The sequence below is a fragment of the Triticum urartu genome, chromosome 5A (genome assembly GCF_056163025.1).
Source record: "Triticum urartu cultivar PI428250 chromosome 5A, HENAU_Tu73, whole genome shotgun sequence".
NCBI classification, from domain to species: Eukaryota; Viridiplantae; Streptophyta; class Magnoliopsida; order Poales; family Poaceae; genus Triticum; species Triticum urartu.
Window position 1 is genome coordinate 681,732,624 of NC_141877.1, and position 144,179 is coordinate 681,876,802.

The 144,179-nt window shown below is 45.7% G+C and overlaps 5 protein-coding genes and 3 pseudogenes across 7 annotated transcripts in view; 4 read left to right on the top strand and 4 right to left on the bottom strand.

Annotated features, from left to right (window-relative positions):
* Positions 1–32,149: 32,149 nt before the first annotated feature.
* On the bottom strand, positions 32,150–36,760 carry LOC147974118 (uncharacterized). The gene is made up of 2 exons (XM_087524916.1): positions 36,451–36,760; positions 32,150–35,157 (listed from the first exon to the last, which is right to left on the bottom strand). The coding sequence occupies exons 1-2, from the start codon at positions 36,758–36,760 to the stop codon at positions 32,150–32,152; spliced, it is 3,318 nt and encodes a 1,105-aa protein (XP_087381042.1).
* Positions 36,761–51,612: 14,852 nt separating this feature from the next.
* On the bottom strand, positions 51,613–55,964 carry LOC125506564 (polyubiquitin-like; annotated as a pseudogene). Its single transcript, XR_015603094.1, has 4 exons — positions 55,448–55,964; positions 55,292–55,364; positions 54,940–54,983; positions 51,613–52,924 (listed from the first exon to the last, which is right to left on the bottom strand). The product of XR_015603094.1 is annotated as a polyubiquitin-like (transcript).
* A 1,619-nt stretch (positions 55,965–57,583) lies between these two features.
* On the top strand, positions 57,584–58,371 carry LOC147974119 (uncharacterized; annotated as a pseudogene).
* Positions 58,372–60,295: 1,924 nt separating this feature from the next.
* On the top strand, positions 60,296–61,755 carry LOC125507653 (uncharacterized). Its single transcript, XM_087525180.1, has one exon. The coding sequence runs from the start codon at positions 60,310–60,312 to the stop codon at positions 61,333–61,335; it is 1,026 nt and encodes a 341-aa protein (XP_087381306.1). The 5' UTR covers positions 60,296–60,309; the 3' UTR covers positions 61,336–61,755.
* Positions 61,756–89,168: 27,413 nt separating this feature from the next.
* On the top strand, positions 89,169–90,650 carry LOC125507654 (uncharacterized). Its single transcript, XM_048672165.2, has one exon. The coding sequence runs from the start codon at positions 89,184–89,186 to the stop codon at positions 90,621–90,623; it is 1,440 nt and encodes a 479-aa protein (XP_048528122.2). The 5' UTR covers positions 89,169–89,183; the 3' UTR covers positions 90,624–90,650.
* Positions 90,651–95,490: 4,840 nt separating this feature from the next.
* On the bottom strand, positions 95,491–97,684 carry LOC147974120 (uncharacterized; annotated as a pseudogene).
* Positions 97,685–97,954: 270 nt separating this feature from the next.
* Positions 97,955–100,501, bottom strand: LOC125506565 (uncharacterized). 2 transcript variants are annotated; one of them, XM_087522362.1, is made up of 2 exons: positions 99,160–100,501; positions 97,955–98,297 (listed from the first exon to the last, which is right to left on the bottom strand). In XM_087522362.1, exon 1 carries the CDS (start codon positions 100,446–100,448, stop codon positions 99,210–99,212), a length of 1,239 nt encoding a protein of 412 aa, XP_087378488.1. In that variant the 5' UTR covers positions 100,449–100,501; the 3' UTR covers positions 97,955–98,297; positions 99,160–99,209. The 2 variants fall into 2 exon arrangements, with proteins under 2 accessions (XP_087378488.1, XP_048527312.2); XM_048671355.2 differs by having other exon boundaries at positions 97,957–98,300; positions 99,160–100,500.
* Positions 100,502–140,025: 39,524 nt separating this feature from the next.
* Positions 140,026–144,179, top strand: part of LOC125511671 (putative LRR receptor-like serine/threonine-protein kinase At1g51810) — a 9,877-nt gene continuing 5,723 nt past the window's right edge. The window contains exons 1-5 of the mRNA XM_048677094.2: positions 140,026–140,262; positions 140,494–141,061; positions 141,588–142,096; positions 142,636–142,780; positions 144,106–144,177. Of these exons, the coding sequence (XP_048533051.2) occupies positions 140,169–140,262; positions 140,494–141,061; positions 141,588–142,096; positions 142,636–142,780; positions 144,106–144,177 (1,388 nt within the window). The 5' untranslated portion in view covers positions 140,026–140,168. The remainder of the gene's footprint in view (positions 140,263–140,493; positions 141,062–141,587; positions 142,097–142,635; positions 142,781–144,105; positions 144,178–144,179) is intronic.

Genomic DNA, 144,179 nt, shown 5'->3' on the forward strand with positions numbered 1-144,179 from the left:
TAGAGATATGAATATGCAGTAACCCGAAAGTTGTTCGGAGTCCCGGATGAGATCCCGGATGTCACAAGGAGTTCCGGAATGGTCCGGAGGTGAAGAATTATATATAGGAAGTGCAGTTTCGGCCATCGGGAGAGTTTCAGGGGTCACCGGTATTGTACCGGGACCACTAGAAGGGTCCCGGGGGTCCACCGGGTGGGGCCACCCATCCCGGAGGGCCCCATGGGCTAAAGTGGGGAGGGGAACCAGCCCCTAGTGGGCTGGTGCGCCCCCCTTGGCCCACCCCATGCGCCTAGGGTTGGGAACCCTAGGGTGGGGGGGGGCGCCCCACTTGCCTTGGGGGCCACTCCACCCTTGGCCGCCGCCCCCCTAGGAGATCCCATCTCCTAGGCCGCCCCCCCTTGGGGAGCCTATATAAAGGGGGGAGGGAGGGGCAGCCGCACCCTTGAGTCTTGGCGCCTCCCTCTCCCCTGCTACACCTCTCCCTCTCGTAGTAGAACGGCGAAGCCCTGCTGCGGTGACCCCTGCATCCACCACCACGCCGTCGTGCTGCTGGATCTTCATCAACCTCTCCTTCCCCTTGCTGGATCAAGAAGGAGGAGACGTCACGCTGACCATACGTGTGTTGAACGCGGAGGTGCCATCCGTTCGGCGCTAGGATCTCCGGTGATTTGGATCACGTCGAGTACGACTTCCTCATCTCTGTTCTTTGAACGCTTCCGCGCGTGATCTACAAAGGTATGTAGATGCAATCCGATCACTCGTTGCTAGATGAACTCATAGATGGATCTTGGTGAAACCGTAGAAAATTTTTGTTTTCTGCAACGTTCCCCAACAGTGGCATCATGAGCTAGGTCTATGCGTAGTTCTCTTTGCACGAGTAGAACACAATTTGTTGTGGGCGTAGATGTTGTCAACTTTCTTGCCGCTACTAGTCTTATTTTGCTTCAGCAGTATTGTGGGATGAAGCGGCCCGGACCAACCTTACACGTACGCTTACGTGAGACCGGTTCCACCGACTGACATGCACTAGTTGCATAAGGTGGCTGGCGGGTGTCTGTCTCTCCCACTTTAGTTGGAGCGGATTCGATGAAAAGGGTCCTTATGAAGGGTAAATAGAAGTTGACAAATCACGTTGTGGCTTTCACGTAGGTAAGAAAACGTTCTTGCTAGAACCCTATTGCAGCCACGTAAAACTTGCAACAACAATTAGAGGACGTCTAACTTGTTTTTGCAGCAAGTGTTTTGTGATGTGATATGGCCAAAGTTGTGATGAATGATGAATGATATATATGTGATGTATGAGATGTTCATGCTATTGTAATAGGAATCACGACTTGCATGTCGATGAGTATGACAACCGGCAGGAGCCATAGGAGTTGTCTTTATTTTTGTATGACCTGCGTGTCATTGAGAAACTCCATGTAAATTACTTTACTTTATTGCTAAATGTGTTAGCCATAGTAGTAGAAGTAATAGTTGGCGAGCAATTTCATGGAGACACGATGATGGAGATCATGGTGTCATGCCGGTGACAAGATGATCATGGAGCCCCAAGATGGAGATCAAAGGAGCTATGTGCTATTGGCCATATCATGTCACTATTATTATTTGATTGCATGTGATGTTTATCATGTTTTTGCATCTTGTTTACTTAGAACGACGGTAGTAAATAAGATGATCCCTCATAATAATTTCAAGAAAGTGTTCCCCCTAACTATGCGCCGTTGCGATAGTTCATTGTTTCGAAGCACCACGTGATGATCGGGTGTGATAGATTCCAACGTTCACATACAACGGGTGTAAGACAGATTTACACATGCAAACACTTAGGTTGACTTGACGAGCCTAGCATGTACAGACATGGCCTCGGGAACACAGAAGACCGAAAGGTCGAGCATGAGTCGTATAGAAGATACGATCAACATGAAGATGTTCACCGATGTTGACTAGTCCGTCTCACGTGATGATCGGACACGGCCTAGTTAACTCGGATCATGTTATACTTAGATGACTGGAGGGATGTCTATCTGAGTGGGAGTTCATTGAATAATTTGATTTAGATGAACTTAATTATCATGAACTTAGTCTAAAATCTTTACAACATGTATTGTAGATCAAATGGCCAACGTTGTCCTCAACTTCAACGCGTTCCTAGAGAAAACCAAGTTGAAAGATGATGGCAGCAATTATACGGACTGGGTCCGGAACCTGAGGATCATCCTCATAGCTGCAAAGAAAGATTATGTCCTAGAAGCACCGCTAGGTGACGCACCTGTTCTCCCTGCAGAACAAGACGTTATGAACGCTTGGCAGACACGTACCGATGATTACTCCCTCGTTCAGTGCGGCATGCTTTACAGCTTAGAGTCGGGGCTCCAAAAGAGTTTTGAGAGACACGGAGCATATGAGATGTTCGAAGAGCTGAAAATGGTTTTTCAAGCTCATGCCCGGGTCGAGAGATATGAAGTCTCCGACAAGTTCTTCAGCTGTAAGATGGAGGGAAACAGTTCTGTCAGTGAGCACATACTCACTATGTCTGGGTTACATAACCGCTTGACTCAGTTGGGAGTTAATCTCCCGGATGACGCGGTCATTGACAGAATCCTTCAGTCGCTTCCACCGAGCTACAAGAGCTTTGTGATGAACTTCAATATGCAGGGGATGGAAAAGACCATTCCTGAAGTATTTGCAATGCTGAAATCAGCAGAGGTAGAAGTCAAAAAGGAACATCAAGTGTTGATGGTGAATAAAACCACTAAGTTCAAGAAAGGCAAGGGTAAGAAGAACTTCAAGAAGGATGGCAAGGGAGTTGCCGCGCCCGGCAAGCAAGCTGCCGGGAAGAAGCCAAAGAATGGACCCAAGCCCGAGACTGAATGCTTTTATTGCAAGGAAAGTGGTCACTGGAAGCGGAACTGCCCCAAATACTTAGCGGACAAGAAGGCCGGCAAAACGAAAGGTATATGTGATATACATGTAATTGATGTGTACCTTACCAGTACTCGTAGTAGCTCCTGGGTATTTGATACCGGTGCAGTTGCTCACATTTGTAACTCAAAGCAGGAGCTGCGGAATAAGCGGAGACTGGCGAAGGACGAGGTGACGATGCGCGTCGGGAATGGTTCCAAGGTCGATGTGATCGCCGTTGGCACGCTACCTCTACATTTACCTACGGGATTAGTTTTGAACCTCAATAATTGTTATTTAGTGCCAAGTTTGAGCATGAACATTGTATCAGGATCTCGTTTAATACGAGATGGCTACTCATTTAAATCCGAGAATAATGGTTGTTCTATTTATATGAGAGATATGTTTTATGGTCATGCTCCGATGGTGAATGGTTTATTCTTAATGAATCTCGAGTGTAATACTACACATATTCATAGTGTGAGTACCAAAAGATGTAAGGTTGATAATGATAGTCCCACATACTTGTGGCACTGCCGCCTTGGTCACATAGGTGTCAAACGCATGAAGAAGCTCCATGCAGATGGACTTTTAGAGTCTCTTAATTATGAATCATTTGACAGGTGCGAACCATGCCTCATGGGTAAAATGACCAAGACTCCATTCTCTGGAACAATGGAGCGAGCAACCAACTTATTAGAAATCATACATACTGATGTGGGCGGTCCAATGAGTGTTGAGGCTCGCGGTGGCTATCGTTATGTTCTCACCCTCACTGATGACTTGAGTAGATATGGGTATGTCTATTTAATGAAACACAAGTCTGAGACCTTTGAAAGGTTCAAGGAATTTCAGAGTGAGGTTGAGAATCAACGTGACAGGAAAATCAAGTTCCTGCGATCAGATCATGGAGGAGAATACTTGAGTCACGAATTTGGCACACACTTAAGAAAATGTGGAATAGTTTCACAACTCACGCCGCCTGGAACACCTCAGCATAATGGTGTGTCCGAACGTCATAATCGCACTCTATTAGATATGGTGCGATCTATGATGTCTCTTACCGATTTACCGCTATCATTTTGGGGCTATGCTTTAGAGACTGCCGCATTCACTTTAAATAGGGCTCCGTCGAAATCCGTTGAGATGACACCGTATGAATTATGGTTTGGGAAGAAACCTAAGATGTCGTTTCTAAAAGTTTGGGTATGCGATGCTTATGTCAAGAAACTTCAACCTGAAAAGCTCGAACCCAAGTCGGAAAAATGCGTCTTCATAGGATACCCTAAAGAAACTATTGGGTATACCTTCTACCTCAGATCCGAAGGCAAGATCTTTGTTGCCAAGAATGGATCCTTTCTAGAGAAGGAGTTTCTCTCGAAAGAAGTAAGTGGGAGGAAAGTAGAACTTGATGAAGTATTACCTCTTGAACCGGAAAATGGCGCAACTCAAGAAAATGTTCCTGAGGTGCCTGCACCGACTAGAGAGGAAGTTAATGATGATGATCATGAAACTTCAGATCAGGTTGCTACTGAACTTCGTAGGTCCACAAGGACACGTTCCGCACTAGAGTGGTACGGCAACCCTGTCTTGGAAATCATGTTGTTAGACAAGGTGAACCTTTGAACTATCAAGAAGCGATGGCGGGCCCGGATTCCGACAAATGGCTGGAAGCCATGAAATCCGAGATAGGATCCATGTATGAAAACAAAGTATGGACTTTGACTGACTTGCCCGTTGAGCGGCGAGCCATAGAAAATAAATGGATCTTTAAGAAGAAGACAGACGCAGATGGTAATGTGACCATCTATAAAGCTCGGCTTGTCGCTAAGGGTTATCGACAAGTTCAAGGGGTTGACTACGATGAGACTTTCTCACCGGTAGCGAAGCTGAAGTCCGTCCGAATTATGTTAGCAATTGCTGAAGGAAATATGCCCTAGAGGCAATAATAAAGTTATTATTTATTTCCTTATATCATGATAAAAGTTTATTATTCATGCTAGAATTGTATTAACCAGAAACATAATACATGTGTGAATACATAGACAAACAGAGTGTCACTAGTATGCCTCTACTTGACTAGCTCGTTAATCGAAGATGGTTATGTTTCCTAACCATAAACAAAATAGTTGTTATTTGATTAACGGGATCACATCATTAGGAGAATGATGTGATTGACATGACCCATTCCATTAGCTTAGCACCCGATCATTTAGTATGTTGCTATTGCTTTCTTCATGGCTTATACATGTTCCTATGACTATGAGATTATGCAACTCCCGTTTGCCGGAGGAACACTTTGTGTGCTACCAAACGTCACAACGTAACTGGGTGATTATAAAGGAGCTCTACGGGTGTCTCCAAAGGTACATGTTGGGTTGGCGTATTTCGAGATTAGGATTTGTCACTCCGATTGTCGGAGAGGTATCTCTGGGCCCTCTCGGTAATGCACATCACATAAGCCTTGCAAGCATTGCAACTAATGAGTTAGTTGTGAGATGATGTATTACGAAACGAGTAAAGAGACTTGCCGGTAACGAGATTGAACTAGGTATTGAGATACCGACGATCGAATCTTGGGCAAGTAACATACCGATGACAAAGGGAACAACGTATGTTGTTATGCGGTCTGACCGATAAAAGATCTTCGTAGAATATGTAGGAGCCAATATGAGCATCCAGGTTCCGCTATTGGTTATTGACCGTAGACATGTCTCGGTCATGTCTACATTGTTCTCGAACCTGTAGGGTCCGCACGCTTAAGGTTTCGATGACAGTTATATTATGAGTTTATGCATTTTGATGTACCGAAGTTTGTTCGGAGTCCCGGATGTGATCACGGACATGACGAGGAGTCTCAAAATGGTCGAGACATAAAGATTGATATATTGGAAGCCTATATTTGGATATCGAAAGTGTTCCGGGTGAAATCGGGATTTTACCGGAGTACTGGGAGGTTACCGGACCCCCCCGGGAGGTATATGGGACTTAGTGAGCTTTAGTGGAAGAGAGGAGATGTGGCCAGGGCTGGGCCGCGCGCCCCTCCCCCCCTAGTCCGAATAGGACAAGGAGAGGGGGGCGGCGCCCCCCTTTCTTCTCCCTCTCCTCTTTCCCCTCCCGAATCCTATTCCAACTAGGAAAGGGGGGGAATCCTACTCCCGGTGGGAGTAGGACTCGCCCTCCTCCTGGCCGGCCGCACCCCCCTTTGATCCTTTATATACGGGGGCAAGGGGCACCCCTAGACACACAAGTTGATCCGTGTGATCATATTCTTAACCGTATGCGGTGCCCCCTTCCACCACAGTCCTCGATAATATTGTAGCGGTGCTTAGGCGAAGCCCTGCGACGGTAGTACATCAAGATCGTCACCACGCCCTCGTGCTGACGGAACTCTTCCCTGACACTTTGCTGGATCGGAGTCTGGGGATCGTCATCGAGCTGAACGTGTGCTAGAACTCGGAGGTGCCGTAGTTTCGGTGCTTGATCGGTCGGGCCGTGAAGACGTACGACTACATCAACCGCGTTGTGCTAACGCTTCCGCTGTCGGTCTACAAGGGTACGTAGATCACACTCTCCCCTCTCGTTGCTATGCATCACCATGATCTTGCGTGTGCGTAGGAATTTTTTTGAAATTACTACGTTCCCCAACAGTGGCATCCGAGCCTAGGTTTTATGTGTTGATGTTATATGCACGAGTAGAACACAAGTGAGTTGTGGGCGATATAAGTCATACTGCTTACCAGCATGTCATACTTTGGTTCAGCGGTATTGTTGGACGAAGCAGCCCCGACTGACATTACGCGTACGCTTACGCGAGACCGGTTCTCCCGACGTGCTTTGCACAAAGGTGGCTAGCGGGTGACAGTTTCTCCAACTTTAGTTGAACCGAGTGTGGCTACGCCCGGTCCTTGCGAAGGTTAAAACAACACCAACTTGACAAACTATCGTTGTGGTTTTGATGCGTAGGTAAGATTGGTTCTTGCTTAAGCCCGTAGCAGCCACGTAAAACTTGCAACAACAAAGTAGAGGACGTCTAACTTGTTTTTGCAGGGCATGTTGTGATGTGATATGGTCAAGACATGATGCTAAGTTTTATTGTATGAGATGATCATGTTTTGTAACCGAGTTATCAGCAACTGGCAGGATCCATATGGTTGTCGCTTTATTGTATGCAATGCAATCGCGCTGTAATGCTTTACTTTATCACTAAGCGGTAGCGATAGTCGTGGAAGCATAAGATTGGCGAGACGACAATGATGCTACGATGGAGATCAAGGTGTCGTGCCGGTGACGATGGTGATCATGACGGTGCTTCGAAGATGGAGATCACAAGCACAAGATGATGGTGGCAATATCATATCACTTATATTGATTGCATGTGATGTTTATCTTTTATGCATCTTATCTTGTTTTGATTGACGGTAGAATTATAAGATGATCTCTCACTAATTATCAAGAAGTGTTCTCCCTGAGTATGCACCGTTGCGAAAGTTCTTCGTGCTGAGACACCACGTGATGATGGGGTGTGATAGGCTCTACGTTCAAATACAACGGGTGCAAAACAGTTGCACACGCAGAATACTCAGGTTATACTTGACGAGCCAAGCATATACAGATATGGCCTCGGAACACGGAGGCCGAAAGGTCGAGCGTGAATCATATAGCAGATATGATCAACATAGTGATGTTCACCAATGAAACTACTCCATCTCACGTGATGATCAGACATGGTTTAGTTGATTTGGATCACGTAATCACTTAGAGGATTAGAGGGATGTCTATCTAAGTGGGAGTTCTTAAGTAATATGATTAATTGAACTTAAATTTATCATGAACTTAGTCCTGGTAGTATTTTGCAAATTATGTTGTAGATCAATAGCTCTCATTGTTGCTTCCCTGTGTTTATTTTGATATGTTCCTAGAGAAAATTGTGTTGAAAGATGTTAGTAGCAATGATGCGGATTGGATCCGTGATCTGAGGTTTATCCTCATTGCTGCACAGAAGAATTATGTCCTTGATGCACCGCTAGGTGACGGACCTATTGCAGGAGCAGATGCAGACGTTATGAACGTTTGTCTAGCTCAATATGATGACTACTTGATAGTTTAGTGCACCATGCTTAATGGCTTAGAATCGGGACTTCAAAGACGTTTTGAAAGTCATGGAGCATATGAGATGTTCCAGGAGTTGAAGTTAATATTTCAAGCAAATACCCGAGTTGAGAGATATGAAGTCTCCAACAAGTTCTATAGCTAAAATATGGAGGAGAATCGCTCAACTAGTGAGCATGTGCTCAGATTGTCTGAGTACTAAAATCGCTTGAATCAAGTGGGAGTTAATCTTCCAGATAAGATAGTGATTGACAGAATTCTCTAGTCACCATCACCAAGTTAGTAGAACTTCGTGATGAACTATGATATGCAAGGGATAACGAAAACGATTCCCAAGCTCTTCGTAATGCGGAAATTGACAAAGGTAGAAATCGAGAAAAACATCAAGTGTTGATGGTAGACAAGACCACTAGTTTCAAGAAAAGGGCAGAGGGAAGAAGGGGAACTTCAAGAAGAACAGCAAGCAAGTTGCTGCTCAAGTGAAGAAGCCCAAGTCTGGTCCTAAGCCTGAGACTAAGTGTTTCTACTGTAAAGGGACTGGTCACTGGAAGCGTAACTACCCCAAGTGATTGGCAGATAAGAAGGATGGCAAAGTGAACATAAGTATATTTGATATACATGTTATTGATGTGTACTTTACTAGTGTTTATAGAAACCCCTCAGTATTTGATACTAGTTCAGTTGCTAAGATTAGTAACTCGAAACGGGAGTTGCAGAATAAACAGAGACTAGTTAAGGGTGAAGTGACGATGTGTGTTGGAAGTGGTTCCAAGATTGATATGATCATCATCGCACACTCCCTATACTTTCGGGATTAGTGTTGAACCTGAATAAGTGTTATTTGGTGTTTGCGTTGAGCATGAATATGATTTGATCATGTTTATTGTAATACGGTTATTCATTTAAGTAAGAGAATAAATTGTTGTTCTGTTTACATGAATAAAACCTTATATGGTTACACACCCAATGAAAATAGTTCGTTGGATCTCGATCGTAGTGATACACATAATCATAATATTGAAACCAAAAGATGCAAAGTTAATAATGATAGTGCAACTTATTTGTGGCACTGCCGTTTAGGTCATATTGGTGTAAAGCGCATGAAGAAACTCCATGCTAATGAGTTTTTGGAATCACTTGATTATGAATCAGTTGATGCTTGCGAACCATGCCTCATGGGCAAGATGACTAAAACGTCGTTCTCCGGAACTATGGAGCGAGCAACTGACTTATTGGAAATAATACATACTGATGTATGAGATCCGATGAGTGTTAAGGCTCGTGGCGGGTATCATTATTTTCTGACCTTCACAGATGATTTGAGCAGATATGGGTATATCTACTTAATGAAACACAAGTCTGAAATATTTGAAAAGTTCAAAGAATTTCAGAGTGAAGTGGAGAATCATCGTAACAAGAAAATAAAAGTTTCTACGATATGATCGCAGAGGTAAAATATTTGAGTTACGAGTCTGGCCTTCAGTTAAAACAATGTGAAATAGTTTCACTACTCACGCCACCTGGAACACCACAGCATAATGGTGTGTCCGAACATCATAACCATACTTTATTAGATATGGTGCGATCTATGATGTCTCTTACCGATCTACCACTATCGTTTTGGGGTTATGCATTAAAGACAGCTGCATTCACGTTTAAAAGGGCACCATCTAAGTCCGTTGAGACGACACAATCTGAACTGTGGTTTGGCAAGAAACCAAAGTTGTCGTTTCTTAAAGTTTGGGATTGTGATGCTTATATGAAAAAGTTTCATCCTGATAAGCTCAAACCCAAATCGGACAAATATGTCTTCATAGGATACCCAAAGGAGACTATTGGGTACACCTTCTATCACAGATCCGAAGGCAAGACATTCGTTGCTAAGAATGGATCCATTCTAGAGAAGGAGTTTCTCTTGAAAGAAGTGAGTGGGAGGAAAGTAGAACTTGATAAGGTAATTGTACCTTCTCCCTTATTGAAAAGTAGTTCATCACAAGAAATCTGTTCCTGTGACTACTACACCAATTAGTGAGGAAGACTAATGATGATGATCATGTAACTTCAGATCAAGTTAATACCGAATCTCGTAGGTAAACGAGAGTGAGATCCGCACCAAAGTGGTACGGTAATCCTGTTCTGGAAGTCATGTTACTAGACCATGACGAACTTGCGAACTATGAGGAAGCGATGATGAGCCTAGATTCCGCGAAATGGCTTGAGGCCATGAAATCTGAGATGAGATCCATGTATGAGAACAAAGTATGGACTTTGATTGACTTGACCAATGATCGGCGAGCCATTGATATTAAATGGATCTTCAAGTGGAAGACGGACGCTGATAGTAGTGTTACTATCTACAAAGCTAGAATTGTCGCAAAAAGGTTTTCGACAAGTTCAAGGTGTTGACTATGATGAGAGTTTCTCACTCGTATCTATGCTTAAGTCTGTCCAAATCATGTTAGCAATTGCCGCATTTTATGAAATCCAGCAAATGGATGTCAAAACTGCATTCCTGAATGGATTTCTGGAAGAAGAGTTGTATATGATGCAGCCAGAAGGTTTTGTCGATCCAAAAGGAGCTAACAAAGTGTGCAAGCTCCAGCGATCCATTTATGGACTGGTGCAAGCCTCTCGGAGTTGGAATAAACGCTTTGATAGTATGATCAAAGCATATAGTTTTATACAGACTTGCGGTGAAGCCTGTATTTACAAGAAAGTGAGTGGGAGCACTACAGCATTTCTGATAAGTATATGTGAATGACATATTGTTGATCGGAAATAATGTAGAATTATTCTGCAAATCATAAAGGAGTGTTTTTAAAGAAGTTTTTCAAAGAAAGACCTCGGTGAAGCTGCTTACATATTAAGCATCAAAATCTATAGAGATAGATCAAGACGCTTGATAAGTTTTTTCAATGAGTACATACCTTGACAATATTTTGAAGTAGTTCAAAAATGGAACAGTCAAAGAAAGAGTTCTTGGCTGTGTTACAAGGTATGAAATTGAGTAAGACTCAAAAGCCCGACCACGGCAGAAGATAGAAAGAGACTGAAAGTCATTCCCTATGCCTCAGCCATAGGTTCTATAAAGTATACCATGATGTGTACCAGATCTATTGTATACCCTACACTGTGTTAAGCAAGGGAGTACAATAGTGATCTAAGAGTAGATCACTGGACATTGGTCAAAATTATCCTTAGTGGAATAAGGAAATATTTCTCGATTATGGAGGTGACAAAAGGTTCGTCGTAAAAAGTTACGTCGATGCAAGTTTTGACACAGATCTGGATGACTCTAAGTCTCGATCTAGATACATATTGAAAGTGGGAGCAATTAGCTAGAGTAGCTCCGTGCAGAGCATTGTAGACATAGAATTCGCAAAATACTTACGGATCTGTATGTGACAGACCCGTTGACTAAAATTATCTCACAAGCAAAACATGATCACACCTTAGTACTCTTTGGGTGTTAATCACATAAATGATGTGAACTAGATTATTGAGTCTAGTAAACCCTTTGGGTATAGGTCACATGACGATGTGAACTATGGGTGTTAATCACATGGTGATGTGAACTCTTTGTGTTCAATCACATGGCGATGTGAACTAGATTATTGACTCTAGTGCAAGTGGGAGACTGAAGGAAATATGCCCTAGAGGCAATAATAAAGTTATTATTTATTTCCTTATATCATGATAAAACTTTATTATTCATGCTAGAATTGTATTAACCGGAAACATAATACATGTGTGAATACATAGACAAACAGAGTGTCACTAGTATGCCTCTACTTGACTAGCTCGTTAATCGAAGATGGTTATGTTTCCTAACCATAAACAAAAGAGTTGTTATTTGATTAACGGGATCACATCATTAGGAGAATGATGTGATTGACATGACCCATTCCATTAGCTTAGCACCCGATCGTTTAGTATGTTGCTATTGCTTTCTTCATGACTTATACTTGTTCCTATGACTATGAGATTATGCAACTCCCGTTTGCCGGAGGAACACTTTGTGTGCTACCAAATGTCACAACGTAACTGGGTGATTATAAAGGAGCTCTACAGGTGTCTCCAAAGGTACATGTTGGGTTGGCGTATTTCGAGATTAGGATTTGTCACTCCGATTGTCAGAGAGGTATCTCTGGGCCCTCTCGGTAATGCACATCACATAAGCCTTGCAAGCATTGCAACTAATGAGTTAGTTGTGAGATGATGTATTACGGAACGAGTAAAGAGACTTGCTGGTAACGAGATTGAACTAGGTATTGAGATACCGACGATCGAATCTCGGGCAAGTAACATACCGATGACAAAGGGAACAACGTATGTTGTTATGCGGTCTGACCGATAAAAGATCTTCGTAGAATATGTAGGAGCCAATATGAGCATCCAGGTTCCGCTATTGGTTATTGACCGTAGACATGTCTCGGTCATGTCTACATTGTTCTCGAACCTGTAGGGTCCGCACGCTTAAGGTTTCGATGACAGTTATATTATGAGTTTATGCATTTTGATGTACCGAAGTTTGTTCAGAGTCCCGGATGTGATCACGGACATGACGAGGAGTCTCGAAATGGTCGAGACATAAAGATTGATATATTGGAAGCCTATATTTGGATATCGAAAGTGTTCCGGGTGAAATCGGGATTTTACCGGAGTACCGGGAGGTTACCGGACCCCCCTGGGAGGTATATGGGCCTTAGTGGGCCTTAGTGGAAGAGAGGAGAGGTGGCCAGGGCTGGGTCGCGCGCCCCTCCCCCCTAGTCCGAATAGGACAAGGAGAGGGGGGGGGCGCCCCTCTTTCTTCTCTCTCTCCTCTTTCCCCTCCCGAATCCTATTCCAACTAGGAAGGGGGGGGAATCCTACTCCCGGTGGGAGTAGGACTCCTCCTGGCGCGCCCTCCTCCTGGCTGGCCGCACCCCCCTTTGATCCTTTATATACGGGGGCAAGGGGCACCCCTAGACACACAAGTTGATCCGTGTGATCATATTCTTAACCGTATGCGGTGCCCCCTTCCACCATAGTCCTCGATAATATTGTAGCGGTGCTTAGGCGAAGCCCTGCGACGGTAGTACATCAAGATCGTCACCACGCCTTCGTGCTGACGGAGCTCTTCCCCGACACTTTGCTGGATCGGAGTCCGGGGATCGTCATCGAGCTGAACGTGTGCTAGAACTCGGAGGTGCCGTAGTTTCGGTGCTTGATCGGTCGGGCCGTGAAGACGTACGACTACATCAACCGCGTTGTGCTAACGCTTCCGCTGTCGGTCTACAAGGGTACGTAGATCACACTCTCCCCTCTCGTTGCTATGCATCACCATGATCTTGCGTGTGCGTAGGAATTTTTTTGAAATTACTACGTTCCCCAACAATTGCCGCATTCTATGATTATGAGATATGGCAAATGGACGTCAAAACGGCATTCCTTAATGGTTTCCTTAAGGAAGAATTGTATATGATGCAGCCGGAAGGTTTTGTCGATCCTAAAAATGCTGACAAGGTGTGCAAGCTCCAACGCTCAATTTATGGGCTGGTGCAAGCATCTCGGAGTTGGAACATTCGCTTTGCTGAGATGATCAAAGCGTTTGGGTTTATGCAGACTTATGGAGAAGCCTACGTTTACAAGAAAGTGAGTGGGAGCTCTGTAGCATTTCTCATATTATATGTAGATGACATACTTTTGATGGGAAATGATATAGAGCTTTTGGACAGCATTAAGGCCTACTTGAATAAGAGTTTTTCAATGAAGGACCTTGGAGAAGCTGCTTATATATTAGGCATCAAGATCTATAGAGATAGATCAAGACGCCTCATAGGTCTTTCACAAAGCACATACCTTGATAAGATATTGAAGAAGTTCAATATGGATCAGTCTAAGAAGGGGTTCTTGCCTGTGTTGCAAGGTGTGAAATTGAGCTCAGCTCAATGTCCGACCACGGCAGAAGATATAGAAGAGATGAGTGTCATCCCCTATGCCTCAGCCATAGGTTCTATTATGTATGCCATGCTGTGTACCAGACCTGATGTAAACCTTGCCGTAAGTTTGGTAGGTAGGTACCAAAGTAATCCCGGCAAGGAACACTGGACAGCGGTCAAGAATATCCTGAAGTACCTGAAAAGGACTAAGGAAATGTTTCTCGTTTATGGAGGTGACGAAGAGCTCGTCGTAAAGGGTTACGTCGACGCTAGCTTCGACACAGATCTGGATGACTCTAAGTCACAAACCGGATACGTGTATATTTTGAATGGTGGGGCAGTAAGCTGGTGCAGTTGCAAGCAGAGCATCGTGGCGGGATCTACATGTGAAGCGGAGTACATGGCAGCCTCGGAGGCAGCGCATGAAGCAATTTGGGTGAAGGAGTTCATCACCGACCTAGGAGTCATACCCAATGCGTCGGGGCCGATCAAACTCTTCTGTGACAACACTGGAGCTATTGCACTTGCCAAGGAGCCCAAGTTTCACAAGAAGACCAGGCACATCAAGCATCGCTTCAACTCCATTCGTGAAAATGTTCAAGATGGAGACATGGATATTTGTAAAGTACATACGGACCTGAATGTAGCAGATCCGTTGACTAAACCTCTCCCTAGAGCAAAACATGATCAACACCAGAATTCCATGGGTGTTCGATTCATCACAATGTAACTAGATTATTGACTCTAGTGCACGTGGGAGACTGTTGAAAATATGCCCTAGAGGCAATAATAAAAGGATTATTATTATATTTCCTTGTTCATGATAATTGTCTTTTATTCATGCTATAATTGTGTTATCCGGAAATCGTAATACATGTGTGAATACATAGACACCAACATGTCTCTAGTAAGCCTCTAGTTGACTAGCTCGTTGATCAACAGATAGTCATGGTTTCCTGACTATGGACATTGGATGTCATTGATAACGAGATCACATCATTAGGAGAATGATGTGATGGACAAGACCCAATCCTAAACATAGCACAAGATCGTATAGTTTGTTTGCTAGAGTTTTCCCAATGTCAAGTATCTTTTCCTTAGACCATGAGATCGTGTAACTCCCGGATACCGTAGGAGTGCTTTGGGTGTACCAAACGTCACAACATAACTGGGTGACTATAAAGGTATACTACGGGTATCTCGGAAAGTGTCTATTGGGTTGACACAGATCAAGACTGGGATTTGTCACTCCGTATAACGGAGAGGTATCTCTGGGCCCACTCGGTAATGCATCATCATAATGAGCTCAAAGTGACCAAGTGTCTGGTCACGGGATCATGCATTACGGTACAAGTAAAGTGACTTGCCGGTAACAAGATTGAACGAGGTATTGGGATACCGACGATCGAATTCAGGCAAGTAACATACCGATTGACAAAGGGAATTGTATACGGGGTTGCTTGAATCCTCGACATCGTGGTTCATCCGATGAGATCATCGAGGAGCATGTGGGAGCCAACATGGGTATCCAGATCCCGCTGTTGGTTATTGACCGGAGAGCCATCTCGGTCATGTCTACATGTCTCCCGAACCTGTAGGGTCTACACACTTAAGGTTCGGTGACGCTAGGGTTGTAGAGATATGAATATGCAGTAACCCGAAAGTTGTTCGGAGTCCCGGATGAGATCCCGGACGTCACGAGGAGTTCCGGAATGGTCCGGAGGTGAAGAATTATATATAGGAAGTGCAGTTTCGGCCATCGGGAGAGTTTCGGGTGTCACCGGTATTGTACCGGGACCAGCAGAAGGGTCCCAGGGGTCCACCGGGTGGGGCCACCCATCCCGGAGGGCCCCATGGGCTAAAGTGGGGAGGGGAACCAGCCCATAGTGGGCTGGTGCGCCCCCCTTGGCCCACCCCATGCGCCTAGGGTTGGGAACCCTACGGTGGGGGGGCGCCCCACTTGCCTTCGGGGGCCACTCCACCCTTGGCCGCCGCCCCCCTAGGAGATCCCATCTGTAAGTGCATCTAGTGCCACCCCTAGTTGGTTTTGGAGTATTGACGACAAACCTAGTTGAGGGACTTATGTGTTTGTGAGAATTGCAGGATAACACAGGTAGAAGTCCCTCATTGATTCGGTTTTACTACCAGAGATGACCCCTAAAAATGTATGAAGACATTGAAGCCAAAGGTGGTATATGAAGATAGTCACATTGAAGACTATGACAAAAGAAGACACGTTATGAAGCCTATGGAGCTCGAAGACTTAGATCTTTCGTAGTTCTTTTTCTTTTGTGTTGAGTCATAGGAACCACCGTACTGTTAAGTGGGGTCCAGGAGAACCAGTCAGAATGACTGAAGTGATGCCTAAACCAAAAACCTATGTCTTCGAGTGAAGACAATGAGAGAGAATCTTGTCCAGAGCCGGACAAGTCAGCTTTGCTTGTAGCCCAAGTAAAGTTGCCATGAGAGTTTGAAATCTGACCGTTGCGACACGTGTCAGTTCCTTAGTGACCCAGGGTCATTTCGGACAAATCAGGTCGGGTTGCCAAGTGGCTATAAATAGCCCACCCCCTACAACCATAAACGGTTGGCTGCTCAGATTTTAGTGCACGGCTTTTGTCGTTTGAGAGCAACCCACCTCGAAGCCTTTGAGAGAAAATTCCTAGCAAGGAGAAAAGCCCTAACCACCCAGAGCCAGAGAACATTGGGCATCACTTAAGTCTTCTTGTCTGTGTGATCTGAAGATTTATTACACTTGAGGACTGTGAATCCTCCAGACGGTTAGGCGTCGCGTTCAGAGCATCCAAGAGACATTGTGGATTTCCAGTGAACGAAGTCTGTGAAGGTTTGGGAGTCTACCTTGAAGACTTACCAGAGTGATTGGGCGAGGACTATGTGACCTTAGCTCAAGGAGAATACGGTGAGGACTTGGTGTCCTGAGCTGCGTGTTCAGGACTGGGTGTCCGGGACTGTGTGTCCTAAGGGGAAAATACCTAGCCGCGCCAACCAGATGTACAGTTGTCACAGCAACTGGAACTGGTCCAACACATCATTGTCTTCAACGAGTCACTGGTTTCATCTTCACTTCCTTTTTCTTACTGTTACTCATTGTGAAGCCATTGCATGCTTGCTCTATCTTTTGTCTTCACAACGTGAATGTATGATCTGTTTGGCTTCATAACTTCTTCCCACCTGATCCTTATTACACTGCAGCTGTTTGTCATTGCGCTTTCACTTTATTGAATACTTGACCATGGCTGGCCTAGTGTAATCTAACTTCCGCTGCATAGTAATAGGCATAATCTTCGCTGTTTGTCTTCATAACTCCCACGTTTTGAAGACTTCCATAAAAATCGCCTATTCACCCCCCTTCTAGTCGATATAACGCACTTTCAATTGGTATCAGAGCGAGGTGCTCCCTTGTTCTGTGTGATTCGGTTTAACCACCTGGAGTTTTAGCTATGTCGACTGCAGGGATAATCAAAGTCTCCGCTGCGTGCCCCGTCTTCGATGGAACTGAATATCCCTACTGGAAGAATAAGATGCGCATGCATCTTGAAGCCATTGACATCGACCTATGGTATGTCGTCGAGAACGGCGTTCCCAAGGCTGGAGAAGGTGTCACTGCTGCTGATGTCGAGAAGTTCACTCAACTGGACTCTACTGCCAAAAATATCATCTGTGGTCATCTAACAAAAGGACAGTATGGCCGTGTGAGTGCCTTGAAGACATCCAAGCTGGTCTGGGACTGGCTCTCCAAGGTCAATGAAGGCATCTCAACCCAGAGAGATCAAAGAATTAGTGTTCTTCGCAACCTCTTCAACCGCTTCAAGTGAAATGACAATGAGAATGTCCAGCACACATTTGACCGGCTCACTGACATCACAAATGAGCTTCAAGCCCTCGGCGCCACTGAGATCACCAAACATGAAATCGTCAAGACGCTGCTGAGATCACTTGATAGTTCATTTGACATCCTAGCCCTGATGATACAAGAACGTCCTGATTTCAAGACACTCGATCCGTCTGACATACTTGAGAGGCTCAACACACATGAGTTTCAGCTTTCTGAGAAAAGAGATATCTACGGTCCAAACTATGGGCGAACTCGTGCCTTGAAGGCAAAAGCTGTTTCCTCATCTGAAGAAGAATCTGACAGCAGTTCTGATGATCCTGAAGATATTGGAAGGGAACTTGCAATGCTAGTGAAGAAGTTCCAAAAATTCACCAAGAAGAAAGGCTTCAGAAAATCTTCACGATCAAGCTCAAGGATGATGAAGCTTCTGCTCATGACTACAAGAAGAAAACATGTCACAAGTGCAAGAAAACTGGACACTTCATCTCTGAGTGTCCACAGTGGGACAATGAGAACAGAAGGAAGAAGAAGAGCAAGGAATATGATTCTGATGACAACAAGAAGAAGAAATACCCAAAGTCTTCTTCCAAGTCTTCCTCAAAGTCTTCATCACACAAGAAGAGCTCATCTGGCAAGGCACGTGCGTTTGTTGGCAAGGAAATGGATTCAGAGGAGGAGTCCGCTTCTGAGGAGGTAGAGGTGGAGTCTGAGGAGGAGTCTGATTCTGGCATTGCGAGTCTGGCTATAGCATACGTCGCCAAGTCCATCTTCAACAGTGAAGACAATGACTTCATCACCGACACCAATGCAAATGACAAGAATGACTCCACTCCTACCTACTGCTTCATGGCACGCGGTGCCAAGGTAAACACACGCACTACTCGCTATCAAACATCTAGTGACGATGACTCTGACTGTGATTCAAAACCCAGCTACAAAACACTTGCTAAAATTGCAACTGAACAACAGAAAGCTATGGAACATATTCAAAAACTGTTAGACAGAAGCGATGATCTGTTGGGTGCTGAAATGACTCGATCTGAATCCTTAATTGAAGACATAAAAAATCTTCACATTAAGTATCAGGAACTTGAAGATCATCTTGATACTCTCTCAACAACTCATGAAAAGCTTTCCTATGATTATCTTCAAAGGAAGCAAGAACTTGAGAAGTTGAGAGCGGCTCATGAAGATCTTCAAAAGGAAAACGAGTCACTTCGCGCCGAACAGATCAGTTCCGCTCAGGAAGGATTTGAACCACCATGTCTTAAATGCATTGAGCGTGATAATGCTACTTCTGTTGCTGAATGTTCCACTGCTACTGCTGTTGCAATATCTTCAACTGTTGATGTGGTAACTAACCCCTCTGCTGAGGATACCACTGCTATTGCTGATGAGAATGCTAGGTTGAAGACATTGCTTGAAACAGGGATGTACAAAAGTCTTAAAGGACATCAGACATTATGTGATGTCCTCAAGAAGCAGATTTTGAACCGAAACCCTAGAAAAGAGGGTGTTGGGTTCGTAAGGAAAATAAATGCAGATGGCTCTTACTGGAAACCTGAGCAGTACCCCAAAACCACATGGGTTGCTGCAAAGGAACTTTCAGCAGATTCATCCAATTTATCTGGCTTCACTTGTGCTAACCCCATTATCATTGATGAATCCTTTGATGCAAACTATAAACTGTTTAAGAATCAGAATGGTGAAGTGTTTGCCAGGTACATTGGTACTAACTGCAGGAATGGACCGCCTATGAAGAAGATCTGGGTTCCGAAAAAGTGTCTAGAAAATCTTCCTGTGAATGTTTTCATGACACCTCACTTGAAGAAGACAAACCTCAGACCAAAAGCTTCATACGGTCCAAAGGCTTCATACAAACAGAGGACTCTCCTGAGTCACACTAATGCAAATGTTTTGCAGGGAAACCATACTCAGGCATATGAATATGAGAGCGGTTCATCGAACCGTCATGTTCATATGACCAAAAATTATTCTGCTTATTCCTATGAGTATTATTGTCCACCTGCAAGACTATTTGCTAAGGCTTCAAAGCCAAAATTCTCAGATGCCGCACTTAGACTTATTGCTTCTAAGCCACCCTTGAAGATGTGGGTGGTTAAGAAAGCTTAACTCTCTTTTGCAGGGAAAGGTCTCCAGCAGAAAAACAAAATCTTCTGACGCTATTGCTGGGGACCTTAAAAATCTTGTAGGGCGCAAGATAAAATGCCCGAATGGCATCATTATGTACTTCGTTCCTGATTCGCATGCTACTCTCCCTATTAGTCCTAATCTGGATCTAAGTTTTCATAACCCACTGGTTCGTCAAATGTTTTTGCTTCACAATTCTCTTCGTGAAGCCTATCCCCCTAACTGCACTGTAGGGTACGACACCAGCGTCTTCAAAGTCTTCAGAATGGATTATTGACAGTGGATGTACAAATCACATGACTGGCAAAAGAAGCCTTCTTATGGACTCAACATTACGTCCATCCGACAAGAGCCACATCACATTTGCTGACACTGGTAAAAGTAAGGTATTGGGTCTAGGTAGAGTTGCAATCTCAAAGGATCAACACATGGATAAAGTCATGCTTGTTGAATCCCTTGGCTTCAACTTAATGTCTGTCTCAATGCTTTGCGATTTGAACATGATCGTAATGTTTGGAAAATATCATTGCCTAGTACTAATGGAATCTGACAAGTCTCTAGTGTTTGAAGGGTATCAGAAAGATGGTCTGTATGTGGTAGATTTCTCGGCAGGGCCACAACTTGCAGTATGTCTTCTTGCAAAAGCTTCAGAATGCTGACTTTTTGGCATCGGAGGCTTGGGCATGCAGGCATGAGGAACCTCCACACCCTTGCGAAGAAGAAGCATGTCATAGGCATCGAAGGCGTCAAGTTCAAGAAAGATCACTTATGCGGTGCCTGTGAAGCAGGGAAGATGACAAGGGTAAAACATCCTTCGAAGACAATCATGACTACTACTCAACCCTTCGAACTGCTCCACATGGATCTTTTCGGTCCCACTCACTACTCAACTTTTACTACTAATGCTTGCCTCTATGGCTTCGTCATTGTTGATGATTACTCTAGATATACTTGGGTGCACATAATCCTTTACAAGATTGAAGTGCAGGATGTCTTCAGACGCTTCGCCAATCGAGCTATGAACAATTTTGGCGCCAAGATAAAGCACATCAGAAGTGACAATGGCACTGAATTCAAGAACACTGGCCTTGATACATATCTTGATACCTTGGGCATCACACATGAATTCTCAGCTCCGTACACGCCACAACAGAATGGCGTCGTCGAACGCAAGAACAGAACACTCATTGAGATGGCCAGAACAATGCTAGATGAATACAAGACTCCAAGAAAATTCTGGACTGAAGCCATTGACACTGCATGCCATACAATCAATCATGTTTATCTTCACAAGCTTCTGAACAAGACATCTTATGAACTCTAACTGGCAAGAAGCCAAATGTCAGTTACTTTAGAGTATTTGGCTCAAGGTGCTGGATCAAGGACCCACACCACACCTCAAAGTTTGCACCAAAAGCACATGAGGGCTTTATGCTTGGATATGGAAAGCATTCGCACTCCTATAGAGTCTTCAACCTCTTTCATTACAAAGTTGTCGAAACAGTGGATGTGCGGTTCGATGAGACAAATGGTTCACAAAGAGAACAACTGCCAAATGTGCTATATGAAGTTCCAGCTAGTGAATCAATCAAGCTTATGGGAACTGGAGAGATTATACCTTCTGAAGCTCATCCTGAAGAAGAACTTATCATCTCAGCACCTGATCAACATGAAGACAATGCTCAGCCTGAAGACATTCCTCCCAACAACAACACAGATCAACAAGAGCAAAGTCTTCGCCCTGTACATCCTCGTGTTGCCAATGAAGTGCAGATTGATAGAATAATTGACAGCATCAATGCACCAGGTCCACTCACTCATTCAAGGGCAACTCAGCTAGCAAATTTCTGTGGGCACTTTGCATTCGTCTCCATATCAGAACCCAAGAAAGTTGAAGAAGCCTTCATGGAACCTGAATGGATTCAAGCTATGCAAGAAGAGCTTCAACAGTTTGAGCTGAATAATGTATGGGAACTGGTTAAGCGTCCTGATCCACGGAAGCACAACATAATAGGCACCAAATGGATATACCGCAACAAACAAGATGAGCATGGTCAAGTTGTCAGAAACAAAGCTCATCTCGTTGCTCAAGGATATACTCAAGTGGAGGGCATTGACTTCGATGAAACATTTGCTCCTGTGGCTAGGCTTGAAGCCATACGCATACTGCTGGCCTATGCAAATCATCATAACATACTTCTATATCAAATGGATGTGAAAAGTGCCTTTCTCAATGGCAAGATTGAAGAAGAAGTGTATGTTGCACAACCGCCTGGCTTTGAAAATCCAAAACATCCTGACATGGTATACAAGCTCAACAAGGCACTGTATGGCCTTAAACAAGCCCCTAGGGCCTGGTATGACACACTCAAATACTTCCAGAAGAGCAAAGGCTTCATACCTGGTTCCCTGGTTCCCACTCTTTTCACGAAGACATATGATGGTGAACTGTTTGTGTGCCAAATATATGTGGATGACATTATCTTCGGCTGCACCAATCAGAAGTACAGTGAAGAGTTTGGATATATGATGCAAGAGCAATATCAGATGTCCATGATGGGGGAGCTGAAGTTCTTCCTTGGTCTTCAAATACGACAACAACGCAATGGCATCTTCATATCTCAAGAGAAGTATCTCAAAGATTGCCTGAAGAAGTTCGGTATGCAAGACTGCAAAGGCTTCACAACACCAATGCCAGCCAAACATCATCTAGGTCCTGACAACAATGGTAAAGAGTTCGATCAAAAGGTATACCGCTCCATGATTGGTTCTTTGCTTTATTTATGTGCATCTAGGCCAGATATTATGCTTAGTGTTTGCATGTGTGCTCGATTTCAAGCGGCACCAAAGGAGTTGCATCACTTAGCTGTGAAGCAAATTCTTCGATATTTGGCTCACACCCCAACTCTAGGATTATGGTATCCCAAGGGCTCAGAGTTTGATTTGGTTGGATTTTCGGATGCTGATTATGCTGGTGACAAAGTTGATCGCAAGTCTACATCAGGCACATGTCACTTTCTGGGACGATCACTTGTATGTTGGTCTTCAAAGAAGCAGAACTGTGTATCTCTCTCCACTGCTGAATCTGAATACATTGCTGCTGGATCTTGCTGCGCTCAGCTTCTGTGGATGAAGCAAACACTCAAGGACTATGGCATTCATCTGAAGCAAGTGCCACTTTATTGCGACAAAGAAAGCGCCATCAAGATTGCCAACAACCCAGTTCAGCACTCGAAGACAAAGCACATTGAAATTCGTCATCACTTTCTCAGAGATCATGTTGTGAAGGAAGACATTGATATCATACACGTCAACACTGAAGAGCAATTGGCAGATATCTTCACCAAGCCCTTGGATGAGAAGAGATTTTGCAAGTTACGGTGTGAGCTAAATATCTTGGAATCCTCAAATGTCTTGTGATCAGGCACACATCCTAACACTTATGCATATTGATGACTTAGATGTGCAACACACAAAGTAAAGTATATCTTCATTCAATGAAGACATACATTCTAAGTGTGAATACATTAATGTGGAATTTGACTTCGGAGTGCCACGATAATTGTGCGCCGAGTCTGGGTCTAATACTTCCTATATGGTGGGTAACGCCACCACCAAACATTCTATTTGAAGTGTTTCACTCATGGCGTTACCTTGCAATATCTTCACATTTGGTTTGGCTTCGAACTTAACATGTCTTCATGATTATCTTCACTACGTTAATTATATAGATATATACATACTAGTGTTCTGTCCTCTACAACATTCACTTATAGCTATGTCTTCTCGGTTGAATCTTTTGAACTAAGTGAATGTGATCGGACCCTAATCTCTCTATGCTTTCTATCTCAAATTCTATCTCTCCAAGTCATATGCATTCTATTGAAACTGTCGAATGTCTTCACTGCGTCCTTGTCAGCAGAAGATAAAGAGACAACCATAAAGTCCGTTTTCAATGCTCATTCCTCCACATAAAATCCGGAGAAGCAGGAATGACCGCCCGACAATCCAGGCGTGCGTGGGACGTGGAACAAACCCCAAACTTCCGCAAACAGGCCACGCGTTCCTCAGATGCGAATCGCCAGGGGCACCTGTGTAATAGCACAGTGCCGCCCCTGTGCCTATAAATTCACACTTACCGCGGTCATTATCTCCTTCTTCCACCCTCGCACGAACCCTAGCGCCACCACTAGCTCTCGACGACGCCGGCGACGAAGCGCTTCGCTGCCGCAACCTCTCCGACGCCGTCCTCACGCCGACCGCGGATATCGTTCTCTCCGCCGTCGCCGTAGGTGTCTTCCGTCGCCAAGTTAGGGCACGGAAGACTGAACTGCTCGGCATCATCTCCCACTTCCGTCTAGCAGTTCCAAGTGTGGTAAATAAAACTTCTTTTTACAGCCCCTTTTGATCTCATGGTTCACTCACTTTCTACCATAAGAAGTTTATATTCACACAAGTTAGATCTCTCAATCTGCATCTCATAACATGCCTAGTATATTCACTTGTGCTTCATGAAGTAGTTAGATTCCTCACTTGTACTGATCTGTGGGTTCGTACAAATCTGGAACCAACTTCTTATCTATGAGTGAATGTCTTCGCACGATGAGGTCAATGTCTTCTAAACTAATTAATCTTCAAAACCGTCTGAGAATGCATATGACGTCTTCCCCTTCCCTCGCACCTTAATGCTGTCACAGGTACATGTCCGTGGGAGAATCCTTCGGTTCTCATAGTCTGCATTCATTTGCAGAATTCCCACAACATCACATAAATTCTCCTGAAGCCAGTTCCTGTTGGTCCAGCAAAAGAAAGCCTTTGAAGCCTTTGAAAGTTTTGAAGCCTTTCAAGTTAAAGTATATGGCTTCAGAAGCAGCAGCAAGGAAGGGGGGCAGACAAAGACGTGAAGGAACTTCCAAAGATCTGCCTGAAGACCTGGCAGAAATGTATAAAACAGATCCTGAAGAGAATTATGGGCAGCGCAAGACTCGAATCCAATGGATTCGACGCTATTGGGCTGAACAATGGTTCAAGTACCGCTTCGTCACCCAGGAGTATGCTGAGAAAAGTGCCATCAAGAAACCGTGGGGGGACATCATTTACAAGAACCTTGTTCCCAGGACCAGAGATGAAGCCATTGCTCAAGGCTTCTACCCATGCATGGTCCGAGGACCACAGCCTGATGATGCACATCCGTCGTCACTACTCTGGTGTCATGACGACAATCTGTTCAAGCGCAACTTCCAGTTTGCCCAACAATCAGCGAAGCAGAACAAGAAGAAATTTGGGTTAGACTTCAACCCTGGTGCCTCCGCACCAAGGGCAGATGGCACACGCGACGCAGAACCCAATATCATCGGTCCATTTGCCAACCTTGAAGGCCTCATCACCCACATCTTAGTCCAAGGGACTGCCGTGAATGACCCTCCAGCTGACTCTGAGTCTGATGAAGCTCCTGCTGTACCGAAGCCAAAGCAGTCGAAGAAGCCAAAAGCTTCAAGGCCGGCCCCTTCCTCAAAAGTCTCAAGGGCGAAGCCATTGGCAACTGCACCTCCTGAAGACAGTGTGCAGTCTGAAGACGTATCCCGCGTCTCCAAGCCCTAGAAGGCCAAAGTGCCTCAGCCACACACCGGCAAAGAGCTCACAGCTGCTGCCATCCTACGCAGCGAAGCCATAGATCTGTCAAGTGATGAAGATCTTGGAGATGACGCTTTAGAGCAGCTCATCAAAAGCAAAGAAGAAGCTGAAATCTTCAACGATTTGCCTCTCTTTGATGTCGCCATCATCCACAATTTCATCGACGAATGGTTTGCCTCCCTAGACATCAGCTTCGAAGATCTGCAGTTGCCCGTTGACCTCAGCGTCGCCTTCCAAGGCGCTATTGCTTCAGAACTTGCTATTGCCCAGCGCATAGTTGAACTGAAGCAGAAAATTGATCATGAAAAGGCTCAGTTCAAGAAGCATATGGCCAAGCTCAGTGTGCAAGAAGTGAAGAGCTTCAAAACCATGTTGCATGAGCTCAAGGAAACTTTTCTGAAGAAGCGTGCAGAAGCTCAGGGCTCACGTGAGCGGATGAAGTCTCTGGCAGAAAAATGTGTGCAGGCCTACAATGAGGCCGAGAAGCGCAAGGCACTTGGGCGTCCTGGCATTGACCCCAAGATGGCCGCAAAGAAAAAGAAGAAGACTGTTCCAGCTGAACCAGAGGCACCAAGGCAAGAAGCAGTTCCAATTGTCTTCCCAACTGCAACGACTGGCTCGAAGCCAAAGAGCCGGTCAACAGCTTCAGAGCTCAAGAAGATAAGAACTGCTGAGGCTAAAGCCAGGAAGAGGAAGAGCTCTGAAGCCTCTCCTACTGCCCCCAGCAAGAAGAAGAGAAAGATCAAGAAATCTCGGGCTGCTCCCACAGAGCCCTTGATAGTTGAACCTATTGCTATGGTGCACCCGAATGCAGAACGTCAACTGACGGTTCATGAGCCTGCTTCCACAGAGGCTCCTGAAGCTGAAAACATACCAGCAGCCGACCCCATTGCTGCTGAAGACATTGGTCATCAGGACAATGTACAAGATGATGCAGCCCTTCCTCAGTACGAACAAAGCGAGCTCATCAGCATTGGTCGTCCTCTGACGCCAATTGCACAAGATGCGTCATGGGCAGATCACCCTCAAGAGGAAGACGACTTTGAGGCCCAGCCCACTCCAACCCCACAAGCGTCGTCTGCGTTCCGCAGGCTTCGCAAAGGTCCAAGGCCTCAAGTCTATGCTGAAGACATTCCGGCTGCATCAGCCGAAGAAAATGAAGAAGTACCACAAGATCCCACTTCCCCGCTACACCAAGAAGCAGTTCTCCAGGAGAACGTGCTTGTGACTGACCCTCCAGCTAGTCAAGCGGAGGCTGAAAATGTTGAGGCTGACACAACCAACGCTGAAGCCAATGTGGAGCCCTCCCCACCAAAAGCTTCAGCAGACAGCAAAGCTACTGAACCAGACACTTATGTTCCTGAGTTTGCTGCAGGTCCTCAATTTGATTACCATGTTGAGCACATGCCACATGTACAGAAGCCAGTCCCAAGGCTGCCAAGGTTCCCAGGTCCTGCATCAGCACCTGGCTCCTTTGACATCAATAGCTTCAGGGCAGACAATACGTTTTTCAACAGCTCCAAGAACCCCTATTCAAGGGAACAGATTTCATCAGATAGGTTCTGGAGCTATCCTCAGCGCAACTACTATTCATGCATCCTATACAACCAAGGTCGCATCTTCCCTCACAAGCGCCTTGATGTTGAAGCCATTGCTGGTCTGCCCTGCTTAGAAGAAGCGCTGGATTGCTTCAAGCAAGTGGGTTTGCTGCCGTTTATAACTGATGAAGAGCACTGGAATGAAGAGCTTCTGTTGCAATTCTATGCCACCCTACACATCAAGGGATACAACAGAGATCCGAAGACTTGGGCCCTGGAGTGGATGACCGGCAATGTCCATCACGAAGCCAATGCATTCGATATCATTGAGCTCACCAGCCTGCCCACTCCTGGCGAACTCTTCGAGGAAGGTTGTCCACTACACGCTGAAGCTCTTGAGAGCATATTCCAGAGGCCTGAACCAAATATGAGTCCGATGCTCTCCATGATGAAGCCACTGCCTCTCGATGCTCCTTATCCAACAGAGTTCTTCGTTGAAGACTTTGAGTACCTGCCCAAAACAATCTATCACATTATCCGGCGGACTCTCTGGCCTATTAAAGGGCACTCTCCAAATGCCAAGATTGAGGGTGCAATGAAGACTCTGATATTCTGTATCCTTCATGGCAAATGCTTTAACGCACAGGATTTCTTCATACGCCAACTCGCTGCATCAGGCTCAGATCTGTTTGGCTTAAAGTTCTATGCTCCTTGGGTAATGAGACTGATCAAGCTTCACTCTGCGATCTCATATCAGCCTTCAGCCCGCAACCATCGGATCTTCTTGCCAGATGTGGATACCTCTGCCGAAGCTATATATCATGAGCCTGCCAAGCAACCTATAAGTCTTCAGAATGCAGAACACCAGAGCTTCACTCAAAATGATGAAGGTGTTGAAGCCATCTCCAGGGTGTATCCTTTGGCTGGCACTACACGTGCACCACACCCTGCTTCAACTAAAGCCACTGATAGTGCAACTGCTTCAAGACCCAAGAAGCGCGCTCGTGTTCTCAATGACCGAGAGCTTCTTGTGGCCCTTCATCAAAAATAAGATAGGCATCACGACTGGCTAAAGCGTCAGATGAAAAGCCTCTTGGTAGATGTTAATCGTCTTTGAAATCTTGCCACCAGGAATGCTTTCGTCACTCATGAAACCTGCCGGCGTACATGGAAAGGGCTATCAATGATATGTACTGAAGCTGAACTTGAAGAGGATGGCTTCACTGAGCGCTTCAAGTTTGACACCACACCTCCTAGAAGGGCTGTGATGCGCAACACACCATCACTTGAAGACTCTGAGTTTTCTTCATCTGCTACCACAGTCACTGCCAGAATCATCGATGAAGAAGACGATGCTACATCACTGCCACCTGCTTCAGCACCTCCAAGCTCTTCTGCACCGCCAAACACCTCCAACGACCCTGCTGCTCCTGAGAACGAGTAGACACTCTATGTCTTCAAACCTTTTTGGTCCTCGCTGACAAAAGGGGGAGAAGCATATGAGTTGATAATCTTCAAGCGGGTCCATATGGGCGTGTGCTTTATGTTTTGCTATATTTTGCTTCGTGCTTACAACTCTCGTTTTTGCTTCATTTGGTTCTTATGAGTTGTAACACTTAAACCAGATGGTCGTCTGCTACTTGTTTGCCACCCTATTTTGCGAAGATAAATTCCGCATGTGCGACGATAAATTCCGCACTTAGCTCATTCTGCAGACGTCCATTTTCCATTATGCATGTCATTATCTTCATATACTTTCACATGCATAGTGGATTGTCATCATAAGCTGAAGTGGATCTCCTCAAGTACAACCTGCCATGTGCATTTGCATTCCAAAAACAAATTAACTTATATGCACATCTTCAGGGGGAGCCCTTGCAACTTATGAAGACAATTCCTTGTCCTTTACAATTTCACAGACTATATTCCTCGTTGAAAACTTCAACTAGTTTGTCATCAATCACCAAAAAGGGGGAGATTGTAAGTGCATCTAGTGCCACCCCTAGTTGGTTTTGGAGTATTGACGACAAACCTAGTTGAGGGACTAATGTGTTTGTGAGAATTGCAGGATAACACAGGTAGAAGTCCCTCATTGATTCGGTTTTACTACCAGAGATGACCCCTAAAAATGTATGAAGACATTGAAGCCAAAGGTGGTATATGAAGATAGTCACATTGAAGACTATGACAAAAGAAGACACGTTATGAAGCCTATGGAGCTCGAAGACTTAGATCTTTCGTAGTTCTTTTTCTTTTGTGTTGAGTCATAGGAACCACCGTACTGTTAAGTGGGGTCCAGGAGAACCAGTCAGAATGACTGAAGTGATGCCTAAACCAAAAACCTATGTCTTCGAGTGAAGACAATGAGAGAGAATCTTGTCCAGAGCCGGACAAGTCAGCTTTGCTTGTAGCCCAAGTAAAGTGGCCATGAGAGTTTGAAATCTGACCGTTGCGACACGTGTCAGTTCCTTAGTGACCCAGGGTCATTTCGGACAAATCAGGTCGGGTTGCCAAGTGGCTATAAATAGCCCACCCCCTACAACCATAAACGGTTGGCTGCTCAGATTTTAGTGCACGGCTTTTGTCGTTTGAGAGCAACCCACCTCGAAGCCTTTGAGAGAAAATTCCTAGCGAGGAGAAAAGCCCTAACCACCCAGAGCCAGAGAACATTGGGCATCACTTAAGTCTTCTTGTCTGTGTGATCTGAAGATTTATTACACTTGAGGACTGTGAATCCTCCAGACGGTTAGGCGTCGCGTTCAGAGCATCCAAGAGACATTGTGGATTTCCAGTGAACGAAGTCTGTGAAGGTTTGGGAGTCTACCTTGAAGACTTACCAGAGTGATTGGGCGAGGACTATGTGACCTTAGCTCAAGGAGAATACGGTGAGGACTTGGTGTCCTGAGCTGCGTGTTCAGGACTGGGTGTCCGGGACTGTGTGTCCTAAGGGGAAAATACCTAGCCGCTCCAACCAGACGTACAGTTGTCACAGCAACTGGAACTGGTCCAACACATCATTGTCTTCAACGAGTCACTGGTTTCATCTTCACTTCCTTTTTCTTGCTGTTACTCATTGTGAAGCCATTGCATGCTTGCTCTATCTTTTGTCTTCACAACGTGAATGTATGATCTGTTTGGCTTCATAACTTCTTCCCACCTGATCCTTATTACACTACAGCTGTTTGTCATTGCGCTTTCACTTTATTGAATACTTGACCATGGCTGGCCTAGTGTAATCTAACTTCCGCTGCATAGTAATAGGCATAATCTTCGCTGTTTGTCTTCATAACTCCCACGTTTTGAAGACTTCCATAAAAATCGCCTATTCACCCCCCCTCTAGTCGATATAACGCACTTTCACCATCTCCTAGGGCCGCCCCCCCCTTGGGGAGCCTATATAAAGGGGGGAGGGAGGGGCAGCCGCACCCTTGAGTCTTGGCGCCTCCCTCTCCCCTGCTACAACTCTCCCTCTCGTAGTAGAACGGCGAAGCCCTGCTGTGGTGACCCCTGCATCCACCACCACGGCGTCGTGCTGCTGGATCTTCATCAACCTCTCCTTCCCCTTGCTGGATCAAGAAGGAGGAGACGTCATGCTGACCGTATGTGTGTTGAACGCGGAGGTGCCGTCCGTTCGGCGCTAGGATCTCCGGTGATTTGGATCACGTCGAGTACGACTTCCTCATCCCCGTTCTTTGAACGCTTCCGCGCGTGATCTACAAAGGTATGTAGATGCAATCCGATCACTCGTTGCTAAATGAACTCATAGATGGATCTTGGTGAAACCGTAGGAAAAATTTTGTTTTCTGCAACGTTCCCCAACATGCACCACGTGTTCCCACGCCCAAAAGTCGGCCACCATCAGCATCACGCTCCTATGTCGTCATCGCTGAAATCAACGTTGTCTTCTGCTTTGACCGACATCCACGTCGATCCATCAGACTGTCCAGTCCGACCCAACCAAAATTATCCGGCTGCAACCATGCTCCACCCTGCATCGTGTCCGCCCGCACATATTCATGCATTTCTTTGACGCCCTGTGTATGCACGATCCCGCCATGACGCGCTTCAAACTCCTCTGAGCCTTATACGCACGTCGTCATCCTTGCCGCACACGCTCCAAGCCCTCCTGGCAAACTAGACCCACTAGAAAATCTTCCATGCAAAACTGACCCTGATGATTTGTATCCACAATTTCTATTTCTTTACAGATGGAGTACGTATACATGGCTACACATGAAAGGGCTTTTCTCATCCTAGATTTTTTTGGTGCTGAAGACTAACCGGGTGCTTGATCTACACGTGCATAGTCCAATGGCACAAGATCTAAAAAAAGTACACACGGTAGTACGTTGTGCTAGGGGGTAGTACGCTCCCCTATGGGAGCAATGCTCTGACCAGCACTACCAGATCGGTAGTACCGCTCACCTAACCGATGGTACTAATCCCCTGTTCGGAGCAGCACTACCGCCCCTAGTAACTCCTCCCATCAATCCAATCATTTCATCTAACCCATCTTTGATGGATTCTATCGAGGCACCAGAAAAAGGGAATGAGTTTGACAAGTTCATGGCCAAAGTTAAAGGTGAGACAAATAAGCACTTTGTGGACCTCTTGGAACAACTAGGCAAAGCAAATGCTCTTCTTGAATCTGAAGATGAGACAATCATGAGTTGGAAGGGCATAGTCGTGAGTATGCCGATGATATCACGTGTCTTTCTCTTGCTCTTGAGGAAGAGCAGGGCCTTATTTTGGCTGTTGAGGAGACACAAACTGTTGGCCTTGCTAAATTAAGAAAATATCATGATCATGCTAATTCTCTTGTTGTTGATTTTAAAATTGAAAATGATGAGCTTGTTGTTGGCCATGCTAGACTCCTTGAGGATTATGAGATACTTGAAAAGGCCCACAAAGTCCTGAGGAGTGCTCGCTCGAAACTCTTGGAGTCTCATGATCAACTCCAAGCCAAACTAACTAAAGATATTTCAACTTGTCCTCATTTCGTTGTGATTTTTTTTTGAGGAGAAAGAGTAAAATTACATTACTCTTGGGCCAACCAAACAGTCGGCAGCCAGCACTGCTCTCAGGTCATCCGGGACGTTAGCCATCCATTGCGTGTCCCCTTTACTTCTAGCTCGGCCTACGAGACAGTGCGCCAGCTTGTTTTGCTTTCGATTTGTGTATCTCACCTGAGCTCCTTGGAATTTCTTTAGCTCCTCTTTGATGTCATGAAGCACCGAAAAGCAAGCAGAGCGGTTACAAGAATCAGGCTGAAGTTCCTTCATCAGAAAAGAGCAGTCAGTTTCAGCAATAATAGGCCCTCTGTATAGCGCCGCCAAGGTCTGCAGACCATAGAGCAGAGCCCGAGCCTCAGCTTCCTCCACTGAAGAGCAGCGATCAATTCCTTTGGACATCGAGAATAAAATAAGTCCTCTGTGATCACGAGCAACAGCGCCCACATGAGACACTCCGCTGTCAGCTAAGAAGGAAGCATCGGTATTCAGTTTGACAGTATCGCCGTCAGGGGGAATCCACTGAATTGCAGCACCCGAAGCAGGATCCGAACTATTTTCCTGCTGCATTGCCGCAAAAGCTTCAACTTCAGTCCGAACTTTCCCAGCCAAAGCAACCTCAGTATGCCCCAAGGCCTGTTTGTCCTTTGGACCTGACAAAAGCACCATGTAGCAGATGTTCAGTTCGTCATCATATTGCTCCAAAAAATGAACTGATCTGCTGATTAATTCCTTCCTTGTACTATGGATGCAGTCATCACGTAGGAACCAACACCTCCACAGCAGCAGCAAGGTTTTGACCCTCATTTCCATATTGCAAGTTCCTAGGAGATTCTGAAGCCAGTCCACCCCAGTGTATCTAAACTGCAACTCACTAGGAAGATCCCAGATTTTACGCATTTCACTCCTTAGAGCCTTGCTTTTTGTACAGGAAATCACTGCATGATATTCATCTTCATCTCCGTTGCCACAAATATTGCAGGTGCTGTCAACTTCCAGGGTATGTTTCCATTTGTTCATTTTGGTTGGCAGGGTGTCTGTCGCGATTCTCCACCCAAAAATCTTAAATTTTTCAGGAACCTTTGCTTTCCAAATAATATCCCAGATGCACCGGTCATTGGCTGCATTTGCGGAGCTCGAAGCTGGCCGATTTTCCTGGTTTTGAAGGGAAGCCGCCAGTCTGTACGCGCTCCAGACCGTGAAGTTGCCCGATTTCTCAAAGTGCCACGCCACCGTGTCCTCCACCTTCGAAATTGGAAGTTTAATATTGCAAATCGCTTCAGCATCAAAACGATAGAACAGTTGGTGGATCAACTCCGAATTCCAACCATTGCCGTCAGTATTCATCAACTGATTAACCCATCTTAATCTAGAGCGGCGAATAAATTGTGCAGGTTTCAGTCCTTCCTCACGCGGGATCCATTGATCACGTTGAATATTAACCTTTCTTCCATTACCGATCCTCCAAACAAGGCCCGCCTTAAGAAGCTCAAGCCCGTGCTCGATTCCCCGCCAGGCCGGAGAAGCATTTGATGCAAATACCGTGTCCAAAAGCTCGCCATTGGGGTAGTATTTGGATTTCAGAATTCTGGCACACAAGCTATTCGGTCTTTGAATCAATCTCCAGGCTTGTCGTGCGAGCAGAGCTTGGTTGAAGAGCTTCATATCTTTAAAACCAATACCACCACCTCTTTTTGGCTTGATCATGCGTTCCGAGGACATCCAATGCACCTTCATGTGACCATTTTCATTGCCCCACCAAAAGTCTCGAATCAGTTTCTCGTATCTATCGCAGAAACCCTGGGTCATTTTGAAAACCCCCATACAGTAGGTGGGAAGGGCTTGGAGGATAGACTTAATTAGGACCTCTTTCGCTGCATGAGACATAAACCTCTCTGACCAATCCGAACATCTCTTAATAAATCTCTCCATTATTGGCTGGAACATGGAGTCTTTCATTCGTCCTTCTGGCGTGGGAAGTCCTAAGTACTTGCTTTCAAAGGTCAAGGCCGTGATATCGAGCACACTTTTGACGTCTTGCTGGACCTCCACTGGGCAAACCTCGCTGAAAAGAACAGAACACTTGCTATAACTGAGCAGCTGCCCCGAACCCTTTTGGAATTCAATGAGGACTTGTTTCACTCTTTCGGCCTCTTCTTTTGACGCTTTGAAAAAGAGTAAGCAGTCGTCGGTGAACAGAAGATTTGATATTCTAGGGCATCCCCGGGCAATCTTAATAGGAGTTATATTTCCCAGGCGGATCTGCTTATCCAACAGACAGGTGAGTCCTTCCGTGACGAAGAGAAACAGGTAAGGGCTCAAAGGGTCACCCTGACGAAGTCCCCTTGAAGGGGAAAAGGTTTCGAGCAGTTCACCATTGTATTTGACAGAATACCTCACAGATTCCACACAACACATAACCCAATCCACCCATTTGCGATCGAAACCAAGTTTCAACAGGGCCTCTTCCATGAATCCCCAGTCCACCCTATCATACGCTTTCGCCAAGTCCAACTTGAACGCACAGTGGGTATTAGCAGCCTGTTTGCTATACTGGATCTTATGGAAGCATTCGAAAGCAATGGTAGCGTTGTCCGTAATTAAATGCCCTGGGATGAAGGCACTTTGTGTCTCAGAAATGATTTCATCCAAGATGGGTCTCAGACGGTTTACCATGAATTTCGAGATTACCTTGTAGATTACATTGCATAGACTTATGGGGCGAAAATATTTCAAATGCTCTGGGTTGTTTTTCTTGGGTATAAGCATAATGACTGTGTCATTGGTTCCCTCCGGCATGATACCCTCCCTGAAAAATTTCAGAACCGAATTCACCACGTCCTTCTTTACCGTGCTCCAGTTCCTTTGAAAAAACCTAGCCGGGAAGCCATCAGGTCCGGGAGCTCTCAGAGGTCCAATTTGAAACAACGCATCACTAACCTCCTTCTCTGAGAACTCCTTGAGCAGCGATGAGTTCATATCATTGGTCACTCTTTCAGTAAGACAGTCCACAATAACTTTGGGGTCCAGACCTTCTTATTTTGAGTACAAAGAAGAAGTCTGTGGTCATATCCTGCAACTTCATTCGGTCCTCCACCCAGTTACCTTCTTTATCCTTTAACTTGTTTATGGTATTTTTCCTCCGCCTCCGTGATGCCTTACGCTAGAAATATTTCGTATTTCTGTCTCCCTCTCGCAACCAGAGAGCTCTTGACCGCTGCCTCCACATCATTTCCTCGCGATGAAGCATCTCGTCGAGCTTTTTCGACACTGTTTTAATTTCCTTATCCCTAGCATCTGAGGTTTGCTGTGACCACAAGTATTCCAACTGTTTCCTGAGCGCTGAAGTTTGTTTAATGATCGAGCCAAAATTCTTCTTTGCCCAAGCATTCAGCGAGCTTTGCAAACCTGACAGTTTCTCTGTTATTTCCGATAAGTTCTCAGCAGTCCTCTTCTCTTTCCATGAATTCACAATCGCATCAGTGAGCGAATCCATCCTTTCCCACATATATTCATATCGGAAACCTTTGTTTAGGGGTCGCCATTCATTCCTCTGTCCAAACCTAAGTAACAAAGGGAGGTGATCAGATCTGGAAGGGCATATATGCTCGATCGATGCATTCGGGAATATTGAACTCCATTGCAGGTCTGCCACACCCCTGTCTATTCTTGCCTTTACATTGTTCCCTCCATCCTACTTGTTGTCGTATGTCCATTTAGGCCTTTTGAAACCAAGGTCCAGCAACCTACAATCAGCTAGAACTTCTCTAAAATTCTCCATGTTTCTTTCATTCCTATGTGTTTTGGAGAAGTGTTCATGTTGCCAAGCAGTTTCATTAAAATCTCCTATCATAAGCCAAGGTTCATTGGATGCTGGTTTGATTCTACGCAGGAGATCCCACATGTGGTGCCTCTCATTGGCATTTGGTTCACCATAAACAAAAGTACCCCGCCATTGACGACCATGGGGATTGAGACGAATTAACACATCAATGTAACGGGGGCCAACAGCGAGCTTTTTTATTTCAACTTGCTCATCATAGAAGAGAGCGATTCATGCACCCTTCCCTTTTCCAACATGGGAAATACAGTGCTTGAGACCTAGTCTCCTACGAAGTTTATTTACATACTCCTCGCTTTTCCTAGTTTCAGAGATGAAGACGATCGAAGGACGGTACGTGCGCACTAGGCACACGAGCTCCTGAACTGTCCGGGGCTGCCCCAGGCCCCGACAGTTCCAGCTAATGATCGTCATGGCTCCTGGCGGGTGCTGTCTGTCGCACCCACCAGTAGACCGGGAGCCCCAGGCCCAGTAGCTTCCTGACCTCCATCCGTGTCGTTGTTGCTCATTCCATCCGCTTGCCCAGTCTCTTTCTTCTTCTTGTTCTGATTAGAAACAGCCCCATCCTCCTCTGCACCAGCATACTCTGACCCTTCCTGTGTACGAGCCTCTCTTTTACCCAGCACCGAGCCAACGATCACAGAACCTTTTCCGTTGCCCTTGGATGCCTCCTTTTTCCTTTTGTTACCCCCATTTTTCTCTATATCAAAACCTGGCTTTGAGCCCATGTCCACCACCTGAATTTCTTCTGCTTTGTTGGCTACCTGCACTTGTACTGCATATGTCTTCACCATCTCATTCCCTCTTGCCTGCGTACCACGGTTTTCCCATTCCAGACCACCAACCTCCACAGAGTGGGACGCATCCGCCTTACCAACCACCGGCCTCGCAGCAATCTCTACTCCTAATGTCTCAGTTGGTAGGTCGCGTTCCGGGTTTTATTTTCGTCCCACCTTACCCGGTCTTTTTTGGTACTTCTTTGGTACTTACTCCCACCTCCCGCTGACCCGCCACGAACCGACAAAACCACGTACCGAGTCCTGCACCAGCCCCCGCGCTCTTCAGGTCGTAACCACCGATCGCGCCCAAGACAAGCGAGGAAAAAAATCTACAAAAATTAACCAGCGATAAAAAACCTACGAAAAATAACCAGCGAAAAAAACCCCGCACGTACGAGCGACGTCACATGCCCTCGAGCGAGAACGACTCGCACGCTAGACTCCCTGCCCTCGTTCGTCGCCGCCTTCATCCCTTCGCCGCCGCCGCCCTTCATCCCTTCGCCGCCGCCCTCGGTCTTACATCAAAGGCGCCCTACTCGCACAACTAACCCGCCGCCCTTCTGGAGCCGAAAGCCGATCCATAGATCCCCATCTGGACGCGCACGTCCGCCTTCTTGGATCCATCGCTGCCATCGTGGATCCGCCGCCGCCGTCACCGCGGAACCCCTCGGTCGCCTCCGCCTTCGTGGATCCATTGCTGTCGTCACAGATCCACCTCTTCCTCCTCTGTTGCTGCCCCTCCGCCCCACCTACCTGCATCGACCTCATCCAGCACGCCTACCTGGTCGGGGCCCCTGACTCGTCGTCCGCCACCTGGTCGTGTGCGTCTTGTCTCTTGGGATGCCGCTCCGACCCGATCCGGCGAGGAGGCAGCCTCCGTCTGCGGCAACGAGGGCGGTGGCCGGCTGCGCGAGAGGTTGGTGCCTTTGCTTCTGTTTCGCGCTGCAGGTCGTCTTCACGGATCTCTGCAGCATGCTGGATCCCGGGAAGCCGTCCTTCACCCCCAAGAAGGGCAAGCCCAGCGTCGTCATGTTCGTCGGATTGCAGGGTGAGTCTCACTGACTAACCTCGGTTACTTGCTCTGTTTTTTGTTCTATGCATATATATGTACCACTCTGTGTGTAGTACTTCTAGACCATCTACAATAAACTTGATGTTTAAGCACATGTGATGCGCTCATAGGTGTCATGGGAACTGTATGTTTCATGTTTATCCAAATTGTCGTGATAGCCAAGCAAAATTGAATGGTCCAAACCTTGTTGAATTGATGTAAATTTAGGTTATCATTGCGTGTAGAATTGCGGTTAGGGTCATCAGTTGCCTTTCACCAATAGAAGCTGAACTTGTTTAGTTTATTGATGTAATCTTATCCTCTATCTATGTGCTTTACTTCGTTAATTGTGATGGCAAGCAACTATAGCAGTCGGTATTATACACACGGGAGCTCTCAATTCTGTATTGGGATGCATGGCAAGGTAGATACATTGTTTTGTTGATCTGATTGTGGCTCCATGACCGCATCGTGATGCCCACCGCCGAAGGCACTGCGTCGCGACCAAAGGGGCACTCGGCCACGGCCGGGGACTCACTGCAGTTGAAGCACGCCATCTCGCCAACATGTATGTTGTGTGTTCTTGTGCTGCAGGTCCTTGGGGTTGGGTGTTCTTGTCACCACCATGTTCATGCAGGCACGAATTGGACTGAGAAATGCTAACAGAGGAGGAGAAGACCATGCAAGTACGTATGTGCCAAAATTGATAGATTTAACTCTAGGTATTGCATTATTTTGCTGCAATGTAGTAGTACTCTTTAAAGAATTTGTAGGAGATAGCAAAAGGACTAGATGAAGGATCCATTGATTTAAAAACACGTGGAAAGAATTCAGTTTTGTAAATATTGTATATCCCCTTCCCCTGAAAAGTTTGACGTTGTTACTTGGGAAAAAGGAAAATGCCCACAGATCAAATCCTTTGATACATTGATTACTTTTTAGTTATGCAAAGTTTAAACTTCAGTCATGCTTTATTGGTTGTTTTCCCCAATAAATATCTACCAACTTCAGGTCCTTGGGGTTGGGTGCGGCAACTCGCGGCTCGAAGACAATCTTTTGTGGTGGGGCGTCGCCGCCGCTGGCGGCACCTGCATAGACCGTCTCGCTGGGAATGAAGAGATGCTCCCCTGATTTTTTTTTGAAATGATGCTCCCCTGATTTGGAGCTGTAGAAAGGAGGTGGTTGCACACACAAAGTGGGGACACAACTCCCAGTCATAATATTCTTTATCTTGGCTCGTTGTTTGGGGATGGACGCATCAATCTGATCGCGCTCTCCTCCATGCCAAATGGATCCTTCGTTCGGAGGTGCGCGGTGCCGACGATGACAACCTTTCTATCGACGCAAGGGCAGCAGGAGCTCATGACGCTGTTGATGCCACCACCATGCACGGGGTTGATGCAAGGCGGGACAAGTATGTATACCAGGCAAAGTACTCAATCTGTTTGGCATTTAGCTTTTTGATTCTGTTTTTAGTGAGCTTTTTTGATTCAGATAATTTGTTTACCTGATGCCTTCACTCCAGGTAATCTGTTTGTCTGACATTTTGCTTTTTGATTCAGTGCGATCACTAATGGGGAGAACATAAAACTTCAATTGAGGGCACTGTGATTCTCTAGCTACATGTATCATGTAAGTGACGTCTTTTCATGAATCTTCTATTCATTATATAACCTCTCAAGCCCTTAGAAAAGTATCTCTGTTAACTCGATTTCTTTCTGTTGATTCTTATAGAGCTTCTGCAGGAGGGCGTCACCTGCGGCATCACTTGCATCGACCTCTCACTGACCACCATCCCGAGGATGCACGACAGACTGGCGGAGTAGGGCACCAGTGATTGTTTCACCAATTTGCTCGACTCATAGTTCCCTTCCTCTCTCCACACAACGTTGCCCATTGTTGCTAAGTTGTTAATTCATCAGGCCCATTATTGCGGCTACATAGTCTGTTCATTTGCCTGCCTTCTTAGGAGAAACCAATTTACTGAAGGTAACTATTCTTTATTTACATTTTATTTGTTTCTTCCTCCTACTTGTACGATTTGCGTCGGAAATATTCTGACTACTTGCATGAATTTTAGACCCTACTTGCACAGTTGCTTGCATTTTGTGTTGAGAAACATCTGCTACTTAAATGTACATAATACTTGCAAGTTCTATTTGTTGACTGTGCCATGATAACTTTAGGCCTTTAGTTGTACAAAACTGCCAAAGTAGGTGACAACCACCTGCAGCTCAATCCTTGTTTAACTCGACAGACAAGCTAAAGTAAATGCGGAGCCAAGTTAAATTGTTGTAAGCCTTTTACTGACTAGGAACGAGGGGTTGTAGGAAGGAACACTGCACTATGAGTATGCCCTTTGTTAGCTCTTTGCCCTTTTCTGTAACACTAGCCTATAGAAGGATGAATGGTGTCAAGCTCCGGGCAACAAGTAGGATTATCTCAGTAGTAAGCAGTCAGCACCACTATCTGAGATTGCACATTTACGACCATGGTGGCACACAGAAAAGGAAGGTTGGTCTGAAACAAATTGCCAAATGCTAGGATCAACATTTCTTTTCTAGAGCATCTCCTTTTCGGGAAAGTTGTTGTCGAGAACTCAGTTATGTGTTCCTTTATTTTCAAGTAACTCTATATAGACCTTGATAGCTTGAATATAATGTTTAAGTATGGTGTATTTTTAAGGTACAATCCATTCATAATTATTGGTAGTAACATGTGTGTATGTGTATCTTTAAATGTACTGTCGCTAGATCAAAATTTGGACATACATAGATAGCTCCAGATGTAGCCTAAATGTTTTTTTACTCCCCATATAATCACCATTGTGAATCCTTGTGCCGTTGTGCCTAGATATATCTAAATGCATCTGCTGCTATATCTCTCAATACTCAATAGCATGGTTTCATGGCGAATCAGTGCCACTGTTATGTGTGTTGATGTTTGAACCGAACCAATGATTTGTTAGAACTTATATTGTTTCTTGTATAGGATGTCGGTTTTCCAAATCATAAGAATATTTGCTTTGCTTTGCTTTTTATATTTGCAGGTTGGCAATTCCGAAGTTATTGCCTTTCTACTTCAAACTGAAATAATTCCTCTTTGTCTTTAATATGGAGATGGGCACTGTACTTTAAAAAACAGTATGAACTCAACCCCTTATGTAAATCAAATATTTCATTTGCGGGGACGATGTGGGGCTCACGTCGAGCACTTCACATGCAATGGGTGTGGCCTTCTCCGTCTGCCAAACATGCTACAAGTACGAGCACCACGAGGGAACTGCCTGGAGTGCAAGACCCACCACAAGCTCCTCAAGGGTCAGTCAGCCTCCACCCACGGCCGAAGGCACTTCCATATGTGAAGAATATCCATGTCCGATTACATCGTCAGAAAGCAAAAACCATGAGAGCCCACACTAATCATCAAGGTAAAAATTGTCCTGTAGTCTTTTCTAATATTTCATTTGTATGTTGGTTTGGTAAACTTAGCATGCTGCGAGCTATTTTTAAGAAAGTTCGGTCATACCTGATGCTGCTATGAAAAATACATGTTAGGACTATTTACATGCCTATAATTAGGCCCACCAGTTTGGATGGCAAACAATTGCAGCTGCGAAGAATAGGATATCTTCTCGATCTCAGGGATCAGCCCATCTGATCTTTTGTTTGATTGGGGTTGCAGTTTTGTTGGGCATATAAATTTGTGCTGGGTATATGATCATATTTTTGCTGGCACTGATGTATGGCCTTCCTTATGGTTATTTTTTATAAAAATAAGTTGTGTCAGTTTTGCCGTCGATGATAGTAATAGTATCAAGTTCATATGGTAAAATAACTGATATGAAATACTACCCTCGGTTTAGATCTATTTCATGAAGGTCTCATATTAACACCTATGAGTGGGAGTTTCATAATATAGAGTTCCTTATAAGATTGTATACTATTTTTTGATCTGAAAATATCTATTGCCGATAAGAACGTATTTCACATAATAAATTGTTGGTTCATGCTGGAGCTTGAAATGTATTCCTTTTTTTCTGTAGGGATTTTTGAAACGAGCAGAAGATTAGTAACTTCTACAACATCAAAGATCTGACCTTTTAGAGTATGCACCATATTGATTTACTTATTAATTTATTCACACTATATCAGATTTGTCTTGAACGTGATATTTTATTGACTGTACTAGACACGGGAAGTTAACTGTTTTAATTATATAGGATTAGTCTGCACCAATTGCTGCATAAGTTCTCCTTGATACCAATTTACATACTTGCGCTACTAGGCCTTTGGTCAGTTTGCAACTGGTATTTTAGACATGTACGAGTATTCTCATGGTATTTCTATATGTTTTAGTTAGTACCAGATGGAATTTGGGAATTAGTCTTACAAAGAGAAGAGAAAAGGAAACATTATTCACGAGTTTGCAGGAATATGGAAACTCAAGGTAGTCTGTTAGCATGAGTAAAAAATAACTTTCATTTTATTTCTTGGTTCGACCAAATTATATTTTATCCGAACGTACGGATGATCGACACAATGGACATACGTAGTTTCTGGTTAGCACTACTCGGATAACAATTATGCCTACTATTACCATTTTTGTGCATTGTTTGGTCTTATGCATTTTAGTTAAATACATCTTTGTGACGAATAATGATTTTTGAGCATACTATCTTCTTTTCATGTGGGGGAGATTGCTGATAGAAAAGAAAATTGTGTTTCTGATATGTTATGCCTATTTCTAAGTGCTTCCACTTTCCAACTACTAGGTATGCAACCTTAGATGAACAACTACCTCTTTATTTTCTTGAGGATGATTTGATTGTGCAATTAAGACTACATAATTTCACTTTTCATTTATATTTATTGGTGAGGGCGAGCTGGCGGCGGCATGGCGCGCTGGTGCGCATGACCGCGGGTTCGGCCAGGGTGCGAACCGATCTGGCATGTGCGCTGGCGAAGTAAGGCGTAGAGGTGCTCCGGCCGACTGTGTGCGTTGGTCCGTGGCGGAGGTGCGAGGTGGGCGTGGATCTGGCGCCTATCATGCGCGAGGGTGGACATATGGGCGTTGTGTGTTTCTTCGCGGCGAGAGGTGTGACTGTGCTGCTCTGCAGATTGATGATGTTGTTCTCCTGGTTTCGTGGATCTGCAGCGGGGTAGCCGGTGGTTGCGGCGCCAGAGAATGCTGGGGAAGCGGCCTTGGGCTGATGTCTGCTATGGCAGGGGCTGCTGCACCGGCTTGGGATGGTGGATTTGGAGCGATGCACTCAGATCTGACCCTGACAACCCCGTTGTTTCTATGTCGCATGAGTTGCTGTAGCTGGTCGTCGCATGAGGGCTATGCCGGCTGACGGCAGGGGGGTGACCTACACAATGTGCTTGGCTCTGATGGCCTGGGTACCATTGCATGACCAGATTTGCAAGCAAGCTCATTGATAGGAAATCAGGGACTCGAGCGAAAGCTCCGTCACCTTCTTAGAGGCATAGTCGTAGACATCTTCCTATCCTTTCATGTGCTTGGGCTCTCCGGGTGAGAACCTAAACTTCAGTTTTCTGGAGTGGGTGGCGGCGCCGTTTACGTCGTAAACGTCTTCGGAGGCGTTGCCTTGGAGGGCCAGCCTTTGGATGTCGTGTGGGGCTCTTTCGTTTTCAAGGGCGGTGTATGTCGGGGCTGCGGCTCCGGGATCTTCTATTAAGTGTCGAGGCTGCGGCCTCGGGCAGTACTACGACCAAGAGGTAGGGCTGCTTGTCGGCATGGCTTGGGTGAGGACCTTGAAGTGCGGAAGCAGCAAGGTTGTCAGCTCCGTCAATGTGTCGCAGTCGGGACTGTTGGACGACATGTTGGGGTAGCGGCCCAGGATGTGGTGCAGCGTTCGTGGTCTATGTGCGGTTGGCCTGAGCAGCGTGAGCTGCGGGTAGCTGTATCGTTCGACGTTAGTGCTCGAGGGACAGTGTTGGGTGTAGCGGCACCGGAAGGTGGTGCGGCGTTCGTGGTCTGTGTGCGGCTGTCATGAGCAGCGTGGGCTACAGTTAGTTGTATCATGCGGCGTTGCTGCTTGAGGAAGAGCGGTAGCATGTCGGGGTTGTGGCGCGGGATCCGTTCGTTCGAGTTCCTTCTCTTTTGTTTTATCCTTTGTAATCTAATTTCTGCCTAACTACGGGCTAGAAAAGCTGTTGCATGATTAGGAGTAGAGATTTGTTTTCTGGAACTTGCTTTTAATCAGGATGGGTTATAGGCAATTACAGATTGATGACCTGCATTGCTGCTCATTACTGAAAAACAAGTAGATTACCTTGCAAGCATCCAGGAATTCAAAAGCATGGAGGAAATTACCTACAAGCAGTATACAGAGAGACTGATTCTATAATATTCTTTTTGTTGTAGACGGAAGAGAAAGAAATATGAAGTTTCTGAGGCAGGTAATGTTCCTTGCATCCTTAGCTTAGTTTGATCCAATTTTATAGTGACATTGGAGGCCATGGATTCGTAGTCCTAATGCATTGTACTAAAATAAATAAATCCTCAACCATGTTTTTCAGTATGTTGAATTATGTGAGGATAGTTTTCAGTTTATACGCATGTCTATGAACTTTGGTTTCAGTCTAGGTAGGTCACACTTTGGTTGGATATTTGACATGTCAGAAGACACTTGTTTGAAAAATAATACCAGCCAGTCACACCTGTTTGACATAAAGAATATGAAATATCTTCAATAGCTACTCCTTCAGGGAATCCTTTGCTTCTGGTATAGTCTCATATTCAACCTTTTGAACTGACATCAAACACATCCTCTGAACTACCAGACTGAATGGTGATTTTGTAGGTAAACTAATTTTAAGAAAAGTAGATTAGTTGCAACAAATATTTTAGTCTTTCATCCATATTCTCTTGTTTTCTGCAACTATTCCAAGATAGGTCCCATACTTTCCATTGCAATGCACATCAATTTCATTTGGAAACATACAATGGTCCAATTGTTTGTTTTCTTTACCAGTTTTGCATGGCCATTGTGTACAACCATGTTATCTGTTGCTTGATGAAACAAGAATATGATGTTTATGATTACAGACGAGTGAGTCATATCTCATGATGAGCCATTTCGCCTTCCTTTATGTAGTGTAAATTTAACCATTGACATATCACTCGGAGAAACATTTTTAGCTAGGGGAAGCAAGAGAAGAAGGGTGCTTGAATGGTAAAAAAAGAAGTCGTCAATGCAACCCGTTGCAACTCACAGGTGTTCTACTGATGCAGAGGTACCTTTCCTTGCTTGGGAGTTATATGTGGTTCTGTTTGCTAAATCTGTTTTAGGTTTAGACTGATCTTGCATGCTAAGATTTTTAGTGTATAACCAGTTTGTAGGTCCTACTATTTGATCACCGGATGCAACGGATTGGTGCCGGATGGCGTCTTTGGCGTTTCGTTGAGGTACGACCAAACTACACTGCAGTTCGGTCTAGCCAAAGTTATGCATGCTATTTACCTCTACTTTGCGTGTGAATGTCCCTGAAACATGGTTTTGTTTGACTCTAGGTTCAGGACAATAAACATGATAACTCAATCACTGTTATCAGAACAAGGTATGCACACTGATGGAGATGAACCCAGTGACGGCGAGCGCGGGGGGCACGAGCACCAGGCTGAACAGCACGACGAGAGGCATCACAGTGCGACACCGACGAGGCTATCTACCAGGACGAGGCCGGAGAGGCCCAGCAGCATGCTGCCAACACTATTGTATGAATATGATCAAGTGGTGTGTTGTGGGTGCAGTTTGCCTGTATCCTTTTTTTATTTGTCAGGTTTCTATCTTCCTGGCTGGATTGTGTCACTTCCATTTAATCAAAAGAGTTTTAGTTGTTCCCCGAAGACACATCTCACTCACTGTAATTAGGAACTAACTGTTGTTTGCCTCAAACATATACATGATCTATTGACTCCTACCAAAATTTCAGAACTACCAATGCAGAAAAAAAAACATCTATTGACTCTTAGCAACATCGAACTTCTGGTTGATCATACTGTAGTCAAAAATGAGAACAAGAAAGTTTTTTGACAATCTGTTGTTTATCACAGCATGGGACACATGTATATAGAGTACATTTTGAAGCTAAATGAATGAATGATAATGAACTCTAGATTTCTTGAGTATAGATTAATTATCTAGATTTCTTGAGTAAAGATTAATGTGCGTAAACTTTGCACCTTTAGCTCTATAAATAAAACCAATGATGGTTAGCCTGATTTTTGGAGTTCTATTTGGAGCTTAGTAGGCTTGAACAAACTGAAGCTTATTAAGATGTTTTTTGGAATGTGCTTTGCTCTTGATGAGACAATTTTTTTGGTAGCAATGCACGCGCAGCCCTGAGCCTTGGATGTTAGGCCGCGGCATCCCCGGCGATGGCGCATTAGGACTTCACCAAAGGTGAAGATGATGTGGCATGCCATCTTGCCGCCAGTGAAGGAGAGGCACCTGTTAATGCAATGGAGTGTGGAGTGCGGGGAGGTTGCATGCCCTAGATATGCTGGTAGGGTTTAGAGGGTTGGCTGGCGACAGAGGCGGCGACTTTTGATAGGGGGCGACGGGATAGTGCGTGACAACACTTGCTGATCATGGATGTCGGTGGCAAGTGGTTGGGCACGTAGAGGTGGGCGGGTTGATAGAGTGGATGAAGAAAAAGGTGGGCGGTGGGAGTAAGAAGAATAGTAGAACCAGCGGGTCATTGGTGGTGGAGGAGAGGCCAGGGGTTGACGGACTCAAGTGCGGTGTGCGAGCGGTCATGGGCACCAGAGATGGTGGTTGGGTTTAGAGGGATGGATGGTATTGACGGCGGCAGATGTGGCGACTCAAGCATGGGGCGGCGTTCGGTAACACTCACCGGCTATAGGGTGGCAGTGGCAATTGGTTAGGCACGAAGAGGTGGGCGGGTCAATAGGATGGACGAAGAAAAAAAGCAGAAGAGGGAGGAAGAAGAACCATTAGCAGAGATGGATCGTCGTTGGTAGAGATGGGCAGTGGATTAATCGATTTGAATGTAGGGTACGAGAGGTCTCGCGATTTGAATGTAGGATACGAGAGGTCTCAGGTGGCGGAGAGATGAGGAAGAATGCAGCTCTCATGATATCATTTTCATCGTCAACATATTAGTAACATTGTGATTATAAGAATGCTGATTATCTGCATTGTCGCCCGTAGCAACGCACGGGCACTCTACTAGTCATGACAATTTTGGTGTTCGTGTCTTCCTGGGATGGATCAGTTTCCATTTTGTCACCCACCGTTAGACGGGCAACGACTTCACTCACTTGCTCAACCGCCTTCGACTCCACAGACTTGGCCGGGCAATGAATTGCAGAGTTGCTGGACGGCATGGGAGCACGCCAAGGAGAACTAGCCGCTTGACCAAGCTTGGGTTTTCCCATCTTGTCCGGCAGGAACCAGGCGCGTGGGTCATCAAAGTGGACGGCACGCACACTGATATCTTTGGAGTATCTCAGTTTCTTTTCATTCTCAGGAAGGTCACACCTAGCTTCCATATGCCCTATGAAGCCGCAGAACAAGCAGAAATTTGGTAATCTTTCATACCGCAGAGAGACAGGCACCTCTTCACCAGTGATCTCATCCTCCAGGGTGATATCCTTTAGCAGAGCAGAGTACAGGGGAATTTGCACCCTTGCACGAAGAAATTTTTCACAAATGTTTCCCCTCGAGTGCTGGTCAATCATCACCAGTTTCCCAACCTGTTCACCCAGAATACGGGCCAATTCCTTGGTCAGGAGGTAGAAAGGGATATCCCTGAACTGAACCCACATCGGCACGTGAGAGAACACTGTCGATGCAGGGTCCGCTCCGGCCTCCAAGCCAACGACCAAGAACGGGTCGCCATGGTACTGCCATGGGCCGCCCCTGATGACATGTCGCCGATCTCCATCTTCCGAGAATTCCAGGACAAATTTACATCCTTCCTTAGCAGCCAACTGAAATTCGCCCAGCGCCCCACGAACCTTCCAAACTCCCTTCATGTGGTCGATCAGTTGACGGGGATTCACTAGTGTGACGGATAGGAAGAGTCCGACAGCCAGGAACCGAGCTTGCACAGCTTTGCGAGCCCCCGAGATGTTGACCACCAGAGTTTTCTTTGCCGGCCCCACAACATCGAGGGCCGGTTCCTTCCCCGGCCGCCGGGAGATGTCGAGGACAGGCTGCGCAGCCGAGCTCCCTCCAGCAGGCATGGTCGCAGGCACCTCCTTAGCAGGCGAGGACACCGTCCCCAGATCCCCCAGGGGAGCCATCTTCTCAGTATCGCCCGGCGCAGCCATCAGGCAAAAGGACGAACACCTCCTGTGCGTGGTAGAGGAGCAGTCGAGGTTTCTCACGGATGGGTATGGGATCCGTAGCAGGAGCTTTCCTCTATATAGCAGGCCATCTAGAGGGATGATAAAACCAGCTTTAATCCCTACATAACTCCCATTGAGTGGGATCCAATTCTTCTCAAACTGAAACGGAATCCACGATTTCTTTTGTTCTTCAAGACTCTTAATGGCGGGGAACGGATGGGCTTCTGGAGACGAACAGCGACCTGGGTCAGGCGGCCCCTTGTTTCCTTCATCAGGATGTGGTGGTAATCTGGCTCTTACGATCTCCACACGCGCCCTCAAGGATGAGAGCTGAAACTTCAGTTTTTGGATGGTTTGCAGAGACGCTCTGAAACGGGAGGTGAGGGGAGGGAACGGGGAGGAAACTGGCTGGAAGGGGGTACAGGAGGAGGCTTCGAGATTGGTTGTCGAAGGTTTTCGGGTTTCAAGGATCCGCCAGTGGCGATTCTCATGGGAGAGGGGAGAATCGCCAATGGAGTCGCCATTGGCAGGTTTCGGGAGGGGAACAGACATCATTTCCGTATTGCAATAGCCGTTGTGATTGATAATGCTTGTGCAACTAACCCTTGTTGTGAGCATACACATCTTGTTGAGGAGAACACTAAGTTGAAGGAATAGATCGAGAAGGGCCTTGTGTTGTTCATACAAGGAGAGAAGAATCTCAACGACCTTTTGAGCAATCAAAAGGAAGTTGTGGCAAAAGAGGAACTTAGGTTTGCCCCAAAGTCAAATAAGAAAACAACAAGAAAAAGAAGAACAAAAATTCTACCCCTCTCAAAGAAGTATTTGTGAAGGAGAAGACTCCTAAGGAGAAGAAGAAGAACAAATGTGTGGGGAGTTTATTACTGGAAGATTTTAATGAGGCAACTACTAATAAAGCTCAATATTTATCCATATGACACTTTACCTCTTTTACATTTTTCTGTACGTTTTTCATAATTTTTAAGTTTTTATTTTATTTTTAAAATTTAATAGATTTTTTTCTGTATTTTAAAATATTTTTTCTATATCTCTTTCTTCATTTTCTTGTATTTATGGATTTTGAAAACACAAAAGGCCCAAAAGGCCTTAAATGAATGAAGGTCGGCCCGCAGACGCGCATGCCTTTTTAGGTCGTCCGCCAAGCTGATCCGGGAGCAACTAGTTAACGAGCACTCTTTCGGGAGCCTCACAACGATCATCGCCACTTGGCGCGCTCTCAGCCATTCGCCATGTGTTGCGCTCTGGACATTTCCTTCGGTGTTTTTCCGGGTTTTCCCGACGTTTTGGTTTTCCCCTGGTCTTCCTTAGCTTTTCGATAAAAATATCAAAAAAATGGTTTTTGCATGAAAAAATGTGTTTTCTTTTTTTCGTGAAAGTCACGATTTTTTTCCGCGAGAGGCATGGTTGTGCTTTAGCGAGAGTCACGGTCGTGCCTTTTGGAAACTGAAAAAAAAACGCGTTTTCTATTTTTTTTTCTTTCGCGAGAGTCACGGTTTTGCTTTCGCGAGAGTCACGGTTTTGCTTCCGCGAGAGTCACGGCCGTGCCTCTCGGAAACGCGTTTTCTGTTTTTTTTTCTTTCGCGAGAGTCACTGTTTTGCTTCCGCGAGAGGTACGGTTGTGCTTTCGCGAGAGTCACGGCCGTGCCTCTTAGAAAGGGGGAAAAATACACGTTTTCTGTTTTTTTCTTTAGCGAGAGTCACAATTTTGCTTCTGCGAGAGGCACGGTTGTACTTTCGCGAGAGTCACGGTCGTGCCTCTCGGAAACGGAAAAAAACGCGTTCTTTGTTTTTTTTTCTTTCCATGAGAGTCACGGTTTTACTTCCACGAGAGGCACGGGTGTGATTTCGCGAGAGGCACGGGCGTGCCTCTTTCAGAAAGGGAAAAAAACCATGCTCCCGGTTCGGTTTTTTCACCCGGTTTTTTTTGTCCGTTTTTTTCGTAAAAAAAATGTTTATCAAAACCTATCAATATGGGATCTAGTTTTAAAAATCTCAACGCGAGGATGATGAAAACGGTTCAAGATTTGAACGCACGGTTTAAAAGATAAAACATTTTGAATAAACGGATCTACGGAAAAAAAGAAAGCTCTCAAGTTGCGACAAGCGGCATGCTGCATGTGTGCCACTTATCGCAACATGAGAAAATGAAGTGTTCTTTGCAACGAGTACTCTTTATTTGTACGGATCGGCACAACCCATGTAGGCTTTATAAAATGGCCGACATGGATCATGTGGTGCCTGGACTTTTTATAGGTGTGTCGGGCCGTGCCGACTCATAAAAATATGGTTAGGTTTCCTTATGTGAAAATATTCCGTGGATGTTGTTTCCTCGTGTGAGGCATCACCGAGCAGATTAGACGTCTCTCCTATCCTCGAGTCAAGTCTCTGGGGGTGAAAACTAAGATCTGTCTTGTCAAATCGGCATCGTTCTTCGGTGAAAGCATCGTTTTGGAGGGTCGACCTCTTGGCGGGAGCACCTGGTTTGTGGTGGAGTGACTGGTCCGGAGCTGGCGTGGTGTCTGCGGTGGTGCGTCCGTTTGACGGTGGTGGATTGTGTTGGACTAACGAACTCAGGTTCCATTTCAGTATCCCTTCCTTTCAACAGCTCAAAAACTCTACAGACCAACCCTGTCCAGATACATCAGGGGTCGACGACGAACGAAATGCAGCTCCACACATCTCTCCGCGACCGGGCGAAACTTGGATTTCACAAGGCAAACACACAGATAAATCATATTCAGATGGAAGCACTTGCGACACAATCGAATCGAGCATTGTGCTTGCTGTACATTGCGTTCTTGCTGTCGGATACAGCAACGGGCAGAGTTTCAATTTCAGAGTTGGACTATATATATGGTGTCTCCTGATTTTACCTAATTAATCATCACCATTCTGTGAGCCTAGCTTGGGATTCTGGTTTGTAATGCAGTAGGAAAGGGTAAGTAGGTAACCAAGATGAGAGATCCCAGTTTTCAGAGCAATTATTTACTCAGCTGAAGGTATGGCTGAATGATCAAATTTCGGAGCAATTGTTTACAGTCCCGGGAAACTAACCACCGCAGATTAAAAGGGTATGAATGATTTCACAACTAAGTTAATTTACTCAACTGAAGTTACACAGAAACGAACCCACTTTCTTTTCAGAGCAAATAACTACTTCTGTCAATGTCTCTTATCGTTGTCTCCATCATCTATCTTTGCTCTGCATATGGTTTAGGGATTCTGAAATGGAACAGAAACGAAATGTAGCGAAAATTTACCTGAAGGAAACCCGAGCTGAGATATCAAAAAACATATGGTTTAGGGTGACTCTAAGCTACTTCCTTATGTCCGAAATATACTCTTTGATCCCATAAAAAATTGGATGGATTCACCTTACTGAACTTAATTACCTGCCGAGATATCAAAAAACTTAAAAGCACAGCACAATGCTCATAAGCAGTTAGTTAGATTCTTCTTTCCTAGTGTGACTTGCAGAACATAGGATTTGTCATCAACGGAACAAACATATAGATTATTCTCTTCCTAACACCAAACTCAACATAACATCTTAGGCTAGCGACACCTTACTAACGACTCATATAACGACACCTTACTAACGACTCATATAACGACACCTTACACGTCGCACTGAAATTATCAAGTACTCGCATACAAGAACACATGTTACCAGCCCAGAAACTACAACAGTTCACCCATTTTACATCCTGCATTGTACCAAAATGACCCCACACATGCTAAACAACCTCTTCAAGTTCAACCTCGACCCATTCTGAGCTCTCACTAATATCACCATCAGTCAACGGCCAATTTACATCCATCTCACTGACAACCGGGAGGACGGATCTGCAGGACAAGGGTGCATGAATACAGGATCTCTTCAGCCAGGGGGGCGCCGCCAGGGTCAGAGAGCTGCTGCTGCTCCGGGAGAATGCCCACCTCAGAGTAAATCCACGCTTTGATGTCCTCAATGGTCTGTGATTGCATAAACGCATGCTCAATGATTTTCATCCAGCTAACCGTCCTGACAGAGATGCGCATGAGGCGTGACACAAGATAAATGGTAGACCCATTGGGCACGTCGTAGTCAGCCAAGGTGAGGCCATCGTCCATTACGTTCCAGCATAGATGAGACACTGTCTGCCTGGGGGAACGCCAGTTTCATTGAAAATCTTTACCTTCACACTGTATATGCTATCTTCTCCCTCAACCTCAGTAGTAATGATCTTGTCATTCAGTGTCTTCACCATGATGTTGATGTGCATCCGACCTCCCTCACACTTGTGGAGGCGCACCACAAGAAAAAGGGTAGATTCATTGTACACGTCGTAGTCAGCCAAGGTGCGGCCATCCTCCAGCTGCTTCCCTGCAAAGCAGAGACGCTGTCTGCGCGGGGGAATGCCGTTTTTTTCGAAAATCATTGCCTTCACACTGCTTATGGTATCCTCTCTGTCAACATCAATAGTCATGATCCTGTCAGTCAGTGGCCTGACAAAGATATGCATCCCTCGGGGCACAAGATCAAGGGTGAGGGCGGACTCCTCCACGATGCTGTAGTCCTCCAGGGTGCAGCTGCCCACCAGCAGCTTACTGCCAAATATGAGTCTCTGCTGGCCTACAGGGATGCCCTCCTTGTCTCGAATCATATCCTTGACATCCCAGATTGTATCTGATCCCTTGACCTCAAGAATGACTGTCTTTAAACAGTGAATCTTTCTTTTTATGCGAAGATTTGTAGACTGGATCTTGACAAAGATCTCCATCTGTTGAACGAGCGCAGAAAACATATTAGCATCTTAGACAAACAGCTTTCATTAAATACACAAAACGGTAAATGAAATGAATAGTACCAATTTCGACAGATAGTAGAACTAAAAACACAAATCTGCACATTAACCGCAATAAATCATCAGGTTCCACAGTGATAACAGTTGGTGGTGCACAGGGTAATACATCTTATTCATATCAAAACGGGGTAATACACCTCGTTAATATCAGAAGGACTAGTAAATTAACTATAAATATAAGCATCAGGACTGTTTGGTCTATGTTGTCAGTACTTCATAGATGATGTACAACAATTTTTTTGACAAAATCAAGTATCTTATAGAAAGTTGACAGATATTGTGATAAAAGACATACTACTCGAGAATCCTACAGATTAGCCCTTCCCATTTTTAAAATATGAACCAAGTAAAAACAAGTTCGATATTCTCCATCTAACTAGTAGTATATGATGCGCGTTTCCCCTCTTCGTGTGCAAGGTAAATTTATCAGGGAGTCTGTCCGCAATGTTGGATCTGTTATATTTGTGTCGAATATATTATGTACGCAAGGGGTTACGTGGACTTGGAGTTGTAATTGGTGTGGTTAGGTACGAGTTGTGTAGGAGTCGGACACTTGTATCCTAGGCCTCTTATATACGGAGGGGCACCGCACGTTGTAACCCATGACGACTTGATAGCAACAGGTACGCGGGGAGCTGACGGCTTGTGCCGGCGCCCGGGCGGCCGGTGTTACGGTATCTTGGGGAGGAGTGCCCGTAGTCATGTCCCGGAGATGTAGCCATATCAGTGAACCTCGTTAACAAATATCGTACCTTGGTGTGTCGTCTATGATCTTGCATTAGCGTTTTATTCTAACAAGTGATATCAAAGCATGGTTGCGAGAAGGCTATGCGGAAGATCATCCGGAGGTATGAGGATCATGCTCGACGGGTGCCAGGGAACGTCCGATTGGCGCAAGGTGGAGCATGGCGGCGATCGCGGATGCGGTCGGTGGTGTCGGACACTTCGGGCAGGAGGCCTGGACCGTTCGATGGGCTGCGGTCGGTAAGGATCGGCTAGACGTGGCGATCGGACCGGCGTAGTGGGTGTTGAAGACGTTGCGGAGGCGACGGATTCGGCTTGTGATCAGACCAGCAACCAGACGTGGGGGACGACCGGATAGATCGGAATGTGAGAGCATCGAGATGATGCGCTCGGTGTTATACAAGGGCAGCGGCACGGCACTGCGGACGGATTGTGTCGGCGACGCGGGTGGCTAAGGTATGGCCCGGCTCGTGCAAGGATTATGCGCGAGGTGGCGATGGTTCCGGCAGGGTTGGCATACGGTGGTTACGTGCGACAGGGCAGGTGACTGAATCGCTGGCGAGAACCAAGATCAGAAACAAGGTGAAGCTTCGTTGGATTAGCGGCGGATTTGTTTCGAGATGAACGGATCGAGAGAAAGCAAAGTTACGGTGTTGATGCTACGTACGCGCGCCTGGCGTGTTTCGGTAGCGTGCGGCAACAGATCTCCGTTGGCAGCGTGCGCAAAAGGCGTGGTAGTTCAGGAGTCCAGGAGATTAGCAATGGAGAGGCCAACGTTGCGATGCGTCTACAGATTGGATTTGCTGAGTTTCCATGTGCATGCACGTGGGTCTAATTGTTGTCAGACTAGTGCATAGTTGGATTAAGCAAAGGGAAATCTTTGTATGCGGCAGAGGCGTGATTGCTAGTGTTGTATTCAACTACGGCTGCTGCATGGAATTTGTGAGGCCGTGGCAGTTCAGACTCGGTTTCCGTGTCAAGGAAGGAAAAGAATGCCGGCTGACCCAGCGGACAGAGAAAAGGCTGGGGGCGACGAGGCAGCGAACGCACAGAAAATTTGTCTGCAGGTTCAGGAAAAGGTGGAGCAGTCGAGTTTGGCAGAGAGCAAGTTGATCTGCGTTACGGGCAAGGCTTCACGGTGATTTCTGAAGGGCGGACAGGGACGGTGCGGGTTTCAGCAAGTGTACCTTCAGGTGAGAGTTATCGGCCGCCGAGTCACTCTTTTTAAGTTCTGCATCAGACACAAAGGCAATGATATCCGTAGCAGCAGCATAAACCTACTAAATGAACTAAAATGGGATCGAGCCAAAAGGTCGAAACCTAAATTAACTAAAAGGGATCGAGCCGAAAGAGGGAAACCTAAATTGACTAGTAAAATGGATCGAGCCAAAAGGGGGAAACCTAGATTAACTAAAAGGGATCGAGCCAAAAGGGGGAAATGATGCCAATTTTTTCTTTCTCCCAGATTAAATCATTGAAAACAAGTCACGGAAAAGACTCAATTTTTGCGAAGAAGAGAGATTAGTCTCTACTGCTTACCGGCGAGCTTGGGGTTAGCACCGGGAGGCAGCTCCGTGTAGGCAGTCTTCCACCTCTCCCTGCTCGCCTCGGCCTTCAATCGCAAATACAGTAACGAGCAAATAATAAATGAGTGAAAACCCTAGAGGGAGGGAGGAAGGAGAGTGAGTGGATCACCTGGAGGAGGCGGGCATATAGGGTTTCCAACAGCTGGTGCTGGGCCTTGTTGGTCTCCTCCACGCGCGCGCGGTCGGCGGCGAGCGCCTCCACCCGCGGCAGCATCGACTCGAGCCGGTCCGAGAGACGCCGGACGGGATCGCCGGCGCCCCCGCCCTCCGCAGGCGGAACCTCCGGCCCCGAACCGCCGCCGCTCATGGAGACGACGGATGATTTAGTCTTTACCCCTCACTTCCTTACGTGGCAGTGACCCTGGAGCGGAAAGCAGATGAGGTCAATGCATGTCGACGAGACTGGGGTCGATGGGAAGCTCGTGGAATGGGGGATCCGACGGTGTTGTGCGGGTGAGGAGGAGATTTGGTTTTCTCTCCGATAGAAGCTCATCATCCATCCATGCCCGGCGGCAGGAGCGAGCCAGAGAGGAGAGGAGAGGAGAGGAGAGGAGCGGAGTGGGGGAGAAGAAGAGACCGGTCCTCTTTGACCTGACCCCTTGACCGGGTCGTTCTGCCTTTCTCTCTTCCTCTTTTCTTTTTAGCACCACAAGTTGACTGATTTGCCCTTGATTTACTGTAACATGCTCCTTCCTCTTCCTCTTCCTCTTCCTCTTCCACCCCGCAATTTGGCGGCAAACTCCACGCCTGCCTACCGATGAGGTTGTTGGTCCCCTTTCCCATCACTTGCACTTTCTCTGTTTTGATGTTGTAGGCTTGTCGTTGGGGTTAGGGTCAACGTTTCATGTAACAGTGGTTCAATGAGACACCAACGACCCCGTGTATAACAAGTCTAATTTAGTAGGCAAATTGGCCTTGAGGATGTTTACACAATTGGGCAATTGGCCTTGCTGTAGCATACATAATTCACTCCATTATGTTTACAGGTTACAAGTTGAGGTGTAGGCAGCCATGGAATGCGTGAAGGAACGGAATGCTTATTTGTACATACAGCCTTGCCTGATGGTCAAATGTTATGGCTTATTTTGGTCTCGGTAGTATATATGTATATATATGCATCTACTCATCTTGTATTCAATGTGAACTCTTTCAAAAAAAATCGATGTGAACAGAAGGTGTACTGACTATATATATTGAAATAGTATATATGCTTTAGAATTTGAAAACTATTGTGTTCTCTGGCCCGCCCAACTTTTCTTTTCAAGCTCCGCCACTGTAGCCTGACACCAACGACCCAGTGTATAACAAGTCTTTTTTCCTTTCTCTGTGCCCACCCCGACTACGAAAGGAGTTCTTCTTCTTGGGCTATGGTTCTAGGGTTAGCAACACCATGGTAGAGATTATGAAGATTGCTTCAAGAGCATTGTTTATGACAACGTTTGCGGGTACGGTGAAAGACGCTAGTTGTGTATGAATCAGACAAGCGGGTCGTGGAAAGGCGGATTTGGCGAGGATGAAGCGGTGTGTCGGGTGTATAGAGTTGAGAAACATATGGACAAATCGCCGTTCGTGGTGCCGCGGAGACGTGGACTGCCACATCCGCATCAACCATCTTCATCGACTCAAATCAGAAAGCCTATGGGCGATGGTGCATCCAAACTCCGTTGGATACCTGAAAAACGCCTCGGCCACGCTAGATTTCGACCAAATGTGGTTATGTTGACATCTTTGTTTCTTCTTAGGTTGTTTTCTATGTATTTCAACACAGGTATGTCCAGTGCCGTGCAGTTGGTTTCTCTATATATATTTTAAATGCAGGTACCAACTACTCCCTAGTCCCATGATATAAGATATATTATTACAACCCATATATAATAAGATTTTATATTACGGGGCGAGGGAAGTGATAATTTGCGATTTGAAGTAGCTTAATAATCTCACCCTGGTTGGTTCCTCCTCCGCGCGGCGCTCACCTGCCGTTTCTAGATTGGCGCCGTCCACTCCTCCCCATCCTTCTGCCGCCTCTTCCGCGCACTCCACCCGGCGCCCCTCACCAGGATCTCGTTGACATCGTCGGGGCTACCACTCCCTCCGCTACTCTGATCCATAGGTCACCACCACCTCAGCCGTGGCGACTTATTCCTTGCCTCCCTCCCAGTGAAGGCCAGCACGGTAACGACCCTGGGGTATCACATACTATCGTGATGGTCACATCCTCCTACGGAACAAGCTGGATAGGCTATTCATGAACAAGCCATCCATCGCTGTCGTGAATCCAATGACCTGGCTCGTGGACATCATCTCATTGCCCCACCATGACAAGGCTCGTGAATGTCACAATTTCATGTTCCTTGGTTTCCACCTGCTTTGCTCCGATGAGAAGCCATCATCCTTCGACGTCGTCTGCATCGGCGTGAATAAGCTAAGGGTCCGTCTCTCTGTCTTCTCATCAGAGACGTGGCATTGGGTCGTCCCCTCCGTGGGTGGAAATCAGTGGACGCAACAACCTAACGTTTGACTTTGGCACGCTGGTGGATGGTTTTGTTTACCAGCCTTGCCATGGCCAAGGACGCATGATAATGATCAACATTTCCACCATGGATATCACATCGGTGGATCTACCCCTCTCAGGTGAAGGTGGATGGGTACAATTTCATGACTGGGGAGACTAAGGATGGATAACTCATCATTGTTTATGCATATGATGATTTATCCTCCATGCTTGGACCCGTGGTATTATCGGTGATGGAATTGTGATTTGCGTGCTGTGAAAGACAATCGGTTTGACTGAAATTGATCGGATCACCCTGGTTTGGATGGCGACCTCAAAGTTGTGCAAGTTAGGTCTGGATGTGTGTAATTGTCCCCTTCCGCTGCTGGTTCTTCTCCTTTTCACTGGTGATGACGGAGCTTGAGTTACTGGTCAAGGGATGCTTTGGTGGTCGTGCATGTCTATATAGTATGGCATGTCCTCCTTGTTTGATTGGTGATGATGGGAGCATTGGACATGATGGGGTTGAAGGTTCTCACTGAAGTTTGAAGTTGTTTGTCATATGAGGAAATGAATGAAAATATGTGGGTATGAGCTAACCATTATTACTTACTTTTTTTATGCAAAATAATGTCTAGTTAGCACTGAATACTGGAAAAACATTCCTTGGTGTCTTAAGTAATGATTATTCCCGTAGAAACTTTAGATGCTTTTAAAACTATATCGGTATAATTCTAGAGCTAATGAATTTTATGGAAGATTGCATTTTCATCTCCTGAAAACTTTCGATGGAATACTACCATGTTGCACGCTAAGCGCCATTAACTAATTTGGTTCTACCATTTCTGTTTATCATTTATTTAGAGACATGGCTGCTTTTTTTCTGGAAAGTAATTAATATTATGAACTTTTGGATGCACATATAGTTTGAAATATGAAGTTTTAAGATATGCACATGTGATTCTAGCAAGAGAACATGTATACAAATTCCTTGTTTTAATAGTAATTTTCTTCTTTACCATTTTATGTACTGCATAGTCTCTTCATCTTTGAGGATGAAATTTTTCTTATTTTTATTCACTGCACAATGTCTTATATTTTTACGATGTATTTTCAACCCTGCTTGTTTTTTATTGTGCGCATAACTAATCATATAAATCGGTCTTTAAGTGCTTATCTGTCATGTTTTCTTCTTCTTCAGTGTTCCCTGCCTTACTTTTGTGGTGGCTTAGTTGTGACTTGTTATACTTGTATTTTATTTCACAATGTTAGCCAATTGGTCCCTTACTTGACAAAATGTCAGAGAGTTTTGAAAGTAGTTATTGCTTGTTGTATTATTTCTTCATCTACTGTTTATCAGTGCTACTGTTTTGATCTATGCCTCTATATTAACAACAACCATTTTATGTTCAGTTTCAAAAGATCCCAAGCGTCAACTATGTTCAAAGATCCCAAGCGTCAACTATGTTCAGTTTCTTCGGAGTATAAGATCAGTTTATTTGCAAGGATGATGTTGTGTTTTAAATTATTTTTTGAAGAGTAGAATTGCATAAGTTACATCCTGAAGCAAAATGGTACCCCCTCTGTTCCATAATATAGTGCACCCGCGCTTCCCGAGATTCAAGTTTGACCGTAAATTTAACCGCCGAGACCGACTGCGGCGGGAGCAAAAATTATACCACTGAATTCGTATTTTCGATATGAATTTAGTGATGTAATTTTTGTCCCTGTCGCAGTCGGTCTTGTTGGTTAAATTTACGGTCAAAGTTGGATCTCGAGAAACACGGGCGCACTACATTATGGAACGGAGGAAATAGAATTTACACAAGATTCACATGCACTGAGGTCATGGTGATCCCTTCGGGCCCTGTTGATCCCTCGTGGGGCCATGCTGATCGTCAACACGTGGGCCATCGGTAGGGTTCCGGCCGGAGAGGTTCCTCGGCACCAAGGTGGACTTACGGGCCCGACAATTCTAGCTCATAATGTTCAGTGAGGAGGGTGTGCTTTGGGATCAACTTCCGCATATCCAGCATTGAGATCGCGATCGCAAACCTCATCGGGTGGTTCAACTTGGCGCCGCCGGAGGGTGCCGCGGAAGTGGACATGGGACATGGTTCCACTTTTCGTCTTGGCGATACTGTGCACATGATATTGGTCTCCGCGTATTCTGCTTACTTAATTGACAATTGTTGTTCACATGCAAAGACGACACGCTAATTGGGCAGTAGAACTTAAACTCGCGAGCCTCTCCATTTCGTATTGTTTAGGTTTAGACCAAACTATTCTCAAGTTGGTCGTGTGAGATTTGAATCACGAAATTCGCAGAGAAAATGTCAACATATGGTAGAGATTTCATAGGGTGGCATGCGTACCATACATGGGCTACAAACTTGGGCCCTGCGTCAACCCAGCCAGAATCTCCATCGGGCTCCACCACTCTCGAGCAAATGGGCAGCGGTTTCTGAAAAAAGAGAGCAATGGGCACCGAACTGCCGGCGGCGGATGCGCCACCAGCGAAACGTCCGTCGATCTCATCCACGACCACCACCCACGCTACTGCCGTCGACGGAACCATCACCACCATATCCTCGCTCGGCCAAGACCAGCTTCTCGAGATCTTCCTCCGCCTGCCCAACCTGCCGGCGCTCGTCCGCGCGGCGCTCACCTGCCGCCCATGGCTCGGTGCCGTCCGCTCCTCACAGTCATTCCGCCGCCTCTTCCGCGCCCTTCACCCAGCGCCCCTCCTCATCGGGCTCTTCATCGACATTGACGGCGCCGCCGTCCCCTCCTTCGTCCCCCTGCGCCGCTCAAATCCCGACGTCATCGCCGCCGTCCGCCGGGGCGACTTCCTCCTCACTTCCCTCCCAGTGAACGAAGACGAGGATACGAGCTGGTGTATCACGGACTGCCGCCACGGCTACGTCCTCCTGTGGAACAAGATCGTATGGAAGAATCCCACCGTCGCTGCGGTGAACCCCATGACCTGGGCCGTGGACGTCATCCCGGTGCCCCGCGATGTCTGGGCTGGGAGGAGTGGGAGACGCCGCAATTTCGCCTTCCTTGGTTTCCATCTGCCCTCTTCCGATGAGAAGCCCTCGTCCTTCCGCGTGGTCTGCGTCTGCGCTGACAAGCAGAGAGTTCGCGTCGCCGTCTTCTCGCCGGAGACGAGGGATTGGGCCGTCCACCCGTGGGTGCACGTCGGCGGTGACAACAGCCTAAAGTCCAGCGCCGGCACGCTGGTGGGTGGTTCCGTTTACTGGCCTTTCCACGGCGAAGGGCGCATGATAAAGATCAACACAGCCACCATGGATATCTCCTTTGTGGATCTACCCTCGCAAATCAAGGTGTACGGGCACAATTTCATGGCCGGGGAGACCAAGAATGGCCAACTCTGCATTGTCTATGCATCTGATGATTTCCTCCTCCGTGCTTGGACCCGTAGTCTAGACGCCAACGGAATTGAGGTTTGGGTGCTGCAGAACATAATCTCTTTGAGTGAATGAATTGATGAGATCACCGAGGGGTGTGCTGTGAACTTGCCGGTCGACCTCAATGTTGTGCAAGTTAGGTCTGGATACGTGTACTTGTCCGCAACGTGCATGACCCATCCTGGCACACTTCGCTGCTGGTTCATCTCCCTTTCACTCGAGACCGTCGAGCATGAGTTACTGGTTAATGGGTGTTTTGGCGGCTCTGTCTGTCCGTACAACATGGCCTGGCCTCCTTGTTTAGTTTGTGATGATGGGAGCATTGGGCATGAAGCTGAAGGCTCAAGGCTCTCACTGAAGTCTGCAGTTGTTTGCCATGTGAGGAAATGAATGAAAATATGTGGGTATGAGCTAACCGTTATTACTTACTTTCTTGATGCAAAATAATGTCTAGTTGGTACTGAAAACCGGAAAATCACTCCTTGGTGTCTTAAGTATTGGTCATTATTCCCGTAGAAACCTTTAGATGCTTTTAAAACTTCCAGTACAATTCTGGAGGTAATGAATTTTTGCAGATTGGATTTTCATCTTCTGAAAAGTTTCTATTCAACCTTGGTTGTCTTTATTGTGCACACGACTAGGAATATAAATCGGGTTGTAAGTGCTTATCTATTTCTTCTTCTGAATATGTTCCCCACCTAACTTTTGTGGAGGCTTATTTGCAACTTGTTAAACTTGTATTCCAGTTCACGGTGTTAGGCAGATGGTCCCTTAGTTGAAAAGATATTGGAGAGTTTTGAAAGTGGATATTTTCTGTTGCATTATTTCTGCATCTACTGTTTCTCGCCTCAACTGTTTTGCACCTGCTAACTTCGATTTATGTTCAGTTTTAATAAATTGGCAAGTGTCAACTATGTTCAGTTTCTTCAGAGTATATTATTGCAAGAAAGCTGTTTTGTTTTTTAATTATTATTTTAGAATAGTAGAGTTGTGCATTTTACATGCTGAAGCATTTGTACAAAAGGGTAGAATTTACACGATATTAACTTTCTTGTTTGATGGAGACTAACACGCTGCTTTTGTGATGCAACCGTAGTAGGGGAGATTTGCGTTTTTGGTGAAGAGGAGGCGAACCTGCGGATGGGCAGGCGTTTAACTGCAAAGGCGTTGTTCTCAGCTTCAAAGGCATTTATGCTCGCTGATCATGTAGAGTTTAGAACCAAATTCGTTTCATGATATGGATTTTAAGAAAGGACTAGCTCTTTGGATCCTCCTCACGGTTTATGCCTTTTTTGTTTTCTTTGGACTTGTTGAGCTGGTGCCCTCAGCAGACCCCCTTTTGTTGTGCTACCTCTTATTTGTGTACTTGAGTGTGGTTTGTGTTGCGTAGAGAGGATGTATTGATTGTCTCAAGTAGTGGTCAATGCTCAGAATGCTTCCTTGCCAATTGCCATGAAGTGTGTAATCTACCTGTCATGTCAGAAGATTGAACAACTGATCTTTCTCTCCTTTTCGATTATTTAACCGCATTCAGCCTTCAATATGCTGTCGTCAGATACAATATTTTCTCGTAAAGAACCAAAGATGGCTCTCTCTTGCAGAGATGTGAATCTGAGAAAGATCAGTTGTTCAATTTCACCATGTATGAACCTGTGGTAGGTGGCGTGTTACCAGTTGTAAAAAAAAATGGTAGAAACAGTACGTTTTGGTTTACTTATTACGCCAAAACCAGCAATGCCAGACGGGAATACTATGTTAAACCGTCCGTCAGGTCTCAAAAGATTTCACTGCTTCTACTTCTCCGACCCGACGGTTCACAACTTTAAAGGCAACAACATATGAACCTTTATCAGGCCAGGAATACTGCATTCATGTGATACAAGCATATGCATGGACGGTTCATAATACATACTCCCTCCGTTTCTAAATATAGGTCTTTTTAGAGATTTCAATATAGACTACATACGATATAGACGTAGTTTAGAGTGTAGATTCACTCATTTTATTCCGTACCTAGTTCATAAGGGAATCTCTAAAAAGGTTTATATTTAAGAACGGAGGGAGTACTATGGTGCTTCGCTCACTAATAACACTGTTTGGGATCTCAAGTAGTGGAGACCGGAGAACTCAAACAAACAGGCCTCTTGCGGTTGGAAACGAGGACACACGATTCAGGGTGTCGCTCCCATATGCAGCAGATAGGATGCCCAAAAGGAATAACTACTTCCATAACTATTGTGTATCTACTCTGACCAGGCCACCAACTACATGTTAGTAGCATTTTGAGCTGAAATCACAAGTCACATTTTGACCCGCACACATGGATGTTTGAAATTTCATTTTTTTTCATATTTGCAACTATTTTTTTTTTGACTTGAAACATCTGGATTCCATCAACGCATTTACATCGTTCGGTACAGTCTCCACCCACAACCGGCGAAGATCCTGACCATTACTCCCTAATTCAGCAAGTGCATGGGCAACTTTATTACAATCATGGGGAGCAAAAGAAAAGACAATCTTACTAAAAGTAAGACGCATAAACTGGCGTATATCTCTATAGATAATGCCTTCGGGGGCATGATCGTAAGAAGTACTCCCTCTGTCTCAAAATATAAAAACGTTTTAAATACTACACTAGTGTCAAAAATGTTCTTATATTATGGGACGGAGGGAGTACTTTGCAAGGCCTTTAGGAGCGATTGGCAGTCTGACTCAATTACCACGTTGGAAATTAAATACGTCATGCTGCCTCTGCCGAGACTGCCTGAGCACGCGCTTCCGCCTCAGTTTGTACAGCACTTCTAGCATGCAAAATTTTCCCGGCACCTGCTCCGCATGCATCGCGGACACTGTCACGAATTACAAATCCCCAGCCACCGCTCCCGCTCATACCATGAAAGGCCCCATCGATGTTGATTTTCAGCACGCCATCATCAGGTCTCGTCCACTTAGTTGCCGGTCTGTCACTCACCTCTGTCTGCACCTTTCTAAACAGCTGTAGCGATTCCAAAGCCCATGCTCTCGCCTGTGCTGCCATGACTTCCACCGAGCATGCACCCACTTTCATTAGCATTTAATTTATTTCTCCTTGATGAGGCACGAACTAGCGAGACACTAATTCGTGCGTGTAGATGGCCCGATTTTTCACGGTGATACTCGATCAACACCTCGTCTCCCTGTTCCTCCTTGTAACCTCCAAGAACAATTTTCACCTGTGTACAAAAATACACAAACGAAAATAATGATCCCCTCGGATCAGCACGTAGGCGTCGATGTGATGATCAACCCTCCATCGCTAGTAAATTTTCACGATAGGAAAATCAAAGATAATACACAAGATATGGTCGTCCGTAATTCGGACGTTTTTCTGTATATCTCATACTCAGAATAAAACTCAAAACTCCCCTCTTATACATGGCCGAAGCCTGGCTTTTATATGCCGAAGTAAATGCATGCCGTACCTACCAAACTAGCTAGACTCACGGACAAGAGTCCTTGAAAGACACGTTCGTTTTTCAAATTGATTTCTTGCCAACTAATACAACGCACGCACCAATAAGATAAAAGGCAACAACTTGGATATCTTTTCAAACTTAAAAAAACCAAACTACCTATTATAACTGACGAGGTCCTAATTTAATGGAGATTATGAAAGATCCTAATCTTAATTCTCCTGGTGGCGTACGAAAAGTAGGAACAATTTTTTTGGGTACTGGTTCATGATTGGCGTGTAATCCTGATTTCTCGCCAGGCCTTCCTCCATGCACAAGTCCCTGTGATTTACATGGATAGCTCGTCATGCATGCCCTGTTCAAATCTATAGCTCTTGGACAATTAAGTCTTGATCCACAACTGGTTAAGCTGGCCAAACCAGGTCCACATAGTATTCGCATACGTCCATCTTTGCCACAATGCAGCTCACGTTGCACACTCCTTGTATTTCCTTTGCATGTGAACATCTTTATATTCTTGGCCATAGAATAATTAACACAACCCATCTGAGTTATTAAATTAGTGCCCACATCTTGAATTGATTTAGGTTCATCACGGACACCTTTAGTTGACACACTTGATGTAACCATGTTCATATCATCCTCCCTCCCTTGAAGCAAAACCGTCCTCGGTTTGGAGTCCAATTTTAGCACAACCTTCTTCTTTGGAACTTGCTTTTCTATGGTGATTGCACCGTCCGCCATCGGTTTCAACACATGCTTCTTTCCATCATGGATGAACGTGTAGGTGTTAGATCTTCCGGCATGCAATGCATCATGATCGAACTGCCATGGTCTTTCCAATAACAACTGACAAGCATCCATTGGCATGACATCACAGTCCATCTTGTCAACATAATCTCCAACAACAAAGTGTACACGTACCTTATGTGTAATCTTTAAATTTCCAGAATTATATAGCCACTCCACGTGGTGTGGTTGAGGGTGCCGCCACATAGACAAACCCAACTCTTGCACAAGATCTTTGCTAATGACATTTGTAAAGCTACCACCATCAATTATCAACTTGCAAGCACGATTGTTGATCTTACACAGTGTTTTAAAAACACTCTATCGCTGCCCTTTAGGATCACATTTCTCCTGCACCTTCTTCACTAAGAGATTAAGACCCTTCATCGATGCATCAACTTCTTCTTTTATTTCTTCTACCTCTTCTCTTCTTTTTCACAGACGATCTTTCCAATCAGCAGCGAAGACATCCATTGGCATGGGAATAAAACAAATTTGTTTGCCCTTCCGTGATAAAGAATAACTATTTTTCTTGACATCCCGAACAGCCCCAACCCGCTTGCACCATGGGTCCCCAAGTAGCAGATGGCACGACACCATGGACACAGGGCAAACATGAACAAATTCCGCACAACAATATTTTCCCAGATCAAAAATTAGCAAAATCTGATGCATAATTTTGATTTCACCTTTGAACCACTTCAGCGTGTACGGTCTTTCAAGAGGCGCCATCTTCAGCCCCAGTTTTTCCACCTCCTCGATGCTCACCATATTGACTGCGGTACTCTCATCGATTGTCAGATTGACACGTCGTTCGTTCACGACGCAACGAGTTGAAAAAGAGTGACCTCGCCAATGCCTTCCTCCTCCATCAATATGTTCCTGCTCAACATGTTGATGCTTGACTCCGCAGACAATATTACAAACTGAGTCGCCGTGACTAACCTTTGCTCTGATACCACTTGATGAGGCACGAACTAGCGAGACGCTAATTCGTGCGTGTAGATGGCCCGATCTTTCACGGCGATACTCGATCAACACCTCGTCTCCCTGTTCCTCCTCGTAACCTCCAAGAACAATTTTCACCTGTGTACAAAAATACACAAACGAAAATAATGATCTCTTCGGATCAGCACGTAGGCGTCGATGTGATGATCAACCCTCCGTCGCTAGTAAATTTCCATGATAGGAAAATCAAAGATAATACACAAGATATGGTCGCCCGTAACTCTGACGTTTTTCTGTATATCTCATACTCAGAATAAAACTCAAAACTCCCCTCCTATACATGGCCGAAGCCTGGCTTTTATATGCCGAAGTAAACGCATGCCGTACCTACCAAACTAGCTAGACTCACGGACAAGAGTCCTTGAAAGACACGTCCATTTTCCAAGTTGATTTCTTGCCAACTAATACAACGCACTCACCAAGAAGATAAAAGGCAACAACTTAGATATCTTTTCAAACTTAAAAAAACCAAACTACCTATTATAACTGACGAGGTCCTAATTTAATGGAGATTAGGAAAGATCCTAATCTTAATTCTCCTGGTGGCGTACGAAAAGTAGGAACAATTTTTTGGGTACTGGTTCATGATTGACGTGTAATCCTGATTTCTCGCCAGGCCTTCCTCCACGCACAAGTCCCTGTGATTTACATGGATAGCTCTTCATGCATGCCCTGTTCAAATCTATAGCTCTTGGACAATTAAGTCTTGATCCACAACTGGTTAAGCTGGCCAAACCAGGTCCATATAGTATTCGCATACGTCCATCTTTGCCACAATGCAGCTCACGTTGCACACCCCTTGTATTTCCTTTGCATGTGAACATCTTTATATTCTTGGCCATAGAATAATCTGAGTTATTAAATTAGTGCCCACATCTTGAATTGATTTAGGTTCATCGCGGACACCTTTAGTTGACACACTTGATGTAACCATGTTCATATCACTCCTGCTCCACCACATCCACAACATACATGCAATTATAGCCTGGTCATCTACACGAAGGGTGAGCAGTAGCTGCACCATTTCTCTAGCATTAGCGCATGCAGCAAGGCGCAGCCTGGTAGCTTCCATATCAACTTCTCTCCATAGCTTTTTTCTTCTTTTGCACTTGAAAAGCAAAATGGCACCCATCCTGATCTAGTCTCCGACAACACAGACATACGGAATCACAGTCCATACATACCTTTACGCTTAATATTTCTCTTCGTTGGTAAGCTGTTGTGCGCTAGCCGCCATACAAATTGTTGCACCTTTGGCTGGCTAGGGATCGCCCAGATTTCATCCAGTCAATATCTCCTTGCGCTGGTTCCGATGCTTCAGCTACAGCCTCCTTATCTCTGTTACAGACGTACACCTGGTACGCTGATTTGACTGAAAACTCTCCTTTTCCATCATAGTGCCAAGCGTAATAATCCTCAAACTCCTCCCGGATCGTTGTGGCAAGAATATGCTGGAATTTTGTCTATTTTGGGCCTAGCCCAATAGTAGTTTCAGAAATTCCTAATAAATTCTAGAGGCTCACGCAGCCCATTTATGCAAGGCAAGAGGTGGAACAAAAGTTTAGTCCCACATTGCTAGTTTAGAGGGAGTTGGACCTCTTCGGCCACTGCCTGTTCGCTTCATCTCCCTTCGTTGCTTCACCTCCCGTCGCAGCCTCTTCGCGTTCTTCTCCAGTGCCTATATAAGAGAGGTCGCTCCTCTCCAGAGAGACACACCAGAAGATCCCCTTCCTCTCGCCACAAAGTTCCTGAGCACTGCGCTGCTACGATCTTCCGCATCCCGGCTTCCGGCGTGCACCGCAGGTCGGGACAGTAGGCCTCCGAAACCGCACCTTTTGAGTCCTGTACGGGAGAAGGGTGATAAAGTTTTTGGGGAGCGCTCAGCGCGACTACTGGCTGCTTCATCACGGACGATCCGGTCGCCGACGGCGACTTCCCCGACGACGACTTCTTCCCCGACGTCCACGACCTCCTCGACGACATGGCAGGCGAGGACACCGACCCCAAGTCCAGCGCTTCTGCTGCTGCTGTCCAGTACGTGTTCTTGTCTTTCCTGTTAAAGGTTCTGCCACAGTTCCTTGTTCTAGTCCTTGTCCTACACATGTTAGGTTCTACTTCATATATGCTACTTGCTATTTTGTCTGGTTTAGATATGATAGGCTATGGTTCATATATGCAGAAGCTATTTTCCTTCTCTCTGTCAGAACGCATGACTTGTTTTATCTCTACTATATTAGTCATGCTTTATCTAGTATTTCTGTTAATAAAATCATTCGGTAAATTGCTCATATTTCCAACTATCCAAAAACCTTATTATAGGCAATTTACCCCAAGTGGTTTTGCTGCTTCCATGAGACCTCCTATGTTTGAGGGTATCCACTATAAGAGGTGGCGCGTGAGAGCAGTCTTATGGTTTCAAACCATGAGTTGCTATGACGCCACTCTCGGCAAACCTGAAGGAGAGCTTGATGCTCAACAGGCACAAGCTTTTCAGAAAATGGATACTCTGTTTAAGGCTGCTCTCTTGAGTGTTCTTGGTGAGAACATAGTTGATGCTTATGCGTCAATTGATAATGGAAAAGATATGTGGGATGCACTCGAGGCCAAGTTTGGGGTCTCAGATGCTGGCACTGAGCTATACATCATGGAGCAATTCTATGATTACAGGATGACTGAAGAGCGCTCCGTGGTTGAGCAAGCTCATGAGATACAGTCATTTGCTAGAGAACTTGAGCACTTCAGTTGTATGCTACCGGACAAGTTTGTTGCCGGAGGTATCATCACTAAGCTTCCTCCTTCATGTAGGAACTTTGCTACCTTGCTGAAGCATAAGAGGCAGGAGTTTTCCGTCCCGGATCTCATTGGCACTCTTGATGTGGAAGAACAGGCGAGAGCAAAGGACACACGTGCTCGAGGTATTGAGGGAGGATCTAGTGATACAGAAGCAGAACTTCCAGCCCCACAAGTTCAAGAACAAGGGCAAGTTTGATGGTAAAGCAAAGTTTGATGGGAAGAACAAGGCTGTGCAACACACGAACTTCAAGAAAAAGAATGGCAAGAAGAAAGGTGCTTGTCATGTGTGTGGGGATCCTGATCATTGGGCTCCTAGTTGCCCTAATCGCTATGATAAGCGTAATCCTGGGAAAGGCGGTAAGACCGCTAATGTTGTCATTGGAGACACTGACATGAAGGATGCTGGGTATGGTATATTTCCCACTATTCTTTCAGTATGTCATTCTCCTGACTGGTTGATTGACACGGGTGCTAATGTGCATGTATGCGGTGATATTTCCATGTTTTCGTCTTATCAGAACGCAGGGACTTCAACCGTGCTGATGGGCAACGGTTCAAGTGCTTCTGTTCGTGGTGTTGGCACGGTCGATCTGAAGTTTACTTCGGGGAAGATCGTGCGGCTGAAGAACGTGCATTATGTCCCCTCCGTCAATAAAAAATCTTGTTAGCAAATCTCTTCTATGTAGAGATGGCTACAAGCTTGTCTTTGAGTCGAATAAATTTGTAATATCCAAGTATGGAACCTTTGTTGGTAAAGGCTATGAGTCAGGAGGCTTGTTTCGTTTATCCTTATCAGACATTTGCAATAAAGTTGTTAATCATATTTGCAACAATAGTGAATCCAATGTGTGGCATTCACGTCTTTGTCATGTTAACTTTGGTTGCATGTCGCGACTAGCGAAGTTGAACTTAATCCCTAGTTTCACCACCGTGAAGGGATCTAAGTGTCAAGTGTGTGTGCAAGCTAAGCAACCTCGTAAGTCTCACACGACTGTGGAAATAAGAAATCTTGCACCACTAGAGCTCATACATTCAGATCTATGTGAAATGAATGGTGTGTTGACAAAAGGTGGAAAGAAATATTTCATGACGTTAATTGATGACTCCACTAGATACTGCCGTGTGTATCTTCTGAAATCTAAGGATGGGGCTTTGAACTTTTTCAAGATCTACAAAGCTGAAGTGGAAAACCAACTTGATCGAAAGTATAATCCATGAGTTTTTTCCACTGAGTTTGATGCTTTTTGTGCGGAACATAGTATAATCCATGAGAGGACTCCTTCCTACTCACCTCAGTCAAATGGGGTGGCCGAAAGAAAGAACCGTACTCTAACTGATTTGGTTAATGCCATGTTAGATACATCGGGTCTCTCCAAGGCATGGTGAGGGGAGGCGATATTGACAGCATGTCATGTCCTGAACCGAGTCCTCACAAAGAACAAAGAGATAACTCCATTCGAGGAATGGGAGAAGAAAAGGTTAAAACTCTCTTATCTGCGAACATGGGGTTGTTTGGCGAAAGTCAATGTTCCAACTCCAAAGAAGCGGAAGCTTGGACCAAAGACTATGGATTGTGTTTTCCTGGGATATGCTTTTCATAGCATTGACTATAGATTCTTGGTTGTAAAATCTGAGGTACCTGACATGCATGTCGGTACGATCATGGAGTCGAATGATGCGACTTTCTTTGAAGATATCTTTCCCATGAAGGATATGGCTACCTCATCTAATCAGGAGATGCCTAGTTCATCGAATCAGGAACCAGTTACAATTACCGAACCTACCATTTCGATGGAACACTTCGAAAGTCCTATGGAGGAGAACAATGAAGTTCCTACCAGGAGAAAGAGACAGAGGACTGTAAAGTCCTTTGGTGATGATTTTCTTGTGTATCTCATAGATGACACTCCCAGTTCTATTTCAGAGGCCTATGCATCTGAAGATGCTGACTACTGGAAGGAAGCGGTTCGTAGCGAGATGGATTCCATCTTGGCAAATGAAACTTGGGAGATAACTGATCGTCCTTATGGGTGCAAACCTATAGGATGCAAATGGGTATTCAAGAAGAAGCTTAGGCCTGATGGTACTATTGAAAAGTACAAGGCTCGGCTCGTGGCTAAGGGTTATACCCAAAAGGAAGGTGAAGACTTCTTTGATACTTACTCACCTGTGGCTTGACTGACCACTATTCGAGTTCTACTTTCACTAGCTGCCTCGCATGGTCTTCTCGTTCATCAAATGGATGTTAAGACTGCTTTCCTAAATGGAGAGTTGGACGAGGAAATTTATATGGAACAACCAGATGGATTTGTACTAGATGGTCAGAAAGGGAAAGTGTGCAAGTTGCTGAAGTCTTTGTACGGACTTAAGCAAGCACCCAAACAGTGGCATGAGAAGTTTGAAAGAACTTTAACAGCTGCAGGCTTTATTGTGAACGAAGCTGACAAATGTGTGTACTATCGCCATGGTGGGGGCGAGGAAGTTATCCTGTGCTTGTATGTTGATGACATACTGATTTTCGGAACAAATATGAAAGTTATTAAGCAGGTCAAGGATTTCCTATCTCTATGTTTTCAGATGAAGGATTTAGGAGTGGCTGATGTCATTCTGAACATCAAGTTGTTGAGAGACGATGATGGTGGGATTACTTTGCTTCAATCTCACTATGTGGAAAAGATCTTGAGTCGCTTTGGCTATAGTGACTGCAAGCCCTCTCCAACATCATATAATGCTAGTGTGTTGCTTCGAAAGAATCGAAGAATTGCTAGAGACCAATTGAAGTATTCTCAGATTATTGGCTCGCTTATGTACTTAGCCAGTGCTACAAGACCTAACATCTCTTTTGCTGTTAGCAAACTGAGTCGGTTTGTTTCAAAACCAGGAGATGTGCATTGGAAAGCTCTAGAAAGAGTTTTGCGTTATTTGAAAGGCACTGCAAATTATGGAATTCACTACACCGGGCATCCAAAGGTGCTTGAAGGGTATAGTGACTCAAACTGGATCTCAGATGCTGATGAGATAAAGGCCACGAGCGGTTATGTATTCACTCATGGAGGTGGCGCTGTTTCTTGGAAGTCTTGTAAGCAGACCATCTTAACGAGGTCAACAATGGAAGCAGAACTCACAGCACTAGATACAGCTACGGTTGAAGCAGATTGGCTTCGCTGGCTCTTGAATGACTTGCCGGTTGTTGAGAAACCTGTACCAGGTGTCCTTATGAACTGCGACAATCAAACTGTGATCACAAAAGTGAGCGGTTCAAAGGATAACATGAAGTCATCAAGACACGTTCAGAGAAGGTTAAAGTCTGTCAGGAAAATGAAAAACTCTGGAGTTATTGCGTTGGATTATATCCAAATGTCTAAAAATCTAGCAGATCCTTTTACTAAGGGTCTATCACGTAATGTGATAGATAATGCATCGAGGGAGATGGGTATGAGACCCACAATATGAGTTGTTCACAGTGGTAACCTATTCTTTGTGATCGGAGATCCCGTGAATTAGATGTGGAAGACAAGCTGTTGGTCAACTGAGAGGAGAGTATCCTTATTATTCACAATACCACTCCATGAAGATGCAATACTCTCATTATCTGCATGGCAGGTTGATGTATATCTTAATGTGTTCTAAGTGGCTTATTTAAGCAGAGATGTTATCCTGCAGAACATCTTTTGAAGAACACACATATATGAGTCTGATTATCAAACGTCGCAATCTATGAGAGTAGGATTCTCTCTAGTAAACTCATGAAAGGTCACGGAGTATGACGCATAAGCTCCACCCGCGGGGAAGACCCACGGTAGCCACGTATCGGTCAAGGCTTTATGTGAAGCTAGATTCGCAGAAAACTTACAGTTCAAGGCCCAGTCCACTATTCAAGTTGCTTACTAGTGTAGCATAGAGTTCTAGGTGGAAGTTCAACTTAACAGTCTCCACTGCAGTACCGTTATATAAAACAGTGTTTTGGAACCAAAGGCAAATTTTTGTGTGCCTCTGGGATCTGGTGGGGGATTGCTGGAATTTTGTCTATTTTGGGCCTAGCCCAATAGCAGTTTCAGAAATTCCTAATAAATCCTAGAGGCCCACACAGCCCATTTGTGCAAGGCAAGAGATGGAACAAAAGTTTAGTCCCACATTGCTAGTTTAGACGGAGTTGGACCTCTTTATAAGGGAGGTTCTTTCCCCACATGTATGAGTATGAGAACAAGAGGGACATCCACGCACGCTCCTCCTCCTCCGCCCGCCTCGCCACGCCACGCCTCGTCACGACGCGCCGCGCCGCGGGTTGCGGGAATGAGCCGAGCCGATGTCTAAATTTTTGCCACGCACGACGGGTATACGAAAGGTCACGTGGGAGTTGAAACATTTTTTGTAGTGGACACTGAATTCGAACGGCGCGCCTCTTCGGCCGCTGCATGTTCACTTCGTCTCCCTTCGTTGCTTCACCTCCCGTCGCAGCCTCTTCGCGTTCTTCTCCTGTGCCTATATAAGAGAGGTCACTTCTATCCAGAGAGACACACCAGAAGATCCCCTCCCTCTCGCGACAAAGTTCCTGAGCACTGCGCTGCTACGATCTTCCCCATCGCGGCTTGCGGCGTGCACCGCAGGTCGGGACAGTAGGCCTCTGAAACCGCACATTTTGAGTCATGTACGGGAGAAGGGTGATAAAGTTTTTGGGGAGCGCTCAGCGCGACTACTGGCTGCTTCATCACGGACGATCCGGTCGCCGACGACGACTTCCCCGACGACGACTTCTTCCCCGACGTCCACGACCTCCTCGACGACATGGCAAGCGAGGACACCGACCCCAAGTCCAGCGCTTCTGCTGCTGCTGTCCAGTACGTGTTCTTGTCTTTCCTGTTAAAGGTTCTGCCACAGTTCCTTGTTCTAGTCCTTGTCCTACACATGTTAAGTTCTACTTCATATATGCTACTTGCTATTCTGTCTGCTTTAGATATGATAGGCTATGGTTCATATATGCAGAAGCTATTTTCCTTCTCTCTGTCAGAATGCATGACTTGTTTTATCTCTACTATATTAGTCATGCTTTATCTAGTATTTCTGTTAATAAAATCATTCGGTAAATTGCTCATATTTCCAACAGAATAATACTGGCATCTTCCGACAAGAAAATGTCCCGCACCAACATTTCATCCCATGACATTGTTGCAGGATCGAGGAGTTCAGAAACCCTTGTGAGTAGGCAATTACCGCGGGGAGTCCAAAGTTTTCTCGTACCATCTCTAGCAAGCCAGGGATCAGTCCAGATATTGATGTTAGTCCCATCCCCGACCCATCAAACGAGCCCCTCTTTCAGCAGTGCAACCCCCTTCAATATACTTCGCCATGTGTACGAAATTCCTTGTCTAGGTTCAGCTTCCAGTAAAGAAGTTGCTGGAAAATACTTGGCCTTAAGAACTCGAGCACACAAAAAGTCAGGGACAGTGAGCATGCGCCGAGCCTGCCTCGCCAACATGGCAAGGTTAAAACCATGTAGATCACGAAACCCTAACCCCCCTTTGCTCTTCGGCCTACTCAGCAACTCCCAGCTTAACCAATGCACTTTGTTCATCTTCTCTTGTTGTCCCCACCAGTATCCGCAAATCATAGATCCCATCTGCTCACACAAAGATTTCGTTAAGTCAAAGCATGACATTGCAAATGTTGGGACCGCTTGTGCACAAGCCTTTATCAGAACATCCTTCGCTGCCCTCGACAGTAATCTTTCAATCCATCCTTGTATCCTTTTCCAAATCCTATCTTTCTGTGTTCTCGCTGCTCCCACATACACTGGAAGCCCCAAGTACCTTTCAGTTATTGCTGATATCATTCAAAATATAATTAGTTAGACTCCGCCTCCCCCCGTGTCGCCTCCTCTGAGGCGACTCGGGGGCCAACCCTAGCGCCACCGCCGCGTTTCCCCCTCTCCTCCCCTCCCTCCGCCGCCGCCTGAGGGCCTCTGAGGCGCGGGTGCTCGGCCCCAATGATGGTGGCGTCGGGATCTGGCGTCTCCTCTTCGTTGGAGGGCCTTGGCTCCCCGGGGCGGCGACCCCGGCCGGTGGGCGCGGTGCAGCCGGCGGGCTGCGCCGGCGGGCTCTGGTGGGCAGCCTCCCACGGCCGCGCGGGCGGCGTGGGGGCTGCGGACGCTGGCACAGTGGCGAGTGGCGACTCCTCGCAATCCGTCATGGCTCCATGTAGAAGATCCGCCCCTGCTCCGACCTGTCCTGATCCATGCTGGCGCCGGTCCTTGGCGGCTGCTTTCGGCGTCCCCTATTGCCGGCCTAGCGGATCTGGCATGCGGGTGAGGTTCTAGGGGAAACCCCTGGCTGGCGCGGCGGCCTCCCCAAAGTCGACGCCTTTGGCGCCGATCCCCTTCCTGGAGGCTTTGGGGTGGATCCTATGCCTTCCGCCTCCTCCTCGAGCTATGGCGAAAGCTTTTGTTCCCCTGTTCTGGGCGTCGACGACACCCTGGTGTCGTGCTCCTTCTTGAAGGCGGCGGCTGGGAACAGCTCTTGGTGGCGGGGCTGCTGGTGGCGTGGTGGCGGTGCGACTTCGGCCTTCTACTTGGTGCTGCACCTTGCTTTGCGGGACCAGAGGACGGTTTCTTTGGTGGAGCGGTGCTTCATCCATACATTGATGGCGACGGAACTTGACGGCGTGGCGCAGTGCAGATTCGGAGTTCGATGTGGGAGGATGGACTCGCGTAGGAGGACGACGCTGTCTGTCGTCATGGTGGCATCGATGGCAGAGAGACCTGGCATGGTAGATGCAACAGTACAGCTCTGAAGATAGACTCGTGGCAGGTGGCTGCGGCGGCCTCATACCCGGCAGGCGTCCTGGTTGAGGAGTGCGCCGGACTGGTAGGTACCCCATATCAGGCAGGCATCCTGGTTGGGACCTCAGGTCTTAGATGTTTAGGTCTTAGATGTTTAGTTTTGGCTGTGATGTCTGTTTGGTATTAGGCCCAGACTATCAGTGCCCCTTCATCAATTGGATAGGTGTAGCGATAGTTGTTGCTTAGACGGTGGCTTTAGTCTTGTTGTTATATGACTTTGTAAGGTTTTGTAAGAATAATTAATAAAGTGACCGTATGCATCGTCCATATGTAGAGACTGGGGGTCATCCTCCTTTTCTAAAGAAAACCTTTCAGTTCTTGCTTCAGCCCGTATATGCAACACCTCAAGCGCCCTTTGCCGATCAGCATGCCTTGTATTCTTACTAAAAAACACCTGAGTACTTATCAAAATTGATTGTCTGCCCTGAGCAATTCTCATATAGTTCTAGTACATTCTGCAGAGTGTTAGCACTTTCGCCATTGGCTTTCATTAGTACTAACGAATCGTCTGCAAATAACAAGTAGTTGAGACTCGGAGCATTATTACTCAGTTTTATGCCCATCAAACTTCCATCCCCGTCCGCTTTATTCAACAAAGACGAGAACCCTTCAGCACAAATGAGGAGAAGGTACAGAGACAGGGGATCACCTTGTCCTAATCCTCGCTGCGGGACAATCACATCCGTAAAATTCCCATTCACCTTCACCTTGTATGAGACCGAGGAGACACAATCATAATTCTTTCAAACCCCATTCTCTTCATCATTCTCTCCAAGAAAGACCACTCCACACTATTATAAGCCTTGCTCATATCCAACTTGACCGCTGCAAAACCTTCTTTTCCCTTTCTTTTATTCTGTAGATAATGTGTGCACTCATAGGCTAGCAGAATATTATTCGTGATGAGTCGACCGGGGACAAAAGCACTTTAGTTTGGGGATATAATTTCATTCAGAATTTGCTTGAGTCTATTTGCAAGTACCTTTGACACCAACTTGTAGACCACATTGTACAAACTAATGGGTCTCAAGTCCTTCATACTCTTTGGATTCTTGGTTTTAGGGATTAGAACCACACATGTATCATTCCAACCTTCGGGCATTGGGCCTCCATTCAATTCACTTAGCACCTCATGCAAGACTTTCTCACCAACAATATCCCAACATTTCTTGTATAGAACAGTGAGGGCATACCATCCAGGCCAGGAGCTTTAAGATCTCCGATACTATCAAGTGCACACATCACTTCCTTCTCGGTGAACTCCTTGCATTAGCAATTCGTTCTCATGGCCGGAGTAACTGGAGGGTCAACGTGACTCAAGAGCTCATCCAAGCGAGTACCTGCAACAGAAGTAAAAAAGATTAATAAAATAGTTAGAATAACAGAAAATACTCACCAGATGATAATTAAAGGAGGAGGACTGCATGGTCCATGCCGTTTGTACTCCTTGGATGCATGGATGTGCGCTGCTGCATCTTCATGGAGGGAGATTAACGTGTCCTCGTTGACCGAAGGTTTCGCTTGGAGATTTAATGTCACCACGATCAATGCCCACGGAAACGCCATCGATCTCACTCTCTACAAATATATAGCGACAACTAATGGCATGCACCACGGCACATCAACATCACAGCGTCCATCTCCGTCCCCATCGCCATAGATAGTTGATCAACACCACCATGGCCAGCCGTTGCCTCTTGTCCCTATTACCGAAAAAGGGTTTCCCCCGCTTTGTATTCCAAAACAAACCACTATAATACATATTGCAATGCTGAGGCGAGCAGCACATCAAGCCCAAAGAAAAAGAAAAAGGATTGCCTCTTGTCCCTATTCATGTGCCTCATCCTCGTAGTCTCCTCGTCAATGACTATCGAGCCAGGACCATGGCCTGAAACACCAACACCACCGAGACCCGACTGCATCAAGTGCAAGTCTGTGACGGTCTGACGGACACCCCGCAAAAGTGCGCCGGGCAGGTCCTGCAGGCTCTCCTCTACGGCGAGGTGCACATTACCAAGGACTGCTGCGAGGTGCTCCGCAGGGTCGGCGAGGAAACCTGCATCATCAACGAAATGTGCATACAAATCGGCTAGCTAGCTGCTAGTCCGTCCTCAAGCAAGATACGGTTCAACTTCACCCCAATCCTATTCCTGGGTGCATGTGCACCTATTTTCTTTCATGTTGAGCTCACGGAAAACCTAAAATCCTCTGTTTTTCCTGTTTCATAAAAACTTGTTACCACATATATAGTAAAACATGTACAAGAGCATCTTATTATGACTTGGTCAACATAACGGTAACATTATAATAGTCTCTCTGCTTCAAAATACAAGTGTGTATTATGTTTTTAAAAGTCACACATACATACGGCGTCGACTTATAATATCTGACAGCATCCCCCTAAAAAAAATATCTGACAGCATCTATGGTGACTAGATCAAGATTTTCTCGTTTACGTACTTAATGAATTGTGGTCTAACCAAGCGGTTATATTACTCCCTCGCAGAAAAATAATAATTATATAAGTCTTCCGCGACGCGCACATCACCAAGGACCGCTGCGAGGTGCTCCGCGGGGTCGGTGATGAAACTTGCACCGTTAACCTCATGTGTGCCTCCATCGCGCCTATACTTACAACAACATCTTTCTGAGAAACGCCCCCGTGTTTCTCCCGTGCGGCCGACTAAACCCCTCCGCTCCGCTTTCGCCGGAGCACGCCGCAAGGCGAAGCCACTGTGCCCGCTGCTCGTGTCATGTGGTTGCATCGGGAACGGCGGAGGCTCTCTATTCTGTTGGCATGGGCGGCACGGTGACGCAGCTGCTCAGATCCAGCATGTCCGGTACCGGAGACCTATGAATCTTTTATACGTGGCGTGTTACCAGCTGTAGAAAAGTAGGAATGGTTTTGGTTTCCCGATTCTTTTTTTTAAGAGAGGCAAAAGATCTGCCTCATTCATTTAACTAGTAGAGTGCCCGTGCGTTGCTACGGGCAACAATGTAATTGAATGAATAAAACAAATAATTAAATACAATAAATAATGTTAATGGAACATTGTAGAATGGCAACATTGATCTCAGCACACCGCAAGCTTAGTCCAAAACTTAATGGGTTCCATAACCAAACTTATCCAAACCCATAACCAAACTTATCCAAAGAGGATGACAACATGGCCTGCATTCTCCATTTTAGTGTTGCCAACGTAAGTAGACCTAGCTGCCCAATAGTATCTAACTCAAACACAAACTTCATATCATAGAATCTCCTTTAAGACCGCTCCATATATTCCTCGTCTCCATGTTCAAACATAGCCACGAGGGCCTCAGCGACTTGATCTGCTTTAATGCACCCGCCTTCCAAGTGTTCCACCTCTCAGGAGCAATTGTCCTGCTGTAAACAACTGTTAGTTGTTTCATCTTCTCAGGTAGTCCCATGAATCCACTTGTCAGACAGTCCAATCAATCCAAAAGAAATAAAAATCATTTATAATTAGTAAACAATTATAGTGGAAAAGGACAAACAACAATAGGATCTTGAATAAAAAACTCCACATGCACAAGTAAATTTATATAACAGCAGATCCTCTCCCATTCTCCACATTCGTTTATGAAAGAAATTCAAAATATATAGTACCAATCCAAAAAAATAGAGTCTAAAAGAACCGGATCGTCCTACATCTATGGCAAAACTGCCTGCTTGCAGTTGAGATAATGACTGTCTCAAAATGACAGATCCTCCAAAAGTGATAAAAAAGTAGGCTAATTAATGTTTTCAACTGAAGATGGATAGGAAAAAACTGAAGACGGCCAGAGCTTAAACCAACATTTTTTGGCATGCTGACTTTTAGCTCTAATAAAAAAGAAAAGAACAAAGAACACAATAAAAGTGGCAAAAGGAAGTATGGTGCAAAAAACTCCATGGCAAAACTTTTTATACTGATATCCAAAGTTGCGTCACAGATTATGTATTCTTTGTGTTGTTCTTTTTAAAACTACACGCTCGCAAGGAAGTATAAAAACAAAAATATATCAGTAAGTACATACCTTGCAACATAAGGGTCAATTCATTACATTTTTTTTATCTAAAAAGGCTTTCGTCGCACTTTATTTATAAAGCAACCACCACACATTACAACCAGCAACAAGAAAGGAAAAGAAAAGGAAAATAAAATTGACAAGATACAAACACTACAGAACAGCAAACACTGGCCTCAGATCATGCCAACAACGCGACTGCAACAAGGGGGCAATTCGTCACAGGAGGAAAGCTACGCTCCATCAACTCCCAAGGGTCCCTGTTGTCCCACCTTCCGTCGTTGTCTCCGAAGAGGGCACCCCTGCCCTCTTGTCTTGGATCGAAGGACGCCGTTCCTCTCACAGGAACACATACGCCGCCACCGTCTCCGACCAAGACCAAGAACCCCACACCACTGCCGAGCAAGAACACTACCGAAGAATTGGCAGAGCACCACCGTGTCGATCCCCTGACCCCTATGGACTCCCAAGGTGGCACTTTCACGAAGTAATCGATGTCGATGCGCCGTCACCACCCAATCAAGAGATTTTAGGCTTTCGCCGCCTGGGACCAGGGGCGGAGGGTGGGAAGACGGTCTCGATGTTGCCCACCAGAGGGAGAAACGGCGCCGAGAGCATCGCTGACTGGCACCGCCAGTCAAGGGTTTCCCCTGACCCCGAGCCAGCACCTCCATTGCAGCGCCAACCATCCAAACAGGATGCCCCGGGGAAACCCACAACCTGCTGGCAGAGAAAAACAGGCGCCGGAGCAGCCACTATCTTCAGATTGGGACCACGCCCGCCGCCGCCTCGCCACCCAGTAGGGCCAAGACGGTGCACCACGGCACCGACTCCCCCGCCCCCCGTAGAGGAAGGAGAGGCGCCCTCTTCATCAGTGGTCGCCGCCACCGCAAGCCCTTGGGGTCCAGACCAGACGCTCTGGGTCAGACCCGTACCGCACCGCCGCGGAGCTGCACCGCCACTGGATCCATGCATCCCCACCGCTGGACCCAACTCCCCCACGAGCGACGGCCCGCACCGCCGAGATCCCGACAAGGGGAGGAAGGAGAGAAGCCCCACCGCTGCTAGCGCCGCATGGGCTTCGCCCGACGTACGCCCTCCGGCAGCAGCGAGGGGGAGGGAAGGACGATGGGGAAAGCTAGCGCCGGCGGCGGATCCCCCCCCCCTCCCCCCCCCCCCCCCCCCCCCCCCAATGATGCGCTCGCGGGGCGCGTCGTGGGAGGGAGGTTCAGTTCACAAGCAATGACTAATAGCAGTAACATAACACCCCAAGTACCAAGCAATTTACCTCTAGTCCTTTTGATAACCATGCAAATGGCTTCAGGTTCACGAACACGCTGGGTATGTTTAGCTCCCTCTAGTTCTTTTGACAACCATGCAAGTGGCTTCAGGTTCACGAACACGCTGGATAGGTTTAGCTCCGGTACAAAAAGGTTCAAACCTGAGAAGTCAAAATTTTAAAATAGTTCAACTAACAAGAGCTTGTGTACCGTGTTGGATAGGTTTACCTCCATCAAAATCTTAATTCTCTCATATTACTCAAGGATGTAACTTATTAGCTTCTATAAATCTCTAGAATCAGCAACTGTCCTTGATTTATTAGGATTAACACATTTACCGGAAGATGTATTGTTGATCTGCATAATTACTAAAAGAGCAAAAACAAACATTCTGCATATATATCATTGAATCTGCATATTATTATCTCTACGTACTGACAAAACCCGTACGAGTTCAACACAGAGACACATAAAAAATAGAGAATTATGTTATTGATTGGCCAAAGAACAAGCAACAGAACAATGCATCTCATGTCAATTTCCACACCGCCAATGCCGAGTCTCATCCATGGTTTACAAACAATTTTAAATATATAAAGAGCCATCCGAGTTGGCAAGTAACATCCATTAAAAAAATTATGCTTTTCAATGACAATCACCTCCACAAGCAAAACTATAAAATGAAATTTGTTGCATCATCATTAAACTGTCAGATGTATACGAACGGAATCAATCGCGTGCTTGGAGAGGAGTTTGCTAGGGTTTTGATCCATAGAAGCAACGCGGAGGAAAAAAGGGACACATGCGGGAGTAAGGGTTTCTTCTATACTGCAACCATGTCGGGCTCCGATGAGCCCGGCGGCGTCCTCAGGAAGCCAGGAGCTCCACACCTTCCTCGATGCCGCTGGCATAGGTTTGAGTCTGTGGTGTCAAATCGCTAGGTCTCCTGCGTCAGTGCCTGAATTGTCATCGTTGAACTGCATGTTCATCCACCTGTCGTTCTTGCATGGCGTACAAGCAAGTTTGCTGACAATAACTGGGTATTATGGAGCAGCGCATACCTTTTTATTCCCTATAATCATTTTCCTTGCTTGTAGACAATCTGAATCATTTATACAGAAGCTACAAATGTTGGTGCAATCTAGCCGTCGTCTTCATGAGTCGACCCCAAAATGCATTCCAAAGCTAACAGTTGGGTCGATCGTATCATCCCTGTAATGTCATTACAAGAAATTCAGTGAACTTCAAATAAAAGCACAACTGTAGGACGATTGGATAAAGTGAGTAATGCACATGCAACATCAAAGGTAAATCTCTGGCATCAAAACTTGGGTTTCCTGTGTCATAACAAAATATGGTATTGACACTTAAATATCTATATAGAAGTTCAGAAGTTGCTTTCAACGCTTATCATAAGAATCCTTTTTACAAGATAACTTGGGGCTTCTTACACCATACCAAACTTAGTTCAACAGCAAACAAATTAAGTGTCTAATCATAGCGAGCTAGTAGCCCTCTAAATCCCACGAATGAAATAGGTACGACCATGAAAGATTTCTTTCTTTACTTGATCATTTTCAAAAAGCTTGTTCACATAACTGGAAACCATCGCGCTGACTATCCCTCGCCTAGAGCATCGACTCTACAAATATTACACATTTTGTCACTGGGCACTCCTGAATCATAAGGTACAGGCATGGAGCACACGACACAATAGAGCAGAAGAGAATGATGCACCTGAAACTTTCGCACCACATTAAGGTTCGTGGGATTCTTGTCCGGTGAAACAACTTGGCCTATAGGAACCCAAATATACCAGCACAACTAAATTAGAACCAATAAGGCAATGCACATATAGCCAGAATTTTATAGAAGGATCACGCGCCTTGTGAGCATACACCATTCCTCCAGCCACTTGTAATGGCACCATGGAGCGCACAAGCTGGGCAGTTGAGATGCATCCTCCGTTGCCTCCGTCAAATGCGCGGAAGGCCTCGGCAACCTGCAAGTGGTCTACTGAGATAGAGGAGCGACAAGGTCAGAGGAGAAGCTGCGAAGGAGAGGTGACCTCGTCGAAGCTGTTACCATCAGTGTACCGATCTCGTCCCGTGCGGGGTAGGAGGCCGAGCGAGCGGGAGCGTGATTATCTCAAGCCTGCTAGTCTTGCCGCCATCGACGTTAAGCAGGATGTCCAGGGCAAACGTTTGATCAACGCAAGCAACGCTAATCTGCTGATGGTTCAAGGCAGCACCCATTCATCATTTATATACATAATAGTTCATGCCTGCAGCCTGCACTGTAGGACATCTGATAGGTGTGCTCCTCTAATTCATTCAATGAAAATGAAAAGTTGAGTCATGAAAAACCTCGGAAATACAATCTTGGCTGAACGATTTCCAACGGAGAAGAAATCAATGAAAAATTTACCAGCCAAAACAGCAGCCCGCGCGTCCGTGCCAGGGCTCGCCATCGTCCTTTGACTATACGAGACCATGGAGGGAGGGGAGGACCGCGGAGCACGCGTCCAGCATGGCACCATGGGGTCGAATAGCACGAGTCCATATCGATGAAGGGCGGGATGCGGGGAACCAAGCATTGGCGAGGCGCGGTCGTGGAGGTCGAGCGGCGGCCGAGGAGTGGTGGATCCCGATATCCCGTCGCACCCATGCACAGTAGTGGAGGCCGGATCCCGTCGTGAGTGGAGGCCGCAACCATCGCGGCACCAGTGGAGACCGTGGTTAGGCGGTGTCGCAGGCGGCGATGCGTTCAGAGGAGGATCGGAAGGCTGCGGCCGCCATGGCGTCCGTGGGGAACGGGGGCGGCGTGGTAGGTGAGAGGGTAATAGGGTAGGGTGTGAGCGTGGGAAGGATTATGTTTCATCACACGGTTTTTTCTGGGTTTTCTTCACCTGCTCCACGGGAATAAAAATGGGTGGGGGTGAGGGGAGGGAGTTGCGATCGATGGGAAGGGGAGTAGGGACGAACGAACGAACGAGGTAGGAACTGTGCCATTAGGAAAGTTTGTTGTTCGAAAAGGCGAGGATCGATAAATTAGGAAAGTTAAGATTTGGAATTGATTGCTATGCGCCTGGATTTTATTGTTTGGTAAGTGCTATCAGATCCTGCCTATTTGTAACATATTTGGTTAGGAAAGTTTGAAAAGGTTAGGAAATTTTTTATTGGGATAGTAAAAAAATCAACATGAGGATATGGTGGTGGGAGTTGGGACAAAAAAACCAGACGAAAAAAAACCAGACGAAAGTGGTGGGACTATTCAACCAACTCGTGCATTAGGAGTAGAGATAAGAGGAATAGAGTTTATGGTCGTGTTACAACACAGACAGCGCCGCAACAACACAAATAAAGGTGACCAACTACTCTCGCATCATCAAGTATCCCAACATTCTAGCACCCACAGTTATCCAAAGCATGGCCTCCTTCTTGATGTTGGCGAGTAGGACCGTCGGTGGGGCACTCTTCTGACGTAACACTCGCACATTCCTCTCGTTCCAAATGGTCCAGGCGACGAACATGGTGAGCGAGGCCATCGCCTTCCTGTTGGGGGTAGATGTGTATTCAGAAAATCAGAAAATGTTACTCCACCGAGTTCTGTCAACACGTTATTTGGAACGTGGCTTAACGGGATAGAGCCCGAATTAGCGAGACATATTCGCGTAGGAGTCTGTGCCTTGTTATGGGCACTCTGGAATTGCAGAAATGATTTGGTTTTTAACAGGACAACATGCATTCATTTTTTGCAGGTTATTTTCCGAGCCACGACGTTGATCCGTTCATGGTCGCTACTCACTCCGACGGAGGCCAAGGAGCGTTTGGTTACTGAATCTATCCGCTGGAAGATGGTTGCTCGGGATATCTTCAACCGGTTTGGATGGCGGTCATGTAATAGGATAGGCAATTAGTTTACCTATCTCTCTTTTGCCAGCCGGTTGTGGCGTCCTTTATTTGGCTAGTTTGGCTTCTAGCCCTTTTAGCTCTGTGTGAACTCCTTTTTATTTTCATTTGGAGACTTTAAGACCTTGTTGGAACCTATTTATTTGTTCAATAAGATGGCCGTATGCATCGTTCTGATGCAGAGGCCGGGGAATCCCCCTTTTCGAAAAAAAAATCAGAAAATGTGATACTACCAACAATATGCACCTCGCTTTTGTGGCGACTTGCTATACTTGTATTCAGTTTGCGATATTAGGCAGTTGATGGGCTACATATCTAATGCTCCAGTGCAGAAAAGAAGCCTTGAGGAATTCTATGCTCCAGTCCAGTCCAGTGTTTGTCCCCAATTCTAATGCTCTCGCTGTTGCTTCGTCTTGCAAGCAAGAAGCAGTGTCTGCAAAAGGGTCTTGTGTACTCTTTGATGCAATGAATGAATGCTTCAGGATGTAGATCCTGATGCTGAACCTGAGCGTGCAGTCTGAAGCTGCGTTCAGAAAGACCGACTCTACTCTGGGTGGCTAGCTAATTAACTAAGCTGCAAACATTTCCAGAATGTGAAAAATGCCAACCACGCGAGATACAGAAATACTAGTCCAATATGTGTGCTCTGCCGCGGCTCTTTGGTCCGACGCCACACGGGAATACATATGGTAAATTATCAGGTCTGAAAAGATTTGTGTGCAATTTGTTTTGTCATGTATTTAGATAAACTTATACCAGTAGTTCAGAACAGCTAGTTCTTACTCATTTGCCATGAAAAAGTAGTTTCAAATTTAAATAAAATGGAAAATCCATTCAAACATCAATATGTGCTTCTAACAAAATTCTCATACTTCATATTAGTTACTACTAGTATTTGTTAATGTCATGTGTGGGTTGTTGATAGGATTTTCCTTGTCTTCCATTTTTGGTTACACAATCTATTCAATTTTTAAGATGTGTTACTTAGTTATTCTTTGTTGCATGCACAGCTAATGACATAAAATTGGCTTCTAACTTCTAAGTGCTTAACTATTTGGGATATGTTTCTCATGGAACTTTCGTGGTGGCTTAGCGATGACTTGTAATTTCAACTCAAAATGTTAAGTAGTTGGTGCCCGATTAAAATTTTGGAAGTAGCTTCTTTTTTGTGTCCTAGCTGCTGCACCTTGTGAATCCTCGTTACTCGGCCCTTGCTGTAAGAGACCTGTTACATTTTTCTTGCTTTTTCGAAGAGAATCAGCCTGCGGTAAGTTGATTGACTTGTTCAAGCTTGTAAACTGCTACTAGCTAGCTAGTGCCAAAATTTTCCGTCATTGCAATGCCTAATCATGGATGTAATCTGAGCTAATCATTGGATATGATATATGATACCAAATTTGAGGTCAGTTACAGTACTCCGTCATTGTGTTACTACCACTGTAGTGCCCCCTACAACCTGTTCAGGTGTTCAATCGATCGAGCGTCCGAGAGCGCGCATGTTTTTGGTGGCCACACCCTTTATGTGGTAAGCCAGAACCTGGCATCCAAGAACTCATCTCTCAACTAAAATGGCATATGGCCATGTGCTCTGTCCTACTGTTGTAGTATTTGAACAGTATCAACAACTAATCCTATCGACGGTGGTAGATTACACGGTTACGTTACGTGCTGATCAGCAAAGCTGCAGTACGATAATCAATATAACTCAAAGCTACTTGAGGGGATATACAGGCAAAACAAAACCAATTCTTGTAAATACATCAGTAGTCATAGTACCGTATTTCATCAAGGCACCAACTGCTTAATATCATGACAAGTCACACTACTCGGATTTTATTCCTGAAGATATCAACATGAGCATAGAGATGGAGAAAAATGAACAGTCAGTTCCTTAGTACTATTAGGTTTCTACTACATCAAGGCACTAACTGCCTAAATATCATGAACTGAATACAAGTACAATAAGTCACTAATAAGCCACCAAATATGAAATTTTATTTAAGCACTCAGCACAAGCTAAATCATGCTGTTAGACTTCAAGAAGCGCATGCTCAAGCTAGTGCAATACAAAAAAATGACAATTCAGAAGTATTCCTAGTAAATAGCATGTGTACCGGAGGATTCTGGTTAGAAACACCGCACATATTTTAGAAATTCCATTTTACTCATATTTTATTAAACTACTTTCAAGATTCTTTGATATCTAGTATTCCCGAAGGCATTAACTAAATTAATTTGCGAAAAAAAATGCAACTTATAGCAGTCACAACTAAGCCACCAAAAATATATATGCATAACATGACATTACATAACAAAGTTTAGTAAAAAAATGGCTGCACTACAAGTACGGGCCAAAGAACGCGCTGAGCGCGGCGAAGTCGCCGACGTCGCCGCCATCCCCGCCGTCGTCCTCATTGTCCTTCTCCTCCTTGACGTGGCCGCCCCATCTGGACCCCTGCCCGGCGTCGCCCTGGCGGACCGGCGGCGGCGGCGCGTCGTCGTCGCTGTCATCATCGAGGACGACGACGCCTCCCTCGTCGCGGCCACGGCGCGAGCAGCGAACTGCTCGTAGGCGCGGCACTGGCGCTCCAGCTCCGTCCGCACCCAATCTTCGCGCGCCCACTTCAAGGCCGCTGCGTCGTCGAGCTCCTCCGTCACCCCACCGGCGAGCCCTGGCTCCGGCTTCACGACGGCGAGCCCCGGCTCCGTCTTCGGTTATCTCCGCGTGCCTCGGTTTTCTTATGTAGTTACTTTGTGATAATCATAGCAATGATATTGTCCTTCCAAACCTGGAAAAGAAGTGTTTTTACAAGAGTAGACAACTGCCTTGGTTGAGGAGCTCCTTCTTGATGAAGAATATGTACGCATAGCTTGTATGCACTCTTAGTAGTTCCCGTTCAAGTTATAGGGGGGTTTGGAGAATAATGTTTGCTGCCTAAACATCAAAGAGAGAGTAAACAAGATTTTCATTCCAAGATTTATGGTTAGGTTACCATAGATCTTTCAAATTGGAGGGATAAATGTAAGGCTGGTGCTGAATTATGTGATGATGATAAAAAGAGCTCCAAATAGAACACCATCGGGGAACTCCATATCAATACATTACCCTCGACAAGTTGATAGAAAGAGTTAGAGTAAAGCATAGGGCAAACTTTAATAATGGCAGTCCAAAAGGAAGATTTGTGGACATTAGGCCTAGCTCTCCAAATGGAGGTGTCATGGAAGTATTTAGCTTTGAGAACTCTGGCCATAAGACTTTCAAGGCATTATGCAATTCTCCAAGCTGCAGAGAGGATTAGGCTTGGATGTTCCTTATTCCTAACCCACCATCCCTTTTAGGAGTGCAAATACCCTTCCAAGCTCTCAGGCATAAAGTTTTGCCTTTCCGCCAAAAGTTTCTTATAATAGCATCTAATTTGGCAATCAGTTTTCTGGGCAGCTGAAGATTTGTCATGTAGTACATCGAAATAGAAACAAAGACGAAATTAATAAGAATTAGGCCCTGTTCAGTGTCCCGGAGCTGGTGGAGCTACAGTTCAAATTGACGGAGCTTCATTTTCCTCGCTCCGCAGATTCCGGGAGTTGGTGGATTACGAGACAGGGTCCTAATCTTGCAGCATGAGAAACCTCTTCCTCACATGTCCCTAACAAAGTTAAAAAAAAACTTGATGGGCCTTTCCAGCGCATGACATAATTTAGACCACTTGTGTACATGGGCTGAAAGCGTTGAAGCATCTCATGGACTTGGGCCGGCCAAGCGTCAAGTATACAGCAGAACCAACCAAGCAGCCAGGGCTCCAGAATCTCCATCACTCCGGCAATGGCGGCAGTGGCTTTGCCACCAGCTAAACCTCCGTTGATCTCGTCCACGACCATGACCACCACCACCACCACCACCGCTACCGCCGCCGACGGAACCACCACCACAACCCTAATCGCCTCCGCCGCCGGTGGCACCACTGCCATCACAACCACCACCACGATCAAAACCACCTCCGCCGCCGATGGCACCACCACCATCACAACCACAACCATCACCACCACCGCACCACCAACCACCTCTGCTGTCGCCACCACCACCGTATCCTCCCTCGGACAGGACCAGCTTGTCGAGATCTTCCTCCGCCTGCCCAACCTGCCGGCCCTCATCCGCGCCGCGCTCACCTGCCGCTCCTGGCTCGGCGCCGTCCGCTCCTCCCCGTCCTTCCGCCGCCTCTTCCGCGTCCTCCACCGGACGCCCCCCATCGGCCTCTTCCTCAACATCGACGGCGCTGCCACCCCCTCCTTCGTCCCCCTCCGCCGCTCAGATCCGGAGGTCACCGCCGCCCTCCGCCGCGGCGACTTCTTCCTCACCTCCCTCCCAGTGAAGGCCGGCACGTTAACGACCTGGGGTGTCATGGACTGCCGCGACGGTTACATCCTCCTATGGAACAAGCTCGATAGGCCGTCAGTGGACAAGCCCTCCGTCGCCGTCGTGAACCCCATGACCTGGGCCGTGGACATCATCCCGTTGCCCGGCAATGTCAAGGCTGGGAAACGTCGCAATTTCGCCTTCCTTGGTTTCCACCTGCTGTGCTCCGATGAGAAGCCCTCGTCCTTCGGCGTCGTCTGTGTCTGCGGGGATAAGCTAAGGGTTCGTCTCGCCGTCTTCTCGTCCGAGACGTGGGATTGGGTTGTCCACCCGTGGGTGGAAATCTATGGACGCAAGAATCTAAAGTTTGGTTCTGGCACACTCGTGGATGGGTCTGTTTACTGGCCTTTCCATGGCGAAGGGCGCATGATAAGGATCGACACTGCGACCATGGATATCACATCTGTGGATCTACCCCCGCAGGTGACGGTGGAGGGGTGCAATTTCATGGCTGGGGAGACCAAGGATGCCCAACTCTGCATTGTCTATGCATCTGATGATTTTGCTCTTCATGTTTGGACCCGCGGTGTGGATGGTGATGGGATTGAGATTTGGGTGCCGCAGAAGACAATTGGTCTGAGTGAAATTGATAGGATCACTATGGACCTGGAGGGCGACCTCGAAGTCGTGCAGGTTAGGTCTGGATGCGTGTACTTGTCCACAACATGCATGACACCCGTTGGTACATTCCGCTGCTGGTTCTTCTCCCTTTCACTGGAGACAATGGAGCTTGAGTTACTGGTCGAGGGATGCTTTGATGGGGGCGCCTGTCCGTATATTATGGCCTGGCCTCCTTGTTTGGTTGGTGATGATGGGAGCATCGGACATGAAGTTGAAGGTTCTCAATGAAGCCTGTAGTTGTTTATCATAGGAGGCAATTTATGGAAGTTTATGGGTATGAGTTAATCTTTATTATTTACTTTGTTGATGCAAAATAATATCTAATTGGCATTGAAAACTGGAATATCATTCCTTTGTATCTTAAGTAATGGTTAATCACATTAGAAAGCTTTAGATGCTTTAAAATTATTGGTTCAGTTCTGCAGTTAGTGAATTTGATGGAAGATCAGATTTTCGTCTACTGCAAACTTTCTGTGGGATACTGCTATGTTACATTTGCAGCTAGGACTAATTTGTTTCTACAGTTTGTGTTTGTCCTTTATTTGGAGAAAAACGGGACTGCTAGTTCTGGAAAGTAATTATAATATTCTGAACTTTCAGATGTGCATAAAGTTCGAAAAATGAAATTTTGATATGCACCAGTGATTCTAACAAGATTCCCTGTATACGAATTACTTTTTTTGTAACTGCATAATCTCTTAAGTTTGGAGGATCTTTTTTCAGCCTTGTTTGTTCTTTATTGTGCGCACAACTAGTAATATGCTTATCTGTTATTTTTCTTCTGAATATGTTCCCACCTTACTTTTGTGGTGGCTCAGTTGCGACTTGTTATACTTGTATTTCAGTTTACAATGTTAGCCAGCTGGCCCCTTACTTGACTAGATATCAGAGAGTTTTGAAAGTAGTTACCGTTTGTTGCATTATTTCTTCATCTGCTGTTTACTGTTTTGCTCTATTTTAACTGCTACCAGTTTATGTTCAGTCATAAAAAAATGTCAAGCGTCAACTATGTTCAGTTTCTTTGGAGTATAAGATCACCTTATTTGCAAGAAAGTTGTTGTGTTTTTTTTAATTTTTTTTGTTTAGAAGAGTGAATTGCACAAGTTGCATACTGAAACATTGCACCAAAGGGTAGAATTTACACAGACTAACACTGTGTTTTTGTGATGCAAAATAGTAGCAGGGGAGATTGGTGTTTTTTGGCGAAGAGCAGGGGAACCTGCGGATGGGTGGGCGTGCAACTGCATAGGAATGCATTTCTGTTCACTGCTCATGTGAAGTTGGGAATCAGCATGATGATGGATTTGTAGAAAGAGTGTATTGCCTAGATTGTGGTCAATGCTCAGAATGATGTAGTGAGTCTGTTGCTTTGCCAATTGCAATGAAGTGTAGTGTCATGCCAGAACGTTCAATAACTGATCATCTCTCTCCTTTTCGATTATTTAAGAGCCTTCAGTATGCTGCATTCAGATGCACCATTTTGCGGCAAAGAACCAGGTTCAAGTGAGTAGTGATTTCACTGGCAGAGATGTGAATTTTGAATGGAAATTCCAGCACCTATGAATCTTTGGTAGGTGGCGTGTTACCAGCTGGGAAACAAGTAGAAATAGTTTTGGTTTCCTTGATGTGCCGAAAATCAGAAAATAAAAAATATGCACCTCGCTTTTGTGGCGACTTGCTATACTTCTATTCAGTTTGCGATATTAAGCAGTTGATGGGCTAGATATCTAATACTCCAGTGCAGAAAAGAAGCCTCGAGGAATTGTGATGCTCCAGTCCAGTCCAGTGTCTGCCCCCAACTAGCCAGGACGCTGTTGCTTCTGTCTTGCAAGTAACCGGTCAAAAAGACGGCATTTCTACACAATGGCGCTAGAGCAGCAACAAGCAGTGCCTGCAAAAGGGTCTTGTGTAAATTGGACTAGTACTCTTTTGATGCGATGAATGAATGAATGGTTCATGATGTAGATCCTGATGCCGACCCAGAGCGTGCAGTCTGAAGCTGCTTTCAGAAAGACCGACTCTACTCTAGGCGGCTAGCTAATTAACTGAGCTGCAAACATTTTCAGAATGTGAAAAATGCCACACCGGAATGTTGTGGTAAATCATCACGTCTCGAAAGATTTGTGTGCTCTGCCGCGGCTCTTTGGTCCGACGTCCAACGCCACACCGGAATGTTGTGGTAAATCATCACGTCTCGAAAGATTTGTGTGCTCTGCCGCGGCTCTTTGGTCCGACGTCCAACGCCACACCGGAATGTTGTGGTAAATCATCACGTCTCGAAAGATTTGTGTCCACTTTATGCAATTTTTTTGCCATGTAGTTGGGTAAACTTATATCAGTAGTTCAGTATAGCTAGTTCTTACTCATTTGCTATGAAAAAGTAGTTTTAAATTTTAATACAATGATAATTCATTCAAACATCAATACGTGCTTCTGACAAAAATCCCATACTGCATACGTGCTTCTGACAAATATCATGGATGTATCAAGTCACGTTTTAGTATTAGATACATCCGTATCTAGACAAATCTAAGACAAGAATTTTGGGATGGAGGGAGTACTAGCATTTGTTAATGTGATGTGTGGATTGTTGATAGGATTTTTCTTGTCTTCTGTTTTTGGTTACACAATATATTCATTTTTAAAGATGTCTTAGTTATTCTTTGTTGCATGCCCAGCTAATGACATAAAAATTGGCTTCTACTCCCTACGTATCAAAATATAAGACATTTTCTAGGCTAGTTTAGCCTAGAAAAACGTCTTGTATTTTGGTACAGAGGTAGTAAGTGCTTAACTATTTGGGATATGTTTCTCATGAAACTTTCGTGGTGGCTTAGCAATGACTTGTAATTTTAACTCAAAGTGTTAAGTAGTTGGTGCCCGATTAATAGTATTGCAAGTACATAGTTTCTTCTTTTTTGCGTCCTAGCTGCTGCACCGTGAATCCTGCATGTATCCTCGTTCCTCGCCCTTGCTGCAAGAGACCTGTTCCGTTTTTCTGATGAATCAGCATATTTCTGGGAAGAGAATCAGCATGTGGTAAGTTGAATGACTTGTTGGAACTTGTAAAGAACTGCTAGTGCCAAACATTTTCCGACATTGCATGCAATGCCTAATCATGGATGTAATCTGAGCTAATCCTTGGATATGAAATATGATACGAAATTTGAGGCCAGTTACAATACTCAATCACCATGAAAGGAGATCCTAATCAAGATTGGTAGCCAACATAAGACACTAACCGTTGAATCGGACAAGTACGAGTGCTGATATCTCTGTGACCGACCTCACCTCGTGATAAGAGCATTGTTGGAGCATATCGATCTTCATACTAGTAATATTTCATATCATTGGCATTCACATTCTGGAAAGTCGGTCTTTCTTAAAGCATACATTCTGGGTCATCATACATTCTGAAGCATTGCAACAGAAGAGTACAAGAGTTCAGACAGACCCTTTGCAAGTTGAGGCGCCGGCGCTGCACCTTGATGCTATAGCTAGCAGCCTCGTGCTCTATCATGGAGAAATGCCTCGATGATCGCCAGGGCCAGGAGTGGCGCTCCCTTCAGAACTGGTGCCGTGTATCATCAGATGTGCTAACGAGGAGCTCTGGGTGTCGAGGCCTGAACTGGAGTGGTTTCACACCCCTAGAATATAAGGTGTTTCTTATTAATAAAATGGCCGCATGCATCTTTCTGATGCAGAGGCCGGGGGATAACGTACTTTTCAGAAAAAAAAAGGACAAGGTGTTTGTTTGCCTGGACTCGATCGGTGTCGGGCCAAGACCAAGACCACTGTAGTACCCCCTCCAACCTGTTAAGGCGTTCAATCATCTGAGTGCGCGCATGTTTTTGGTGGCCACACCCTTTATGTGGCATCCATAGGCACCAAACAAACAAACTTGCCCATGTGCTATGAGCCTATGAGTTAAGTGGGATATGGCCATGTGCCCTGTCCTACTGTTGTAGTATTTGAACAGAATGAACAACTAATCCTATCGCGTTAAAGAGTGGTAGATTATAGGGTTACGTTACATGTTGATCAGCAAATCAATACGATAATCGATATAACTCAAAGCTACTTGAGGGAATACACAGGCAAAACAAAACCAATTCTTGTAAATACATCGGTCACATGACATGGATTCCATTCCTAATAAAGATATAACATGACCATAGAGAATGGGAAGAATGAACAATAAGTTTTATAGTACAAGCCACCAACTGCCTAATATCATGACAAGTCACAGTACTCGGATTTTATTCCTCAAGATAAGCATATAGAGATGCAGAAAAATGAACAGTCAGTTCCTTAGTATTAGGTTTCTAGTCCATCAAAGCACTAACTGCCTAAATATCATGAACTCAATACAAGTATAATAAGTCACCAAATATGAAATTTTTAGTTAAGCACTCAGTACAAGCTAAATCATGCTGTTAGCTGGGCATATGCAGCAGAAACAACCAAACTTCAAGAAGCCCATGCTCAAGCTAGTACAATTAAAAAAAATGACAATTCATAAGTATTCCTAGTAAATATTATGTGTACTGGAGGATTCTGGTTACAAGCAGAGACACATATTTACAAATTCCATTTTACTCATATTCTATTATTACCACTACTTCCATGATTCTTTCATATCTAGTACTAGTATTCCCCAAGGCATCAACTCCTTAATTAAAATTGCGAACCAAAATGCAACTTATAGCAAGTCACAACTAAGACACCAAAAATATATATATGCATAACAAGCCACAAGCAAGTTGTTATCACACAATTAGCAGATCTTACTAGTAAAAGGTAGTATGTATTAAGGGAATTCTTGTTAGTAGCACAGATGCGTGTCCAACGATTCAATTTATTCAAAGATTATTATAATTAATTTTCCAGGCACAAAAGTAGAAACTAGGAGCCCTGGTTTCTCTCTAGAAATAAACAACACAAATTGGTTACTGAGCCCTAGCAGCCGATGCAACATAGCAGTATTCCACAAAAAGTATGCAGCAGAAGGAAATTTACACTTCCATAAAACGAGCTCCGAAAGGGATGCGCTCTCCACCTATATATCTGAACTCATAGGTGAGAGTTCCCTGAAATAAATCTCCACGAGTGAAATCACTACTCCCCTGAACCCATCTACTAACCATTCTGAAACCATCGCCACAAAATGTTGTGTTTGAATACAACATCCAGAAGGTTCAACTCACCATATCACTGAATGTTCTGAAACGACAGCAGATTACACTGTTCATGGCAATTGGCAAAGCAGCAGACTCACTATATCATTTCGAGCATTCACCACTCACTACCTGAGTCAATCTGGCAATACATACTTTCTACAAACCGATCAAATCAAATGCATCTGGTCTGGTTCCCAACTTTACACCATCAGTCAACATAAATGCATTCGACGCCGAGCACACGACTTTGCAGTTACCGGTCCGCCCACAGGTTCTCCTCCTCTTCGCCAAAAAACGCAAATCTCCCCTGCTGCTGTTGCGTCACAAAAGCAGCGTGTTAATCTACATCAAATCAGCGTCTTACTCTTGGGCAAATTCTACCCTTTGGTGCGATGATTCAGGATGCAACTTGTGCAATTCTGTTCTTCCAAAAATATAACTAGGAAACGCACCAAGTTTCTTGCACCAAAGGGTAGAATTTGCACAAGATTAATGATTAAGACACAAGATTAAGGTGGTCCTATACTCCGAAGAAACTGAGTACAGTTGACTCGACACTTCCAAAATCAGCTTTCTTGCAACAAGGTGATCTTATACGACAATTTTCTGAAAAACTGAACATAAATTGCAGGTAATATAGAAATTAGGTCGGTAGCATACTAAAAAATAATTAAGCACTTAAAAGCTTATTTACATTATTAGCCGCGCGCACTAACAAAGAACAATAAAAGTTGAAAGACAAGAGAATCTGCAGCCTAAAAGATGAAGAGATTGTGCAGCAAAAAGAACTAGAATTGTATCGATAACAGCTGCATATCTGAAAGTTGATTTCATTCAGAGTTTATTATAATTACTTTCCAGAACTAGCTGTCCTGTGTTTTTCTCTATATAAATGAAAAACACAAACAAAAAAAATTAAACGATGGGGCCTGGCAGCAAATAAAACATAGCAGTATTCCATAGAAAGTTTGCAGCAGATGAAAATCCAATCTTCAATAAAATTCATTAGCTCCAGAACTATACCAACGGTTATCAGGCATCTAAAGATTTCTATGAGCATAACCATTGCGTAGGAAGGATACAAAGGCACGATCTTCCAGTTTTCAATACCAACTAAGTAGATATAATTTTGCGTCAACAAAGTAAGTAATTTATAATGCTAATTAAGCTCATACCTGCAAATTTGCATTAATTTCCTCATATAAGACGAACAAGTGCAGATTTCAGTGAGAAGCTTCAACTTCATGCCCAGTGCTGCTCCCATCACAACCAATCAAACAAGGAGGCCATGCCATAACGTACGGATAGGCACAGTCCCCAAATGTCCCGTGGATGAGCGACTCAATCTTGATGGTCTCCAATGAAAGGGATAAGAACCAGCAGCGGAGTATGCCAACAGGGGTAATACATTTCATGGACAAGTAGACATATCCAGACCTAACTTGCACAACCCTAAGGTGGCCCAGCCAGCCCCGAGTTACCCGACCAATTTCTTCACTCAAAGAGAGTATGTTCTGCGGCACCCAAATCCCAATTCCATCACCATCTACACCACGGATCCAAACATGGAGGAGGAAGTCATCATGAGATGCATAGACAATGCATAGGTGACCATCCTTAGTCTCCCCAGCCTTGTAATTGCACCTCAAAACGTCCACCTGCAAGGGTAGATCCACATTGGTGACCTCCATGGTGGCTGTGTTGATCCTTATCATGCGGTGTTCGCCATGGAAAGGCCAGTAAATGGAACCATGGACCAGCATGCCAGCATTGTACTTGAGGTTGTTGTCACCACCGATTTCAACCCATGGGTGGATAGCCCAGTGCCCCAATCCCATGTCTCCGACGAGAAGACGGCAGCACGAACCCTAGACACGTCGACGCAGACACAGACCACCCGGAACGACCAGGGGTTCTCCTCACAAGACAGCAGACGCGAACCAAGCCAGGCGAAACCACGGAGACACCCTTCCCTGGCATCCTCGGGCAACGGGATGATGTCCACGGCCCAGGTCATGGGGTTCACGGCAGCAACGGACATCATGTTCCAGTTCCACAGGAGGATGTAACCGTCGCGACAGTCCACGATGCCCCAGCCCATGGGATTGGGCCATGTATACGTGATAGCCCGAATAAATTATGAAAAATATATCCTTTTCACGGAAATTATGAAAATTAATGTAACAATGGATATATGGATATTCATTTGGTATTATTTATATATACATATTTTTTATATATGTTTGGTCAAACATAAAAGGCATTGGTTTTTGTAACTCAATTTACACGCCATCTATCTCGGGAAGAAGGGAGCATATAGCAATGGGAGATTTTCTAAAAGCAAAAGAAAAAAACACAGTGGGAGATCTTCTCAACAAAAGAAATTGCAGTGAAACTTTGCCATATAATGTTCTGCTACTTGAATATAACATACTGAAACTTGAACTCGATTAAATAACCGGAGAAGAGATAAAAGGTTCAGTTGCTGAATGTTCTAAAATGATAGGCAGACTCACGGTATCATTCTGGGCACTGGCCACTACTCGAGGCAATACATTGCAAAAGCAAGTATCCTTTGTACAAATCTATCACAACAAATGCAGTTGATTCCCAACTTTCCTCATGAGCAGCCACCAGAAATAATGCATTTCGATGCCAAGCACAACGACGACTTGCCACCCGCAGATTCCCCTCCTCTTTCGCAAAAACGCAAATACCCCTGCTGCTGTTGCATCACAAAAGCAGTGTGTTAATCTTGTGTGAGTTCCTACTCGGTGCACTGCTTCAGGATGTAACTTGTGCAATTCTACTCTGCTATCTCTATACTTGGAAGAAACTGAACATGGTTGACACTTGCATTTTAAAAATCTGAACGTAAATTGCAGTAAATGTAGAACAAAACAGTAGCACCGAGATGCAGAAAGAATGCAGCAAACAATAACTACTTTCAGAACTCTCCGATATCTAGTCAAGGGAACAACTGGCTAACATTGTGAACTGAAATACAAGTATAACAAGTCGCAACTAAGCTACCATAAAAATTAGGTCGCGAACATATCCCTAAGAAGAAGAAGAGGCAAATAGTTGAGCACTTAAAAGCCAATTTCTTATTTTATGTGCGCACAACAAAGAACAGCAAAGGTTGAAAAACATATCCTCAAAAATTAAGAGGTTGTGCAGTGGAAGAAAAATGGAAAACAAGAAAATTTGCATCCTCAAAGATGAAGGGATTGTGATGTACAAAAAAAGTAATATGCATAAAGGGATTCTTGTTAGAGTCACAGATGCATATCTGAAGTTAATTATATTCAAAGATTATTATAATTACTTTCCAGAGCTAGCACTGCTGTGCTTTTCTCTCAATAAATGAGAGAACACAAACACAAACAGTAGGAACAAATTGGTCAATGGGGCCTAGCAGCAAATGCAACATCTTCTAGCAGAATTTTACCAATAGTTTGAAATCATCTAAAGGTTTCTAGGCATAACCATCAAGATAGAATAGCACGATCTTCCAATTTTCAATGTCAACCAGATATTATTTTGCATCAACAGAAAAGTAATTAATAGTGGTAAACTCATACCGGAAAAATCCCATTCATTCATTTCCTCGTACGGCAAACAAGTGCAGACTTCAGCAAGAAGCTTCAACTTCATGTCCAGTGCTCCCATCATCACCAATCAAACAAGGAGGCCAGGCCATATGATACGGAAAGGCACAGTCATCAAATGTGCCGTGGATTAGTAACTCGATCTCCATGGTCTCCAATGAAAGGTAGAAGAACCAGGTGCGCTGTGTGCCAGCATTAGTCATGCGTGTCATGGAGAAGTAGACACATCCAGACCTCACTTGCACAACCCTGACTTGGCCCTCCAAGCCCCGAGTGACCCGATCAATTTCCGCACCCAAAGAGAGCATGTTCTGCCGCACCCAAATCCCAATTCCATCACCGCCCACACTACGGATCCAAACATGGAGGCGAAAATCATCGGATGCACGGACAATGCAGAGTTCTCCATCCTTGGTATCCCCAACGATGAAATCGTCTTGCCAGTAATCAATAGTTGTGTGTGAGGGTAGATCCACAGAGGAGGCAGTGTTGATCTTGATAATGCGTCCTTCGGCATAGAAAGGCCAGTAAACTGAACCGTCCACCATCGTGCCTGCACCGTACTTGAGGCTGTTTTCACCACCGATCTCCACCCATGGGTGGACGGCCCAACCCCTTGTATCTGACGAGAAGACGGCAGCACGAACCCTAGAGACGTCGGCGCAGAGGCAGACCACACGGAACGACCGGGGATTCTCGTCGGAAGTCAGCAGGTGGAAACCAAGGAAGCCGAAATCGCGGAGACTCCCATCCGCGACATCATCGGGGAAGGAGATGACGTCCACAGCCCAGGTCATGGGGTTCACCACAGCCACGGCCCAGAGAGTATTCCATAGGAGGACGTAACCGTCGCGGCAGTCCGTGACAGTCCAGGCGTCGTCCAGCGGGAGGGAGGTGAGGAAGAAGTCGCCACGGCGGAGGGCGGCGGTGACGACGGGATCCGAGCGGCGCAGGGGTGCGAAGGAGGGGGCGGTGTCGTCGTCCACTTTGAGGAAGATCCCGAGGAGGGGCGCTGGGTGAAGGGCTCGGAAGAGGCGGCGGAAGGACGGGGAGGAGCGGACGGCGCAGAGCCATGGGCGGCAGGTGAGCGCGGCGCGGACGAGATCCGGGAGGTTGGGCAGGCGGAGGAAGATGTCGAGAAGTTGGTCTTGGCCGAGGGAGGATATGGTGGTGGTCCCGTCGGCGGCGGTGGCGAGGGCAGTGGTGGAGGGGATGGACGGAGGTTTCGCTGCTGGCGGCGGCGGCGGCGGCTCGCTGGACATTGCTGGAGAGTGGGTGGATGGAGATTCTGGATCCCTCTGGCTGGTCGGCTACTTGTGTATAGTACGCATGGCCCAAGCCCATTATATATAGGCTTAATGCTTTGAGCCCATGTACGCAATAGTCCAAGACTCCAAGTAGCCCATGCTTTGGAATTAAACAGATTTTTTTTGTGTGCACCTAGTACTACTATAAAAAAAATATAGGTTATAGGTTTTTATATCAGTTACTCAAAAAAAAAAACTCCTAGCAGTTACTCAAAAAAAAACTACTATATAACAGTGATAGATTTTCCTGAAGAATAAAGAACAATGGGAGATTTTCTCAAAAAATAACAGTGAGAGATGGATTTTTATGGGATGAATATATAATCAGGACATGATAAGAAAATCAAACAAGAAGGGTACTCGCATGTTAAATTTTAGGGGCACACAATATCCCGAAAAGTAAGGAAACAAGTGCGACTATAAATTAAGTTTTCTGTTCCTCACATCATTGTGTTTTCTTGTGTCATGAAATAAACACAATACTTACAACCTCTATGTTGCTTTGGGATGCTGTGTTGTCAGTAATAGAATACAAAGTACTCTATAAGACTAATATGATAATATTGATATACTATCAAATATGGGGTTGATATTTTTACAATTTGGATCCCATCACAATCCAGTCGACACATATGCCAAGTTCTGTGTGTGATCATATATTCGCACGCACAACAACGATCACACAGTCGATCTTCATCTTACACACGGAGCAACATATAAGGTGCTTTGAGAGGCAGGCAGAGCCACTGCTAAATTACCTAAGGTGCAGTAGTACTTGAAGATTATTTCTTGATGGAGAGGGTGGATCACCCCCTTCATAGAACACCCCCTTTACTCAACTTCTTCGGTACCATAAGATTGGTAGAAGCTCATGAACCTCAAAGTGAATTCTGCGATGGTTTTAGTTAGGGTCATCTATTTCGGTAGGCTACAGTTCAGAAGTCAACCGAATAGAAAAACATGTACCTTCAATCTTCATGAAGTATTGTATGGCTTCCCCTTGGTCATGGCCTTCCACGACAAACTGTTCTATACTGATATCCAAAGTTTCATCTTTAGATCTGTATTCTTTGTGTTGCTCTTTCTGAAACTTGTAGCCTGCACACTGCTCAAAGCACAAGCAAGCAGAGAAACAACACAAACATCAATATATGCTACATGGTAGTCTAGTTGGGAGATGAAAACTAACTATCACACCACAGTGGAGATGCTTGTTCATCAGTATATGCTCACATGGTCAATGCATAGCCTCATGGTGATGCCCCATGTGCCATGTAGGATCGGATGTCAGGGAAAGTGGGTTTGGATAGGGAAGTGGGATCCTCTGCAAGAGGCATGTGCTTGGGAAGAAAAAGTGTGGTCTGATGTAAAAAACTGAAAAGGTTGAAATGAAGAGTAGAGAAGCATATGTATTAAAGTTTCTGTTTTCTATTTCTTGATGAGGCCCACTAATAGTAGCTTGCGTTGGGGAGAAAAAATCAATGTAGTTGTCTCACGCTACTTTTTCTCATGGGGCATCTGCATCCATATGTCATCATTGTACATGCCCTAACCTGGTGCTGCATCTCAAAAGGAAAAGGAAAAGGGGACAGTAATGAGCAATGAAGAGGCAGAGGCCGGGGAAGTGAAATTCTCCCCCAATTTTGGGCTCCTCCCACCCTAGCCGCTCCTCCTCCCACCCTAGCCGCCCCTCCTCCTCCCACCCCAGCCGCTCCTCCTCCCACCCTAGCCGCCCCTCCTCCTCCCACCCCAGCCGCTCCTCCTCCCAACCCTAGCCGCCCCTCCTCCTCACCCCCTCTTCCCTTCCTCGTCGCCGCTAAGGCAGCCGCCGGGCAAGCCCAGGGCGCCAAGGATGGTGGCGGCGGGGCCTCGGTTGCCCTGCATCTGCGTGGGGAACCCCGGATCTGGAGCGGCGGCTCCATTGGCAAGGCACGGCCGGCTAGTAGCCGTGCGGGCGGTGGATCTGGTGTGCCGGCCGCGCGGGCGGTGGATCTGGTGTACCGGCCGCGCGGGCGGCGGGATCCGGTGGTCGTTGGCGGCCGGCGGCGACATTTGCGGCGGTCGATCGGTGTGCGTGATCCGGTGCCTCGCCTCCTCCCCTGTTCGGCATGCGGGCCAGCCTGGTCGGGCCGCGCTTCCTCTTGGTCGCCGGTTCTGTACAGGAGGCGCTGCTGGTGGCGGGGATCTAGTTCGGGTGAAATCCCTGGCCGGCCATGACCGGCCGCGCCGACGGCGACGCCTGAGGGCACCGTTCCCCTCCTTGAAGGCGTCGGTATGGACTGATCTCCTCACTTCACCTTCCCTAACATGTAATGGGATGAGCGACTTCTAACCAACGACCTATTGTAATGGAACCTATCCACCGCAACGGATCGTACTTGGTATTTCATTTCAACTACTAAAGTATATCACCTCTAAAATAAAAAGTGCACATTCCGAATATATTTTCATTTCTCTAGATTTTCAAATTTAAAATTATTCGGATTCAAACAAATTTTTAGATAAATTGTTTGAAACAAAATTACATACATTCATTCTGTGCTATATTTTCTTTTGTCTAGATTTTTTAATCTAAAATTATTTGAATTCAACCAAAATTTATTTATATATTTCGGAAAAAATATACATACATTCATTCTGACCTATGTTTCCTTTTATCTAGATTTTCCAATTTAAAATTATTTGAATTTGAACAAAACTTCCCTTGATTAATTCGTAGGAAATTTACATACATTCATTATGAACTATATTTATTTTATATAGGTTATTCAAATAAAAATTAGTTGATTTCTCTGAAAAAAATTACACACATTCATTCTGACACATATTTTATTTTATCTAGATTTTCAAATTATTCGAATTCAGACAAAATTTTGTTCATTTGTCCCAAAAAAATACGTACATTTATTAGGCACTATGTTTCCTTTTATCCTTATTTTCAAATTTTAAATTATTTGAATTCAAACAAAAATTAGATGATTTGTCCAAAAAAGATGTAAATTCTTCTTCACATATAATTTCTTTTAGCTAGGTTTTTGAATACATAATAAATTAAGTTTATTTGTCTGAAAGAAATTTATGTATATTCATTATGAACTATATTTTATTATCTAGATTATTCAAATTCATTCATAAATTAGTTGTTTTATCCAAAACAATCTGTACATTCATTTTGACCTATAGTTTCTTTTATCTAGATTTTCAAATTTAAATTATTTGAATTTGAACTAAAAAATACATTAATTCTGCACTATATTTTGCTTTATCTACATTTTTATTTAAAATTACTCCAATTCATACAAAAATTTAGTTGATTTGTCCAAAAAAATATGTACACTTATTCTGCAGTATATTTCCTATCTAGATTTTTAGATTTAAAATTACTTGAATTCAAACAAAATCTAGTTGATTTGTCCGAAAAGTTTATCCAGAATATAAGTAATTTTCATAAATAGAAAAAAAGAATACATAAGATAAATTGTGCTTATCTCTTTAAATGTCATAGTGGTCGGATGGTTGGCGCTCGCACACGCGGCGAGCTTACGTGGTCATAGGTTAGAACCGATGCCTTCCCCTTTTCTCATTTGGTTTCTACTTTAACTCGTACGGTTTATCTTATACTATAAAGCTAATTGTGCTATATAAACGTCAATAGTAAGGAGGTCAAGTGGCTATCTAAGCGAGGCGAATCATAGCAGGTCGTGTGTTTGAATCCTGCTGCCGCTCTAGCACTTTTCATTTTATTTGAGGGTTTTCTGCATAAATAAATAAAATGCAAGGGTGTTTTTTGAAAAAAACAATGCATGCGGAATACCCACTGCGTCAGCCACTGACAGTGGGCCCCTGCCATGTTTTTTTTTGCGGGGCAAATTGGGAAGTTTTATTCAACAGAAACCACCCCGGCAGCATCTGCCAGGAGGCTAGTTACAAGTAAACTAGGAATATAGTCTAACCAACAATCTGTTACATCCATCGTGCTAGCTTGCTTCGCACAAAGGTGAGCAGAAAAATTTGCTGATCTCAACACATGTTGAATAAGAAAAAAAATTAAAAGAGCTGGCGTGCTCCCCAATCTCGTCAAGAATCGGCGCCACCACTGAAAAATCATGGCGCGAGTGCCAGAGGTTAACAACCTCTTGGCTATCCGTCTCCAAGATGACTTGATCATAACCTCGAAGCTTTGCGAAAATTACGCCATCTCGAAGAGCCAACGCTTCAGCCAGAAGAGGGTCTGTGATTCCATAGTATGGCTTACACCATGCAGCCTTGAAAGCAGACGGAGAACGTGCTACCCCTCCAACCCCTCCTCGGCGGGACTCCATGGCAATGCTACCGTCGACGTTGATTTTTATCCACCCATCATCCGGCGGCCTCCAACCATGACCAGGCAAGATCCGAGCATGATCTTGAGGTAACTCTAAAATCGCTAAAGCTTCCTGTATGTGCTTCATGGACCGAACAGGATCAAACTCTCCTTTGTCATGTGTGATGTTGTTGCGTGCAGTCCAAATAGCCCACATAATAGACACAAGTTTTGCTCTATCAGAATCTGAAAACAGAGACTCACACAAGACATCCTTAACCCAAGTAAGAGGGTGCAGGTCTGGTCCCTTAACATGCAGCCACTGCGGGGCTTCGTTCCAAAACCTTCTCGCATGGGTACAGTTCAGTAATGCATGCATCATATCCTCCTCTGAACTCAAACAGATTTTGCACCTGCTCTCGCTGGATATATGCCGATATTTCAGTGTACTTTCGACGGGAAGAATCCCTCGCATCACGTGCCACCAGAAGACGCGAACTTTGGGCAGCACCTTTGAGTTTCCATAACCGAGACCACAACTGTTTATACATCTCCGAAGTATCTTTAGTCGTCCCTTCTTCTAGAGCTTTATGCTCGTTCTGAATCATTAGAGAGTGATACGCTGATTTTACAGTATAAATCCCGGACCTCTCAGGCGCCCAAGCATAGAAATCATCTCCCCCTCCAGTCCTCAAAGGGATATTAAGAATTGCATCCGCATCTGGAGGGATAAAGGATTGTCTTATAACTTCAGATTTCCAAGTCCAATTCTCATCATCAATAATGTCTGCTACCCAGCTGATTTGTGCATCGCCAAGACGTGCAACAGGTGCCCTTGTCAATCTATTTGGGATCCATTTATCCTCCCATATAGACACTGTTGTGCCACTTCCGATACGTTTGATTAGCCCAACATTCAAAGCTTTCTGCCCTGCTATGATTGCCCGCCATGTCGCCGACGCGCTTTTGGGGACGCCAGCATGCATGAAATCACAGTTGGGGAAATATCTTCCTTTCAATACTCGAGCACACAAGGAGTTGGGCTCTGTCATTAGCCTCCATCCATGTTTACCAAGGAGTGCTACGTTGAACATCTGTAAATCTCGGAAGCCCATCCCTCCTTTATTCTTTGGCTGTGCGAGAGACTCCCACGACATCCAATGCATTGAACACCGATCAAGAGAGCTACTCCACCAGTACTTGGCCATATAAGAAGCCAACTTTGCACATACTTTCTTTGTTAGCTTGAAACAGCTCATGCTAAAAGTAGGTATAGATTGGGCTATAGCTTTTATTCGCACCTCTCTTCCCGCACAAGAAATCATCCTCTCGGACCCCCCTTGGAGTTTGCTTCTCAACCTCTCTCCAATATGGTCAAAAGTTCCACTTGTTATTCTCCCTACGACAGTTGGCAGCCCCAGATACCGCTCACTGAAAGCCTCAACACTGATGCCCAGAATCTGTTTTAATTCTTGCCTGACTGGAGCCGAAGTGTTTGGACTGAAATAAATTGAGCTTTTATCCTTATTAACAGCCTTTCCAGGACACTTCCCATAGATCCTTAAAATCTCATTTAAACGGTGAGCACTATGCATCTGGGCTTGCATGAAAATAAGGCTATCGTCTGCAAAAAGCAAATGATTGATCCATGGAGACCGATAGCTCACCCTGATCCCTTTGTCAACTTGTGTTCCACCGAATCTATTCAGCAAAGATGTGAAACCTTCAGCACAAAGTAAAAACAAGTACGGGGATATTGGATCACCTTGTCGCAACCCACACGTCGGTGTAAAAAAAGGTAGCAGCTCGCCATTGACACGCACTGAAAACCTGACCGAAGTCACACATTTCAGGATCAAACGGACAAACTCTGCACCAAAACCTAGCCGCAATATAATAGCCTCAAGATAATGCCACTCTACACGATCGTAGGCCTTCATCATGTCCAACTTTACCGCACAAACCGCATTGCCCCCTTTCTTCCTTCTCTTTATAGCATGCACACTCTCGTGCGCAATTAAAACGTTATCGGTGATCAAGCGGCCGAGGACGAACGCACTTTGTTCTTCTCCAATAATTTCACCCAAACACCCTCTAACTCGGTTTGCAATAGCTTTTGAAGCAATTTTATATAGAACCGGGCAGAGAGATATTGGACGATATTGAGATATCTTATGCGGAAAACGTACCTTTGGGATTAGAGTAATCGACGTATCATTCATACCCGCCGGAAGTTCACCTCCATTCAGAAAATCTAGAACTGCCCGGACAATATCAGCTTTCAGAAGCTTCCAATGGCGTTGGAAAAACTCGGCAGTAAACCCGTCCACCCCTGGTGACTTTGACGGCGCCATTTGAAACAGAGCATGCTTAACTTCGTCCTCTGTGTATGGTTTTTGAAGCTCATAGTTCATAGCGTCCGTAACACGATTAGGAACAAAATTCAGCAGGTCATCCATTGACTGAAATCCTTGCGATGTATATAACGCTTGATAAAACGCCCGAACTTCAGCACGGTCCTCCTCGACATCTGCACACTTTGAGCCATCTGCTCTTTCAAGATGCTCAATTCTGTTCATGCGCTTTCGTTGAGCAGCCTGGGCCAGGAAATAACCCGTATTTCTGTCGCCCTCACGTAGCCACGACACCCTTGATCTCTGACGGGACCAAATCTCCTCTTGTTTAAGAGCTAGTCGCAATTATTTAGTAACTGATTTCTCCTCCTCTGACGGCCCCCTACCCACTGATTGGGAGCGTAGACGCTCTAGTTTTTCTCGCAGTTTACGGACTTTGCGCGTCAGTGAACCAAACTCCCTCGCTCCCCATGCTGCCAAGTTACCTTGCAACGAATTGAGAGCTTGGGATACTCCCTGTAGACCCTGACCACCAGCACCTCGATGCCAATTATCCATCACCAATTTGTCATAATCGACATGCGTCTGCCAAACATTCTCGTACCTAAAGGGTTTCGGCCCTCTAGTTGCTGATGATATAGAATGCTCACGGATATCCACAAAAACAAAGCTGTGATCTGACTCCGTAGCAACAATATGACGTACCTTGATATATTCAAACATATTAACCAAATCCAGATTTCCAAAAGCCCTATCAAGACGAGCTTTGACATTTGTTCTACCCGACTGCCTATTATCCCAAGTATACTCCACTCCCGACCATCCAAGATCCGTGAGTGAGCAATCATCCACTGCTTCCCGAAAAGCCCTCATTTGCCACTCTGGTCGCGGCGAAAGAGAGAAGTGTTCTGAACCAAAAAGAGTTTCATTAAAGTCATCGATGCACATCCAACCATCATGTTGAATTGCAAACAAAGTCCTCAAGAACCTCTAGCTATGATGCCTGTCCTCCGCGCGAGGCGCTCCGTAGAAACCGGTCACTCGCCACGCCCTCCCGTCGCCCCCCCTTACGCCTGACAGAAACATCAATGTGACAGGAACTGTAATTCTTAAGCTCAACGTCAAAGTCTTGGGACCAAAACATGCCAATCCCTCCACTAAGACCTGTACTATTCACTGCAAAACAACCCGCAAAACGTCAAAGTCTTGGGCCCCTGCCATGTTGGCAAGCCAAGCGTGCACATGATACGGTAGAAAGCACCGCATATGAACGGAAAGACAAGTTAGATGACCAGAAACACGTATTTTACAAGTTTATGCATCAAACTGACCGTCGCGTGCAAGTTCTGTGACTTGTGGTGTATTTACCTCCTCTTTTGCCTGCAGGCTAATTGGAGCTAACAACTTGGAGTAACCACATTCTCTCTAATTCTGTGTGCAACCCTACTCTGAATTTCTGAATTATGTGTTGCCTATTAATTTGGCTGTTTTTTGAATTTCTGCATGCGACCCAGGTGCTACCATGTTCCCTGATCATTTTCTTACTCTGAATTTTGTGTGGTACCATCTTCTGTACATGACATGCACTCTGAAATTCATAGTATCTTGTGCAGTCAGTATTGGGTGTATACTCTTGACTTCTGAAGTGCCACTGATGTAAAAATTCATATGCCCAGTGCTACATGTAAGCTCCTCGAAAAGGTGGATCTTGATAGATCCTTTTATGACCCTATATATGCATACTGGTGGGTGGGGCCGTGTTTTTATTGGTAACCAGCACATATGCCCTTGTGTTGCAATAGGAGATAAAATAGTATGCATTTAAAGTCAGTGAGAATTATCTGTGCAAGCAAAACCATGTGTGCACACGAAAAAGAAACATTTAGATTCTCGGTGTCGCCGCGTGTGAAGGAATCAATCCGCTATTTTTCCATTCATTAATCGAGGGCATTTAAGAGTTTTGTTACGTCATCATACGCCAGAGAAGGCCCAAGAGTTATTCAATCTACATTTTCTTTCAGTGCTTTCAATCAAGGGGATTTCAAGGTATGAAGTTTCTGAATATTCTAGGAAACATGAACAATTTTAAAAAAATTATGTACACTTTTGAAAAAACGCAAAAAAAATATGAAAGGGAACATCTTTTAAAATTCACAAACATTTTCTGAAAACACCAACTTTTTTTTATAAAAACATGAACATTATTTGAATTTCTGAACATTTTTTCAAAGCGGTAAAATGTATTGAAAATTCATAAGATTTATAAAAAATGTGTATCTTTTATACACAAACATTTTTAATTGTGAAATTTTCACTAAGACAAGAATATTTTCGAATTTGGACCATATTTTGAAATTTCAGTTTCTTTTGAAATCTCAAACAATTTTGAAAAAAAAATTGGAACAAGGGAAAACTTTTTGCAGGTTCCGAATATCTTTCAAAACAGCTAATTTTTTTTGGAATTTTGAACATTTTCAAAAATTTGGATTTTTAGTTCTGAATATTTTTTGAGAATTTTAATTTACGAAATAAATTCTAAAAGAAAAATAAAATTCGAAGGGAAAAAAGATATAGGGAAAGGAGAATAAAAATAGAAGTAAAACACAGTAATCAAGAAAAATGGGCCAGCCCGGTATTGGTTGTCCTGTGCGAAACTCTGACTATTTGTAGGCCGGTGCGGAAAATAGAACGTTCTCATCTGCGTGGGCCGAAAAGTAAGTGGCCTGGCTTCGCTGGGCCACAGTGCGCGGCCCATGCACGAAAATTCTTTTTTTAGCAGACAAATGCATAAGAATTTAGTACTACCTCGGATAGAAAAAAAACTTTTCGGTGGGTGAACGGATGAAAAATTGATGAAACACACCTTGCTTTATTAGTACTAGTACGCCCGTGCGTTGCGATGGGAGATAAAATAATATGCATTTAAAGTCAGTGAGAATTATATGTGCATGCAAATCCCTGTGTGCACACGAAAAAGAACATTTAGCTTCTCGATTTCATCACGTTTGAAGGAATCAATCCTCTATTTTTCCATTCATTGATCGAGGCATTTAAGAGTTTTGGTACGTCATCGTACGCCATAGAAAGCCCATGAGTTATTCAATCTACTCTTTCTTTCAATCTTTTCAATCAAGGGGATTTTAAAGTATGAAGTTTCTGAATATTCTAGGAAATATGATCAATTTTTTGAATCCTGAACAGTTTTTAAAAAATTATGCACACTTTTGAAAAAACCGAACAAAATATGAAAGGTAACATATTTTAAAATTGTCAAACATTTTTTGAAAACACCAACTTTTTTATAAAAACATGAACATTATATGAAATTGTGAACATTTTTTAAAAACAGGAAATGTGTTGAAAATTCATAAGTTTTTTAGAAAATGTGGATCTTCTATACATGAACATTATTTTTTATTTTGAAATTTCACTAAAACGTGAATATTTTTCAAATTTGCAGCATTTTTTGAAATTCCATTTTCTTTTTAGAAATCTTGAACAATTTTGAATAATAATATTTTTTTTTGAAAAATGGGCAACTTTTTACAAATTTGATTAATTTTGAAAATAGCAACAAAATTTTGGATTTCTGAACATTTACCAACATTTCTTACTCTGAAAGTTTTTAGATTATTTAATTTACTGAATAAAGCCATAAAAATCTGCTCGTGCATGCTATTTGATCGAGGGCATAAACTGCAGGAAGTTGGGTTAGCTTTCATTGCTCGATTGCAAACAGAAATTATTTCATTTGTTTATGGTGTGAAATGTTCTTCACTATATGACGAGAATAAAAGATTGACACATCAACGAGAATGATTATCTTTGTTATCATCGAGAGAAAGAATATATAGGTAAGCCTCAAATTGTGCGCTCACAATGACTACAATAAAAATCTGCTCGTGCATGCTATTTGATCGAGGGCATAAATTGCAGGAAGTTGGGTTAGCTTTCATTGCCTGATTGCAAACAAAAATTATTCCATTTGTTTATGGTGTGAAATGTTCTTCACTATATGACGAGAATAAAAGATTGAAACATCAGCGAGAATGATTATCATTGTTATCATCGAGAGAAAGAATATATATGTAAGCCTCTACGGTTTTTTCATCCTCTCATCCCTGCTTGGACTGCCTCTGTATTCTTGGTCCAATAAGAATTATGTTGCGCTGGACACAAAAAGCGGATTTTTTTTCTCCTTTCATCATCACTTTCCCTTCCAACTTGCCTCCTCAGTTTTTTGGTTTTGCCGACTTTCCCGACCGATTTTTCTTAAAAGCCGCTTCAACTGCCCCATGTCTTATTGGTCTACCACATCTGACATGTGGACACCACTGCCGCCGTCAGCGTGGGTGGGAAGGAGGATAAGCGACAATACATGTGGGGCATCGCGTTGATATTTTAAAAAACCGACGTGGCACTATGTGTGCGAAAGAAGGAGGATTCTTTTTTTTTTGCGAAAGAAGGAGGATTTTTTTTGCAAAAGCAGGAGGATCCTGATATACATTTTTATCCTATTGCAACACACGGGCGTTTTTTTAGTAATAGGACTAACCGAAGACTAGTTCAGCAAATGATAATTCACCGTAACATCGAGCAGTCAGAATAATTTATTGTTTTTTTTGCAACATGGCACATTAGAACAAAGTATAGACCGACTGTTCTGCTAATGGTCTATTATTATTCTTAAATTTGTTTTTTGCAACATGGCACATTAGAACAAAGAATAGACCAATTGTTGTGCTAGTGGTTTATTATTATTTCTTAAATAGTGGTGTGTCCTTTCGCATTGCACAACTTGCAGTAAATGTGAGTTTATGTTGCTATAATATACTTGTTTGTTCAAACCTAACGTCGATCAAGCTTTTGTGCTAGTCAGAATAGGTACGTCATATTTGAACTTCTGTCCATCGGAGAAGAAACACATGCTTGGCGGCCGCTAAGCGAGCATGTGGTACGACCGAATCATTGCTAGCTAGCTAGTACGAGTACGTACTTATCTTTGGTTATCAAGTGCACATCACTGGCCCAATTAACTATAACGTAATAAATTAAATTATATATAGGACGTACCATATCAACCAGGTTAAATTGATAAAGTACTCATGCAAACCAAACATGACAGTATGTATACCACCTAATCTTGTTTGCACCATTGCAATTATTAGCAATGGTACCCGCAAAATAAAATAAAATAGCAATGGTTGCTGCCAGTTGCCTGCCGTTCCGGTACTATATAAAGGATGGCGGCATTTTGAATGTCTACCCGACCTTTAAAAACAGTATCACTTTTTTCCATATGATACTCTTCTAAACATAACTACTCCATCCGTAAACTAATGTAAGAGTGTTTAGATCATCACTTTAGTAATCTAAATACTCTTATATTAGTTTACAGAGGGAGTACATAACTGGTCTTTGCTCGAGTATTAAAAGGATGACATTTTGAATGTTTACTTGACCATTCAAACAGTATGACCTTCTCCATTGTATTCTTCTACACGACTAGTACAGAACTGGCCTTGCACGTTAATTTTTTTTCTTCCTACACAGTTTTGACAGCGTGTTTGGAAGCTTTTGGGAAAGCGCACGCGGGTAAGCGAGCATGTGGTACTTAGGCTGGTCACAATGGGCAAAAATATAAATTAGTAACCTACACACTTCCCTAGACTATGTTACTACCTTCATAGTAGGTAGGAACATGTATGTAGTGTCATGCAACGATGTATTTATTAGGTCATAGATTCATTGTTTCTTGAAGTGTGTGATGTTCCGATAACTTAGCTAGTTAGCACAAGTAGCCCTCACTTCATTAAATATGTGCCACATAAGCAAAGTTGCATTGGAGTGTGTGATGTTACTCCTAAGTTCCTGCCCATTGTGACCAGCCTTATCTTCCGTTATCAAGTGACCCAATAATCATTAATAAGTTTAATAAATTACATATACGACCGTATCAATATGTTTTTTTTGCGCTGGACCGTATCAATATGTTAAAATGATGAAGTCTTGCCTATCAAACAGACCATCATATATACCACCTAATGTTTTCTGCGCCATTAATTGCAAATTTTAGCAACGATTGCCACCAGTTGCTGGTCCTTCTAATCTAACCGCATGGAGTTGCCTCGTCTTTCTTCGTGCTCTGCGTGTCCCGCCAAATAATTCGTACCTCGGCCGCACGAGCACCGAATGTGAGCGGTGAACCTTGCCTTAACTATCGCATCGCTCTCTTGGGCGGTGTGCGCTGCTGCACGATGAAGTGGTCTTCTTTCTCCTCCTTGCGAGACACAATCCACATGTTGGTGCAAGGAACTCCGCCTACCTTTTTTTTTACGTGAGGAACTCCGCCTACTGCACGTCCAAGCCAATACCAGTACTATCAAGGCCTGGGTTCGGCGGGAAGACGGTAGCTGCACCGACCTCAACGTGATGACGAGGAAGGAGACTCCAACACGGAAGGAAGGATACTTGACTCGTCCAAAGGGCAAGTCAGGTGCTTGCAGCATGAGTCTAGTACGAAGTCGTAGGAACTTTCCAAATTTACCGTAGAGTATGAGTCATACTCTGTATCCATTCGTAAAGAGTAAACCGTGATTTGCACATGAAGTCCAGCCGCACTGTATAATGTAAGGGTGATGGCCGATGATACGTGTCAAACGTATCTATAAGTTTTGATTATTGGATGCTTGTTTTATATCATTGTTGCATGTTTCTACTATTAATTCGTATCATTTTGGGACATTTTTATTGACCAGCCTATTAACAAGATGTGCAGTGCCTGTTCAACCTATTTGTGGTAGGTTAGCCCATGGGAACATTTCAAAACAAAGTTTAAGCCCAACCAATCACATGATGCCCTCGGGGTTTACCCTCCGTGGCAGTTTATTTTTTTAGAGAAAATGCCAGAGCCCGACTTTATAAATAAAGCCACCAGGCAGAGTCATAACAAACCACAGCAAACAGCCACGAAGCACACACAGAGTATCAACCAGAACCACAGAGGCTAAAGTAGAACGTACATGGCTCCCAGGCCAGTACACGGCACACAGGCTGGAGAGACTAAAGACAGCAACATCAGGGACAACAACTCCTAACTGCTGGCTTGGACTGGAGAAAGGGATATAGCAGAAGCCCGAATCTTGGATATCATCATATCGAACACCTCCCTGTCCTCCTCCTTAGTCAATAATCTCCATTGCTACAAGAATATGAAAGTCTTAAATAAGCAATCAGCAGATTTAGCAGGAAAAACATGTTCAATAGTAAATTTGTTTCTTATTGTCCAGAGAGTCCAGCACATCGCTGACAAGCCCACCCAAAACATTCTCCTCTGGGCCCCAACCAGGTTGTTGGCCAAGAGTCGAAGGTCTGAGAAAGAGGACGGTCTCCAGGAAACATGCAACCAAGATCTGATACAACACCAGAATAGTTTAGCCAGAACAGAATTAAAGAAAATATGCATCGTGTCTTCTCTTAGCCCACAGAGGGCGCAATGGTCAGATCCAGGGCCGTTACGTTTGCGGATCTGATCACTAGCCGGCAACCGCCCACGAGGGGCTTGCCAGAGGAAAATCTTAATCTTAGGAGGGATACGAGCCCTCCAGATCCACTTGAAATTGGAAGTGATGGACCCAGCAATCAACTTACCATATAACGATTTCACAGAAAAACGACCAGAAGGGGAGTGGGGCCAGACCACCGTGTCCTCCTCCTCCGAGAGCATAGGGACAAAGGTAACAAGGTGCTGCCAGTCAACCAACTCTTCAGGAGAGAGAGAGCGACGCAGTTGCAGATCCCAATTATTGGTTGCAAGCTCAAAGATTGAGATCTCAGGGTCAGGCCAATAAGAAAAAAGAACAGGAAAAGAATTTGCCAGCGTGGTCGAACCGCACCACCAATCAAGCCAGAATCTAGTGGATCTGTCATTGTGAACAACAAACTTGACGATGCCTTGGAAAATAGGCCTAAGTTTAACAAGGTCTTTCTAGAACTGAGAGGCCCCCGAGGCGCGGGCAAACATAGGGCTAGAGGAAGGGAAATATTTAGCTTTGAGGATGTTGTACCAAAGAGGCTTATCTGGGATGATGGTCATGATCTTCCACCGCCATTTGATGATCAAGCATTTGTTCATGACTAAAGTGTTAATGATACACAGGCCCCCAAGGCTTTTTGGTCTGCAAATAAAGTCCCATTTGATCAAGCGATACTTGCATTTGTTGTCGGCCGCGTTCCAGTAAAAGGCGCCTCTATGTTTATCAAACCCAGCGTGTGTGCCATTAGTAAGCAGATAGAATCCCATAAGGAACACAGGGAGAGAAGTAAGGCAGGCATTAATCAAGGCCACTTTACGAGCCTGTGTATTATATCTGCCCCTCCAGGGCATGACACGATTGCCAACCTTAGCCATCGTAGGAGCAAAGTCTTTAGCCAAGAGCTTGTCAGAGGTAATAGGTAGGCCCAGACACTTAAGAGGAAAGGAGCCAAGAGAGCAATTCAGTAAGTGGGCAACGCGTAAGGCCTCGGTGTCCGAGACCCCAGTGACAATGACTTCACTTTTGGAGAAGTTGATTTTTAGACCGGAAAGTGCCCCGAAGCAAAGAAGAAGAAATTTGAGGTGGGCAATGCATTGATCATTAAGTTCCACCATAATAATCGTGTCATCCGCATACTGAAGGTGAGTAATCCCGTGCGGAATAAGAATGGAGCTAACAGGAGTAATGTGGCCAGCCCCCGCGGCCCTAGATAGAATATTAGAAAGGGCGTCCGCCACGAAATTGAAGAGGATGGGAGAGGCCGGGTCACCTTGCCTAAGGCCTCTAGAGTTCTTAAAGAAATTGCTAACTTTCCCATTAACAAAAAATGGCAGTATGGCCACCCATGACCAACTGCATAGTTCGATGAACCACACCACCATCAAAGCCCTTAGCCAACAACACTTGTCTTAAGAAACCCCAGCTCGCCAAATCATAGGCTTTTTTAAAGTCCAGTTTAAGAATAACAGCCTTGCTGCCTGATTTGTGGATATCATGAACGGTCTCATGCAAGCAGAGGACCCCATCGATATTGAAACACCCCTTGACAAAGGCAGATTGAGTAGAAGAGAGGGTACGGAGAGCCACCGGGGTAAGACGCGTGGCCAGACATTTGGCAGGGAATTTGGCAAAATTATTGATAAGAGAAATAGGCTTAAACTAGGAAATGAGCTCTGCACCCTTAATCTTGGGAATGAGAGAGATAACCGCATAACTGAGCCTAGAAATGTCCACCGTCCCCAAACAGAACCCTTGAATAACCGCACAGATAAGATCCTTGAGTTGGGGCCAGAAAGTTTTAAAGAAAGGAATAGAGAAGCCATCCGGGCCAGACGCAGAGTTAGTGTTAGCTTTGCTAATAGCGTAAAAAATCTCCTCTTCAAAGAAAGGTATCAAAAGAGCAAGGTTTTCGTCTAGGGACACCCTATTCCGTTGGTCCCAAAAGTTAGAAGATATTCTGAACCCCTGATCAGGTTTGGCAGAGAGGAGGGAGGAGAAGAAATTGACTATGTGATTCATGCCTTGGTCTGAAACCCTAACCCCTTCGATCATCAGGCTGTCAATCATGCATCTACGCCTCCTCCCATTGGCAATGGCAAAGAAATAAGTAGTGGGGGAATCTCCTTTAAGCATCCAGTTAATCGTGCCCCTCTGGCGCCAGTAAATTTCAGCAAGACGATGCAGCTGCACCATAGATTGCTCAAGGGAGAAGCGCAAAGCCCATTCAGAATCAGAGAGGCCAGAACACTATTAGGAAAAGGCCTGCTAGTGGCGCACCTGTTTTGGCTACTAATGGCGCACTACAGGTGCACCACTAGCACCACGCCATTAGAATTTTTTTACTAATGGCGCACCACGGGTGCGCCATTAGTGTCTGGTATACTAATGGCGCACCACATAGAAGTGCTGGTGCGCCATTAGTATCTGGTATACTAATGGCGCACCACATAGAAGTGCGCCATTAGTAACAATTTTTTTTAATTTTTTCAGAATTTTTTTTTAATTTTTTTTCGTTTTTTTCTTAATCTCGGGTCAATATGGCTTAATCTCGGGTCAAATCGCACTCTGTGGTCAAACTTCCGGGAAGGTCACCCATCCTCACACTACTCCAGCCCAAGCACGCTTAACTTCACAGTTCTATCCAACCCCAGCACCAGCTCACCTCACACGCACTTGTTGATATATCTATCATATCAATCCTATTAAACCTTGTTGATGTCTAGGACTTTGTTCATGTTCATGAGTATGATGAAATTTTGAAAAAATATTTCAAACTTCCCGGTCATATTACGTATCATATTTTGAAAACAAAGTGCAAATTTTTTTTTGAAACCAATTTTTTTCTGTTACTAGTGGCGCACCTAGCAAATGGTGTGCCACTAGTAAGTTTGATTTTTTTTCATTTTCCCCCTCTAGATCTTAAAAGCTCGTATCTTTCATTCTGTTAGGTTTTTGGGGATTTCAAAGATGTTGAACAAAGTTCCCCTGGTTCAATTCGGATGTAACTTTTCAAGTAGATGATTTTTCATATAAAAACTTTTTAATTCGAGTTCGTATGCAAAAGTTATACCCATTTTACTAAATTCCAGAGAGATTTTGCAAATAAAGTCGAAATTCATATTTATAAATTTTTCCAACAACTAGACCACATATCACATGGGAAACTTATTTTTTATTATTTTTTTGACATTTCCATCATTTTATTTTATTTTTTTTAAAACTGAAAAGGCGGTCCACCGGGGGGGGGGTGCATTTAGCACCAGGGTTACTAATGGCGCACCACACATCAGGTGCGCCATTAGTAACCCTGGTGCTAAATATATTACTAATGGCGCACCTGGTGTGTGGTGCGCCATTAGTAGTTTTGAAAAAAAATTGTTAGTAATGGTGCACCTGTATCTGGTGCGCCACTGCTACCATATACACGGTGCGCCATTAATGTCCATATCATCTATAGCCCTTTTCCTAGTAGTGGAAGAATCAGGCCGAGAGTCTAGATCATTAATCTGAGCCAAGAGGAGGGTTTTATCTCTGCGTTCCTGGGCCGCGTGATTACGAGACCAACCACGCAAAAACTTGCGCAGTGAGTACGGGCAGTGGTGCCAATCATCCATGGGGCCGAAGGAGTGACGGGCAGTCAAAAGATTATCATGGATTCGAGAGCCGAGGAGGTCACCAAGGCCATCAATTAAAAGCCAAGAGGTATCAAACTGGAACCGAGGAGGGGAGGAGGCACAGTGAAGCCCCATGTCAAGAATGAGTGGAGCGTGGTCCGAGCCTACAATAGCCTTTGTTTTGAGAGTGGCAAGCGGGAAAAGGGAGTCCCAACTCGGACAGACAAGAACACGATCCAGGACTGAGCGATTAGGAGAGATTTGATGCTTAGTCCAAGTGAACCTAGACCCCACCCTAGGAATCTCACGAAGAGCGCAAGAACTAATAAAATCGTTAAAAGCATCTACCAGCACCCAGGAGAAGTTATTGGTGTTCTTATCAGCGTAGAAGGTTAAAATCGCCTCCTATCAGGAGGGGAGGGTGCAAGACTCGACCTTATTAGAGATTTTGTCCAGGAATAAGGGGGAAAGGGAGTGATCTGCCGGGCCGTAAACAACCATTACTTCCCAGAGCTTATTGAGTTAGCGGTCGAACACAACAGAACTGGCCCAAAAAATACCATGGTCGAAGGTAACAAAGTCAAAAATATCACGTTTAGAACCAATTAGAATGCCACCTGAGTGGCCCGAAGAGGGGAGAAAATTCCAGTCAAAACGATCAACACCAGCAACTGTAGAAAGCTCGTGAGGGGAGAAGGAGGTTTTGAAGGTTTCGACCAATCCGATCACATCAATACTATCTCCCCTGACAACGTCTTTGATTTGGTCCCAATGCCCCCGAGCCCCGAAACTCTAACATTCTAGAAAAGTGCTTTCATTTGAAGGACAGGTTCTTAATACGTATGCTCGACCTGCAGGGAGCCAAGCAGGTTTTAGCGCGTTTAGGGGCACCCTTCTTCACAGAGACCCGGGGGACAGCGGAACAGGCTGGATCCCCCCTCTGAACCCCCCTCGGCCATCCCCCTCCGAACCCCCCTCGGCCACAACTAGAGGAGCAGGATGAGCCGCCACAGTCTCTTTTGCTTTGGCGATAGCAGTCTGGGCCACCTCATTGGCCCTAATTAGAGCAAGCAGGGAGGAAGGAGATCCAACATTATGGTCAAGCGATATACCAACATCCGTGAGAACCTTTCTCAAATGGTCATCCAAATAAGAAGGCAAAACAAGCCTAATAAGGGAGGAGGGAGAAAAAGAAGGAACCAACGAAGGATGAGATGGAAGAGTACCTGAAGCTAGAAGATCACGAGCCGCCGCACGGTGGGCAGCCTTGTCAGCCACCCAAACTCCACTGTCGCGAATCCGCTCACTCTTGCGCACCGTAGAAGAAGGGGAACGGATCGGAGTAGAGCGCGGCGCCACCGGAGAGGCCCGGCCCGCCGCATCACCCATGTCAGCATCCAGGCGGCGACAGAGCCCCACCGTGGAGAGCTTGGTGCCCCAAGAGGCCCGACTGTGAGCGGAGAACTTCTGGACAGAAGACTTGCGCTTGGGGAGGGATCCAGCCGTAGCACGCGGAGGAGAAGTGGGGAGATCCTCAATGCCAGACACAGACGGAGAGCTCGGACGGACCGGCAGGTTGGAGCAGACCCTAGAAACAGGAGTACCAACAGGAGGGACAACCGGGGCAGCCTGATTAGAGACTTTCTCCGCCATCATATCCTTTCCACCATCCTTGCTTTTCGGGGCATTATCCTTGAAGAGTTCCCTGGATTTCGAGCCCATTCCGTCCCATTCCGAGGCCGTGAAGTGTGGGTGCGAGCCCCCGCTCAAGTTGCCAGCGTCATCGCCCCCTCCGCCACAATTCTCAGCCAGAGGAGGAGGTGGGGGAGGAGGAATGTTGGGATTGGCGTCACCCTCCACGCGGACCCGCAACCTGAAGCCATCCGACGAAGGAAAAACATCGACGGAACCATGAATGCACAAGGGGTCCACTGCCCAGAGCTTGAGACGAACGGGGCCAATAACGGAGAGGGATTCCGGGTCCACCATGATAGGCTTTCCGATCAAATCACCAAAGGCCATCACGAATTCAGCAGAGCGTAAAATAGGGGGGATATCATCCACAAGGACCCAGGTTTCCGAGAGGGGGGAGATAGGTTTAGCACCATTGGAAGCCGCCTTCACAGAGACAACGAGCTGGTTGAGGGAGTCCTGGATTAAGGGGTCCTTGGGCGTCCGGACTATGTGACCCGGGCCGGGCTGATGGGCTGTGAAGATACAAGACCGAAGACTATTTCCCGTGTCCGGATGGGACACTCCTTGGCGTGGAAGGCAAGCTTGGCGTGTGGATATGAAGATTCCTTTTCTCTGTAACTGACTTTGTATAACCCTAGTCCCCTCCGTGTCTATATAAACCGGAGGGTTTAGTCCGTAGAGGCAATCATAATCATACAGGCTAGACTTTTAGGGTTTTAGCCATTACGATCTCGTGGTAGATCAACTCTTGTAATACTCATATTCATCAAGATCAATCAAGCACGAAGTAGGGTATTACCTTCATAGAGAGGGCCCGAACCTGGGTAAACATCATGTCCCCCGTCTCCTGTTACCATCATCCTTAGACGCACAGTTCGGGACCCCCTACCCGAGATCCGCCGGTTTTGACACTGACATTGGTGCTTTCATTGAGAGTTCGGCTGCGTCGTCGCCAAAAGGTTTGATGGCTCCGTCGATCATCTACAACAACACAGTCCAGGGGAGGTATTCCTTCCCGGACAGATCTTCGTGTTCGGTGGCTTTGCATTGCGGGCCAACTCGCTTGGCCATCTAGAGCAGATCGATAGCTATGCCCCTGGCCATCAGGTCAGGTTTAGAAACTTGAATTACGTTGCCGATATCCGCGGAGAAGTTGCCGATATCCGCGGAGACTTGATCTTCGATGGATTCAAGCCCATGGCAGTCGCTCCCCGCCACCATGATGAACATGACCTAAATCTGTCATCGGACCGTGCCCAGGAGACGGCGCCTGCAACCACTCTAGCCTTAGATCCGGAGCAGATTGCGCCATCCGAGGACGGGAAGCTCAACCCCGCCATGGAGGCCGCAGACTCAGCGGCGTTGGAGCCGCACACAGACCCGGCCTCGAACGGGATCTGTGTCACCGGAACCTTGGATTCGACTCCGGCCACATGTTCCGAACCGCGTACATCCGCGCCCATCGGGCTCGATCAGGCACTGATCTTCGAGTTCAGCTCCGCGGACATCTTCTGGCACTCACCTTTGGGTGATGTGCTAAACTCATTAAAAATCCTCTCCTTAGCGGGGGACTCACAGCCGAATTATATCCGGTTTGAACTGGAGGCTGACGACGGAGAATTTTGCTTCCCACCCACCACCCACTTTGTTGCCACTTTCGAAGATTTAACTGAAATGCTAGATTACGACTTCGAAGACATTGACGGTATGGACGACGATGCCGGAGAGGAGACGGCCCAGAACCTGCCGTTTACTGGGCGCTGGACAGCCACCTCCTCGTATGATGTGTACATGGTGGATACACCCAAAGAGAATAACAACGATAGCAAGAAGGATCCAGTCGTAGATAAACCTCCTGAGATACTGCCAAAGCACCGACGTCAGCGGTGCGGCTCTAAACCATGCCGTGGAAAAAACAGAAATACTCGCACAGGAGAAAATAATACTCCGGACGACGCCGAAGACAATGAAGACCCCGTCGAGCCAACTTCCGAACAGGACGAACGTGAGGATGGGCAAGTCAGCCCTAAGGAACAGGCCGTTAACGAAGACCTGGAGGACAGTGATTATCTTCCATCCTCCGAGGACGAGGCAAGCCTCGGCGACGAAAACTTTATCGTGCCTGAGGACCCCGTCGATCAGGAACGCTTTAAGCGCTGGCTAATAGCCACTGCAAGGAGCCTGAAAAAGAAACAGCAGCAGCTTCAGGCTGATCAAGATCTACTCAGCGACAGACGGACTGATATCCTGGCAGCTGAGGAATACGGACTCGAGCGCCCCACTAAAAGTTACCCGAAGCGTAAACTGCTACCCCAATTCGATGACGAGGCGCTGGAGCCCGTCCTGCCAACTCGTAATATGGCTGACCGACCACCAGTGGCTGGGACAAAGCGGCAACTCAAGCCGAACATCAGCCCGCGCTATCTCATCGTAAAAACAGAGACACAACGGCTCGAGGATACACATATGACCCGCGGCATGACATGGAAAACAGAGCAGGTCAGACCAGATCGATCTACGGATCGCGGGGGCGTGCCCCGACGCGCAACGATGGCCATCCGGCCGGACGTGACAAATATCACCACGCCTGGGCCGAAGATCGCAGATGAACTCCATCCGAGCTACGTCACGACCTGGCCTGATATAGAGGCGCCACACACCCCCTTTGCTTCACCGATGAAGTAATGGAACATGAATTCCCGGAAGGGTTTAAACCCATGAACATCGAATCATATGATGGGACGACAGACCCTGCGGTATGGATTGAGGATTTCCTTCTCCATATTCACATGGCCCGCGGTGATGATCTTCACGCCATCAAATACCTCCCGCTAAAACTCAAGGGACCTGCTCGGCACTAGCTAAAAAGTTTGCCCAAAAATTCAATTAGCAGCCGGGAGGACTTGGAAGACGCCTTCCTCGACAACTTCCAAGGCACATATGTCCGACCTCCGGATGCAGACGACTTAAGTCACATTGTTCAACAGCCCGGAGAGTCAGCCAGGAAATTCTAGACTAGGTTCTTAACTAAAAAGAACCAGATCGTCGACTGTCCGGATGCCGAAGCCCTAGCGGCCTTTAAACATAGCATCCGTGACGAATGGCTCGCCCGACACCTCAGCCAAGAAAAGCCGAAGTCCATGGCAACCCTGACAGCCCTTATGACCCGCTTTTGCGCGGGCGAGGATAGTGGCCTAGCCCGTAGCAATAGCAATACAAGCGAACCTGGCACTTCTGAAACCAGAAATAGCAACGGCAAGCCCCGATGAAACAGACACAAGCGTCGAAGCAACGGTGACAACACCGAAGACACGACGGTCAACGCCGGATTCAGTGGCTCTAAGTCCGGTCAGCGGAAGAAGCCATATAAAAGAAACAATCCGGGCCCGTCAAGCTTGGACTGCATACTCGATCGTCCATGTCAAATCCACGGCACTCCTGATAAACCAATCAATCATACCAACAGAGAATGTTGGGTTTTTAAACAGGCTGGCAAGTTAAATGCCGAAAACAAAGAGAAGGGGTCGCAAAGTGAGGACGATGACGAGGAGCCCCGACCATCGAACACAGGGGGACAAAAGAAATCCCCCCCAAGTTAAAACGGTGAATATGATATACGCAACCCATATCCCCAAGAGGGAGCTCAAACGCACACCTAGGGACGTCTACGCGATGGAGCCAGTCGCCCCAAAGTTGAACCCATGGTCATCCTGCCCGATCACTTTCGATCGCAGGGACCATCTGACCAGTATCCGTCACGGCGGTTCAGCCGCACTGGTCCTTGATCCAATTATTGATGGATTCCACCTCACACGAGTCCTCATGGACGGTGGCAGCAGCCTGAACCTGCTCTATCAGGATACAGTGCGCAAAATGGGCATCGATCCCTCAAGGATCAAACCAACAAAAACTACCTTTAAAGGAGTCATACCAGGTGTAGAGCCCGCTATACGGGCTCAATCACACTGCAGGTGGTCTTTGGATCCCCAAAAAACTTCCGAAGCGAAGAGTTGATCTTCGATATCGTCCCCTTCCGCAGTGGCTATCATGCACTGCTCGGACGAACCGCATTCGCTCGATTCAATGCGGTGCCACACTACGCTTATCTAAAGCTCAAGGTGCCCGGACCACGCGGTGTCATAACAGTCAATGGGAACATGGAACGCTCCCTCCATACCGAGGAGCACACCGCTGCTCTCGCAGCAGAAGCACATAGCGGCCTTTTCAAGCAGAACCTCAATTCGGAGGCCAGGCTCTCGAACACTGTCAAACGAGTATGAACTACTTTGTAGCAGGACAATCCAGCTTGTCAAGAGCTTGCCTAGCAATTTGGCCTCCGTCCCAGTCCCGATAAAACGGCGGCGTTCGTGCCGCGCGTACATAACTACGCACTCAAAATACCATGGGCATAGACGGAGGCACAGCTAGATCGTGGTCCATAATACGGCTCAACCTCCCCTGGATCCACACACTTTCACTTTTTCTTTTTCATCTGTTTCAGGTTTCTTTTTCAGGCCTTCCCTGGTGGCCTGATTGTCGGACCTATCAAAGGACGGATACACCAAGAGGGCAAGAAGCATTGACGTATAAGGGAATTTCCAGGTGGTCTTTTTAAACGATCGTTATGCTTGTTTTCAGTACCCGCACGCAGCTGTCCCTTGGTCGTGGCATGTTAAATAGCCCTGTTGCTTATCGCACTACTTGTACAAATACGCTTTGATGTATTAATTAAACTATAATGGAATATAGTTTTTATTTTTTTAATATTCTTATAAATTGCACCCCTACACTCTGGTACGCCTTAATTCGCCAGGGGCTTCATAACGCTCATAATACGGCACCAAAGTCCGAACACTTTTTACAGTATAGTTCGGCACCCCGAACTTTAGCATTATATGCATCGGCTCCGAATCATGTCTTTGGTCAATAGTTGGGTTGCCCGACTCCTGTGCTTACTACTTTACGTTCCGCTATATCGGCTAGGGTAGTAAAGGGAGAACTACTGCGATTGTGTCCTGGTTCATCCGGATGAGCACCTCAGTAGAGAAAGCCGAAAACTGATTGTCATGATGCTGCATGAGCTGGTCAGCTGTTCGAGAGGTTACAAAATATTTTACGATTTATTCCGCATTATGCGACGAATCGGTTTCTTATCCGATCAGGTGTTTACAACATCCCAAGTCTGGATTTCCGAATGCTAGGGGCTGCGGCTAAATTTCTATTATAAAACTCCTATGGCTAAGTGAGGGTGATAAATCCATATAGTCCAATTGCCTGGTTCGCTGCGCTAAACACCTCCTTCAAGGACCAAAACTTTGGATCTAGAGTGTTTAGATTCCCTCCTGAACACCCCCGTACTACCTACGTGGGGGCTGAAACCGACGACTGGCCAACTCTCAGATTTAATAAAACGGTCGCACATGAGGAAAATATTTGAAATAATAAACAAGGATTATATTACATAAACGACTTTGTTTCATAGTATAGGACAGGATAACATGAATGTATTCATTCAAAGATAATATCCTTGGCACATTGCTCCGCTATAATGCGGGATCCCTCCAGAACATCACCGAAATATCGCTCGGGCGTGCGGTGCTCCTTGCCCACGGGCGGTCCCTCGGTCGCGAGCTTGACGGCGTCCATCCTCGCCCACCGCACCTTGACACGGGCGAAGGCCATCCGCGCACCTTCAATGCAGACCGACCACTTAATGGCGTCAAGCCGAGGGCAGGCATTCACCAGTCGCTTCACGAGTCCGAAGTAGCTGCTGGGTATGGCTCCGCCAGGCCACAACTAGATTATCAAATCCTTCATGGCTAGTTCGGCCACCCTATGCAGCTTGACCAGCTGTTTTAACTGATCGCTAAAGGGCACCGGATGTTCTGGCGCAAGGTATTGCGACCAGAATAGCTTCTTCGTTGAGCTCCCCTCTTCGGCTCGGAAGAATTCCACAGCATCAGCAATGCTGCGCGGCAGATCCGCAAATGCTCCTGGAGAACTCCAAATCCGGGTCAGTAATAAGTACCTTTTCTTCACATACTTGCTTTGCATAATGAAGGCCTTAACCGCTGTAATTTTCTTGGCTTCTTGGATTTCCTGGAGGGTGCCCTAGGCTTCAACCCGGGCCTCTTGCGCGCTTTGATGGGCCTTGGCAAGCTCGGACTCTTGATCCGCAATCTTGCGCTCCAAGGACTCGCATTTCTTCACAGCATCCTGGAGCTCTTGTTGGACCTCACCAACCCTGGCCTCGTGCTTTTTGCGGATGAATTATTCATCCGCCGCTCTATTTTGGGCTTCGGCCAGTGATGTCTACTACGCAACCTTCTTCTTGTAGACGTTGTTGGCCTCCAAGTGCAGAGGTTTGTAGGAAAGTAGCAAATTTCCCTCAAGTGGATGACCTAAGGTTTATCAATCTGTGAGAGGCGTAGGATGAAGATGGTCTCTCTCAAGCAACCCTGCAACCAAATAACAAAGAGTCTCTTGTGTCCCCAACACACCCAATACAATGGTAAATTGTATAGGTGCACTAGTTCGGCGAAGAGATGGTGATACAAGTGCAATATGGATGGTAGATATAGGTTTTTGTAATCTGAAAATATAAAAACAGCAAGGTAACAAGCGATAAAATTGAGCGTAAAACGGTATTGCAATGCTAGGAAACAAGGCCTAGGGTTCATACTTTCACTAGTGCAAGTTCTCTCAACAATAATAACATAATTGGATCATATAACTATCCCTCAACATGCAACAAAGAGTCACTCCAAAGTCACTAATAGTGGAGAACAAACAAAGAGATTATGGTAGGGTACGAAACCACCTCAAAGTTATTCTTTCCAATCAATCTGTTGGGCTATTCCTATAAGTGTCACAAACAACCCTAGAGTTCGTACTAGAATAACACCTTAAGACACAAATCAACCAAAACCCTAATGTCACCTAGATACTCCAATGTCACCTCAAGTATCCGTGGGTATGATTATACGATATGCATCACACAATCTCAGATTCATCTATTCAACCAACACATAGAACCTCAAAGAGTGCCCCAAAGTTTCTACCGAAGAATCAAGACGAAAACGTGTGCCAACCCCTATGCATAGGTTCATGGGCGGAACCCTCAAGTTGATCACCAAAACATACATCAAGTGAATCACGTGATATCCCATTGCCACCACAGATACGCATGGCAAGACATACATCAAGTGTTCTCAAATCTTTAAAAACTCAATCCGATAAGATTACTTCAAAGGGAAAACTCAATCCATTATAAGAGAGTAAAGGGGGAGAAGCAACATAAGATCCAACTATAATAGCAAAGCTCGCGATACATCAAGATCGTGCCAAATCAAGAACACGAGAGAGAGAGAGATCAAACACATAGCTACTGGTACATACCCTCAGCCCCGAGGGTGAACTACTCCCTCCTAGTCATGGAGAGTGCCGGGATGATGAAGATGGCCACTGGTGAGGGTTCCCCCCTCTGGCAGGGTGCCGGAACAGGGTCCCGATTGGTTTTTGGTGGCTACAGAGGCTTGCGGCGGCGGAACTCCCGATCTATTCTCGTCTTCGGAAGTTTTAGGGTACGTGGGTATATATGGGGTGAGAGAAGTACGTCGGTGGAGCTTCGGGGGGCCCACGAGGAAGTTGGGCGCGCCCTAAGGGGGGGGGCGTGCCCCCCACCCTCGTGGAAACCTCCCTTCTTTCCTGACGTGCACTCCAAGCTTTTCCAGTAGCTTTCCTTCCAAAAATAACTTCTCTAGTTGATTTCATTCTGTTTCGACTCCGTTTGATATTCCTTTTCTTCGAAACACTGAAATAGGCAAAAACATCAATTCTGGGCTGGGCCTCCGGTTAATAGGTTAGTCCCAAAAATAATATAAAAGTGGATAATATAACCCAATATTGTCCAAAACAGTAGATGATATAGCATGGAGCAATCAAAAATTATAGATACGTTGGAGACGTATCAGCCAGCGCGGCCTTGAGGGTCTCGACCTCGGTCGCTGCTCCTACAAATATCATGGCAGTATTGTCAACATCAATCACCTATCCTTTCTGATATACAGAAAGTCATGACATACCTTGCTTGTCCTCCAGCTGCTTTTTCACATGGCCGAGCTCTTCCTCGGCCCGCTCTAGACTCTGCTTCAGTCTAGAGACTTCCGCAGCATGGGAGGCCGCAGCCAGCAGCAACGCCTGCTTTTTCACATAGACATGTATTGTTAGTTTCCTGCGAAAATTATTTGATCCTCTGTCTGGCTTTTGCTTTCCGAACACCGGACAGAGTCCCAGGGGCTACTGTCTATATTGTGACATTCTTTTTATATATATAATTGCGTTGCTTACCTCAAAGCCTGTTAGAAGGCTGGTGCAGGCTTCGGCCAGTCCGTTCTTAACGGACTGAACCCTCTCAACCAATGTACCCACGAGGGTACGGTGTTCCTCGACAATGGAAGCACCTGTAGAGTGTTTGGTGCCTCTGGTTGGACAGAGGTCACCGGCGGAATAGGCACACCTCCTTCTTTCGAAGAAGGCTGCCTGTCGGATTTCGGAGCCGTACAGGTCTCCGGGACCGTATTCGGCTGGGGGCCGAACAGGATCTGGCCCCCACTGCCAGTCTCCATGGGGATCTGCTCCCCCATGTGTCCGGCGGCCGAGGTTTCACCCTTTGGCGCCACACTGACGGCCTCCTGCGTCTCTCCCTGGCCCGGGATCCTTCGGGACAACACCTCGGTGCCGTCCATGGCCTTGGGAGAGGAGGCCACCGAAAGGGACCCGCTGTCCATCACCTTCGGGTCCAATGAATTTCCCGAAGATGAGGACTGCTCGAGGTCGGTACGCGCCGGACTGCAGTTACATGATTCAACATGTTAAAACTATGAAGAAAAGAGGCTGGGTGTATGCGTCGGGGTCTTTGAGTACTCACGATCCGGCCGGGGGCTTATCTCTGGGGGCGCCGCTCCGGGCTGCTGTCGACGTCCCATGCGGAGTTATCCGCGAGGGAGGCCTTCCCCTTCTTGGACGCCTCCGCCTCCAGATTTGTGGAGGCCACCCTCTTCTTCCTTCCCCCCTCGGGGGGGGGGGGGGGATTGCTTTCCTCCTCCTCCTCCTCGTCGTCTTCGGCGGCGGAGGAGTGAGTCTCGTCGTCTTCGGACGTCGCGTCTGAAGTACTCTTGCGGCAGGGGCCACTTCTGGTCCCCTTGGCCTTCTTCTTGGCCTTCTTCTCCGGCGCCTGGTAGGGCGCCGGAACCAGCATCGCCGTCAAGAGCAGGATGGCTGGTTCCTCGGGCAGTGGAGCCGGACACCGAATCCGCTCCGCCTTCTTTGTCCAATCCTGAAAAAATAAAATAGGGAGGCTTAGGCATTTTCCCTGGGTAAGCAAGTAAAGGATACACCTTGAAATGCGAAATACTTGCCAAACTGGTGGGATGGGCCAGGTCATGCGCGCGATCATTGATTGTCTTTGGCCACGCCTGGTTCGCCTTAAAGAGCACCTTCCAGACATCTTCGTGCATACTTCCGAAGAACCGTTGCAAGGTCTGGTGCTCGGCCGGATCAAACTCCCATAATGGCAAGTCCGGCTCTGGCATGGAAGGATCCGACGAACTAGCATCACCTGGATCACATTGACAAGCTTGATGTTCTTGTTGATCATGCTTGTAATGCGCGTCTGAAGCGCTGTCAGCTCGTCCGACGAATACCAGTCCAGGCCCTTCTCTAGCCAGGAGGTGATCCGCGTCGGGGCGCCAGACTGGAATTCGGGAGCCACGGCCCAGGTGGCGTCGCGAGGCTCTGTGATATAGAACCACAATTGCTGCTATCCTTTGACGGTCTCCACAAAAGTACCTTTGGGCCATGTGACGTTGGGCATCTTGCTCACCATGGGGCCCCCGCACTCTGCGTGCTCGCCACCCACCACCTTTGGCTTCACATTGAAGATATTTAGCCACAATCCAAAGTGGGGTGGGATGCGGAGGAAGGCCTCGCACACGACAATAAATGCTGAGATGTTGAGGATGGAATTCGGGGCTAGTTCATGGAAATCCAGCCCGTAGTAGAACATGAGTCCGCAGACGAAAGGATGGAGAGGAAACCCTAACCCGCGGACGAAGTGGTGCATGAACACCACCCTCTTGTTGGGATCCGGGGTGGGGACGATTTGCCCCTTGGCCGGGAGCCGGTGGGCGATTTCCTTGGCCAAATACCCGGCCTCCCGGAGCTTCTTGATGTCCTTCTCCTTGATGGAGGAGGCCATCCACTTGCCTTGCGCTCCGGATCCGGACATGGTCGGAGTGCTTCCTTGAGGCGGAAAAGATCAGAGCTTGGGCGCTGGAGCTTGAGAATGTAGAGGCAGAGGAAGAGAAGGCGTGGGTGAAAGGAGTGAATCCTTATCTCTTTATAAAGGCAGTGAATATCAAGCGCCTCCCACTCGCCTCAAAACTCGCCTATTCCCAAGGGTCGTGCAGACGACACGGTTGGATTACCCACACCCGTATTGATGAGTATCCCGCAATAAGGGGACACAATCTCCGCTTCGACGAGACGTGCCAATAAAACCACATCTCGAAACATGGAGCGGCAGGCCGAAAAACGGTTCGAAATAAAAACCGGGTGGTGGCGTGATGTCACACTACAAAAAGTTGTCAGCGGATTGTACTCATGAAATATTATACTCTCTGCGGTTGTGTGTGGTACTTGTTTTGCAGAGCCAGGCACGTTCGTTAAAGACCGTGTGGAAGTATTCAGAGAAGGAACCCGCCTTGCAATGCCGAAGACAATTTGCACGCCGGACACCTCGTCATTGAAGCCTATTTCAGGGGCTACTGATGGAGTCCTGGATTAAGAGGTCCTCGGGCGTCCGGACTATGTGACCTGGGCTGGATTGATGGGCTGTGAAGATACAAGACCGAAGACTATTTCCCGTGTCTGGATGGGACACTCCTTGGCATGGAAGGCAAGCTTGGCGTGTGGATATGAAGATTCCTTTTCTCTATAACCGACTTTGTATAACCCTAGTCCCCTCCGGTGTCTATATAAACCGGAGGGTTTCGTCCGTAGTTGCAATCACAATCATACAGGCTAGACTTTTAGGGTTTTAGCCATTACAATCTCGTGGTAGATCAACTCTTGTAATACTCATATTCATCAAGAGCAATCAACCAGGAAGTAGGGTATTACCTCCATAGAGAGGGCCCGAATCTGGGTAAACATTGTGTCCCCCGTCTCCTGTCACCATCATCCTTAGACGCACAGTTCGGGACCCCCTACCCGAGATCCGCCGGTTTTGACACCGACACTGGTTGAGAGGTAAAGTGAATCCAGTGCAGGAGCAGATCATCTTGAGGCTACTCTTGGAGGGGAAAACCACGGCAAAGTCAAAGTCAGAGAGCTGTCGGATCTGCCAATCCCAACCTCCGCCATCCCACAGTTTGAGTTCATCCAGGAGGATTTGGGGGAGATTTTGTGGTCTTTGATGGAAATAATAGCAGCGTTGGAGAGCGCAGGGGCCACATGCACCTGAGGAATCTCGTTATCGAGAGCATAGAATGAACACCGAGGGAGACCTTGACCGAAGAGTTTAAAATAGGCAGTCTTGCGACGATTCTGACAATCCACCATAAGGTGTCCATCTTTTCTGCAGATCAGGCAGAAAGGTGGATTGAGGCAACGGGATTGGAAATGGCTGGGCTGGTGGCGGGCGAAGCAAGTAAGGTTAGGGTTAGGTGGTTGGGGAAGTGGAGGGAGGGACGAGCCGGCGGAGGAGGGGGAGGAGGCAAGATCCGATCGCCCATGGCATTAGAAGACGAGCTAGGGCCAGACGCCGGAGAGCGACGCCCAAAGGAACCAGATCCAGCACCCCCACGCCTCATCAGGCGACCGCCGAGCCTCGATGAGGGTCCAGAAGCCCGACCACCGCTACGAGCCAAGGTGAGCAGGCCAGCCGAAGGAGGAGGAGGGGGACGGGCACCAGGACCAGAGCCACCACCAGCCGCCGCTGCCTCCCAGCGATCGACCCCAGATCCGCCAGATCCGGGGGCGTCCGACCCTGAAATCGCTGCAGACGCCGCCGCCGATCGGGCACGCTCATCTCTCTGAAGCCACTCGGGCCCCACCGCCTAGGCCTCGCGGTCACGGGCCACTTGCGACCGAGCCGCCTGCTCGGCCTCAAGCTTCAAGCGGAGGGACGCCTCGAGCTCCAGATCCGCCGCCCCGTCGTTCGAATCCTCCCGCCGCCGCTTCTGGCCCGACACGGCCTCGCTCGAGGACCCACGGGACCGATCCATGGCCACCACAACCGCGAAGGGGAGAGAGAGGTAGAGGGGGAGGGGATCTGCGGTAGAGTGGGATGCGGAGGCGGAAGCGGCACAGATCAGACTGAGATGCAGGAAACCCTAGAAATGGGGGGGAGGGCAGAGCCCTTGCGGACCCATATATATATCCGGAGCTAGCCAGGCCAGGCTCGCCAGAGGGGGAGGGGGCAACTGGGGCCAAGCTAGTCCCAGGGCCCAGAATGGGGAGGGGGGAAAATTACTAGGAGACGACAGCGAAGGCGGCCCAATAGGGGCATACGGCCCAGACTAGGCCAAAGTGGGTCGAGTAGAGGGCCCACAAGCCTCCTGCATGGAAACCCGATCTAGGATTGCGGACGAGGGGAGAGCGGCGGCCGCCGCCAGCAGCACCGAACCCAGCCTGCCCGCCGGCGACGAGGATGGAGGAGAGCAAGGCGAACGCGCCAGACCACCAACCCGCAAAGGAGCGACCCCAAAATCGGCACAAACCGGCGAAGAAGTCGTCCCCGAATGATCCCATCGACGGCCACACCGAACCTGGATCCAGCCAGGTCCAGCCACGGCATCAGAGAACACCGGCCGACCACGCCCACCCGGGGCAAATTTCCGAACGCGCCCTGTCAGCCCCGACCTCGGTGGCGGCATCATGACAGGAGGAGAGACCGTGGCGAGAGGAGGGAGGTCAGAATCGGAGTCAGAGTCGTCCTCGCCCCCAACCGAAGAAAGGGCCCAGAATGTGTTACCAGAACCAGATCCAAAGGAGAGAGGACGAGGAGGGGAGCCATGAGACGGAAGAAGGGGAACGTTGAGAGGAGAGGCCGGCGCCGGAGACGGAGGGGAGCCATGGGGGAGGGGAGAGGCAAGGACGGACCTATGTTGCCGAAAGGCGTAGGACCATGGGGAGGAGGAGGGGGAGGAGAGCGGGAGGGGGGAGGAGAGCCATCAGAAGCAACGAAGTTGGGGATCCTCTGTGGCAGTTTCCCACACTAAGTGCATATGACAGTGTTGTCTGTGAAGGGGCACTAGTAGAAAACGGAGCTTTATTACCGGTTCGTAAGGGCCTTTAGTGCCGGTTTTGCAACCGGCACTAAAGGGTGGAGACTAAAGGCTCCCCCTTTAGTACCGGTTCAGCACGAACCGCCACTAAAGGCCCACCACGTGGCGTGAGTTCGTGCCGTGGTATGCGGGACCTTTAGTACCGGTTGGTAACACCAACTGGTACTAAAGGTTTTTTTTTATTTGAATCTTTTTTGATTATTTTTCAATTTTCAATTTTCTGAATTATTTGATGATTCAGTCTCTAATCACCCCTCTTAACGGCTCAAGTGTGGATCACTCATTCTAAATCATCTAACTTCCCGGCCGGTCACCCATCCTCTCACTACTCCAGCCTGGGCACGCTTAACTTCAGAGTTCTATTCCCCCTAGTTTCCAAGTCTGCACTTGTTGTTTTCCTGACAATAGTAAGCTATCAATCTTATAAACCCTCAGGAGTTTAGCTTGAGCATTAGGTCACACGTTTAACCGTTTGAGTTTGAAACTATTATTCTAAAAAACATTAATTATTTAGTAACACTAATATTTCTTGAATAAGTAGTTTGACCACCATTTGACCAAATTTGACCAAAATTCAAAAGAATGAAATAATTATTTAGTAACACTAATATTCTTGAATAATTATTTAGTAACACTAATATTTCTTGAATAAGTAGTTTGACCATAGTTTGACCAAAATTCAAAAAAAACTAAAATTTGAGCATATCTTTTTTTCCTTTTAGAATTTGAGGATTCTAAAAATTTGCAAACAGGCCTACAGTGGATTTTTGTGCCGAACATTTTGATATATTATACGTTTTTTTTCGACATAGTATGCAAAAGATATAGTCGTTTTACTTTTTCATCACACTTTTTTGCAAAACACGTCCAAATTTAAGTTTTTAAATTTTCCTAACTTGTAGATGTAGTAACATAACTACATCTCGAAGGATTTTAATTTTTGAAGTTTTTATCATTTTCTTTTGTTTTTTTCAAAACTGAAATGGCGATACACCAGGGGGGTAGAGTTTGAAAATTGCCTTATAGTCCCGGTTTGTGTCTCCAACCGGGACTATAGGTTAGACCCCTTTAGTGCCGGTTTGTGGCACAAAACATTACTAAAGGAGCTCGTGGGGCCCCGGCCTGACGCCAGCCTGCCACCACCCCTTCAGTACCGGTTCGTGGCACGAATCGGTACTAAAAGTTCAACACGAACCGGCACTAATGCATAGCCGTTCAAACCGGGACTAATGGTACCATTAGTACCGGGCCAAAATCGAACCGGGACTAATGTGTCTCACATAAGGTCCTTTTTCTACTAGTGGGGGTGACACTCTGAAGCTATGTATTGCCTATTTAAACATCCCACCACCTTTTCAGACATGTATGAAGGCAAGTTTTGGTGGGATTGTTAACCCCCGAAGACCACCCCCCACCACACTTGTAGACATGCGAAGAACAATCTGTAAAGAGAGAAAAATTAGATACTTCTGCAGCTCTAACAAATATGAAAAATAACCACATGGGCTATAGCTACTGTGTTTGTACTGTGTAAAAATTTCAGAAAATTGTCGCATTCTGAATATTCAGGAATATTCACGCAATAACAAACCTGGCGAACGTTACTTCAGTGTTATCACCGTCTGTGAAGGGGGTCACACTTCGGAGCTGTGTATTGCCTCTTTAATCTTCCCACCACACTTTAAGACATGTATGAGGATTCAACGCTATGTTTTGGTGGCATTGCTAGCCCCGAAAGCCTTTGAGCGGCCTAACCATAGCCCATCTAGCCCTTTCACTTTCACCGGACGGCCTTTGACCAATGGACTTTTCACCTGGTTGTGGTAGGTTAGTCCATAGGACCATTTTAAAATGAATTTTGAGCCCAACCTATCACAAGATGTCCTCTGGCTTGACCCTTCGTCGCAGTTTCCCACTCTAAGTGCAGATGACAGTGCCGTCCGTGAAGGGGGTCACCCTTTGGAGATGTGTATTGCTTACTTAAGCATCACTAGTAGAAAAGGGGGCTTTGGTCCAGGCCGGGTGACCCCATTAGTCCCGGTTCAGTCCAGAACCGGGACCAATGGGAGCATTGGTCCCGGTTCGTGAGCCCAGGGGGCCGGCCGGGCCACGTGGGCCATTGGTCCCGGTTCATCTGGACCTTTTGGTCCCGGTTGGTGGGATGAACCGGGACCAATGGGCTTCGCTCCTGGCCCACAACCATTGGTCCCGGTTCGTGCCTATTGTCGAGAGGTTAAATTTAGTTGAAAGAGAAAACGAGTACTCGAAAGAAAAATTGAAAAGAATTGAGGGGGAGAAGATGGAATTGGAGTTGCATGTTGCTGATGTCGTCGATGATCACAAGATCAAGATGGAGAAAATGCGCTTGAAGATTAGAAAGATTAGAAAATATGCCATCGATAGTGAGGCTTGGTATCATTATGCTGTTGGATCCATTGTTACCTTAGTTGTGATCTTGATCGTATTTGTTGTTGCATTTAAATGCTTTAGCTAGAGAGTTATTTGTTTGTTGCATTTAAGTGTTGTATAAACTTTATGTATGAACTTGTATTAATTTGGTCTATTCGGTGTTGTGTAATGAAGATGGGCCGGCAATGGATGTACGATGACCGATGCTCTCCCCAGTTCATTGAGGGCGTGCATACTTTTCTACTTGCGGCTGAGGCAAACAAGCGGGCGGATGGTTTTATGCCTTGTCCATGTGCTCTCTGTAAGAATGGTCACAATTACTCTACGTCAAGAACCATTCACGTCCACCTGTTTAAGTCCGGTTTCATGCCCCACTATAATGTTTGGACCAAGCACGGAGAAAGAGGGGTTATGATGGAAGACAATGAAGAAGAAGAGGACGACGACAGCTATCCTGGCCATGGGTTCCTTGAATACGATGATACAACAATGGACGAAGAAGCTGAGCCGGTAATGCGGGAAGAAGCTGAGCCGGCAATGCGGGAAGAAGCTGAAGAAGAGGCATCAGATGAGCCCGTTGATGATCTAGGTCGGGCCATTGCCGATGTAAAGAGAAACTGCGCAAGTGATTTGGAGAAGAAGAAGTTGCAGCGCATGTTAGAGGATCACAAAAAATTGTTGTACCCGAATTGCGTAGGTGACAAGAAAAAGCTGGGCACCACACTGGAATTGCTGCAATGGAAGGCAGAGAATGGTGTATCTGACAAGGGATTTGGAAAGTTGCTGGTAATGATAAAGGATATGCTTCCAAAGGACAACGAATTGCCCGAGAGTACGTACGAAGCAAAGAAGGCTGTCTGCCCTCTAGGGTTAGAGGTGCAGAAGATACATGCATGCCCTAATGATTGCATCCTCTACCGCGGTGAGTACGAGGATTTGAACGCTTGCCTGGTATGTGGTGCATTGTGCTATAAGATCAGCCGCGATGACCCTGGTGATGTCGAGGGCGAGCGCCCCAGGAAGAAGATTCCTGCCAAGGTGATGTGGTATGCTCCTATAATACCATGGTTGAAACATTTGTTCCAAAACAAAGAGCATGCCAAGGCGATGCGATGGCACAGAGAAGACCGTAAGAAAGACGGAAAGTTGAGAGTACCCGCTGACGGGTCGCAGTGGAGAAAAATCGAAAGAAAGTACGGGAAGGAGTTTGCAGATGACGCAAGGAGCGTATGGTTTGGTCTAAGCGCAGATGGCATTAATCCTTTTGGGGAGCAGAGCAGCAACCATAGCACCTGGCCTGTGACTCTATGTTTGTATAACCTTCCTCCTTGGTTGTGCATGAAGCGGAAGTTCATTATGATGCCAGTTCTCATCCAAGGCCCTAAGCAACCCGGCAATGACATTGATGTGTACCTAAGGCCATTAGTTGAAGAACTCTTGCATACTAACTCGGATGAAAAAGTTTTTTATATGAAAAATCATCTACTCAAAAAGTTACATCCGAATTTAACGGGGGGAACCCCGTTAAACATTTTCAAAATCCTCAAAAACCTAATAGAAAAAAAGTTACGGGGCTTTTAAGATCTAGAGTGAAAAAAATCGAAAAAAATTCGAACAGTGGGCAAACTGTGGTCAAACAATGGTCAAACTAATTATTCTAGAATATTAGTGTTACTAAATAATTATTTCAGTTATTTTAATTTTGGTCAAATCTGGTCAAACTGTGGTCAAACTGTGGTCAAACAATGGTTAAACTAATTATTCAAGAAATATTAGTGTTACTAAATAATTATTGTTTTTTAAAACAATAGTTTCAAAATAAAACTATGAAATGTGTCACTTCATGCTCAAGCAAAATTCCTGAAGGTTAATAGGATTGACATCTTAGTATTGTCAGGAAAACAACAAGTGCAGACTTGGAGCGAGGGAGAATAGAACCCGGAAGTTAAGCGTGCTCAAGCTGGGGGAGTGGGAGGATGGGTGACTGTTCGGGAAGTTAGATGATTTGGAATGATGAGGGGTGATTAGAGGATAAATTGAGAAGTGATGAGGGGTGGTGATTACAGACTAGAGGTTAAAATAATTCAGAAATTTGAAAATAAAAAAAATTCAAAAAAAAATTCAAAAAAAAAATCATAAAATTTCCTTTAGTCCCGGTTGGTGTTACCAACCGGGACTAAAGGTGGAGCTCCACGTGGCCGCGCCCTTTAGTCCCGGTTCTGGATTGAACCAGGACTAAAGGGAGAGGCATTAGTACCGACATTTTAGTCCCGGTTCCAGAACCGGGACTAAAGGCCCTTATGAACCGGGACTGAAGGCCCTTTTTCTACTAGTGCATCCCATCACACTTTCAGGCATGTGTGAGGACCCAAAGCAAGTTTTGGTGGGAGTGCTAACCCGAAGAGCCCCACCACACTTGTAGACATGTAAGGAATAATCAATAAATAGGATTTTTTTTTCCAGATAGTTCTGCATCTCTAAACTATGAGAAATTACCACATAGCCTATAGCCACTATTTTTGTGTTGTGTCAAAATTTCACAAAATTGTCACATTCTGACTATTCAGGAATATTCATGCAACAACAAACTTGCCGAACGTTACTTCGATGTTATCGCGGTCCGTGAAGGTGGTCACACTCCGGAGGTGCGCATTGCCTCTTTAATCATGCCACCACACTTTAAGACATGTATGAGGACCCAACGTGATGTTTTGGTGGCATTGCTACTCCTCGAAGGCCCCTGAGCGGCCTAACCCTAGCCCGGTTCACCCGGAGATCTAGCCCTTTGACTTTCACCGAACGCCCTTTCGCGAATGGACTTTTCCACGTGGTTGTGGTAGGTTAGCCCATAAGAACATTTTTTCAGCCCAACCTAAAGCAAGATGCCCTCCGGATTGACCCCCCATCGCAGTTTTCCACTCTAAGTGCAGACGACCTTTGTGAGTTTATGTTACTTCTTTTTCCCGTTCTGGGTAATTTTATTAGCCCTCTCTGGGAAAGGGAAGACTTTTGTGTGGCTTCTTTTTCCCGTTCTTTGTTGGGCTCTCTGAAACATTAGAATCAAGTTCGCCATCGCTGATATTTTTCCGCGGCAACCCGCTGATTGCTTCTTCAAAATTGGTTTTCTCTTACATCAATGGGGGCCTCTCTCCAAGCCCGAGGACTGCACCATCATCGAAATGCTGGTCACGGAGCTGTGTCACCTGTACAAGTTACCTGCGAGCCGGTTTCAACCATTTCCTCTACTTATGCTTTCAGATGGCTTTTCTATTGAATTAGTGTAAGGGCTGAACTCATTCCAGATTGTTTACGATCCTTACTGTAACCTGGGATCCACAGGAACCTAAGCTGTAACATGTGAACCTTGTGGGCTTTATTAATTTAAAAGCTAGCCACTTCGTGCCTCTTCATCTAAGAAGCAAGGAAGTCGTCGCAGGCTCAACATGCACGCGGGTCTCCAGCTCGATCGAGACTGCGGTGGTTGTGTACGCTTGTAAATAGGAAGTCTCCGCTCGCAGCACGACGAAACAATAAAACACTTATTTTTCCAATGCAAATTAGCTCGTTTTATATGGTTGTTCATCCAAGTAGCTTCTGACTTGTATCCTTCACGTAGTATTTTTAATATATTTGGCAACTGGTTATATGAGATTGACCACAAGTTTAAAATTCTCCTCGGGGTGTGAACGCTTGCCATTATTTGGCCGCAGTAGGTATGTAGAAATGACAAGATTTTTAATAATAAGAGCATTTCTCTTACATAGGTTATCTACAGATGTACCGGTATGATTTGTTTATGGTCGTCTCTACACCGTGTGGAGAAACGAGGCCTGTTGAAAGAGGTGTATACATGCTTGGAGAACATGGCGAGGGATACTTCTACCTGACATGAATGACAACATGATCTTAGGGTTGGCCCTCCCACGGATTAGGCATCATACAATCTTATGATTACTATATTGTCCCACTATGCCCGTATCGTGTTTGTGACTATTGGACATGCGACCGAGCGCCATCGACGACATGCGACCACATACATGCCGATGATGAGATCGCGTGGAAATAAAACCTTCCTGTTGACGTCAGAGACTGAGACATGCGCTATTGCTCATTCTTATATCAGCCTGTAGCCGGGTTCGTGAGCGCAGCATCGTGGAAACTGCCCTTGCAAGTTGTTATTCTTTTTCCTGCCATGATTGCACCTCGTTAGAGTTTGGAATGGGGAAAGTTGCCGGCCGGCCTAATGATGAGCAAACCGGTTTTTGGCTCCTCTGCATTGTGCATCCAGCGCCGAGTCTGGTCAACCAAACCGGCCGGTATCACACTACCAAACAGTGGTAGTTGTGTTTCTCTCTGCTATATAACAGCACACGTTTGTTTCTTGCTTCACACATCCCAATAACCTTAGAGCACCACATGGCGATCGGCTTCGGTACAAAGCTGACATGGATCTTTGCGCTGCTTCTCATCCTGGTCATGGCGATTCAAGTCCGAGCCCAGCCTCCTCCCGGTAATTTTCAAATCATGTCCTCCTAGGGTTCCCTTGTTGATTTCTGCACGCACAATTCAGTTTTCTTCCGCGTGCAACTTAAAACATTCTCACATGGCTGAAATCTCATAAATCAGATTTTTTTTTACTAGCTATTGCATGTATAGCCGCCGCATATGCCGTGATCATTGCTTTGTAGACCTTTAAGTTGAAACACATGATAATGATACGTCGTTCTGTGCGTTCGTGCAGGGTTCATAAACATCGATTGTGGATTGAAAAACTTCAGTGCCTACCCTGACGCCAACTTAAATCTACGGTACGGTTCTGACGATGAATTTGTCGAGAGCGGTGAGAAGCACGAGGTTTTACCAGAGTTCATGGCTAGCACAGCAGATGATAACCAAAACACCCTGAGGAGCTTCCCTGTTGGTTCAAGGAATTGTTATACACTGCCATCCACCCCAGGCAAGAAGTATCTGTTGAGGGCCATATTTACTTATGGCAACTATGATAGGTTGAACAAGACTCAGGACGGGTCCCTGTTTCGGTTTGGGCTCCATATCGGCGTCAATTTCTGGGATTCGGTGGACTTGTCAAATTTTCCCACAGATAAAGCGGTATGGAAGGAGGTGCTCACCGTTGCTACAGGCAGCTCCGTGTCCGTTTGCCTGGTAAACTTCGGTTCCGGGACTCCTTTCATATCTTCTTTGGAGCTGAGGCCACTACTAGATACCATGTACCCTTTTGTCAATACTTCTGTGTCAGTCAGCTACTTTATTCGATTCAGATTTGGCAACATCACCGACTATGTCACAAGGTGAGACAAGTCTGCCATATCCATAATACTAGTTTTGGATTGTATCTAAAATATGCCTGTCAATGGTTGTCTTAAATTCATTTTGCTAGGTTGGCACATTTAAGAGTGTTTCCTACTTCTTTGTTTCCTGATTCCGCAATTACTTCTAACAAAAAGTACTCCCTCTGTTTTTATTTACTCCGCATATTAGTTTTGGTTAAAGTCAAGTTTTACAAATTTTGACAAAGTTTATAGACAAAAATATTAATATATGCAATAACAAACAAATACCATTAGATTTGTTGTTGAATGTACTTCCACATCATATAGATTTGTTATGCTAAATATTTATATTTTTTTCTATAAATTTTGTCAAATTTTACAAAGTTTGACTTTAATCAACTCTAATATGCGGAGTAAATAAAAACGGAGGGAGTAATATTGGGATTGCTAGATCCTACAGCAATTAGCTTTCAAGTAAATACTAACAGATTAGAATAATATTGTGCTAGCTATTTATCTGTTTTTCATTCTGTGTGCGATGAAGATACCCAACGGATAATTATGACCGTTTCTGGGAAAGCTATTCTGGGAAAAGGACGGAAGTCCAGCACTACCCCTATATCAGCCTGAACACCAGCAATAACTTGGAGAACCTCCCAGGCAACAACGACTTCAGGGTGCCATCCGCCATCTTGCAGAATGCCATGAGCATAGACGCAAACAATTCCTCCATAATAATCAGCGAGTCATCGGGAGCCAATAAAGACGCTCAAACCCTACAGATTCTCTCGATCTTTCACTTCACCGAGCTAAACGGGAGCAACCCGAACAGGAGGTTCAATATTTACAGCGCCGGTGAAGGGCTGTTCCCAGGTTTTTCCCCGTCACGATTAAAGGTGGACAGCATGTACAAGAGCGGGCTTTTCGCGCAGAAGGGCGACGCATACTTCATCTTAAACAAGACGGCCGGCTCGAGTCTTCCGCCACTCATCAATGCGTTGGAGTTGTACTCGCTTGTTTTGATGAAGAATCTCACCACCGACTCTGATGATGGTAAGATTAATGTATATACTGCACGTGCATCACACATTTGTCACGAGTACGTATTTAGCAGCAGATTCACATGAACGTCATGTATTTGACAAATGCTAATGACCTCACTGGCTCTATTCCACATCGTCACGATCTTCAGTTAAGTAATAAGGATCAAGTTTATCAACAGGTTGCACACTCAATTCCAGAGCATACCATCTTTTAAAGGTCAAATAATGCTAATGTGCCGTTGGAAAACCCTAGTTGATAAATGAATTACTAGTTCAATTTAGTCAGTTCTACACTTCTACTCCCTCCATCTCTAAATATATAGAAGACCTTTTACAGATTTCAACACGGACTATATACGGATGTATATAGACATATTTTAGAGTGTTGATTCATTTATTTTGCTTCGTATGTAATCCGTATTGGAGTCTCTAAAAGGGCTTATATTTAGAAACGGAAGAAGTACTGCTTAAATAATGTGCTTCTTAAGGTAATCTAATACAGCTACTTTATGCCGTCCATATATTTACCCTTGTCTTTCGCTGTTGTAGTAAAGTACATGAAAGACGTCAAGGCACAATACAATTTGGCACGGACAAGCTGGAATGGAGATCCATGCTCCCCAATAGAGTATTCCTGGAAAGGATTGACTTGTGACTACTCTAAGAGCAACCAGATTCCGAGGATTGTAACGGTGTAAGTACATAACCAAGACTTGTATCATATTAAATCAGAATCTAAACATTACCTAAAAAGGATTTCTCCTGCTTTATATTATAAAGCAACCATAACAACAGACATCCGAGCGAACTGATACAAACACACGTCACCACGGCACACAACACCACACACCCAAAGCAAGATACAAAGGTGCCGGACACCGTCACACCACTCGGACGACAACCAAGCAAACTACTTGGAGACGATGCAGATTGCAGACCTCCCCGTCCATCATCCAAACACACCCAAGACAATCCAAAAAGATCTGCTTTGTACCAAAAGGACACCCCTGACCGACGACCGCAGCATAGGTCACGCCTTGAACATTGCCGGAGCCGCAACAACACGCATGTGGCTGGGGATATGGGGAAGTGGGGGAGCGGACGCATCCGGACCGGCACACCTCTGTGTTAGTGACGGGTGGCCCGAGCACGTCGCGGCGCCCATCCCTCTAGCCAACCTCCCAACCGGACACACCCCTGTGCCGTCCCACCTCAACGGACGACGAAGAAAAGCGCAAAGCCACCGACGCAGACCCGGCAACCTACAAGGAGAACCCCAAGGACTTCCGCCAATCGCCAAGATACTCACCGGGGAGACAATCTGCACTGCCGCCGTCGCCCAGCCGGCGGAACGCCTGGAGACTGACCAGCACGCCCACCTGCCACTGCCGCTGTGCCTCCACCACCACCAACCACTGGCACAACAGGGGTGGATGCCCACAGGTCGCGCCACAATCAGCCCGTGCCGCCTGGGCCCAGATCTGGCCGTCTGTCGCCGTCGAAGCCCACCACGCACCACCGCCGCTGCAGCCCCTTCACGCAGCCGCCCACAACTTGCGTCTCCGCCACCCACAACTCAGCACCACGGCCCGACCCTGAGGCCCGTGCCTGGCAGGAGGGGAGGGTGATTTGTGAAGTCAAATCATTCCGACGGATTCTCGATCCGTTTTTTTTCACCGGGTGTCAGAATCTAAACATTGCAACTCAATCTTTTAAAGATTTAAAGTGCATTACATTGCATCAACCTTAAGTAATTTAACGCTCCACAGAAGTTACCTTTTCGTTGGCATGCTGCAGCAGATATGTTCTTTTTTTTGTTTGTAATAAATATATCAGAATGGATAAACCTGACCCCATGTCCTAAGATCTTGAAAATACATGTAATTCAGTAGAAATATTGAAAGAAGCTAGTATAAAACTGAACCACAGAAGGACATTTACATATTCTTTGAAAATACATGTTAGCTCAATGCTGTCACTTAATTAAAGGTACATGAATTAACATTAGTTTTTTTACAGCAATCTTTCTAGCAGTGGACTAGGTGGTGGACTTGCCATATCATTCATGAACATGACATCATTACAGAACTTGT

Coding starts and splice junctions, on each gene's coding strand:
- LOC125506565 (XM_087522362.1), bottom strand. CDS start 100,448: ATGTCCAGCGAGCCGCCGCCGCCGCCGCCAGCAGCGAAACCTCCGTCC.
- LOC147974118 (XM_087524916.1), bottom strand. CDS start 36,760: ATGGTGAAGACATATGCAGTACAAGTGCAGGTAGCCAACAAAGCAGAA. Junction 35,158..36,450: donor CAACAACGACACGGATGGAG/GTCAGGAAGCTA, acceptor CAAAATAAGAAG/GTCTGGACCCCAAAGTTATT.
- LOC125507654 (XM_048672165.2), top strand. CDS start 89,184: ATGGCGGCAGTGGCTTTGCCACCAGCTAAACCTCCGTTGATCTCGTCC.
- LOC125507653 (XM_087525180.1), top strand. CDS start 60,310: ATGGGCACCGAACTGCCGGCGGCGGATGCGCCACCAGCGAAACGTCCG.